At 36.8% G+C, this 144179-nt stretch overlaps 7 protein-coding genes and 6 pseudogenes across 7 annotated transcripts; 5 read left to right on the plus strand and 8 right to left on the minus strand.

The window, feature by feature from the left end:
- Nucleotides 1-3402: 3402 nt before the first annotated feature.
- Nucleotides 3403-4650, minus strand: LOC116114470 (glucan endo-1,3-beta-D-glucosidase-like). The gene is made up of 4 exons (XM_031400623.1): nucleotides 4527-4650; nucleotides 4380-4411; nucleotides 3771-4158; nucleotides 3403-3507 (listed from the first exon to the last, which is right to left on the minus strand). The coding sequence occupies exons 1-4, from the start codon at nucleotides 4603-4605 to the stop codon at nucleotides 3479-3481; spliced, it is 528 nt and encodes a 175-aa protein (XP_031256483.1). The 5' UTR covers nucleotides 4606-4650; the 3' UTR covers nucleotides 3403-3478.
- Nucleotides 4651-8163: 3513 nt separating this feature from the next.
- On the plus strand, nucleotides 8164-32193 carry LOC116114464 (annotated as a pseudogene).
- Nucleotides 32194-32511: 318 nt separating this feature from the next.
- LOC116114344 lies at nucleotides 32512-78645 on the minus strand (annotated as a pseudogene).
- Nucleotides 78646-79978: 1333 nt separating this feature from the next.
- Nucleotides 79979-82219, minus strand: LOC116114467 (pentatricopeptide repeat-containing protein At3g06430, chloroplastic-like). The gene is made up of 2 exons (XM_031400618.1): nucleotides 81739-82219; nucleotides 79979-81248 (listed from the first exon to the last, which is right to left on the minus strand). Exons 1-2 carry the CDS (start codon nucleotides 82105-82107, stop codon nucleotides 80139-80141), a joined length of 1479 nt encoding a protein of 492 aa, XP_031256478.1. The 5' UTR covers nucleotides 82108-82219; the 3' UTR covers nucleotides 79979-80138.
- Nucleotides 82220-82844: 625 nt separating this feature from the next.
- LOC116114466 (squamosa promoter-binding-like protein 1) lies at nucleotides 82845-83596 on the minus strand. The gene has a single exon (XM_031400616.1). It carries the CDS (start codon nucleotides 83523-83525, stop codon nucleotides 83109-83111), a length of 417 nt encoding a protein of 138 aa, XP_031256476.1. The 5' UTR covers nucleotides 83526-83596; the 3' UTR covers nucleotides 82845-83108.
- Nucleotides 83597-90908: 7312 nt separating this feature from the next.
- On the minus strand, nucleotides 90909-92207 carry LOC116114345 (annotated as a pseudogene).
- Nucleotides 92208-107422: 15215 nt separating this feature from the next.
- Nucleotides 107423-109591, plus strand: LOC116114347 (probable leucine-rich repeat receptor-like protein kinase At1g35710). Its single transcript, XM_031400490.1, has 2 exons — nucleotides 107423-108610; nucleotides 108830-109591. Exons 1-2 carry the CDS (start codon nucleotides 107423-107425, stop codon nucleotides 109589-109591), a joined length of 1950 nt encoding a protein of 649 aa, XP_031256350.1.
- Nucleotides 109592-111491: 1900 nt separating this feature from the next.
- LOC116114348 (pleiotropic drug resistance protein 3-like) lies at nucleotides 111492-112860 on the minus strand. The gene is made up of 5 exons (XM_031400491.1): nucleotides 112839-112860; nucleotides 112479-112753; nucleotides 112280-112363; nucleotides 112014-112147; nucleotides 111492-111793 (listed from the first exon to the last, which is right to left on the minus strand). Exons 1-5 carry the CDS (start codon nucleotides 112858-112860, stop codon nucleotides 111565-111567), a joined length of 744 nt encoding a protein of 247 aa, XP_031256351.1. The 3' UTR covers nucleotides 111492-111564.
- Nucleotides 112714-116163, minus strand: LOC116114465 (annotated as a pseudogene).
- Nucleotides 116164-129390: 13227 nt separating this feature from the next.
- On the plus strand, nucleotides 129391-129875 carry LOC116114349 (annotated as a pseudogene).
- A 1808-nt stretch (nucleotides 129876-131683) lies between these two features.
- LOC116114350 (MDIS1-interacting receptor like kinase 2-like) lies at nucleotides 131684-133422 on the plus strand. Its single transcript, XM_031400493.1, has 3 exons — nucleotides 131684-131987; nucleotides 132065-132675; nucleotides 132796-133422. The coding sequence occupies exons 1-3, from the start codon at nucleotides 131684-131686 to the stop codon at nucleotides 133420-133422; spliced, it is 1542 nt and encodes a 513-aa protein (XP_031256353.1).
- Nucleotides 133423-133953: 531 nt separating this feature from the next.
- LOC116114351 (MDIS1-interacting receptor like kinase 2-like) lies at nucleotides 133954-134881 on the plus strand. The gene is made up of 2 exons (XM_031400494.1): nucleotides 133954-134506; nucleotides 134589-134881. Exons 1-2 carry the CDS (start codon nucleotides 133954-133956, stop codon nucleotides 134879-134881), a joined length of 846 nt encoding a protein of 281 aa, XP_031256354.1.
- Nucleotides 134882-135789: 908 nt separating this feature from the next.
- LOC116114352 lies at nucleotides 135790-137796 on the minus strand (annotated as a pseudogene).
- Nucleotides 137797-144179: the final 6383 nt, after the last annotated feature.

Below are 144179 nucleotides of genomic sequence, written 5' to 3' on the forward strand. Positions count from 1 at the left end.
ACTAAACGTCAACTACTTATCTCACTTTAAATACTTTAATCAATACGTAATTACTTAAAATTTCAATGCTTATAAGCTAATTTTCATAAACTCAAACAAATACCCTCTATGTCAACTTAATTTTTTGAACTTTTATTATTGGTGTGATGGAGAAGTTAACTCAAACTATTGGATTCTATATATAGATGATTAGAAATTAATATCACAACTTCAAGTCAAGAATTTAAGACGATATAACCTACTCCATTAATTAATAAAAAATACATTTTAACTACTTATACTTTTAAAGATGTGATATTAGATTAAGAATCCCACTTGAATTATAAAAAAAAAATAAAAATTTAAGATTGAAACTTTATAAGAATAAGATTATAATATTACTTCCAAATAATATAATAATAAGTCAATTCAATTGGTTTGAAGAGTGAAAGTGGAGTAGTTATATTAGAATTTCCTAACGCAGAGAAAAAAAAATATCTTCTAAGTTTGGAAAATTGGTAATGGCAATGGCTTATGGTAGGGCTATGACTATCTCACTCTTTATTAGTCCCATTAAACCAACCCAATTACATCACAAAGTCGTAAGCTGAAATTTAGTTGGCATTTGGTACACATTCCATAAGAAAAATAATATAATAAAAAGTGGAGATATTCTAAAGAAATGTCTAAGTCTTGGGCCCAAATGTTATGACTTGAATATTAAAGAAAGGGAATTGATTTGATGATAAAGAAAGGATAGGGTTAAGTAATGTGTCAAGAAGATCTTTTACTTTTCCTTTTTGATATGCATGAAGATAAAGCAGTGGAGACAAATAAAATACCCTTAATAGAGTTTCAAATTTTCAATACTACAAGTAAAGTATAATTAAGTAGTGAACTTGTAGATTTCCCATTGATTGAAGCTCTTTTTCTTTTTCTGGGTTTGCATTCATATTATAAAGCTTAATAAAAAAAAGGGATTCCACATGATGCACACACCACAAGACATCCATTTATAATGTTACTAAGTTGATAATAACAGTTGAATTGGCGAAAAAAGTAATGCACGCAGAGCAAATGTGGAATATGAGACAAGTAAACATATTCTCTGAACACTTGTTGAATAATCAAATCAAAACCATGTCCACTTTTATTTTAAAAAAAAAAAAAAAAAAAAAAAATCAATTACATAACATAGGATCAGAATTCAGAACCACAAGAAGACAGTCCAGACCCCATTATTTACTATTTCCTTCTCATTGGAGTCGTGCTAAATGAGCTAAATCCTTTCATAACTGTGGATATACGCAACTTCCAACAGCTGCAAAAAAGGAAACCAGAAACTCATCAAATCTCTTCAATTAACAATTAAATTACAGTACTTAGTTATAGGCCTAGAACTAGAAGGCATATGGATGTTAACTTACATGGATCATCATAAACAAGAATGCCACTGTTATTGAAATTGCAATTGTGGAGATGCTTTCCCATTATCTGGTAGTAGATGTTCATTACAACTGATGCATTGGAAACTTTGTTTGTAGGGTTGTAACAGGATCCCCCATCTTCAATATCTTTGCAGGAGGCAGGAACCTCTGTGCAACAGAAGTCTATGTTACGTTGAAGCTGATCATCAGACATCGAAGGTTTCACAATGCACCAGTTTCTCTGAAACTGGTTGTCCTACCGATCAAAATAATATACTTCAGAGTTGCAAAAGGAATGCATCAAATGTTCAAAAAACCAAGAAGGTGAGTTTAATTGTACCTGCTTATCCTTCACTGCAAGAGGCATTGCTTCTGCAAAAAGTGACCATAGAATTAGATTAGAGGTGTTACAAAGACGTCATTTATAAAGGAAAACATACGAAATTTAATCAATTAATGGATTTTATTAGTACACGGCTAAACTCATGTACCTGTGCTCATAGCATAACACAGGAGACAAGCCAAAGCGAAAATTACAGAAGCTGAAGATTTTTTTGCCACAGACATTTTCTTAATACTGAGAAAGCAACAAGAACGAGAAAGAATTAAGAGATATTATTGCAATGCAGCTTCGGTTTGCAATGTTAATGCTGCTTATATAGAGGGAGAATGTACAAGTTACACTGCACCATTAATGAACATAACATCGCTTAGTGCTAAATGTATTACACTGTTCCAGTTCATGCAATATGTTGATTGTACAAACCCATACAAGGACGGAATATAGGAAACAAAAATGATCAGTAAGATATGCATATATTCTTGTTTCTATATTTATAATATGCTTTGGCTTTATTGGGTTCGAGTTCATAGACTTGATTCATTACAACTGAAAATCAGAGCCTGTTTTGACATTAATGCCTTTCATTAGAGACAAATAATAGATTGGTAGTGAAATTAACTTGCTAAATTTACTCATTTCGTGTTGTATTCGATAATCTTGCATGATATTACCATGATAGAGTTTATATATAGTATGCAGTTTTCACCTACTAATCTTTATATAACCTCCTCATTGTAATTTCCAGATCTGGTATTTGATTTGAGCTGTATGAGATTATTGACTGTTTTAACTTGTTTGATTTAGTGAAAAAGTTGTTGAGTTTTGACAACTTAGATTAGTGATATTACAACACAACAAATCTGCTGTGTATCAACATCTGTTCCAACATGAAAAATTGTCATCGGAATATGCCATATACATTGACACAGTCTAGCATTGTTGACCATTTAACAAGTCCCGATCAAACTTGCGCCGATTCATAGATCTATTACAACATGAATGGTGCATTGTTATACAATATGTACTGAGCGTAGCCTGCGACGCCTTGCTGGCGTCAGAGAAGGATAAAAAGGCTGCCCCAACACCAATAGTAACTTGTGTTTTTGGTTTCTTATATCCTAAGCATATAGAAACCTGTGGACAAAGGGATTGTGCTTTAATTGTTTGCCCATGTTATATATGTAGTTGGATTCATAATAGTACTGAAATTGGGACTTGATATTAGGCTGATCGACTGATGTAATTAGTGAGGGCAGAAAATGAGAGAACAACATAAGAAGATCTGCAAAAACTGAAAAAAATTCGCTACTTAAGGCTTCTAGCTTTTTTTTATTTTACAAATACAAGTTGAATTAATGCCTGATGAGAAATCTTAGATATTGTCACAAGTTCATTACAAACCTGTATCGATACATTTGAAGCCTTTATCTAATTTGTAGCTCAATGCCAAGCCTTTTATCAATGTCAATTAGAGAGATTTAAAGCTTTTTACTAGAAGAGTTTGCATATGTAAGATTATCATAGAATAACTCATCAAGAACTGAGAAGAGGATTGGGAAACAAATAAATAAACAAAGGGCTAAAAGTATGCTACTCAATCGTTTTGTTTATTTTTTATTAAGCAACTCCATAGATATTACAATACAAGCCACAACATTTTTAACATCAAGTCATTTACTTCATTTAGTATGAGATATCTGTTACTCATATTTGCATTCCCTCCTCATCATCATTCTTCAAATTTGCATTCTCCTAAAGCTGCAAGCAAGACGTGAAAATCAAATACATCAGATGTCTTCTTCAAGTTAATTGCATAGATTATTGTTCCCCATTACACCCTGAAAGTGCAAAATTTCAGGGGTGGATTCATTATACCTGATAAGGGTAGTTTTTGTTATTGTTTAAACTATGGAGCATTTATAGATATATTTATTACTCTCTATAATATTGATTTATCCGTCACTATTATTTTGGCCAAAGTTTTATAGATATGATTATTACTCTATAATATTATTACTTACATGGATCCTGAGAGACAATAAGACCAGTCTGCTGGAAATCACAGGTTTGGGGTTGCTTATTCATGGCCTTGTAGTAGAGATTCATCACAATTGAAGCCTGTAAGTAGATGTTGTTTGGGCAATCACCAAGTTCAATATTACTGCAGTTAATCACTGGTTGGTCGCAGCAGAAATTTATGTTGTCAATAAGTTGCCGAGGTGCAGTTGAAGGCTTAGAAATGCACCATGTGTTTTCCCCTTCGCGACCTTGCACCTTCTCTAGCCCAATTGCTGGATTCTGGGCAGCTGGAGGGACTGATAAAGCATTGCCATCCTTATTATGCCCGTGTATATGGATTATTGGTGGCCTTACAGGCTCACTGTTCACTGCAAACTTGAATTGCTCCACCTGTTTTAGAGACCCCAGATTGTTAATATTCTAATACATATACCAGGAACAATATTAACTTGTGAGTTATCATAATAGAAAATAACAAACAATCAGAAACCTTTAATAACGCATATGGTGCATTGTTGAACATGGTTTGCTGTTTAATAATATGCATTGCCCATTGTTTTTTAAGTCATATTTCTTATAATGACTTCAACAAAGGGGCTAAAAACCAGTACCTGTTCACCTTTATTTGCTACAGCCATTGCCTCTGCACGTTATTGAAATAAGACATTAATTAGACCATATTGATTGCATAACTAAGACAGTGTATATGAATTGAAAGTAGAATCCTAGACAGTAGACATTATAAACATGTTAGAAACCTGAGTTCATAGTGAAGATGAGGAGAGAAATGAGAATTAGCAAAAGGTTGAAAGCTGAGAGCTGGTTTGCCATTGACATGAAAGAACAAAGTTGAAGATATATGAAAGACTTGAAGAATGAGTGTGTCATATACTGCTATTTGAATGAGGCTGCAACTGAACCCACTAAAGCTCTATTTATGTCTCAATTATCTGGCTGTGGTATGTTTGAATTGGACTGATAACTGAAATCTATCTTCTATTCGAGAACATTACGTATACCCACCTCACCAACAATAAAATCAGTAATCTTATGAGTTGCGTATTCTCCAATACATCAAAGAAGACACTAAGACTTTAATCTTCTTTAAAAATAAATTTTTTATCCGTTATTAATCTCATATACATTTCTAATAAAATAAAATAAAAAATATTTTAATTATATATTTTAGACACAAAGAAGTGACCATTATTATCATGATTATTTTTTATACTCCTTTAGAGAAGATATCAAAAAGGGCTGAAATAGAGATTGAGTTTAGCCCAGATTCAACTCATTGGGCTTTATTTGGACTTTGACATTTAGATAATATAATCAAAGCCCAATTAATATCTACGAAGTTGGAATATTTGTAAGACACGGGAAAATATGATACGATTATGGGGTGTTTGTAAGCTTTAAAATTAAGTTGACCTATTTGTTTATAACTTTTTTGAACTTATAAATTGAGCTTATAAGTAAAAAAAAAATAAGTTCGGGGGGAGGGAGAGGCATTTTTTTTTTTTTTTTTGCTTATAAGTTAGATTGACCAAATATATTACCATATTATCCTTATTTAATTTTAAAATTCCATAGTATATTCTTGTTTAATATAATACCCTTTTTAGTCATTTTATAATAAAATGTACTTATAAGCCACATTTTACTAAATACGTCAACTACTTATCAGTCACTTATAAATACTTTAATCAATTACGTAATTACTTAAAATTTCAAATGCTTATAAGCTAATTTTCATAAACTCAAACAAATACCCTCTATGTCAACTTAATTTTTTGAACTTTTATTTATTGGTTGTGATGGAGAAGTTAACTTCTAAACTATTGGATTACTATATATAGATGATTAGAAATTAATATCACAACTTCAAGTCAAGAATTTAAGTCGATATAACCTAACTCCATTATATTAATAAAATATACATTTTAACTACTTATACTTTTAAAGATGTGATATTAGATTAAGAATCCCACTTGAATTATAAAAAAAAATATATAAAATTTAAGATTGAAACTTTATAAGAATAACATTATAATATTACATTCCAAATAATAATAATAATAAGTCAATTCAATTGGTTTGAAGAGTGAAAGTGGAGTAGTTATATTAAGAATTTCCTAACGCAGAGAAAAAAAAAAAAAAATATCTTCTAAGTTGTGGAAAAATTGGTAATGGCAATAGGCTTATGGTAGGGCTATGACCTCATCTCACTCTTTTATTAGTCCCATTAAACCAACCCAATTACATCACAAAAGTCGTAAGCTGAAATTTAGTTGGCATTTGGTACACATTCCATTAAGAAAAATAATAATAATAAAAAAGTGGAGATATTCTAAAGAAATGTCTAAGTCTTTGGGCCCAAATGTTTATGACTTGAATATTAAAGAAAGGGAATTGATTTGATGATAAAGAAAAGGATAGGGTTAAGTAATATGTGTCAAGAAGATCTTTTACTTTTCCTTTTTTGATATGCATGAATAAAGCAGTGGAGACAAATAAAATACCCTTTAATAGAGTTTCAAATTTTCAATACTACAAGTAAAGTATAATTAAGTAGTGAACTTGTAGATTTCCCATTGATTGAAGCTCTTTTTCTTTTTCTGGGTTTTGCATTCATATTATAAAGCTTTAATAAAAAAAAGGGATTCCACATGATGCACACACACAAGAAGCAAAAGAGGAATTGGCTTAGTGGGTTTTGGCTCATTGTGACACACACACACACACACATGGTCTATCTTTTGTTTTGAAGGAAACAAGCAAAAACAATTATTGGGACTTTAGTGTTTTCAGCTTTTAAATGTTTCTCTATTGGCCTCCACATTTTGCAAAAGAGGCAAAAGCAAGAGTTCATAAGGGTGGAGCCACACCACAATGATACACACAACCATAAACTCATTGCTCCATTAACATCATTGTAAGTAGGGGTGTTCGGTTTCAAGTACCCTGCATTTTTTGAAGGAACCGAAACCGGAACCGACGGTTCCTTGAAATTTGGAATCAGAACCAAAACCGACAGTTCCGATTCTTAGGTACCCAGAATCGGAACCTGTAATAACTGTTTCGGTTCTGGGTACCCTGTAAAATTTTAATTACCCCCAAAAGTTTTTAAAATGACAAAAAAAACTTTAAAAACTTACAAATACCCCTCCACCTGACACTTGTTAACAAAAATAAAATTACAAACTCTATTACTTTATAAAGATAGATTATCAAAAGTCAAACCAGCTTACTTTAAATGTTATAAAATATAAATATAAATGTATTCACATTATTTTTTCTACAAAAGTTTTTATTAATCCCCCTACTCTTTAATTTTATTTTATATTAGTCTTAGTTCCCGGTTCTGGTTCCCATTCCTAACTATAGGAACAAAAATCGGAACCGCACAGTAACGGTTCCAAAAATTTGGAATCGAAACCTACCCGTTGATAATCGGTTCCAGTTCCAGGTAAGAACCGGAACCAAACCCTAGATACCCGTCAGTTCCCGTTCCAATCGGTTCTTTTGAACACCCCTAATTGTAAGCATGAATTTTGAGCCTTAAATATAAGGTTTGCCCCTATGATGCAAAGCCAAATACAAATACACTTAAATTGAAAGCAAAAGTAATTATAAGTTGTATTTGCCAAAAGTCGAACCTAATCTATTACTCCGAAGGCCAATTATCCTAACCGTTCGACTGCAAATATTTACATTTTGCTATTGCTATAATACTAATATTTATTGAGTTTTCTCTATTTCCGGTCTTTAATGACCTTAAAAAAATTTGATAAAACGGTTAAACATTTTGTTTATGAATTTCAATTTTCTCAATAAATTTATTTAATGACTTTAGTAACCACCCTAATAATCTCCCTCCTTGCTTTGAAAAAATATTTAATGAATCTCATTTGTTCATTCTTTTATCTTCTTTATTTTCACAAAGTTAGTTTCACCCAAAGGGTTCAATTTATTTATATCTTCAGGGGATGAAGCTTTTGGATGGATTTTAAGTTGCAGGTTAGTATAATTTAAGTTTTTATATATAAATGAATGTATAAGTTTTACGTTTTTTATTTACAAGTTTTACGTAGTTTACAAAATTTATGTTAATGATGTTGATACATTCCTGTTTTTTATGAAAGTATCTTAAACAGTGTTAATACTAGAGCAAAGAACATAAGCAGTCACTGCACAGTTATACTCCATTAGGCGACAAATCAACATCGTGTGTTTGCGTGTGAACTTTGAAGAAGTGGCTGACGATTAGTGCATATTTTGGGCTTACCAAACACTGACAAATAAGCAGTCAATTTCATTTCAACAACTGTGATGCGCTTACCAGTCAATGTAAAATCATTTTTTCATACTTTGCAACAAGTTTGTTTATAAGCTCTAGCCTTCAGCAGGCATATCAACTTAAAAAATGGAGCTAACTACAATTGGAAACAAAATGGATTCCATGTATTCAAAGCTCGGCTCACGCCGTGATGTGGGTGAAGATTCACTGGTCGATGAGGAGCTTCAGTTACAGTGGGCTGCTGTTGAAAGACTACCAACGTTTAAACGGATTAGAACTTCATTGTTTGAAGTTAATCATGACAATGGAGGAGAAAATAATGATCAGTTTGAAGGGAAGAGGGTTACTGATGTTACCAAGCTTGGAGGCGTCGAAAGGCGTCTCTTCATTGAGAAACTTATCAAGCACAATGAAAATGATAATCTTCGGTTGCTTCAGAGACTGAAAGAGAGGATAGACAGGTACGCAGGATAATGTCTTACTTCCTAGGTATGGAAATTAATCAAACTTCATGTGGGATATTTCAATCATAGGAGGTATTACTGTGGAGGTTCTTAAACGGTTTGGCATGGATAATGCAAGCCAGTCAATACACCTTGGTTGCTACTCAGAAATTGAGCAAAGAGGACGGGGCTATCAGGGTGGATGAAAGTTTATACAGAAGCTTAATAGGTTGTTTGTTGTATCTAACAACAACCAGGCTTGACTTAATGTATGTTACAAGTCTCATTCCAGGTGTAATTATGAGTAATCCAAGTGAAAATCATTTCAGGGCAGCCAAGAGGGTGCTCAAAATATTAAAGGTAATCCTGGACTTGGTGTATGGTTAGGAAATCTAAAAGTTTCCAGCTTGTGGGATATTCGGATAGTGACTGGGTTGGATCAATAGATGACATGAAGAGTACATCCGGCTATGTATTTTTCTAAATTCAGTGTGTGTGTTGTGGTTGTCCAAAAGGCAGGAAACGGTAGCTCAGTCAATAGCAGAAGCGAGAATACATTTCTGTTGCTACTAACATGAACCAAGCCATTTGGTCAGGAAGATTTTGAATGATCTTAACCAAACTCAGAGACATCCTACTGTAATTTTCTGTGACAACTGTCTACAATTTTTATGGCCAAAAATCCAGTTAATCATGGTCGTATAAAACTATTAAGATAAATACCCTCAGTAAGCGAAGCTATGCAAGAATGAGGTTAAGTTGATACACTATGATAAGCATTCAAATATCTATATATTTGTTATTTCCTCAGTTTTAATGGTTATAATGATTAAATCTTGGATTTGTTATGTTTCGTTTTTTGTGGAGTAGATTAGGAGTTAAATCAAATTGAATTCAAAATCTAGAGATTTGGAGAGAAAAAAATCGGAGCTCAAAAGAGATACATTCCAGAAGCAGATTTTGCTTCAAGCGTGGGACAGTCCGTTTTTCCCAGAATGTTCACAAAAGCAGTTAGCAGAAAAGAGTGGGCGCGCCTTACTGGATCCGAGATTTTTGACGTAGGGTTACAAATTGTGTGGAGAAAAAGATAGTATGACAGCTGGAAAGATTTATTTACTCTTTCTAACTCTGGATTTGCCAAGACTCCCTATTTTGGTGGGATTTGCTTTAATTAGTTTCTTGATCGAAGGATAAGTTATTAGATGGGTTAAAAATAGGGAGATTATCATAAGAAAAGGGACATCGATCTACCTCTTTTCTTCTCTTTTCTTTAGGCTTTCTTTTAATTATGTGTGGCTAAATATTTCTTCCAACTAAAGGATAATTGAAGTTTTGGTTCTACAAGGATTGGGAGATCTAAATAATTTTTAGTGTTTTAATTCTTTACTATTTATATATCTTCTATGTTTAAACAATTATTGTCTGATTGATTAATGCAAAGGGCTCGTTGTTCAATTATCAGGTTGATAAATTGCCATTTAGAACTTTAAATCCGTAATTGTTTAAGTGTTCTAATATTAGTGGTAAATAAAAGTTGATTATAAAGGGATTTTCGATTTATGTTATGAAGATGTATAATCTAGTCTAAATGAATCAAGCTGTGTATTTGTTGGCTAGAATTGGTAGTCTCTTAATTATTAATGCTGTCGATAGATTAAATCCTAAGAGCTTGTTTAGGGTTGTTTTGACAAGGGAAGTAACAAGAGCTGTTTTGGTTATCGAGAAAGTAAGGAGAGATGGGTTGTTAGAGCTTGTTAATAACCACCAATTTAGTGAAGAATAAAAGATTTTATCCTTGTATCTGTGATCAATTCTCTGAACCAATTCTGAAATTATACCTTTGGTTAGTATTTGCCTGATATTGATTTTTCCTTAATTTTATGTGATTATAATTGTTTTCTTTTATTTCACTTCGAAATTTCAAAACCCCTTTTTCTTTGCTTTAATTTTCATTAAATAATCTACCCAATCTCTGTGGATACGACCTTGCTCATCCACATACAATTTGTATTTTTTTGAGAGTGAGAATTTTATTATTTGTTGGATTCGACACCCACCAACTACTGGGGAGAAGAACAGGTTGCTGATATTATGACTAAGCCATTGTCCAAAGCCAAGTTTGGATATCTTTAGTTCAGACTTGGTGTTTCCAGTAATGATATCAAGGAGGAGTGTTGAAAGGTGATATCATGCTGGAAATGAAGAAAGTTGGTAGAATTTTTGAACTGCAGTTTTACCGCGATGATCTCCCTTAATTCATGCAGAAGCAATTTTTGAGTCACTAGTTGGATTGGTTCACTAACATGTTTAGGTGTATTGGTTTGGTTAAGTGTAATTTCACTCATGCTGTACGTGTATTAGTAGGTGTAGTAAGTTTAAATTTGAATTTTGAAATTTCATTAGTTGGAACAGTAGCAGTACGTTGTATATCTTTACCTTGTTTTTGAATCAAAAACAGGCTTATGCAGTCTCAGTTTTCTTTTGTTCATCTGTTTTCTCCTTCGTTCCATGCAAAACCAACATTGATGTTAAACAATAAAATAATATAGATCACCATAATCCCAGTAATGAAACATGAAACTTTAAGGAAACTAAACAATTTTAGGCCATAACCATTCATTGATTGAGTTGGTCTCATCGCCCATATAGGTATAAAAAAAAGTCTAAAGAGACGAAATGATTGAGTAGATAAGATATTTACTAAATTTTCTGATTATTTTATGAGTCACAATATACAAAATAAATGGGCTTGATTGCAGCACAGATGATTTCTCAGCAAAGATAAGACCTTTCAGCTTGGTAGTGTGCAACTGTGTAATACCAAAGCAGGTAAGGAGAAGATGGCAGATCCACTCCCAGTGATTCCAACACCTCTACTCCACAAACTATAAATATCACCAACAACATACCTTCAAACACGTTCCAACTTTCAATTTCAACTTCACTGTACCACTACGCTTGATCTCAAAAACTATCTTTTATGGAAGACTCAGGTAACACCTCGATCAGAGCCAATGATCTTGAGGGCCTGATTGTGGAACTAAACCAAAACAGCTTCCTTCCACACCCAAGTCCAGGGACAACAGAAACTGTCAACTTACCAAATCCAGATTATCTAATCTGGAAAAGGCAAAATCTGGTCCATTTTTTTCAAGTACAATAGACCACATATCAAAATTCTGTACAATCTTCATCAACTTTCTCACCATCATCATCCTTTGAAAGTTTCAAATTTGCAACCAATGGAAGATTCACTGATTTGCAATTTCTCATGTAGAATTTTTAGAACTTCATTTGCATACTTCTTTGATTCACAAAGATGCCATCCACATCTTGATCACATTTCCATTCTAAGAAAGTAAGACATTCCACCAAGTCGTCATTTCAAACCCTTTTGCATGGATTTCTGAACTCATCACTTGAGTTTGATTGCTTCCAATAACTAGAAGATCATCCACATACAGAGAAATGATCTCACATCATCCTCAGCTTCTCTAATGTATAGAGTTGTTCATTTGACTCTTCACAAAGTCCAAGTTGAGCAGGTGGTCATTAATCTGCTGTACCAGGCCTTAGTGCTGTTTTAGGCCATACAAGGCCTTTTCAGCAAATACACATTTCCTCTTCTCCTTGGATCACATACCTCAAGTTGTTCAATATAGATTTCCTTATTTAACCAGCCATTCAAGAAAGCAGATTTTACATCCATTTGGTAAACTTTCCAGGAGAATTGATACCACTACAAGTAGCAGTCTAATAGTGTCATGCCGAGCAACAAGAGCAAATGTTTCCACGAAATCCACTCCATATTATTGAGCAAATCCCTTAACCACAAGCCTGGTTTATGCTTCATAATGAGCCATTCGGATTCAGTTTTTTTTCTGAAAATCCATTTCACCTGAATACTTTCTGTTTTGGTCTGTCCACCAGCTTCCAAGTCTGATTTTTTCAACATTGCAAGCTCCTCCTTCATGGCAATCTCCAAGATTCTGATTGTGCAGCCTATGAATAATTGAAGGTTCCATTTGCGCTAAGTTGCATCATCATACACAACAGGAGAGTTCTAGTTCCCCTAATAGCAACCTCTTCATCTGATTCCTCCCTGAGTCTTTTCAATCTGATTAGCTTGAACCTCACTCAGTTGAGGTTTGTTTCTACATCAGCTCTACACTTTTCCCAATTCCAAACTCCACTCATCTATTGTAACATCCCGGGACACCACACTTTCCTTGAGTCAGGATTGTAAATTCTGTAGGCTTTGGATTGGTTGCTGTAACCAATAGTATTCCTTCACTGCTTATCCCCAAATTGTTGTTTGAAGGTGGCCACAGGACATAGCATATGCTACCAAAAATCTTCAACTCTCACTGCTGGGACTCCAGTCCAAGCTTCAAAAGGTGTTTGATTACTCAAGGCTTTAGTGGGAAGTCTGTTGTAAGTGACAATACCTTGTTTTTGCAGCCTTCCCAAAAGAATTTGGAAAGATTTTTCTTAGCCATCAAGCATCTTGCATTTCAATACTATCCTGTTTCTTCTCTACAAACTCCTCGTTGTGGAGTATAAGGCCTGCTAAATTGATGTCTAATTCCAGCTTCTGCAGATTTTTCAAAATCTTGAGAAGTGTGTTCAATGCATTTCACTTCCAGGTTTAATGGATTTTCCTATCAGGTTTTCTACTTCTAGTTTGAATTTGCTGATACTCCAGCCACTCACTTTTCTGCGTAGAAAGTAAATCCAGCCCATCCTAGCACAATCATCATGAACAATACAAAGTACTTGCTCCCATTAAGTGATAAGGTTTGCATGGGGCCACAATATCCGAGTGAACAAGTTGGAGTTTTTCAAAAGCTGTCCAGGTTTGATTCACTGGAAAGGGTTTCTACTCATTTACCTAATTGACACTTTATAGACACCTCTCGGTTGTTTACAATAGGCAGATTTTGGACTAAAATTTGACTACATTTCCCTTAGATTTCTATATGTACATGGCCTAATCTCTTATGCCATATTTTAGATTCATCCTCTCTAAAATTGCATGCTTTGTGTGATGTAACTCTCCACATAATTGGAAGCTTTTACCTACCAATTTCACTCTCATAATCTCATTTCCTCAATATCTGAATAATGCAGGATTGTTTTTGAAAGTGTAGTGCATATTCTTTTCCAACATTGTCCCACAATCAAAGACTTTGACTTATATAGGTGCATAAAGTACATTTGAGATTAGTTTTGTACCTTTTGGAGTTTGAATTACAACATCTCATTTACCTCTTGCTTCCACACATTCTCCATTTCCAACTTTAATCTTTGACCGAGAGAATGATCTATGTCACAAAGCCACTCAAATCTAGTGTCATGTGTATGTGTGCATCATTGTCAATCAACTAGGTATCATCACAAGCTTGGATCAAGTGGATAAGGCCACAAACAGCTGTCAGTCTCCTGCCTGGTTATTGTTCATCAGCTGTTTGAGCTTGTTGTGGGACTGCTCTCCCTTGTTTTTGCACAATCTTTCAACATGGCCAAACTGTTTGCAAGCCCTACATTGTATACGAGGTCTGAACCAGCATTTGTGCTCGCATGTCCCTTTCTTTTGCAATGAGAACAAGCCGAAAAATTCTATTCCACCAGCTTTGTTCTAGTGGTATTGGACCTTTCTTCTCTCTTTTCTCCAGCAAACTTTTGCAGTTTCCTTGTACAGACTTGCCCTTATGAGTTACTAACATTGCCCCTTCATTTGCATCTAGCCTAGGAGCCTTCTCTGCTCTGTGCTGTAGAGCATGGACCAGCTCAGTCAATGTGTTGAGTCAAGTTTTGGGTCCTCCAAGGATGAGATCTTAGCCTCAAACCTTTCCGGCAAGCTCACCACACCTTCTCCACTATTCTGCATTAATATCTCACTCCAAGTAACCTGATTTTATTGACCATGTTCATCAGCCTATCAAGTATCAACATATTCCTTCACTTCTCAACCTCCTGCATCCTTAATGTTTCAAACTCCCTTCTCAAATTTAGAACCTGCATGTTTCTGTAGTATCACTTCCCATGAACTCCTCCCTCAACTTTCCCACGACTCTTGGCTGTTTCACATGCCATAATCCTTGTGAAAACAAGGTCTGTGACCGCTGAGTGAATGTGAGAGAAGGCTTAGGAGCCTTTGAAGCTTCCTTTTCGTGCATTCGAATTTGGTCGAGAGTGGGATTTGGTCCCAGCTGAGGGTTGTTTCTTCTTCTACATATTGCCAGAGTCCTTGGCCCCTCAGGTAAGCTTTCATTTTAACGGACTATATATGGTAGTGTTCACCATTGAACACAGGAGGTAGAATGGAAGCTGTTGGAGTGGTCATTTGTTCAAGAAAAAACAGGTCTAATGAAAGGCTGTTTTCGGAGAGGTAGTGAATTATTTGGAGAAGAAAGGTTCAGAGTTTTTGCTGGAATTAACTCAGCTTTGATACCATGTTAATGTTTTTACACCGGAGATAACAAAGAAAAGAAAGAGAGCTGAATTGGAAGAAGAAAGTTATCTTTCTATTGCATACAAATGAGTTACGTTACAACTAATAAAGCAAATATTACACCGTTTGCACCAACTTTGCAGTCATATAATAACCTGAATTAATCTAAAGCCACCACTTAATACAACTAACAAAAACTATTGCAGCACATCCCTTATAATCTGGAATATATATCTACCATTACAAAATAAGTTAAACTTTGCAATATCAAATGGACCCCCGGCAGATTGCTTTCAGTTTGCCGCTAACACATATTCAAAAACACTTAGTAAACTGCTTCATTTCAGCCCAAGTATCAATGTTCAACAGTCACTCTCTCACTACTGTGGTTGCACCACGTTTGTAAATTGATCAGGAAGCTTCCTGAATTAGTTATGTAAATGTGTATAAATCAATTGGTTTGTAATATGAACATCAATCCAATAATACAAGCTAATATTCTTGGTCTCTCTCGGGTACTCCTTTCTTTCTCTCACTCTTCTTTCTCTTTTTCATAATGGTTATTTTCCTTTGTGGATGCAGGTTCTAGGTGTTGATGCGGTTGGAGGGGCGTCGGCGCGCGAGGAGCAATAGCTACACTGTTCCCCTATTTTGTCTTTTAAAATGCACTTTTGTAAACAGTAACCTTTGTGTATAAAAGACATGTGAACTATAATGAAAAGAAACATTTTGGGCCCAATTTTCCATTGTTAATTGCATGCATTGTACTAGTTTTCAGTAGGTGTTACAATCCACCGTGTTCCCACTACAAGAAGAAGGGACACTCAGAAAAACTATGTTGGTTCAAACCAGGAATTTAGTGTAGAGCATGCAAACAATTTGGCCATATAGAGAGAGTTTGTAAAAATAAAGGGGAATCCTCTCAGCAGCAAGCTCATATGGTTGAAGATTTGCAGCAAGGGCAGGAAGCTGAGCCATTATTTATGGTATCCTGTGAGTCTTCCTCATCATGCAATGAAACCTGGTTGATTAATAGTGGATACACAAGCCATATGACTCCAAATTTGCAAAGCTTCATCAGCTTCATTTTGATCCAAAGTCAAGATAGGGAATGGAGAATTTGTGGATGTCAAAGGGAGAGGTGATGTGGCTGTGCAAACTCAATCAAGTATTAAACTGATTTCTGATGTGCTTTATGTCCCTAAATTGAATCAAAGTTTACTTAGTGTAGGACAAATGTTAGAGAGGAAATATGTCCTACATTTTCAGGATCAATCCTATAAAATACTAGACAGTGAGGGTTGTGAGCTTATGAGAGCTCATAGTGCTAAGCTAGATGAATCTGAAATATGGCACAAGCGTTTTGTCCATTATCACTACCACGGCCTCAAGCAAGTTCAGACTAAACAGCTGGTCCTAAACCTGCTTGAAATTGATGAAGTAAAGACCATGTGCCATGCATGTCAACTTGGCAAGCTGAGCAGACCACCCTTTCCTATGAACCAAGCTTGGAGAGCTTCAAAAAAACTCCAACTCTTCCACACAGATGTATATGGCCCTATGCAAACACCTTCCTTGAATGGGAGTAATTATTTTGTCTTGTTCATTGATGATAAAACTAGAATGTGTTTGGTGTATTTTTTGAAGCAAAAAAATGAAGTGGATGGAGTTTTTGGAAGGTTTAAGCAACTGGTTGAAAACCAAACTAGTTTGACTATCAAAATGGTCAGAAGTGACAATGGGAGTGAGTATACATCAAAAGAGTTTGAAATAATCTGCATAGAGGCAGGAATCAAGCACCAATTCAGCAGTTTTTATACTCCACAGCAAAATAGAGTAAGTGGGAGAAGGAATAGAACCATTATGGCGTTGGGGAGATGTATGTTGGCTGAGAAGAAATTGCATAAAAATTTTTGGGCAGAAGCTGTAAACACTGCAGTTTATTTACTAAATAGGCTTCCCACAAAAGCCTTGATCAACCAAACTCTTTATGAAGCTTGGTATGGGATCAAACCTGTTGCGGATCATTTAAGGATCTTTGGCAGTACCTGTTATGTTTTGGTTCCGACAATCAAGAGGAAGAAGTTGGATGACAAAGCAACTATAGGCATTTTTATTGGATATAGTAATAATTCCAAGGCTTATAGAGTGTATAATCCAGAAACCAAAAGCATTCATGTCACTAGAGATATAAGGTTGATAAGAAAGGTGTTTGGAATTGGGAAGAGAACAAAGTTGATGAAGGAGAAAGTCCACGGCAGATTGATGTGGTTGGTGATGAAGTTGCTGAAGAAGATAGAAGTGAAACTGAAGAAGAGCTCCCGTTTAGAGGTACTCGATCATTGGCTGAGGTATATGAGAGGTGTAATTTGGCCACACTTGAACCAACTGACTTCACTGAAGCAGCAAAATCTGAAGCTTGGAGGGTTGCTATGCAGGAGGAGTTAGCAATGATAGAAAAAAAATCAGACCTGAAAGCTTGTGGGCAGACCAAGGGATAGAAATGTGATTCAAGTCAAGTGGATTTTCAAGAAGAAATATAATCCTGATGGTTCAGTACATAAGCACAAAGCAAGGTTGGTTGTTAAGGGATTTGCTCAACAATATGGAATTGATTTTCATGTGAAAATACATTTGCACCGATAATAAGGCTTGACACAATCAGGCTGTTACTTGCTCTTGCTACACAATTCGGATGGAAATATTTCAATTGGATGTCAAGTCTGTGTTTTTGAATGGATGGCTCAATGAAGAGATTTATGTTGAGCAACCGGATGTGTACGAGGTTCAAGGCTAAAAGAATAAAGTGTATCTTTTGAGGAATGCCTTGTATGGCCTAAAACAGGCTCCTAAAGCCTGGTATAGCAGGATCAATGAATATTTGAGTAGCTTGGGTTATTTGAGAAGTCCCAATGAACATACATTATATGTAAGAAACGTGGAGGGTGAATTGATTATTGTTTCACTATATGTTGATGATCTTCTCATCACCGACAGTAGTCCAAGTAAGTTGGATGAGTTTAAGGAAGCCATGAATCATGAATTTGAAATGACAAATCTCAGGATAATGTCTTACTTCCTAGGTATGGAAATTAATCAAACTTCATGTGGGATATTTTTCAATCATAGGAGGTATACTGTGGAGGTTCTTAAACGGTTTGGCATGGATAAATGCAAGCCAGTCAATACACCTCTGGTTGCTACTCAGAAATTGAGCAAAGAGGACGGGGCTATCAGGGTGGATGAAAGTTTATACAGAAGCTTAATAGGTTGTTTGTTGTATCTAACAACAACCAGGCTTGACTTAATGTATGTTACAAGTCTCATCTCCAGGTTAATTTATGAGTAATCCAAGTGAAAATCATTTCAGGGCAGCCAAGAGGGTGCTCAAATATATTAAAGGTAATCCTGGACTTGGTGTATGGTTTAGGAAATCTAAAAGTTTCCAGCTTGTGGGATATTCGGATAGTGACTGGGTTGGATCAATAGATGACATGAAGAGTACATCCGGCTATGTATTTTTCTTAAATTCAGGTGTTGTGTGTTGGTTGTCCAAAAGGCAGGAAACGGTAGCTCAGTCAATAGCAGAAGCAGAATACATTTCTGTTGCTACTACCATGAACCAAGCCATTTGGCTCAGGAAGATTTTGAATGATCTTAACCAAACTCAGAGACATCCTACTGTAATTTTCTGTGACAATCTGTCTACAATTTCTATGGCCAAAAATCCAGTTAATCATGGTCGTATAAAACATATTAAGATAAAATACCATTCAGTAAGCGAAGCTATGCAAGATCATGAGGTTAAGTTGATACACTATTGATAAGCATTCATAATATCTATATATTTGTTATATTTCCTCATGTTTTAATGGTTATAAATGATTAAATCTTGGATTTTGATTATGTTTCGTATTTTGTGGAGTAGATTAAGGAGTTAAATCAAATTGAATTCAAAATCTAGAGATTTGGAGAGAAAAAAATCGGAGCTCAAAAAGAGATACATTCCAGAAGCAGATTTTGCTTCAAGCGTGGGCACGTCCTGTTTTCCCAGAATGTTCACAAAAGCAGTTAGCAGATAAAGAGTGGGCGCGCCTTACTGGATCCGAGATTTTTGACGTAGGGTTACAAATTTGTTGGAGAAAAAGATATGTATGACAGCTGGAAAGATTTATTTACTCTTTCTTAATCTCTAGGATTTGCCAAGACTCCCTATTTTGGTGGGATTTGCTTTTAATTAGTTTCTTGATCTAGATAGGATAACTGTTATTAGATGGGTTAAAAATAGGGAGATTATTCATAAGAAAAGGGACATCGATCTCTACCTCTTTTTCTTCTCTTTTCTTTAGGCTTTCTTTTAATTATGTGTGGCTAAATACTTTTCTTCCAACTAAAGGATAATTGAAGTTTTGGTTCTACAAGGATTGTGAGATCTAAATAATTTTTAGTGTTCTTTTAATTCTTTACTATTTATATATCTTCTATGTTTATTAACAATTATTGTCTTGATTGATTAATGCAAAGGGCTCGTTGTTCAATTATTAGGTTGATAAATTGCCATTTAGAACTTTAAATCCGTAATTGTTTAAGTGTTCTAATATTAGTGGTAAAATAAAATAGTTGATTATAAAGGGATTTTCGATTTATGTTATGAAGATGTATAATCTAGTCTAAATGAATCAAGCTTGTGTATTTGTTGGCTAGAATTGGTAGTCTCTTTAATTATTAATGCTGTCGATAGATTAAATCCTAAGAGCTTGTTTAGGGTTGTTTATTGACAAGGGAAGTAATCAAAGAGCTTGTTTTGGTTATCGAGAAAGTAAGGAGAGATGGGTTGTTAGAGCTTGTTAATAACCATAACCAATTTAGTGAAGAATAAAAGATTTTATCCTTGTATCTGTGATCAATTCTCTGAACCAATTCTGAAATTATACCTTTGGTTAGATATTTGCCTGATATTGATTTTTCCTTAATTTTTAGTTGATTATAATTGTTTTCTTTTATTTCACTTCGAAATTTCAAAACCCCTTTTTCTTTGCTTTAATTTTCATTAAAATAAATCTACCCAATCTCTGTGGATACGACCTTGCTCATCACCATTACAATTTGTATTTTTTTGAGAGTGAGAATTTTATTATTTGTTGGATTCGACACCCACCAACTACTGGGGAGAAGAACAGGTTGCTGATATTATGACTAAGCCATTGTCCAAAGCCAAGTTTGAATATCTTTAGTTCAGACTTGGTGTTTCCAGTAATGATATCAAGGAGGAGTGTTGAAAGGTGATATCATGCTGGAAATGAAGAAAGTTGGTAGAATTTTTGAACTGCAGTTTTACCGCCGATTGATCTCCCTTAATTCATGCAGAAGCAATTTTTGAGTCACTATGTTGGATTGGTTCACTAACATGTTTAGGTGTATTAGGTTTGGTTAAGTGTAATTTCACTCATGCTTGTACGTGTATTAGTAGGTGTAGTAAGTTTAAATTTGAATTTTGAAATTTCATTAGTTGGAACAGTAGCATGTACGTTGTATATCTTTACCCTTGTTTTTTGAATTAAAAACAGAGCATTATTGCAGTCTCACGTTTCTCTTTTGTTCATCTGTTTTTCTCCTTCGTTTCCATGCAAAACCAACATTGACTGTTAAACAATAAAATAATATAGATCACCATAATCCCAGTAATGAAACATGAAAACTTTAAGGAAACTAAACAATTTTAGGCCATAACCATTCATTGATTGAGTTGGTCTCATCGCCCATGATAGGTATAAATAAAAGTCTAAAGAGACGAAATGATTTGAGTAGATAAGATATTTTACTAAATTTTCTGATTATTTTATGAGTCACAATATACAAAATAAATGGGCTTGATTGCAGCATCAGATGATTTCTCAGCAAAGATAAGACCTTTCAGCTTGGTAGTGTGCAACTGTGTAATACCAAAGCAGGTAAGGAGAAGATGGCAGACTCCACTCCCAGTGATTCCAACACCTCTACTCCACAAACTATAAATATCACCAACACCATACCTTCAAACACGTTCCAACCTTCCAATTTCAACTTCACTGTACCCACTACGCTTGATCTCAAAAACTATCTTTTATGGAAGACTCAGGTAACACCTTCGATCAGAGCCAATGATCTTGAGGGCCTGATTGATGGAACTAAACCAAAACCAGCTTCCTTCCTCACACCAAGTCCAGGGACAACAGAAACTGTCAACTTACCAAATCCAGATTATCTAATCTGGAAAAGGCAAAATCTGGTCCAATTTTTTTCAAGTACAATAGACACCCTATCAAACTTCTGTACAATCCTTCATCAACTTTCTCACCATCATCATCCTTTGAAAGTTTCAAATTTGCAACCAATGGAAGATTCACTGATTTGCAATTCTCCATGTAGAATTTTTTTAGAACTTCATTTGCATACTTTCTTTGATTCACAAAGATGCCATCCACATCTTGATCAATTTCCATTCTAAGAAAGTAAGACATTCCACCCAAGTCAGTCATTTCAAACCCATTTTGCATGGATTTCTTGAACTCATCCACTTGAGTTTGATTGCTTCCAATAACTAGAAGATCATCCACATACAGAGAAATGATCATCACATCATCCTCAGCTTCTCTAATGTATAGAGTATGTTCATTTGGACTCTTCACAAAGTCCAAGTTGAGCAGGTGGTCATTAATCCTGCTGTACCAGGCCCTTAGTGCCTGTTTTAGGCCATACAAGGCCTTTTTCAGCAAATACACATTTCCCTCTTCTCCTTGGATCACATACCCTTCAAGTTGTTCAATATAGATTTCCTTATTTAACCAGCCATTCAAGAAAGCAGATTTTACATCCATTTGGTAAACTTTCCAGGAGAATTGAGCTACCACTACAAGTAGCAGTCTAATAGTGTCATGCCGAGCAACAAGAGCAAATGTTTCCACGAAATCCACTCCATATTATTGAGCAAATCCCTTAACCACAAGCCTGGTCTTATGCTTCATAATTGAGCCATTCGGATTCAGTTTTTTTTCTGAAAATCCATTTCACCTGAATCACCTTTCTGTTTTCTGGTCTGTCCACCAGCTTCCAAGTCTGATTTTTCTCAATCATTGCAAGCTCCTCCTTCATGGCAATCCTCCAAGATTCTGATTGTGCAGCCTATGAATAATTTGAAGGTTCCATTTGCGCTAAGTTGCATCTATCATACACATCAGCTAGAGTTCTAGTTCCCCTAATAGCAACCTCTTCATCTGATTCCTCCCCTGAGTCTTCTTCAATCTGATTAGCTTGAACCTCACTCAGTTGAGGTTTTGTTTCTACATCAGCTCTACACTTTTCCCAATTCCAAACTCCACTCTCATCTATTGTAACATCCCGGGACACCACCACTTTCCTTGAGTCAGGATTGTAAATTCTGTAGGCTTTGGATTGGTTGCTGTAACCAATAAGTATTCCTATCACTGCCTTATCCTCCAACTTTGTCCTGTTTGAAGGTGGCACAGGACATAGCATATGCTACCAAAAATCTTCAACTCTTCCACTGCTGGTCTGACTCCAGTCCAAGCTTCAAAAGGTGTTTGATTACTCAAGGCTTTAGTGGGAAGTCTGTTGAGTAAGTAGACACTTGTTTTTGCAGCCTCTCCCCAAAAGAATTTGGAAAGATTTTTCTTAGCCATCAAGCATCTTGCCATTTCCATAACTATCCTGTTTCTTCTCTCACAAACTCCATTCTGTTGTGGAGTATAAGGCCTGCTAAATTGATGTCTAATTCCAGCTTCTATGCAGATTTTTCAAACTCTTGAGAAGTGTGTTCAATGCCATTATCACTTCTCAAGGTTTTAATGGATTTTCCTATCAGGTTTTCTACTTCTAGTTTGAATTTGCTGAATACTCCAGCCACCTCACTTTTCTGCCTTAGAAAGTAAATCCAGCCCATCCTAGACCAATCATCTATGAACAATACAAAGTACTTGCTCCCATTAAGTGATAAGGTTTGCATGGGGCCACATACATCCGAGTGAACAAGTTGGAGTTTTTCAAAAGCTGTCCAGGTTTGATTCACTGGAAAGGGTTTCCTACTCATCTTACCTAATTGACACACTTTATAGACACCTCTCGGTTGTTCTACAATAGGCAGATTTTGGACTAAATTTTTTGACTACATTTCCCTTAGATTTCTATAATGTACATGGCCTAATCTCTTATGCCATATTTTAGATTCATCCTCTCTAACATTGCATGCTTTGTGTGATGTAACTCTCCACATAATTGGAAAGCTTTTACCTACCAATTTCACTCTCATAATCTCATTTCCCTCACTATCTTGAATAATGCAGGATTGTTTTTGAAAGTGTAGTGCATAATTCTTTTCCAACATTTGTCCCACACTCAAAAGACTTTGACTTATATTAGGTGCATAAAGTACATTTGAGATTAGTTTTGTACCTTTTGGAGTTTGAATTACAACATCTCATTTACCTCTTGCTTCCACACATTCTCCATTTCCAACTTTAATCTTTGACCGATGAGAATGATCTATGTTCACAAAGCCACTCAAATCTAGTGTCATGTGATGTGTGCATCATTGTCAATCAACTAGGTATCATCACAAGCTTGGATCAAGTTGGATAAGGCCACAAACAGCTGCTCAGTCTCCTGCCCTGGTTATTGTTCATCAGCTGTTTGAGCTTGTTGTTGGGACTGCTCTCCCTTGTTTTTGCACACTCTTTCAACATGGCCAAACTGTTTGCAAGCCCTACATTGTATACGAGGTCTGAACCAGCATTTGTGCTCTGCATGTCCCTTTCTTTTGCAATGAGAACAAGCCGAAAAATTCTTCATTCCACCAGCTTTGTTCTAGTGGTTATTGGACCTTTCTTTTCCTCTCTTTTCTCCAGCAAACTTTCTGCAGTTCCCTTGTACAGACTTGCCCTTATGAGTTACTAACATTGCCCCTTCATTTGCATCCTCTAGCCTTAGGAGCCTTCTCTGCTCTTGTGCTTGTAGAGCATGGACCAGCTCAGTCAATGTGATTTGAGTCAAGTCCTTTGGGTCCTCCAAGGATGAGATCTTAGCCTCAAACCTTTCCGGCAAGCTCACCACCACCTTCTCCACTATTCTGCTATCTAATATCTCCACTCCAAGTAACCTGATTTTATTGACCATGTTCATCAGCCTATCAAGTATCAACATATTCCTTCACTTTCTCAACCTCCTGCATCCTTAATGTTTCAAACTCCCTTCTCAAATTTAGAACCTGCATGTTTCTTGTAGTATCACTTCCCATGAACTCCTCCCTCAACTTGTCCCACGACTCTTTGGCTGTTTCACATGCCATAATCCTTGTGAAAACAAGGTCTGTGACAGCTGAGTGAATGTGAGAGAAGGCTCTAGGAGCCTTTGAAGCTTCCTTTTCGTGCATTCGAATTTGGTCGAGAGTGGGATTTGGTCCCAGCTGAGGGGTTGTTTCTCTTCTTCTACATATTGCCAGAGTCCTTGGCCCCTCAGGTAAGCTTTCATTTTAACGGACTATATATGGTAGTGTTCACCATTGAACACAGGAGGTAGAATGGAAGCTGTTGGAGTGGTCATTTGTTCAAGAAAAAACAGGTCTAATGAAAGGCTGTTTTTCGGAGAGGTAGATGAATTATTCTGGAGAAGAAAGGTTCAGAGTTTTTGCTGGAATTAACTCAGCTCTGATACCATGTTAATGTTTTTACACCGGAGATAACAAAGAAAAGAAAGAGAGCTGAATTGGAATGAAGAAAGTTATCTTTCTATTGCATTACCAAATGAGTTTACGTTACAACTAATAAAGCAAAATATTACACCGTTTGCACCAACTTTGCAGTCATATAATAACCTGAATTAATCTAAAGCCACACACTTAATACCAACTAACAACAACTATTGCAGCACATCCCTTATAATCTGGAATATATATCTACCATTACAAAATAAGTTAAACTTTGCAATATATCAAATGGACCCCCGGCAGATTGCCTTTCAGTTTTGCCGCTAACACATATTCAAAAACACTTAGTAAACTGCTTCATTTCCAGCCAAGTATCAATGTTCAACAGTCACTCTCTCACTACTGTGGTTGCCCACCACGTTTTGTAAATTGATCAGGAAGCTTCCTGAATTAGTTATGTAAATGTGTATAAATCAATTGGTTTGTAATATGAACATCATCATCCAATATACAAGCTTAATATTCTTGCGTCTCTCTCTGGGTACTCCTTTCTCTTCTCTCACTCTTCTTTCTCTTTTCTCACTAATGGATTCCACGTATTCAAAGCTCGGCTCAAGCCTTGATGTGGGTGAAGATTCACAGGTTGATGAGGAGCTTCGGTTACAGTGGGCTGCTGTTGAAAGACTACCAACGTTTAAACGGATTAGAACTTCATTGTTTGAAGTTAATCATGACAATGGAGGAGAAAATAATGATCAGTTTGAAGGGAAGAGGGTTACTGATGTTACCAAGCTTGGACGCGTCGAAAGGCGTCTCTTCATTGAGAAACTTATCAAGCACAATGAAAATGATAATCTTCGGTTGCTTCAGAGACTGAAAGACAGGATAGACAGGTATCTATCTTGAGAAAGTTGAATAATTTGGTGGCTTATATGTATAAAAGAAGTGCTTCTTCAATAAGTGATTTTGTGTTTCAGAGTGAATGTGAAGTTACCAACTGTAAAAGTGAGGTACAAGAATCTATTTGTTGAAACAGAGTGCGAGATTGTAGAAGGGAAGCCTCTTCCCTCTTTATGGAATTCTTTCACGAGCTCATTTTCAGTAAGTGCCCAGATGTTCTTCTTTATAACAATGAAAGAAAGAAAGAAAAAAAAAAATGAATTGTGCACTTGCAGAGATTTCTTGTTGCTTCAACAAATTCAATGAAAAAAATTACCTTAACAGGTTTTCAAGAGGGTAATGTCAGGCAAGTCTCACGAAGCCAAGTTAAGCATTCTAGAAGATGTCAATGGCATCATCAGACCTTCAAGGTAATTCCAAATTTATGGATTTTGACTGTTTTCTGTAGAGGGGATAAAAGCTTTTTACTTATTTTAAGGCTTTGGATGCAGGCTCACTCTTCTTCTTGGGCCACCAGGCTGTGGAAAGACCACACTGTTATTGGCCCTGGCAGGAAAACTGGATCACTCTCTCAAGGTTAGGCTTTCAAGACATGAAGCAAGCTACATAACAATGAGATTGATGCATATTTGAAACTCACTTTTGTTCATTGCAACTGTAATTAAACAATTTCTTCTGATCCTTTCTGGTTTTACAGGCGACGGGGGAAATCACTTATAATGGGTACAGGCTAGATGAGTTTGTTCCTCAAAAGACTTCTGCATACATAAGCCAATATGATCTGCACATACCAGAGATGACTGTAAGGGAAACAATAGACTTTTCGGCGCGCTGCCAGGGTGTTGGAACCAGAGCAGGTGAGGTTCTTTGTTTTAGAATCAGAATAGTTGTGGTAGAAAAAATATTAAGATTTGAATTTGAATTTCTGTTTCTGCCTCTAAAGATATAATGGTGGAAGTTAGCAGAAGAGAAAAAGACGAAGGGATTGTGCCTGATCCAGATGTTGACACCTACATGAAGGTACACATAGTTATGTTCAGATTTTAGTTCTGATACTTTGTAGAACTTATTGGGGTGTGAAGAGGGTGGCATAATTCTTGCAGGCAACTTCAGTTGAAGGACAGAAAAGAAGTCTCCAAACTGACTATGTTTTAAAGGTAAATTAAATACTGCACTCTTCCTGAGCTGGATTCATAGAGGTTTCAAATAAAAATCTTTCTATCTAATTTGACTTGCAAATTACAACCTTTTGGCCTCTTAGATTCTTGGACTGGATATCTGTGCGGACATTATAGCTGGTAGTGCATTGATAATAGGCATTTCAGGTGGCCAGAAGAAAATATTAACAACAGGTACTGTAGACAAGGAAGTTATTCGCTGTGAAATTAGTTTTACTTATGCATTTTTAGCCTGTTTTCCAACTCTTCAGGAGTTAAAACAATTGTGCTTACAAGAGAGAACCTGTAATCCAACATAACATAACAGAGAAATAAATTCAGGAGGGTTTGAAATATGATTTACTTGGCTATTTCACATGGCAGGAGAGATGATTGTTGGTCCAACAAATGCCTTGTTTATGGATGAGATATCAACTGGTTTGGACACTTCCACAACCTTTCAGATAGTTACCTATCTTCAGCATTTGGTGCATATCACGGATGCAACTGCATTGGTTTCACTTCTTCAGCCAGTACCTGAAACATTCAATCTTTTTGATGATGTAATATTGATGGCAGAAGGGAAGATTGTGTACCATGGTCCTTGCAGTCAAGTACTTCAACATTTTGGGGATTGTGGTTTCAAGTGTCCGGAAAGAAAGGGCGTTGCAGACTTCCTGCAGCAGGTGCATAAACTACTTTTTACTTTTTCCCTCTTCCTTCATTCAACTATGATCATTTATCATATTTCGGTTTCAACTATTTGCAGATAACTTCTAAGAAGGACCAAGCACAATACTGGTGTCAAACTGATACTCCTTACAATTATGTTTCAGTGGATCAATTCTCTCAAATGTTCAAATCAAGTTATCTAGGAAAGAAGTTAGATGACGAGCTCTTAAAACCTTATGATAAATCAGAGTGTCCAAACAATGCCTTGTCATTTAGCAAGTACACCTTGAGCAAATTAGAGTTGTTCAAAGCTTGCCTGGCTAGAGAGGTGCTTCTGATGAAACGAAACATGTTTGTCTATGTGTTCAAAACAGCACAGGTAATCAATTATTAGCATGACTACTTATTGTGAAGTTTTTACAGCTTAATCTCAACCATTTCAATCTTAACATTTTTGAATTTTCTTATTCCCTAGCTTGTCGTCACTGCGTTTATGACAATGACAGTATTTATAAGGACTGAGATGAAAGTGGACTTGCTACATGCAAACTTTTTGATGGGTTGTATGTATTATGCTATCGTCAGACTCTTGACTAATGGAGTAGCAGAATTGTCCTTGACCATTATTAGGCTTCCAGTGGTTCACAAGCAAAGATCATTCTATTTGTACCCAGCATGGGCTTACTCTATTCCAGCTTCGATTCTAAAGATCCCACTTTCACTGGCTGATGCTCTTATTTGGACATCTTTAACTTACTATGTTGTTGGTTTTAGCCCTGAAATAAGCAGGTGTGCATTGTTGATACTTGTCGTGCAAGATAGACAACATTTCTCTTGTTTGCAATACGCTACTGATTTATATTCTATCGATGAGTTTCAGGTTTTTCTGCCACTTCCTTCTACTATTTGCTCTGCATCTAACCTCAACATCCTTGTGTTGTTTCTTAGCATCAATTTTCCAAAATATTGTTTTTGCAACGACCATTGGTTGTTTGAATTTCATGCTAATGTTCCTGCTTGGAGGCTTCCTTATTCCAAGATGTAAGTCGATTCATAATTACCTTTCTACCTCATTATAGAAAGCAATAATTTGGCTACTTAACAGAATGTCATACTTCTCAGTTGCTTTTCCACCATGGTTGAGATGGGCATTCTGGTTATCCCCCATGACATATGGAGAAATAGGCATGACACTGAATGAATTCCTCGCACCCCGCTGGCAAAAGGTGAACTTATGTTGAAAAAATTTGTTTATCTTTTTTTATTGACATGAATATGTTAATGTTAATAGCTAGAGTTCATTCTCTTTTTAGGCTTCTGTGGGAAACACAACAGTGGGGATGAGCATTCTAACAAGTCATGGTTTGAATTTTGATGGCTACTTCTACTGGATTTCAGTAGGGGCATTGTTTGGATTCACAATACTTTTTGATTTCGGGTTTATCTTAGCATTGACTTACTTAAGATGTAAGTTTATCTTGTTCAATTAAAGCACATGAATGAATGAAAGTTTAGTATTATTTAACCTGTAAGATTCATGAATACAGCTCCAAAGATGTCTCGAGCTATCATATCGAAAAAGAGGTTCTCTCAACTACAAGAAAGAGAGAGCAGTAATGCAAAATTGGATAATGGATCAACTCCAGCTGCTTTTCCCCAAACTAAGGCAGAAACAAGAGAAAGTGGTGAGAAAAGATTGATTTAATACGCAACTTTCTACTGAAGGACTTTTTGTTATCAAATGATGCAAAGAAACATGCTTTGTTAAACAGGGAGGATGGTCCTGCCATTTGAGCCTCTGACAATTTCATTTAAGGATGTACAGTACTTTGTTGATACCCCTCCGGTAAGTAAGTGCAACCTTTAGGAGTCATAGACAATTATTATGAGTTTGTGCATAATGGGAGAATTTGATTGCCTGTTTACTTCTTTCTCCTGCACAGGAAATGAGGAAGCATGGCTTCAATCAGAAGAAACTTCAGCTGCTTCATGATATTACTGGAGCATTTAGGCCTGGGATTCTTACGGCGCTGATGGGCGTAAGTGGGGCTGGCAAAACAACTCTCATGGATGTTCTTTCTGGAAGAAAAACTGGTGGCATTATTGAAGGAGACATAAGAATAGGAGGGTATCCTAAAGTCCAGAAGACATTTGCAAGAATATCAGGTTACTGTGAGCAGAATGATATTCATTCTCCACAAATTACTGTTGAAGAATCAGTAACATACTCAGCTTGGTTGCGGTTACCCTCTGAGATCGATCCAGTCACAAAAGCGGTATGAACATGATGTTGTTACCATGAATTTTATTACTTCTATCATCTAAAATTTCCACTGTCAAGAAAAGGAACTTAAACTCAATTGCTTATCAACGTGCAGAGATTTGTGGAAGAAGTCATTGAAACAATTGAACTTGATGATATAAAAGATTCATTAGTTGGCTTACCAGGCCAAAGTGGCCTGTCCACTGAACAGCGAAAGAGGCTAACAATTGCAGTGGAGCTTGTTTCCAATCCATCAATAATATTTATGGATGAACCCACATCAGGTTTAGATGCTAGGGCAGCTGCAATTGTCATGCGTGCTGTCAAGAATGTAGTTTCCACAGGAAGGACAACTGTGTGCACCATCCACCAACCAAGCATCGATGTCTTTGAGGCTTTTGATGAGGTTCTGAACTTGAACAGAAGTCCTTTTAGCTTTAAATTTAACATGCAAATTTCTTGATTAACCTAGCAATATAACATTATATGACATTCTCTTAATGCAGTTGATTCTGATGAAAACGGGAGGACGGATTATTTACTCGGGAATGCTAGGTCGTCATTCAAGCAAGCTTATTGAATACTATGAGGTATGATCACAAAATCAGACCTATCATTGAGCAAAATTTTAAAGGAAAATCATGATTTCAGTTAGTCAAATGTAGTATGTAATCCTGCATCCTAAAGTCGATACTTAAAATTTCTGTTATCATTCAATCTCAAGATTTCTAGATTGTGCTTATATGCGTATGCATGAACCTTCTGATTTACCTTATTTTCACTATCAAACAGGGTATTTCAGGTATGCCAAAAATCAAAGATAATTACAATCCAGCTACATGGATGCTAGAAGTCACTTCCGCGTCAATGGAAGCAGAACTTGGATTAGATTTTGCTGACATCTATAAAGAGTCATCTCTCTATCAGTAAGTAATAAGGCTTACCCTAAAGATTTTCATATGTCATGGATGAATAAGTCCTGTTAGAGGTTAAACAATTTCCATTAGGAATTTCATTCCTGGTGATGAATGAATCCTGATCTTTATATTGTTCTTTCGCTTGTAGGGACACCGTTGAATTGGTGAAACAATTGAGTGAACCACCGCAAGGTTCAAAAGATTTGCACTTCCCCACTCGTTTTCCACAAAGTGGCAAGGTGCAGTATATGGCATGCCTATGGAAACAACACTTATCATACTGGAGAAGTCCTGAATACAACTTGACTCGCTTTATATTCATGATCATAGCATCACTATCTTTGGGTGCAATCTTTTGGCAGAAAGGGAAGCACATGTAAGTCCTTTGGTTCAATTGCATGTAAGACAACAGCATCAATTGGCATGGAAAATATATATCTAATGCTCGAGAACAATTTAATTTTCCGCAGCTTGCTTTGTAATAGATGTCAGACTAATAAACTCCATTTCTATTTTTGAAGGAACAATGAGCAGGATTTGTTCAACATATTTGGAGCAATGTACATTGCTGTCATATTGCTAGGTCTAAACACTTGTTCAGCAGTACAACCATATGTGTCAACTGAGCGCACTGTTTTGTACCGAGAAGAATTTGCTGGAATGTACTCTCCATGGCCTTATGCATTTGCACAGGTTCAACGCATGTACCATATTGTAGATGAGTTTTATTTATTTTTTTCAGAGGATTATTGAATGACTAAAGGTTTTTCTAAGAACTTACTAAAAGAACACCTTTTCAATGTTGCAGGTGACCATAGAAATTCTTTATATATTAGTACAGGCGATTTTATATATAGCCATTACATATCCAGCACTGGGGTACTATTGGTCAGCTTACAAGGTCTTTTGGACTTCTATACAACATTTTGTACATTTTTATACTTTGTATACCTTGGAATGCTGTTAGTTGCATTATGCCCGAGTCTTCAAACTGCTTCGATATCGGCATCTGCAATCTACACCATATTGAATCTTTACTCCGGCTTCCTTATGCCAGGACCGGTATACTTTTCTGACTTTTCTTCTTTCCTAAATCCTTATGCATTTGGAGGATTAGGCCTAGGATGATAAAACTGTTATCTTATCTGCAGAAAATTCCAAATTGGTGGATTTGGTGCTACTGGATTTCACCCACATCTTGGTCCCTGAAAGGTTTCTTGACTTCACAGTATGGAGACATAAACAAAGAGATACTGATATTTGGACAGCTCAAAACAGTTAGTTCTTTTCTGGAGGATTATTATGGATTCCAACGTGATCGTTTATGCCTTGTTGCTATTGTTCTCATTGCTTTCCCAGTTGCTTTTGCATCCCTTTTTGCCTTCTGCATTGCGAAATTAAATTTTCAAAGGAGATAAATTATGAAGAAAGTGCTAATATTTCCTTCACCATATGTATAAGTATATCTTGTACAAGGCATTATTTCATCACAGATTTTGAATCTGTGTATGTCTGTTTGTGTGATCCTTTAATGCAAAATGGTGTAAATTCTCAGCTCTTACTTGCTTGCTTATTGTATATTTATATATAGCTTAGATACCCAAATTTGATTTCAAGTTCCATAGCATGACTATAACATGGAGAATTCATGCTTCATAATTCATTTGAGACCCCAAAATCAATTTTATCATGAATTTTCCTTTTTCCTTTGTGTTTTCTTGCCAACCAAACAAAGGTGATTATAAAGTGTCAACTTTCCTTGAAATGACATGTAAAAGGGATAGTTTTTTTTTTTCTTTTTCCTTTTCACAAATAGTTTCATCTAAAAGTATCTATAGTTTATCCCATATCTTAGATATACTCGATTGAATAACATCAAAAAAGCAAGTCACCTCATAAGCCCTCCTTGAATTACCAAGAAAAGTCACTACAAGCAAAACTAAAAAGAGGCACAAATTGATTCCTTTTCTTTTGAGCAATTATACATCCATAAATTTGCTATTAATAGTTTTATCAGTGTCTATTCAATATATCTCATATAACTTTAGTAACATCATAGATACCGAACACGAATTACTATCTCCTTTGGTAGTTCAGCTTGCCAATGAAGTAAGCGAAAAGGGAGGCAAGGAGGATGGGGAAGTGATAAGAACAGCTGCAACAAGACCTAAGGATTGTGGTCATAGCCAAAGTAATCTTTTAAGAAAGCAGCAACTGTTTTAGTCTCTCCAAATGATGATATTCTCGTGAATGTCACCGTATTGCGAAGTTAACATGCCATTGAGCCCAAGACGTTGGAGATAGATATACAACCAGTCCACCAATTGGAATTTGCTGCAAAAAAAAAAAAGAACTCCAATGATTTTGTTTTCATATAACAGAATAAAAACATAACAAACCAAGGTTTTTCATATTTGAAGAAGAAATAATTTCCCCAAGAAGTCAATGCTAATAAGGAAATATCAGGATAACATTATATTTAATTAGCTTACTGGTCTAGGTACGATGAAGCCAGAGAAAGATCAGCATTGTGTAAGCAGATGATTCAAAAGAAGCCAATTGAATGTTTGGTGTCAAAGACACACCAGCATTCCAGGTAGTGAAGCTATAAGTGAACAGAACATGAGAGAATAACCAAAATATCTTATAAGCTGACAAGGAGTAACCCATCATAGGATACGTGATGATCACAAATATAACTGCTTGAATGAACAAGTATGGAACTTAACTAGACCTGAAATTAGATTCCGGTCACTCGAACCTGATAATATTTTTGCAAAGTAATGAAGCCTGATAATCTAAAACTAGATTTCGTGAGAGATTTGAACCTGGCAAATGAATAGGCCCATGGAGTCATTCCTGCAAAAGTTTCCCGGTATAGAACTGTCCTCAGTGGCAAAAATGGTACAACTGATGAGCAATTGTTTATGCCAAAAAATATTACTGTGAGTACATCGAACCAAGTATGTTTAATAGATCTTGCAGGTTATCTCTGTCAAAACAAGAAACGGTTTATCACAATAAGTGATACTGAACTTACTATCATAATCTCCGAAATTGAACATGAATGTGCAAAGCTAATTATATTTTGAAAATTACATGACAAAATTGCATATTGTCAGTAATTAAAAGTTAATGACTTGTGTTTCCATGGTATATGCCAACATACATACAAGATGAGACTACATTTTCTTTCCTTGCTGCAAAACAGTATGCCATTTAGCAGAGATAAGCAGTTTCGAAAAGGATGCGTGTAAAGTTGTAGGAAGGACTTCTCCAGTAAGACAAATTCAGTTTCCAATAGCATGCTTTGAACTGCCCCCAACTATTCTGTGGAAAACGGGTAGGAAAATGCAAGTCCTTTGAACCAGGAGGTGGCGAACTCAATTCCTAACCAACTTTGTTCTCCCTGCATAGAGCAAGAGAGTCATGTATAAGCTAAATTTCAACGATTTCTGTCAAGTAAATTCATCTACAAATCTATATATTCTTTAATTTGTATTGGTCAATCACCCACGAATCATTATTCATATGATGCATTTTGCTGAGAAAAGGTACACAGATTTACAGAACAAGTGCTCATAGGCTGAGATTTAATAAAGTCAACCCATAATTTGTACTCACTGTATAAGGTGGACTCGTTATATATTTGTGCAAAATCAACTGAAGTTCAGCTCACAGCTTAGCAGTAACCTCTAACATCCATGTTGCTGGATTATAATTGTCCTTAATCTTGGGCACCCCACGGATATTCTATTGCAAGAATGACAAGAAAATGGAATAGGGCCAAGATTGTAGTTTGCCAGAGACCAGATATTACTAGTTAAAAGCAAAGATGGAAAATTTGTCCTGCAGTTACAAAACTGCTGAAGAAACTTACCTCGAAGTACTGAATAACCTTACTTGAGTGCACACCCAGTGGCCCGCAATAGATAATTCGTCCTCCAGATTTCATTAAAATCAACTGCAGTGAGATCAAAATGATTAGCATTGTGATCATAGATATACATTGGAGCAGGCAACGAAGGTAGCCAAATGAATGCATAAAGTGAAAGTAAGCTGTAATTAATTACATCATCAAATGCCTCAAAGATGTCTATGCTTGGTTGGGGAGGTGCAAACAACTGTTCTTTGTTTCAACAACATTCTTCACTGCTCATAACAATTGCAGCTGCTCTTGCATCTAACTGAAGTGGGTTCATCCAAGAATATGATGGAGGGTTTGCAACAAGCTCAACAGCTATGGTCAGCCGTTTTCGTTGCTCAGTCGATAAGCCACTACTCCCGGCAAACCTACCAGGAGAATCTTTGATCTCATCAAGCTCAATAGTTTCAAGGACTTCATTTACAAATGCTGGGTGCAAAGTCAAAAGAAAATTTTCAGAACTCAATCTCAATGATCAATCCGAGACCAAATGCTAAATAAGCACCAGAAGGATATCATACAGCTTTAGTTTTTGAGTAATCGAGGTGAAAGGCGCAGCCAAGCAGATATATTACTGATCTTCAACAGTAACTTGCGGAGAATGTATGTCATTTGCTCGCAATAACCAGATATTCTTGCAAATGTATCTTGAATCTTTGGGTATCCACCAATTCTTATCTCTCCTTGAATAGCCACCAGTTTTCTCCAGACAAAACATCCATAAGAGTTGTTTTTCCAGCTCCACTGACACCATTAATGCGGTAAGAATACCAGGCCTGAATGCACCAGTAATATCCGAAAGAGCTGGAGCTTTTTCTCCTCAAAACCTCGCTTTTTATTTCCTAAATAAAAATTGCAGCAAAGCCTTAAATATTCAGACACTTAAAAATCTAAAGGAAAACTAGCTTTAGCATGATTACCTGAGGGGATCCACATAGTACTGCACATCCTGAAAAGTTAAAGTTAGGGCTCAAAAGGTAAAACCATCCTTCCTGCAACATTCAAAGTAAGATTTAGAAAACACAAGAGACATCATTACTATAAAATATAATTTTAAAATAGTCTTAACCTCTAGAATTATACAAATTATAGAATTTAAATTTGCTCACCCTTTTTAGGTCCTGCAACAGTTTTAGAGGAGCATTACTGGATTTTCTAATTTGTCTAAGCCACTACTATCATCTTCTTTTCTTGCAGTTCAGAGTACTTTTCATAAGAAATGATGGCACGGGATTTTCCTGGAGCTGACATGTACCAATGTATCAGTTAGCACATGTAATGTACAAATTCTCTAAAAAGAGGCAATGAGCAGTGGAAGGAAGTCACTTACGCTTCAAAAATGTCAAAGCCAAGGTAAAAATAAGATTGAAAAGCACCTGAATCCAATTAAAGCACCAATGGAGATCCAGTAAAAATAACTATCGAATTCAATCCACGGCTCTCCAGTGTTTGCTGTCCAAAGTGGTGTCCGACATATCTGTGAATTGAACAAACAATTCCACATAATGAATAATTTATCCTTTTCTTAAGTTAATTCTCTTCCTGCAAGTGAATTGGTTTAATTGTCAAATAAAATACCTTTCCCAACGAGGAGCAGAAATTCTTTACTGTCATGCCTATCTCCCCATATGTCAAAGGACAAACCAAAATCCCCACTCTAGCCAAGAAGGCATAGATGCTGAACTCAAAAAGTAAACACTTGTTCAATTCTCAAATAAAAACATAGAAATGAATACTGGAAACCAATCTTACTTCTTGGAATGCAAATCCTCCAAATAATAATAGAAAAAATGTACAAACTTGCCAGCAGTCATAGTAGCAACCATAGTTCGGCAGATCGAGGCAATAGAACGAAACATCGATATTGATGTTAGGTGCACAAGGAAGAGTAGAAGGAACTGGCGGAAGAACCTATAAACACAACAAAAAAAAAAAAAAAAAGGGGGTGAGGGCAGTCCAAAGAAATGCTTTCATCATGAAGATCACTATATGGCTCAGCAAGAGATAATTCTAGTCCTTGAGAACCTAAAGAAAGAGCAGTAGCAAATAGCCACCATGCAAAGCATCCGTGGCCTAGATATTGAATTAGAAATCTTAGAACTCAATAACTATTCTCCTTCAGAGTCATTTCATTTTGTCATCTTTGCTCCAAGCATCTTAAATTACTAAAATAGATGGTTACTGTCATCAAACCTGGAACAATTGTGTTAGCCACATCCACATAAGGACAGAGGAAATGGATCAAACATATGCGATAGCTACATATGTTTTAATATAACTCCTTTGCATTTCCCATTAAGAAAAAAAACATTTCTATCTTAGACTCACCTTCCAACTTCAGGACTGTAACCAATAACATAGTAAGTGAGGGCAGTCCAAACAAAAGCTTCCAAAAATGAAAGTGGAGCCTTGAGGAACTAGTCGGAATGCATAAGCCCAGGCAGGATAGAAGCACAAATCTCTCTGTTTAAAAAACTGCAAGTCTTGAGACTGTCATGCTTAGCTCTGGAAATCCGTCGACCGGAGATAACAAGTGCATAGAATAAAGTCCCATAGTAATTTACATCTATAACACCAACAGCCATTTGAGTACGTAGAAACACCGTCATTGTTATTGAAGCTATGATAACTAGCTGCACAGACAAGAATGCAAAATTGCTTCGGATTAGAAGGCACATATAAGTGGATCTATAAATGTAATAACATGAAATGATTTTAATAAAGGATGGTACCTGTGTGGATTGAATATGTAAGTGAAAGAATTCCTCTTCATCAAAAGAAATTCCCTATTTGTGCAAGCTTTAAAAAGTTCCATTTGGTTAACGAGAACTTCTCAAAGGATAGAGCATTTTTGTGTCTCTGAGACTTGATAAATGGCTTGCAAGCTCCTCATCCAGCTTCAAGCCCATATGAGATTCCTTAAACTTTTTGACAAAGTGTTCAATGGAAACATACTATAAAGCTGTCTTTGTGGTGCAATACTGGGCTTGATTTTCCTAGAGAGAACCGGAGCAATACAAATTAGCAAAAAGACCACTTCATACAGTAAAAGGGGATAAATATAATGTTGTAAATCTACCTCCTGAAGGAAGTCAGCAACTCCTTTCCTCTCCGGGCACCTAAAGCCACAGTCCTCAAAGAACTTGCAAATGTGTGGGTGGCCCATGTACACAATACTCCCCTTCTGCCATCAGAATTATGTATCGAAGAGATCGAAAGTCTCGGTGCTGGCTGAAGAAGTGAAATCAATGCCGTGGCATCAGTAATATGCACCAAATGCTTTAGGAAGGAGACTATTTGAAAAGTGGTGGAACTGTCTAAGCCATTGATATTTCATCCATGAAAAGAGTCTTGTTGGCCCACACATCAACTCTCCTATGTAACACACCAGAAGATAATTCTTAGAAAACATTGATCGTCTTTTTCAAGTAAAAAGCTAAATCATCATATATCTATAATATAGTCATTGGCATATGAATACACCTGTAGTCAACCTTTTCTTTTGACCTCCAGATACCTCTTCTCATGGCATCTCAACCAGTGTGTCAGCACAGATATCAAGTCCCAGAATCTGAAAGAAAAAGACAGAAAATATTACCATGCAAATATGCATGTCTCAGTAAGTTATAAAAAGAAGCAGGATTTTACTTGCTGAAATCTTTAAAATGTAGTCTGTTTGCAGGTACTTTCAAGTCCTTCAACCTATTGCCTGTAATAACAATATCAGTTTCAGTTACCAACAGGACCCAGAGCAGTGCATGGAAGGTTCTAATGTACAGAATAAAAAAAGAGAAAAGAAAAAACCGCAATAGTACTATCTGTTATTAGTACAATGCTAAAAGGGTCATGACCTCGAATATGGCTAATTACTATATAAGATTGACAATAAAGCATTGCAACGAAGAAAAAAACTTACATGATTTTCTGAAATCTTAATCAATTCATTTTACTTGGTAACTAGTCCCCATATAAGCAAGATTCTTAGAACATAGTCTTAACACTATACTCTTAAATAAAAACTTCAAGATTTTTACACGGCAAAACCTATCGCGTCCAACATTTAAGAAATCAAGTGAAGATACTAAGTAAAAAATTCAGAATGCTGTATGTGTACCTTATGTAAGCATCTACGTCAAGATCGGTACAATCCCTGCCTCTTTCTCTCTTTTACTGACTTCCATCATGATCTCTTCATATACAGAAAAAAATTACTCGATTAATATCGGTTTGACAAGCTTAATATGACAAGAAATTACATCAAAATCATCATTTGAGCACCCAATGTTGCTTACCACTCGGTGTCCGTACCCTGACAACGTGCAGAAAAATCAATGCTTCCCTCACTGTCAGCTCTGGAGATATGCATGTTGGCTTATGTACTGATGTTTTCTGAGGAACAAACTCTTCTAGTCTGTACCATTGTAGGACACTCCCCTGAAACCTGTGCATGAAAGATGAAGATGTAAATAATAATTTTTAGAGAACTGAATCCGAGACAGAAGTAAAACAATGAAGATTAATGTAACCTGGAGAGAATGACTTAGTTTGCCAGAGAGCGGACAATAATGTGGTTCCCACATCCTGGAGGACCAAGCAATAATGTCATCCTGCAATGAACACAGACAAAGTTCGCAAACATATTCTCAAATTGTTAAGTTATTGCTTCAATCCTTGTGCACAAGAACAAAGATAAAATAAATTAAACTCGGAAGCTTAACAAGTAAAGTCCAATCCCTTCCTCAAACCCGTGCCACAATTAACAAGGACACTGGCTATTAAACCAAAAAAAAAAAAAAAAAAAAAAAAAAAACCACACAATTTTGAGAAGTTGAAGTTTTGAGTATACTGTCCTGTAAACTACTGGTACGAAGAAAAAGAAGAAGAAGAAGAAAGATTAAGGAAATCTTGCCATATCATGTGTGTAACAGGCAGCTTTCAGCAACACCATACAACAATATGGAAATTAGGATATTAAGTTGTAAAACTCAACATTTGGTTTTAAAGACTGGAAGGTGAGAAGACTAAAACCTCATTGGTGGCTATGTATATATGTATTGGTAATTAAAAAAGTCAGGGAATTTCAAGAGTTTACCTTCCAGGCTTATGATGCCACTGATATCTTTTAAGATTCTCAGCTTGCTTCTTGTTTTGAACCCAACAGATTAGTAATCCCCTGGCACAAACACAAAGGTCAAGCAAATTACACAACGACCACTGACCCAAAAAAATAAAAACAAAAAGGCATTTTTTCAGGATCTTAGACATAGAAACCCACAAGATCACTCCATTTTAAGGATTGTGAAGCACATTTTAGAAATGCTCCTCTGCTGCTAAATCAATGGTGAGAAAGAAAAGTTAGTGATACACAGAACATACATGAAGCATGCTCTTGGTGGCGTTCCAAAGAGTGGGAGAGGCTTGCCATGAAGACCTCACACTCTGCTCAACACTAAGATTCTTATCTCACTTCCACATGGGCAACTGTACTCCCACCTAAAAAGCATACCAATAACAAATCAGTTTAATATGAGATATGGAAATTTGAATAGTAAAAAATATTTACAGACAAACACCCGCTATTTTGTATTATCAGTGAAGTTAAAAGGCAGAATGCTATGCATTTTAGAAAGGAAGGTAATTACTTGTCAATTCTCTTCGAATTCTGTGCAACATCGGAGGTTATCATTTTCAATAGTTTGATGAGCTTGTCAATGAACATATGGCGCTCCTGGGGTCCAGTTTGGTAATATTAACAACACGTTTCCCGGTAGCATCTTCCTCTTTTCATCAAACAAAGCCGTGTTAATCCGTTCAAAAGTTGGTAATCTCTGAAGAGCAGCCCATTGCATCTCATTTTCACCACCCTCGTCCTCCTCCTGTCATCATCAGGAGCATAGTTAACCTCAGTAATACTACGAAAACTTGAAGTGAACTTCTAAATGAGGACCTTAAGCTTCTTCCAATTTCCCCTAATCAATTCTGAGAGACTCTATTTCATCAGGACCTGCCAGCTGAGCCATATTATTGTTGCATAAATGAAGGCTAAAGAGAGAGAAGAACAAGTGTAAGTTTGAGTCACTGCATAGGTATGAAAATGAAGGAAGATATATATAATAATGGAAGTGGGTGAGGTAATCCATGGCGTCATGCAAGTGAGGCATCTAAATCGCTGTCAAAATGGTTGTTCTTTCACAATTGTATCGTCAGCTCACAGAAGAACAGGAGGAATATCATTATTTAAACGCCAGAGTTGTTGAGCTGAAGTAGAAATTATCTTGACTGTTAAACAATATGAATATTTAGTAGGGTGAAGTTGGGGTGGACTTTGCGCTTCCTATGATAACAATAAAATAATAAAGATCACCATAATCCAGCAATGAAATATGAAAACTTTAAGGAAACTGAACAATTTTAGGCCATACCTTCATTGATTGAGTTGGTCTCACGCCCATGACAGGTATAAATAATGTTGATGCAGTGATACTTTGCTGGAAAGTGCATCAAATTTCAGTTTGCAGTTTGAATGTTTTGGCGCCAATTGAATTCGTTTCTGCAGTGGTCTGACGTGTGTGAGCTGCAGTTTTTGGTGTTTGGTTGATTTGTTAGGTGTGATTAGACCTGTAAATGATAATTTTGAGCAGTTTTGTTGGTTGTTGAGTTTAATCAATATGAAAATCTCTGCTGTAGTTGTTGTAACAGTGGATGGTTTAGTTGTATTGTTGTATAAATCATCAGTTTTAATGAAGAGATAAAAACTTTTCCATACACTCCTCAGTTTTTTCCTTTCTTTTCTTTGAATCTCTGGCCATAACACCATCAAATGGTATCAGAGCCATTAAGAAACCTGAAAAACTCTTCCTCACATATCAATTCTTCACTTTGTTCAAGAACTCCACCTTGCTCAACAACCTCCCTGTTTCAGACCATCTGTTTGAACTAATGGCTGCTTAATCAGCTTGATGTCACCTCTAGTTTTCAATGGAGAACATTATCATATGTGGGCTGTAAAATGAAGGCTCCCCTCGGGACAGGCTTGTGCAGTATATAGAAGAGAATAGGCAGCCTTGGGACCAAATCCCACCCTGAACCAGATCAGAATGCATGAAGAGGAAGCTGCCAAGTCACCAAGAGCACCTTGTGTTCACAAGGATTATGTTATGAAACTCCAAAGGAGGCATGGGACAAGTTGAGAGAGGAATACATGGAAGTAACACAACTAGGAACATGCAGGTGCTGAATTTGAGAAGGGAGTTGAGCTGTTGAGGATGAAAGAATCAGAGAAAGCGAAGGATTATGTTGACAGGCTAATGAATGTAGTCAACAAAATCAGGTTGTTAGGGGTTGAGTAAAAGATAGAAGAGTGGTGGAGGAAGGTCTTGGTGAGCTTGCCGAGAGGTTTGAGTCCAAAATTTCTTCCCTTAGGACTCTAAGGACATGGCTCAGATCACTTGACTGAGCTTGTTCATGCATCCAAGCTAAGACAAAGAAGACTTGAGGCAGGAAGACACAAGTGAGGGAGCAATGGTAGAAATCAAAAAGGCAAGCCTGCACAAGGACATAACATGAGGTATGTGGGGAAAAAAAAAGGGAAAGAAAAGAGCAACAGTCAGTGGGAAAAATCAGGTGGGGTGAAGGAGTATCCTGCGCACCACTGCAAAAAGAAAGGGCATTCTGAGATGAGGTTCTGGTAGACCAGCGTACAATGCAGAGGTTACAAGCAATTTGGGCACATAGAAAAGTTTGCAAGAAAAAGGGAAGCCAGCCAACACAGCAAGCTCAAGTTGGAGAAGATAACAACATGTCAGGAGGCTGAACAGCTCTTTGGTCCTTTGTTACACAACACAGATCGGCAATGAAGCTGGGCTGATTAACAGTGGCTGCACCAACCCACTGACTACGACCTACAAAAATTCATCAATTTGGACAGCTCTATAGTTCCAAAGTTAAAATTGGAAAGGGACTTGTGGAGGTCAAAGGCATAGGAGATGTGGTGTCCAAACATTATGTACTAAAATTATCCCTCAGTCTTATTTACCTGAAATTAGTCAAAATTTGTAAGTATTGGGCAAATGTTAGAGAAGGTTATTCTCTACATTTTCAAAACCAGCTTGTATCATATAGATGCCGATGGAAAGAACTAATGTGTGTGAAAATGTTGGAAAAGCTTCCCAGTTGAGTGAAAAAATCCTGGTACTTAGCCTTGTCATCTGGTTGGAAGAATCTAAAATTTGGCACAAAAGGCTTGGTCATTTTCATATAATGGTCCAAAGAGCTTAGGAGCAAAAATATGGTTTGGACCTGCCTAAGATTGAAGAGAAGAAAAGTCTTTGCAGTGCTTGCCAACTTGGTAAGCTCAGTAGGCACCATTTCCCACGGATGAGGCCTGGAGAGCAACTAAAAAACTCCAACTGATCCATACTGATCTTTGTGGCCCTATGCAAGCTGAATCCATGGTGGGAGTAGAGATGTGTACTATTCATGATGACCTCACGGATGACTTGGGTGTATTTCCTAAAGCAAAAGAATGAGGTTGCTGCAGTTTTTAAAAATTTCAAGCTGCAGGTGGGAATCAAATAGGGTGAGAATTAAGACTATAAGGAGTGATAATGGGACAGAAACACATCAAAGGAGTTTGATTCCATTTGAAAAGATGCAAGGATCAAGCACCAATTCACTACTCCTATACTACACCACAAAATGGAGTTAGTGAAACGAAGAATAGGACACTCATGGATAGGCTAGGTGTATGATTAGAGAAAAGATTGCCAAGAATGTTTTGGGCTGAAGTGTCAACATAGGGGTCTACATCCTCAATAGACTCCCAACCAAGGCTGTCAAGAATTAGAATCCATTTGAAGCCTGGAGTGGAGTCAAACCGACAATGAGTAGTCTTAAAGTGTTTAGGAGACTTGTATGTAATGGTTCCAGCAAACAAAAGAGGCAAATTAGATGAAAAATCAGAAGCTAGAATTTTATAGGGTAACGCAGTCGTCCAAAGGCTATAGAGTACATTCCTAATCCAAAAGAATTGTGATTACAAGGGATGTAAGGTTGATGAGAGAGCAATCTAGAATTGGGGGATAAAAAGATTGACGCCGACTGCAAACTACATAACAACCGAGAGTCTGATTAAAGAGGCTGAAACTGAAAAGGATGAAGAGCCTTCGATTAGGGGATCAGAACCTTGGCTGATGTTATGCAAGAAGTAATATGGTGTGCTTGAAAAAAGGATTATACTGAAGTACTGGTCAGAAGCTTGGGGAAGGAATGCAAGAGGAGATGTCAATGTAGGAAAAACAACACCTGGAAGCTTGTTGACAGACTTGGAAACAGGAAAGTAATCCAATTGAAGTAGATTTACAAGAAAAAACTTAATCCTATGGTATGTCCAAACACAAAGCAAGGCTGGTGGTTAAGGGGTTGCACAGCAGATGGGGTGGATTTTTCTGACACTTTTGGTCCAGTGGCTAGGCATGACAATATCAGGTTACTCTTGCTATAACAGCTCAATTTGGCTGGAAAATCTTCCGCTTGATGTTAAATCGACATTCCTAAATGGTGGTTGAGTGAGGAATCTTTGTGGAGCAACCTGAAGGTTATCAAGTCAAGGTGAAGAAGATAAAGTGTACTGCTGAAGAAGGCTTTATATGGCCTTAAGTAGGCACCTGAGACGTACAGTCGCATAAATGACTATCTAAGCAGCCTAGGATATGTTAAAAGTCCTAATGAGCAAACACTTTATGTTAGGGAGACTAAAGGTGACTTGATTGTAGTCTCTTTGTATGTGGATGATGCTGCTGAACAAGGGAGTAATGTAGAACAATTGAGCCAGTTTAAGAAGTCCGTGCAAATGAATTTGAGATGACAGATTTGGGGGAAATGACATACTTCCTTGGTATGGAAATATCAATCCAATAATGGAATTTTTATGTGCCAAGAGGGTATGCAAATGAAGTCCTCAAGAAGTTTGGCATGGAAAGTTACAAACCAGTAGACACTCCATTGGTTCCAATTTGAAGCTAAGTAAGGATGATGGTGCAATGAGAGTGTGAGGGGCTAAAAAGCCTAATTGGATACTTACTGTACTAACAGCCACACTACCAGACCTCATGTTGCTTCCAATCTTTTCAGGTTCATGAGGAGTCCAAGTGAATTGCATTTTAGGGTAGCCAAGAGAGGTTAAGATATGTGAAAGAGAGCTCCAGGCTTGGCATTGATTCAAAGGTTTGAAAACCTGAAGTTGCTGGGTTTAACCAACGTGACTAGGGAGGATCCTGTGATGACATGAAAAGCACTTCAGGTTATGTGTTTTTACATAAACTTGGTGCAATTTGTTGGCTGTCAAGAAACGGAGACAGTGGCTCAGTCCGCAGCAGAAGCAAAGTATATATCTGCTGCAGCAGCTGTGAACCAAGCCATTTGGCTTAGGAAAATTCTAGCAGATTTGAAGCAGAACTAGAGAAGTCCAACTCCACTCCAATTCCGTGTGACAACCATTCTGCAGTTGCCAAGGCCAAAAATCCAGCTCTTCATGTGGACCAAGAATATCAAGATAAAATGTCATGCTGTGAGGGAAGCTGAGTATAATGGTGAAGTTACTTTAATTCACAGCAAGGGTGAGAATAAACTGTTGACATTATGACCAAAGCATTGTCCAAAGCCAAGTTTGAAGAACTTGGGCTCAAACTTGGTGTTTCCAGCAAGGTATCAATGAGGAGTGTTGATGCAATGATACTTTGTTGGAAATGCATCAAATTCCAATTTGCACAGTTTGAATGTTTTTGGCACCAATTGAATTATGTTTTTGTAGTTGGTCTGACGTGTGTGCTGCAGTTTTTGGTGCATTTTGGTTGATTTGTTTAGTGTGATTAAGACATGTAAATGATGTATTTGGAGCATGTTTTGTTGGTTGTTAGAGTTTAAATTCAAATATGAAAAATCTTTGCTGTAGTTGTTAACAGTGGATGGTTTAGTTGTCTGTTGTATAATAATCAGTTTTGATGAAGAGATAAACTTTTCCATACACTCCTCAGTTTTTTTCTTTCTTTTCTTGAATTCTCCGGCCATAACACCATCAAATAAAAGTCTAAAGAGACGAAATGATTTGATAGATAAGATATTTTACTAAATTTTCTGATTATTTTATGAGTCACAATATACAAAACAAATGGGATTGATTGCAACATCAGATGATTTCTGTAACGCCCACATTGAGGTAAGTATTTAACTTATGCCTCTTATATATATTTAGTAAGTTTTACTGTTATTTTACGAGTATACTAGCTAGAAAGAGAGTCATTACAATTTATCAGCAAAGATAAGACCTTTCAGCTTGGCAGTGTGCAACTGTGTAATACCAAATCAGGTTGTTCTGTTGCAACTCACATTTCTTTTTGGGATTTCAAATGATTCTTTCCCGGTTTCCTGCCTTAGATTTGTCAAACAGCTGCTAATAGCAAACCAATAGGCATAAGCTTTTAACATAATTTTAGATTTCTTAGGAGGAAGGCAAGTCAAATAAGAATATGAATCAGATCTCTGCGACTCACCATCTACCTACCACAATGATTGTATATACTTCATACATAAGGTCGTCAGAGTAGAAAGAAGAAAGGCAAGAAATGTGATGCTGACACTATTTGGAATTTCACATTACAGAAAGAAAAGTAACAAAAAAATAATAAAAATCTCTTCAAGTTACAAAAACGTAATCATCAATTCTATTGCTGCATCAAATCTGTACACAATTAAGGTAGCCAAACAGTTTTGTAGAACAATGGAGATATCCAATGGACTGTTACAACAGTGTTGCACCAAACCAAAGGATAGAGAATGAGCAATTGCAGCCTTTTCTAAAGAAAAAGCTTTAATTGCATGCTCAAACAGTAATTCCGATATAGCCCAGTCTGTCACACATGAAACTTGGACAATCATAACACTTCTAGTTGCCTCAGGTTCTCAATCAGAAATAAACGCCACTTCATTTCAGTAGCTTAATTGATTTTAGAAGCCTTAGCCAGCATCCTCAGTCTCTCTTGTTCTAGATCATATACTTGTCATTCATTCCTACTTTGCCTAGCCTCCATCATGATATCAAATGTTCTAGAATCTGGTTGAGTTTGCTTCTCTTTCATCGGCTAAAAAACTCTTTCCATCTCCATCAAATCCTCAACTTTGCACAAGCGGATATGACTGCATTACAAATGAGTATTCTCAGGTATTCAAACTTTGCAGCCAACCTAACAATGCTAATAACCTTATGGAATAGACCTACTAGCATATCCATTAATAAAACAACAAAATGTCTGGTATCCGTTCTCATAGCCTTAGCACGCATCTGTTCAAATGTGCATTCCATGGACTGACATAAGATGCATATAATTCATATGGGGTATATACACGAGACTAGTCATGTCTTGTGTAAGAAGCCTATTTGGTCATGTTATTCATGTGTGAGAAGAAATGATGGTAAGATGGGATCCGTTGACTCGAAATAGTTTTTGTCCCAAGTCCTAGACGAATGTCAATAAACATTGGCAAAAAGGAAATCTCAGGCCAGAGTACAAAAAGTTTATGGAAAGGAGTTTTTATGATGACACGTCCATTGTATTGATGACGATTAGATAAAATTAAGTTACGGGTTTTGACATACCATGAACCTATAATTAATTGGGATTACACGACAGAGGGATTTTACTAAATAGACGTACGGTCGGGAAAAAAAGGCTCATTGGAGTTTAACTTCATTGTGGCTTAGGGGTATGGAGCATTGCCAGATGCCTACCATGAGGTGGGAATTCGATCACAAAGAGGATGACGAAACATATCAGATTGCAATATCAGGTCCACGGCTAGGTTACAGTGAACCTAAATGTCACACCTAAAAACCAAGTATGAGAAAAGAGAGTAATACATATCGTTAAAGGTTACGATATTCAGATGTAAACGTGTGCATCCAAATTTATGTATTGGGGAGAATAATTCCTCATGGGAAGCTAGCACTTATGAAGGGTAATAAGATAATTTGGTCATTATTGGATTAGATTCAATAATGACTAAAATATATTATTGAATTGGATTCAATAAGGGTTAAATATTAAATGGAATTATTTTATAAGCCTTGATTATAAATTTGTTTAAATCAAGGAGGTAATATTAAATGAAATTATTTCAAGGACTTGAAAGTAATATTGAATTTGTATTAAGTGTTAATATATGATTCATATAATTCAAGGACTTGGGAACAATTTCAAATTATTGCAAAATGGTCCTTGTATATAAATTAGTGATATTCCCCAAATTTAATCTAATTTTCATTTTGATTGAAAATCTCTCTTGAGCTCTCATGGCCAGCCCTCTCTTCTTCATCTTAGAGTGAACTTTACTTTGAGGATTTTCATCAAATTTGTGAAGATCTTGAACTCCATTTCAAGTTACAAAAGTTGTAAACATAAAAGGTAACAATTTCACCCTTTTAGTTTCATAACATGTTATGACCTATACCATGTTTTACACCAATTTTACCCTTTCTAAGCATGAATTATTTCACTTGATTTGTCTGCAATAGGTGAGCAAAACAATCCCTGGAAGTCTTGGGAACTTGTTGAAAATGTTTTACTGAATTTGAGCACCAAACAGTTTACCCAAGAAATTCCACCTTAGTTGGGGAATCTAAGTTACGACAGAGCTAGATTTGAGTCATAACTTCAGTGGAAAGATACCCACTAAAATCTATGATTTAGAGGACTTGTAGATCTTAATATCTCTACAATAACTCTCTGGTTTCTGATAAGAGCTTGAAAATACACAATTACTAGTGGTTTATGGGGACTATTTGGGAGAAATTAGGCTTAAATTGGTAAATTTGCTAATATTTTCAGAAATTTCTTTTACGGGATCAGGGTGTGTTTGAGTGTTTTCAGGGACTATGCTAAATGTTATGCTCAGATGAAAAATATGTCAGCAACAGAAGAGTGATGAGTAGAAACAAACGGATCAAGAATCGGAGTTGAATTGAAGAAGTTATGGAGTTTGAGAGAGTTAAAGAGGATTCTAGATTATGCTCTAGTTTGAACAAGCTTCGGTTGTTCAACAATAACTTGAGTTGTGATTTCATTAAGACAATTCTTGAACTGTTAGAATTTAATTCAAATGACATATTACATATGTTTACCACTTTTCCGGATTTCATTGTTATCATGCTCAAAAATCACTAATCTAGAGTGTTGAGGAATGATGCAAGGTTTGAACTGAAGAGCAAATTCCAGAATCAACAATGCCGTAGCATAGTGCCAAGCACGTCACGATAGCTGGGTTTCTAATTTCCATGTTTGACTAGGAAATTAGGGTTTTAGGATTCTTAAACTTAGTAGAATGAGGGGAAACGAAACCCTAACCTTGTGGGATATAGATACAAGTCTTTAGCATCGTTTTAAGGGATTTTTGGGAGAGATATCAAGAGGAAAACTATTAGAAGAAAAAAGAAAAGCATCAGAATTTCTGGAGCTTTTAGAGCAAATCATAGAGAAGTTTTTATTTGTTTCTCCTTAAACTCATGATTTTCGTTTAATAAAGATGATTGTTTCTTTCATAATTGCTATGAACTAATTTTATTTTCTTGGGCTAAGATGTAGCCCAATCTCTTGATGATTATGTGTTGATTTATTATGTTGATTTTATTAGGATTTCTTCCTAATTTCGAAGATTAAAACTTTGAAAAATCGAAAAAATCGCATACTAGCATTTGGGTCGGGGTTTGTTTTGTTGTTCTCCTAAAATCTCATTGAATTGTGGTGTGTACGCCCTTGATGTGTAGTGAAAACCTTCCTTCGTGCACGGCAGGGGCGTGTGGCACACCGAGGGACAATCTTCCCCGGTTGTCCGTTCGATCTTATTTTGCATGGTGGTAGAGAAAAATGCAAGGAACGAAACGCAGTTTTATTATATGCCTAAGCTTTTTATTCTTAAAAGCCCAAAAATTGAGTGAAATAATGGACTAAGTCGAGATCAAGAGATGATACTTAGTTGGTCTACGATAGTTGATAATCATATTTACACTATGATTTTGCATTGAATTTTGATAGGATTTAGGATACTTTTCATACAATTTGGGCCATAATTACTACCTAATTCTATTAATTTGTCTTTGTAGGCCTAAACGATGATTTAGCATAAATGACAGTTTTGAGCGTAAATTGTGTAACTTGAGCTTGGAAACTCGGAATGACCTGAATTTAGAAGCTAGGGAAGCTAAGAAGAAGAGCTACAACATTCATGTTTGGGTTTTTCCTAATTCTGATGGAAAAGGGTGAAAAATTGGCTTGAAGTCCTGAAAAGTACGCTGGGAACCGCGAAGAAAAAAGTCTTTGGATGTGTTTCAGTATTTTCACCATAACTTGAGCTGTAGACCTCTTATTGTGCCAAATGAACTAGAAGAAATATAATTGAAAGGTCTACAATTCATATGTTTAACACTTTTCCGATTCAGACTTTATCATGCTCAAATTTGGCCCGAAAGTCTTCACCGCGACAGGAAAAAGCTTTGCTGTGGCGAAACCTGCTAAGATGAAAATAAAACGGCGCGTTTTGGCTTGCTAGGGCTTGTCCTTAGTGAGAGAGGTATAAATTAGAGCGAAAGGAAGAGAAAAGGATCTTGGTTCGTCATTTGGAGGCCGCTCATGGAAGGAGAAGAATTATTGAAGATTTGGGCTTCAAATTAGAGAGATTTCTCCACTTGCTTGTTTTTCAATGATGAATCTTTGATTCAGTTGGTTTTTGTTATTTTATTTATTTTGAGTATGAACTGAGTTGTTTCGCTAGGGTTTGATGTAACCTTAATACAATGATTCAAATTATATGAACTGATTTCTTTGAGTTTAATTTCATGATTAAGTGTTTATCCTTTGCTTAAGACTTTTGGAGCTTGATCACCATCAAATGTGTGTTGTTCATAATAAGAATGAGAAGTGATTTGTGATTGTGGCCTCTTGGGATAATACTGTAGATTAAGCAAACGCTAGAGATAGGTTTAGCGATCTATGAAATCTAGATAAAATTTCATAAAGCTTAAAAGACTTTGAATTATTAATCTTCATTTTGTTGGGTACGGAAGCTTAATAGGGATAAGTAGGGAAATGTAGCCTGAGAAGGTATGTTTTTCAACTTAGGGAATCAATTTTCAATCAAGGAACTAGAACTTGGGTAATAGATTCTAGAATTGGGTTAGCGTATCTGGTGAAATCAAACACCTAGCATTTTTAGCATTGTTTAATTAGTTAAGTTGTTGGGTTTTGCTTAATTTCATTATATTCATTTATATTTTGTTAATTTGTATTTAGTTGTTAATTTTCCATCAATCCAATTTATTGTTTCTTTAATTAGGAATTAAACTAGGGAAACAGTACTAGTAAACACTATCCTCGTGGGAACGATACTCACTCATCACTCTTTACTTGTGCAACTAGTATACTTGCTATTTTTGCATGTTGAGTTACAACACATCAAGTTTTTGGCGCCGTTGCCGGGGATAGTTGATTATTAATATGTAGTGATCTGTGTAGTGCTAAATTGAAGCTTTTATTTCATTTTTTTAGTTAATTTTAATATGTATTGTCTTAAGTATGAGAAATGACATTACCTCTTTCTGTGAAGGCAACGATGAATCACTATAGAAGCTTGGGAGAGGTATACGGAGTTGTAAGGAATTGTCCACATAATGGTCTACCGTTTTGGAGACCAGTCCACAATGGGTTGCTACCAAATATTCAATCTATGATAGATGTGGAGCGGTGGAGCCTTAATAACAAGACCCCAGAAGATGCGTATGAATTGCTTGAGGTGATGACCAACAATAACTACCAAAGACTAATGAGAGAGCAATGCCGAAGAGAACAATGGGTCTACATGAAGTCGATGAGTTTGCCACATTATCTGCATAAATTGCATCACTTCAAAGCCAATTAGGAGGTATGAATGTAATTCTATTCACTCAACTTTTATAACTTGTGAATTTGTGCAGGAAACCATGAGAGTGTGGAATGCAAGATGGGAACAGTATTCTTCTCAACAACCGAGCAAGTGAATTACACAGTTAGTTCACAAAGCTGCAAAGTGACTCTTCTCCAATGCTTACAATCTTGGTTGGGGGAATCACCCAAATTTGTCCTAGACGATCAAAGCAGTCAATCAATCAAGGACAATGCCAAAACATCAACCAGTGGTGAATCATCAACATGTGAGCAAAGAATGCTGAAATTGGAGGATATATTTGAGGAATCATGCAAGAAACCACAAGTTTTATGAATGAGACACGCTCAAACTTCAAAAATCAAGGAGTGTCCATTCAAAATTTGGACGTTCAAGTGGGGCAATAGGTTGAACAACTGACAGAAAGCTCAAAGTTCTTTGCCGAGCACAACGGTCACAAATCCTGAAGAACATTAATGTCATAACATTGAGGAGAGGTCTAGTGTCGGAGAACTCACAATGAAGAAAAGTGGAAGAACATGAAGACAAGACCAATGAGAGGAAAATCTCAAAGCAAAAGGGTGTGCAAGATACTTAGGGGATTTCAACCAAGCAACTACCTCACAAGGAACAATTTGAGGAATTTGGTGTGAATGCGCACAGGTCAAAATTGGTGTTAGAAGAGACTCCAAACATTGGACTTAACCAATCACCATCTCACTCAAGTACGCATATACGAACTTGAAGTTCCAAAAATTTGCTTATGAGAATGTTCGAAATTCAAAGGAAAGACCAAGAGGTGGCAGTAGGAAGTGAAGCACCCCACAAGGATCTAGATTGACGAAGGACATGGGAAAGTCGAGCTTCCGACTATAAACAAGCGCTTCTTGGGAGGCAACCACAGTGTTTTCATTTGTCTGTCATTTTTTTTTTTTTTTTTTTTTTTTTTTGAATTTGTTTAGTTGTTTTATGAATTAGAATGATTTTGATTTCGTGTGTTTTTGGGTGTTTTCAGGTGAAAAATCAAACTAAGGCGAAAAAAAGGAAAACTTCCAGTTTTCGCCGCGGCGAGTTCTCTAGAATTTTTCGCCGCAGCAGAAAGAATTTTGCAAAGTGGTGCTCTCTGGAATATTTCGCGTTTATCTTCGGCGGCGAAGTCTGTTTTCTTTTCTTTTGCGAAAAATTTCCTGAAGCACTTTTCTTTTTAGTTTTTGTTTTTATTCTTTATGTTTGTAAGTAGAATTGATGTTGATTTCTGGTTTTTGTCTGTTTTGTTTTTGTTTAGATTTTAGGTTTAGTTCAATAGGTTGAGATCAGGATGTAATTCTTTCATATTAATCGGTGAAGGTATTAACACATTTGGCACCATAGACTTTCATTTGTTTGACAGATGATGATGATGAGGAAGCCAAGGAATGGATGCCAGGATGTTCCACAAAAATCGGCCTTTACGGATTAGTCAGGGGAGTATCTCGTAACCTTTACTTTTGTTTTTCTATTCTTTGGATGTGCATGATGTGACATTGGGGACAATGTCATTTTAAGTTTGGGGGTAGGAAATAGAAATAAAGCTTGGTTTAAGGGTATACCGGCTGGAAACCAGAAACCGCCTTAAAAATTGTCTAGCAGTACTTGGCAACCTCTGGTTAACAACGCCCCGTACACCTTAAACGGAAAAAAAAAAAAAAAAAAAAGAAAAAAAAAGAAAAAAAAAGAAAAAAAAAAAATTTAGTTATTTTCTTTAGTTTGATTGTTTTTGCCGATGATGAATTGCATAAGTCTGTGATGAAACTAGAATTGTTGGGATATTATTTTTGAAAATGTTAAGCATTGCTTCAAGTTTATGTTTATTGACTGAGTTTTGATTAAGGTTTGTTGAGTGGTTCAGCCACCATTTTCATTTATTTCGGCATGCTTAGATTCATTTTATGTGGTTAGGTGAAGTTTGATAATGTTGGTAGACTCTAGAACCTAGAGAGAAGTGCTTGAGGCGAAATTCTAGGATTAGACATTGTTGAGGAAATTATTTAGGATTTTTTGGAACGTTTGAGCCTTTCCAGCCGACCAGATGATATCTTTCCCTAGTCACCCATTTGAGCCTTATGGATTATCATTGCCTTATTTTCCTTGCAAACCAAACATTGTCCAATCCCTTTACCCTAAACAATTTATCATACCCTTTAGGAGAATTATGGACCTAATGTATGACACAAAGAGCTTTAAGATGTGTGTGAAGAAGTGATGGCCAAAATTTTAAGTTTGGGGGTTGCAAAAAGGGTAGAGAGAAGGGACGATAGACCTCAATGTATTGTAAATATTTGTTTAAAAAAAAAAAAAGAATTTCTTTAGTCAATTCAAAATCAAAAATAAGAAATGCATACGTTTGAGGGTTGCAAAATGGTTGACACTTTGATTGTGGTTGAGAAAGAAAGTAAAGATTGATGTAGCTCTTAGCGTTTGCATGAGGAAACCGAGTTCTTTACTTTGTATCTTTCCTATCCTTCCTGGAGCCCATGACCTGACGCTAACGTTACAAGCTGCAAAGACCTTTGATTCTTTAGCGATGTCTAGTCTACATTAGTGGAGAGTAGTTCTATACTTAGGCTTATGGAGTCTGCACTATTTGATAAACTTTACATTTCTACATAAAATAATCCGGAAAGTCGGAATGTGGACTGAAATGGGGATCACTACTCGGAGGACTAATAGAGAAAGATAGTCGATGCAACTTATAATTCTTGGAGTGTGAACATTTTCTAGTAATAATTTTTCAACAACCTTAGAGACTTGCATAAATTCTAGGAAATTCTTGTGTTGAGTTTGAGTTTAATTTTGTTTGTCATTTTCAGTTTTGTTGTTGTGTTTTTGGTTGTTTGTTGCTTTTTTTTCTTTGAGTTCTTATTCATTTGCTCGAGGACGAGCAAATCTTAAGTTTGGGGGATTTGATAATCATATTTACACTATGATTTTGCATTGAATTTATAGGATTCGGTACTTTTTATACAATTTGGGCATAATTGCTACCTAATTCTATTAATTTGTCTGTAGGCCTAACGATGATTTTAGCATAAATGATAGTTTTGAGCATAAATTGTGTAACTTGAGTTTGGAAACTCGGAATGACCTGAATTTAGAAGCTTTGGAAAGCTAAGAAGAAGAGCTACAACGCTCATGTTTTGGGTTTTTCCTAATTCTGACGGACAAGGGTGAAAAATTGGCTTGAAGTTGTGAAAAGTACGCTGGGAACTGAAGAAAAAATGTCTTTGGACAGCTTCAGTATTTTACCATAAATTGAGCTGTAGACGTCTGATTGTGCCAATTCTTAACGACCAGAAATAAATTGAAAGTTCTACAATTAATATCTTTAACACTTTTCCAGATTCAGACTCTATCATGCTCAAATTTAGCCCGAAAGGCTTCACCGTGGCGAGGAAAAAGCTTCGCTGCGGCGAAACCTACATCAGATGTAAAAATAAACGAAGCGTTTGGCTTGCTAGGGCTTCATCCTTAAGTGAGGAGGTATAAATTAGAGCGAAAAGGAAGAGAAAGGGTCTTGGTTCGCATTTGGGAGGCAGCTCATGGAAGAAGAGATTATTGAAGATTTGGGCTTCAAATTAGAGAATATTTCTCCATCTTTGCTTGTTTTTCAATGATGAATCTTGATTCAGTTGGTTTTTGTATTTTATTCGTTTTTGAGTATGAACTGAGTTGTTTAGCTAGGGTTTGATGTAACTGATCAAGATTCAAATTTATAGAATTGATACTTTGAGTTTTAATTTCCTGATTGAGTGTTTATCTCTTTGCTTAATGACTTTTGGATGCTGATCACATTCAAATGTGTGTTGTTCATAATGAGACTGAGAAGTGATTTGTGATTATGCCTCTTGGAATAAATCGTAGATTAAGCAAACGCTAGAGATAGGTTTAGCGACTATGAAATCTAGATAGAAATTCATAAAGCTTAAAAGACTTTGAACTATTAATCTTCATTTTGTTAGGTGCGGAAGCTTAATAGGGATAAGTAGGGAAATGTAGCCTGAGGAATGTATGTTTTACAACATAGGGAATTCGATTTTCAATCAAGGAATTAGAACTTGGGTAATAGATTCTATGAATTGGGGTTAGCGTATCAGGTGAAATAAACCTAGCAATTTTTTAGCATTGTTTAATTAGTTAAGTTGTTGGGTTTTGCTTTAATTTCATTATCATTCATTTATATTTTGTTAATTTGTATTTAGTTGTTAATTTTCCATCAATCCAATTTATTGTTTCTTTAATTAGGACTTAAACTAGGGAAATCGGTACTTAGTAACACTATCCTCATGGGAACGATACTCACTCATCACTCTATTACTTGTGCGACTAGTATACTTGCTATTTTTGCATGTTGTACTTACAACGCATCAGTAGTAAAACCATAGGTTGAGCGAACGCTAGAGATAGGTTACCGCAATTTGTGAGGTTTTGGTAAACTCCATAGAGCATAATGATATCCAATTGTTTAAATCTGATTAGAGATAATTTGGTCTAATCATTAGGGGTTAATTTGATAATTGTTTGAGAGAAAATTATTGGAAACTTAGAGAGTTTGACATGTAGGAAGAGCTTAATGAAATTAGCATAAGTTATCAATACATATGAATAATAGTTGGTGTGAAATCTATGTCCTAGGTCTAGTCATCATGCATTAAAACCAAAGATTTATTTAGTGTTTTCTTTTCAGTTTTTTTTTATTTAATTTCCATTGTTTATTTTTTAATTTAGATTTTTCTTGATAAAATTTGGATTGATCAAATAGTAATAGGATAGTTTAGTTTGGTAATTTATAGTAGTAATTCCCTTGTGTTTGACATCTGTATACTTACACTTTAGTACATGCACGATTTCATACACTTGCGAAAATCACAACAGTTTCATTCCAATAGATTTTGAGAAGATGCACCTGTTGAGTATTAACATGTCTAACAAAGAGTTGTAGGGTCCAAATCCCAACACCACAGTATTTTGAAATGCTACCATTGAAGAATTACGAGGGAACAAAGATTTGTGTGGTGATGTCAAAGGGCTGCAACCTTGCAAAACTTCATTATCTATAGCAAAACATGGCCTGAAAAAGGGTTGGAGAATCTTTTTTACAATGTTTTTTCCTATTCTAGGAGCTCTTGCTCTTTCGGTTGTGATGATCTTTATACTCTTTAATTCCAGAAGAATGAAAAGAGACTCATAAGATCAAGAAAGTGTTACGAACAATGAAGAATTTCATTCAATATCAACTGTTAAAGGAAGACAAATGTATGAAAAAATCATATCAGCAACAAATGATTTTGATGCTAGCCACTTCATTAGGAAAGGTAGTCATGGAAGTGTTTACAAAGCTGAGTTATCACCGTAGAATATTACAGCAGGTAAGAAAATGCACTCTATGTGTACAGGTGATATAGACAACCAAAAAGAGCTCCTAAACAAAATAAAGGTATTGACAGAGATAAGGCATTGAAATATCATGCAATTTTTTGGTTTTTGTTCACATTCTTGACACTCATTCTTAGTCTACAAGTATTTTGAGAGGGGTAGCTTGGCCACAATTTTGAGCAATGAAGCAGGAGCAATAGTTCTAGATTGGAGTAAGAGAGTGAATGTCATAAAAGGTGTGGCTCATGCCATGTCTTACATGCACCATGATTGCTTCCCACCAATTGTCCATCGTGACATATCAAGCAAGAACGTGTTGCTAGATATAGAATATGTAGCTTATGTCTCAGATTTTGGAACTGCTAAGCTTCTCAAGCCAGACTCATCTAATTGGACTCAACTTGCAGGCACATGTGGATATGTTGCACCAAGTATATAATTCCCTCACTATCATTTTACAATACCCTTATTGGATAATCAATGTAAAGATAGCATATTTCTTTCACTTTGCAGAGCTTGCTTACACAATGAATGTGAGCGAGAAATGTGATGTGTATAGCTTTGGGGTGTTGGCATTGGAAGTCATCCTAGGGAAGCATCCCGGAGATGTTCTCGCCCCATTTTCAAGTTCATCTGCAAACATGAACATTGAGCTTGACGATATGTTGGATCCAAGGCTTCCATTTCCCTCTATGGAAGTTCAAAACAAACTAATTTCCATATGGATGTGGCCTTTTTATGCTTAGATACAAATCCGCAGTCTAGACCGACCATGCAGATTGTGTCTCATCTTTTGTGCAACTAAATCTTGTCATTCTAGTACACTATTTCTTAAGTTTCTAAATATATTGTTTGTAAGCTTTGTCCTGCATGTACTAGCTTAGCTAAGACCAGGCAAATCTTTTTTTCTGTATTTTACTGAATTACATATTTAATAAAAGTTATCATATTTGTTAGAATTTCAGAAGCCAAGAAAAAACAAGCTGCCTCTGATACCATGTTAGAAATTAGAAAGGTAAAAAAATAAAATAAAGAATAGCAATGTGCGAAGAATATCACACACACATAAGCACGATATTTGTGTGGTTCGACATAACTTACCTACATCCACAGATGAGAGAAATTCATTATAAATTTATGAACACGACACGAGAGTGTATAACACCATCAACCTATAAGGTGAGAACTATACCCTATGGTGTTTTATAAGTATAACACCATCAACCCATTATATAGGCGGACATTCTATTCTTATGGTGTTTAATACCCCTACTCACATCTTCTCATTCCCTCTTTCACATAGTTTCTCTTATAACTATGAATTAGCTCTAACCCCTATATTTATCGACAAGATAGGACATTATTTTTCTACCAGGATTCATATTTCAAATCCTAATATGACTCCCTTTATTTAATTCATTCTCCTATTTTAACTCAAAATGAGGTCCTAAATCAATTCTACTTTCCCAATACAACTCAAAGTAAAGGAAAACAAATATTCTCCAATACAAACTCTAAAATAGAAATTCACCTAAAACTGAAATTCTCCTAAAAATATTCATCAACTACCAAAAAGTGTTCTCATTCCAACAATATTTCTGGAATTTATCTACACTGAGACTTGAGAGTGATTGGTTACAAAAATTCTCAATTAGTTGTTGAAACGGTGCAGCTGGCACTTTCCACAAGCTACCAGCTGATTATTCATATTTAAAAATAGTGATCCTATCCGTGATTATGGCTTTGTTTGGGGTAGATTTTCAAGCATCATGTTGTTGACTTTGCCTTAATGCATGCATTGACGATCATAGACTTTCGAAGAATTTCACTTTTGAATAATTAATTTCAAGGGAAATCATCTTTCAAGAAGCATTTAATCAAAGAGGACCTACCTCTTTAAAATAATCAAACTTCTTTGAAAAGGCATCCAATAAAGAGAAAGAGACCGAGACTTGGAATGGTTGATAGATTGTTATTTTTATAAAGTTGTGTAAGTCATTGTCTTTAAATAAAAAATAAAATAAAAAAAGTTGTGGTGTTGGATATTGAAAGATTACATTTTACAAATTAAGATTTTTGAGACAGAATAGTGGGCATCAAAGTCTCACCTTGGTTTAATTTATAATTATGGTCACTGTGGAAGTATAACACGCTACTTTGAAAATTGGGGTGAAAGAAACTTAAACGTTATTCTTGCTTTTTTCGTTACTTCAGTATATACCCTGGTGAAGAAATCAGGATTTTCTGTTGTGAAAATATAAGATCCTAGAGTGTCTTTTATCCTGGATAAAGAACAAAAACAATTAATTTTAGAAAGGACAAAGCAGTTACAAAAAGGATGCGTGTCAAGTTGTAGAAAGGGCTTCTCAGTAAGACAAATTCAGTTTCCAATAGCATGCTTTGAACTGCTCCTAACTGTTCTGTGGAAAACAGGTAGGAAAATGCAAGTCCTTTGAACCAGGAGATGGCGAACTCAATCTCTTAACCAAATCTTTGTTCTCCCTGCATAGACCAAGAGACTGATGTACAAGCTAAATTTCAACGACTTCTGTAAGTAATTATCATATACAAATCTATATTATATAGTCTTAATTTGTATTGGCCACAAATCATGATTCATATGATGAATTTTGCTGAGAAAAGGTACACAGATTTACAGAAACAATTGCTCATAGGCTGAGATTTAGTAAAGTCAACCCATAATTTGTACTCACTGATATAAGGTGGACTCGTTATATATTTGTGCAAAATCAACCTGAAGTTCAACCTCCACAGACATAGAAGTAACCTCTAACATCCATGTTGCTGGATTATAATTGTCCTTAATCTTGGGCACCCCACGGATATTCTATTTCAAGAATGACAAGAAAATGGAATTAAGGCCAATGGTCGTAGTTTGCCAGAGACCAGATATTACTATGTTAAAAAGCAAAGATGGAAAATTTGTCCTGCAGTTACAAAACTTGCTGAAGAAACTTACCTCGAAGTACTGAATAACCTTACTTGAGTGCACACCCAGTGCCCCGCAATAGATAATTCGTCCTCCAGATTTCATTAAAATCAACTGCAGTGAGATCAATATGTATTAGCATTGTGATCATAGATATATACATTGGAGCAGGCAACGAAGGTAGCCAAATAGAATGCATAAAGTGAAAGTAAGCTGTATTATTAATTACATCATCAAATGCCTCAAAGATGTCTATGCTTGGTTGGTGGATGGTGCAAACAACTGTTCTTCCTGTTTCAACAACATTCTTCACTGCTCTCATAACAATTGCAGCTGCTCTTGCATCTAAACCTGAAGTGGGTTCATCCAAGAATATGATGGAAGGGTTTGCAACAAGCTCAACAGCTATGGTCAGCCGTTTTCGTTGCTCAGTCGATAAGCCACTAACTCCCGGCAAACCTACCAGTGAATCTTTGATCTCATCAAGCTCAATAGTTTCAAGGACTTCATTTACAAATGCCTGGGTGCAAAGTCTAAAGAAAATATTTCAGTGAAACTCAATCTCAATGATCAATCCGAGACCAAATGCTAAATAAGCACCAGAAGGATATCATACAGCTTTAGTTTTTGAGTCAATCTGAGGTGAAAGGCGCAGCCAAGCAGAATATATTACTGATTCTTCAACGGTAACTTGCGGAGAATGTATGTCATTTTGCTCGCAATAACCAGATATTCTTGCAAATGTATCTTGAATCTTTGGGTATCCACCAATTCTTATCTCTCCTTGAATAGTGCCACCAGTATTCCTTCCAGACAGAACATCCATAAGAGTTGTTTTTCCAGCTCCACTGACACCCATTAATGCTGTAAGAATACCAGGCCTGAATGCACCAGTAATCTCCGAAAGATGCTGGAGCATTACTGGATTTTCTATATTTGTCTAAACCACTACTATCATCTTCTTCTTCTTTCAGTTCAGAGTACTTTTCATTAGAAATGATGCCACGGGATTTTCCTGGAGCTGAACATGTACCAATGTATCAGTTAGCACATGTAATGTACAAATTCTAATAAAAGAAGGCCGTGAAGCAGTGGAAGATGCACTTACGCTTCAAAAATGTCAAAACCAAGGTAAAAATAAGATTGAAAAGCACCGTGAATCCAATTAAAGCACCAACGGAGATTCAGTAAAAATAACTATTGATATTCAATCCACGGCTCTCCAGTGTTTGCTGTCCTAAAGTTGTGTTTCCTGACGTTACCTGTGAATCAACCAAACAACTGCCACGTAATGAATAATTTATCCTTTTCATATGTTAATTCTATTCCTGCAAGTGAATTGGTTTGAATTGTCAAATACTATTACCTTTTCCCAACGAGGAGCAAGAAATTCGTTCACTGTCATGCCTATCTCCCCATATGTCAAAGGACAAACCCAGAATCCCCATTCTAGCCAAGAAGGCATAGATGCTGAAACTCAAAAGGTAAATACTTAGTTCAATTCTCAGACGAAAACTCATAGAAAATAATAATAGGAAACCAATCTTACATCTTGGAATAACAAATCCTCCAAATAATAATAGTAATAATGTACACACAATGCTAACAGTCAAACTAGCAACCATAGTTCGGCAGATCCAGGCAATAGAACGAAACATCTATATTGATGTTAGGTGCACAAGGAACAGTAGAATGAACTGGCGGAAAAACCTAATAAACACAACGAAAACAGAAAAAAAAAAATTAGGTCATAAGGGCAGTCCAAACAAGTGCTTCCATCAGGAAGATCATATATGTGCTCAGCAAGAGACAAATTTCTAGTCCTTGCAGAACCTATGGAAAGAGCAGTAGCAAATAGTCACCATGCAAAGCATCTTGTGGCCTAGATTGTGAATTTAGAAATCTTAGAACATCAATAATTATTCTCCTTCAGAGTCATTTCATTTTGCCATCTTTGATCAAAGCATCTTAGATTACTAGAATAGATGGTTACTGTCATCAAACCTGGAACTATTGTGTTAGCCACATCCCACATAGGAGAGAGAGGAATTGGAACCAAATATATGGAACAGCTACATATGTTTTGACATTGCTCCATTTGCATTTTCCACTAAAGGAAAAAAAAATTATATCTTAGACTCACCTTCCAACTTCACGACTGTAACCAATAACATAGTAAGTGAGGGCAGTCTGTTGAAGATGATGATAACCTGCTGGAAATGCAACATTGTTTAGCTGAGATTTCAAACAACCTTTTTGGCGCCAAGTGTTCTGTTTTGGTTAGGATGCAGTAATTGATGCTGTAGAATTTGGCACAGTGTAGTGATATTTTGTGACATGTTTAGTTGAGATTAAGACATGTTTTGCTGTAAGATTTTATTTAAATTCAAATGTGCTACATCTCATCCACTGCAGTAGGTAGTTTAGGTAAGAAACAGTGGACTGTTTTGTATAAATGTAATCCATGTTCAATGAATGAAAATGAGCACACATTTTCCAGTCTACGTTGTCTCTTTCCATTGCAATACACTCTCACTTATCACTCTCCAGCTTAACAATCTGAACCAACAATTGGTATCAGAGCCATAGTTGATCTTAAGGGCATGATACATTTACCTCTTTCCATCCAACTTCTCAGCCTTTGTTACTGTGAAACCATTTGTTAAACTCCATACAGCCTGATTCAATGGCACAATACATAGCTTCTCTTACTCCTCCAATCTTCAACGGTGAGCAATACCACATGTGGGCTGTCAAAATGAAAACTTTTCTGAGGGGACAAGGTTTATGGCAATATGTTGAAGAGAATAAACAGCCACCTGCATTGGGGCCAAACCCCACGATGAATCAGATCAAGCTTCATGAGGAGGAAGCTACTAAGGCTCCTAGACCCTTGTCACATATTCATGCAGCTGTAACTGAACTTGTGTTTACAAGAATCATGGCTTATGAGACAGTCAAGGAAGCATGGGATAAACTCAAAGAGGAGTTTGGTGGTAATGATACAACAAGAAATATGCATGTGTTGAACTTAAGGAGAGAATTTGAAATGTTGAAGATGCAAGAGTCAGAATCAGTAAAAGAGTATGTAGATAGGTTGATGAATGAAGTGAATAAATTCAGGTTGTTGGGTGAGGAAATGACAGATAAGAGAATTGTGGAGAAAGTCTTAGTTAGTCTACCTGAGAGGTTTGAGTCCAAGATTTCTTCACTTGAAGACTCCAAGGATTTGTCTCAAATCACACTCACTGGATTGGTGCATGCTTTGCAAGCTCAAGAGCAAAGGAGATTGTTGAGACAAAAGGATTCAAGTGAGGGTGCAATGGGCAAGCTTTAAAGGCAGACCTGGTCAAGGAAGAAGTAAAAGGCTTGCTGGAGAAAAGAAAGGGAAAGAGAAAATAGCCAACCAGTGGAGCAAACCAAGTGGAATGAGAGAGTTTCCACTGTGTTCTCACTACAAGAAGAAAGGCCACTCTGAAAAAAGGTGTTGGTTCAGATCAAATATCCAATGTAGAGCATGTAAGCAATATGGTCACATTGAAAACGTGTGCAAGAACAAGCCAAACCAGCCACCACAGCAAGCACAAATTGTTGAGGATCAGCAGCCAAATTCAGAATCTGAGCAGTTATTCGTGGCTTCATGCTGTACAGCTCAAGCTTACAATGATGCATGGCTGATAGACAGTGGCTGCACCAACCACATGATAGCAAACTTGCAGGATTTTGTCAACTTGGACAAGGCATAGCATTCCAAAGTTAAAGTTGGAAATGGGGAGTTTGTGGATGTCAGAGGGAAAGGAGATGTTGATGTGCAAACTAGGTCAGGTATTAAACTAATTCCCAATTTTTTGTATGTACTTGATATAAGCCACAATTTACTTAGTGTAGGACAAATGTTAGAAAGGAATTATGTCCTGCATTTCCAGGATCAGTCTGCACAATCCTGGACAGTGAAGGCAGTGAACTAATGAGGGTTAGAATGATGGGAAAAAGCTTCCCTAGTAGGCTGAAAAAACCAGAACCTAAAGCCTATACTGCTGATATAAATGAGTTTGAACTATGGCACAAAATATTAGGCCATTTCAACTATCATGGTCTTAGGGAAATTCAGACCAAAGAACTAGTCCACAATCTACCAGAAATCGTAGAGACTAAGGCTATTTGTGCTACTTGTCAGCTTGGCAAGATGAGTAGACAGCCATTCCCTGCAAAGAAAGCCTGGAGAGCTGTTGAAAGGCTTCAGCTTATTCACACAGATGTGTGTGGACCCATGCAGACACCATCACTAAATAGGAGCAAATATTTTGTTTGTTCATTGATGATTGGTCCAGGATGTGCTGGGTTTATTTTTTGAAACAAAAAACTGAAGTTGCAACTGTGTTTGGAAGATTCAAGCTGCAAGTTGAGAACCAAACTGGACTTAGTATCAAAACTATAAGAAGTGACAACGAGAGTGAGTACACTTCAAGTGAGTTTGAAACAATCTGCAAGCTAGCTAGAATTGTGCATCAATTTAGCAGTCCCTATACTCCGCAGCAAAATGGAGTCAGTAAGAGGAAGAATATGACTGTTATGGAAATGGCTAGGTGCATGGTTGCTGAGAAGAAGTTGCCTAAGTCCTTTTGGGCAGAGGTAGTAAACACAGGGGTCTATTTGCTTAATAGACTTCCCACCAAGGCCTTAGTTAATCAAACACCCTATGAGGCTTGGTATGGAGTGAAGCCTACGGTTGGAAATCTGAGAATTTTTGGAAGTGTATGCTATGCACTCATTCCAACAGTCAGGAGAAGCAAACTGGATGACAAAGCCATGATAGGAATCTTCATTGGCTATAGTGAGCAATCCAAGGCTTATAGAGTCTATGTTCCAGCAACTAAGAAAATTCACATCACTAGAGATGTGAAAGTAGATGAAAGTGGGGTCTGGAACTAGGAGAAAAATGAGGTTGAAGAAGACTCAAGGGGGCAGTTGATAGACACAACCGTAGGCAAACATGATGATCTAGAAGAGAAAGATTCTGATGATGATTTTCCAGTTCGGGTTACTAGGCCTCTGGCAGAGGTTTATGAGAGGTGTAATGCAGCCTTACTTGAACCTGCAAACTACAAGGAGGTTACTAAGTCAGTTATTTGGAGGAATGCAATGGAGGAGGAGTTAAACATGATTGAAAAGAATGGCACCTAAGAATTGGTAAACAGACTTGCCACCAGGAGGGTAATCCAAGTCAAATGGATTTATAAAAGGAAGCTAAAACCTGATGGATCAGTCTATAAACATAAAGCAAGGTTGGTTGTTAAGGGGTATGCTCAACAATTTGGAGTAGACTTCTTGAATACATTTGCACCTGTGGCCAGACATGACACAATTAGGCTTCTTCTTGCCTTAGCAACCCAATTTGAGTAGAGAATCTATCAGTTAGATGTCAAGTCTGCTTTCCTAAATGGTTGGCTCAATGAAGAAATTTATGTAGAGCAATCGGAGGGATATGAAGTGGAAGGGCAGGAGAACAAAGTTTATTTGTTGAGGAAGGCACTATATGGCCTAAAATAGCCTCCTAGAGCCTGGTATAGTAGAATCAATGATCATTTGGTTAGCTTCGGATATGTAAGGAGCCCAAATGAACACACCCTATATGTGAGAAAGCTGGAAAGGGAATTCACTATAGTATCATTATATGTAGATGATTTACTCATCATGGGAAACAGTCCAATTCAGCTAAAGAAGTTTAAGATGGCCATGCACAATGAGTGTGAAATGACTGATTTAGGGGAAATGCCCTATTTCCTTATAATGGAGATCAACCAAAGTCAACATAGGATATTTGTTTGCCAAAGGAAATATGCTAATGAAATCTTACATAATTTTGACATGGACAGGTGCAAACCAGTGGACACTCCTTTGGTTGCAAATTTGAAGTTGATCAAAGATGATGGGGCTATGAAGATTGATGAAGGATTTTATAGAAGTTTGATTGGTTGTCTATTGTATTTGACTGCCACCAGACCAGACTTAATGTTTGCAACAAGTAGTAATTCATGAGCAGCCCGAGTGAAATCCATCTTAAGGTAGCCAAAAGGGTGCTGAGGTATATTAAGGGAAGTTCAAATCTTAGTGTATGGTTTAAGAAGACTGAAAACCTTCAGCTTATTGGGTACTCTGACAGTGATTGGGCTGGATGCATTGATGATATGAGAAGTACTTTAGGCTATGTCTTCTTCTTGAATTCAGGAGCTATATGTTGGCTTATGTCTTCTTCTTGAATTCAGGAGCTATATGTTGGCTTTCCAAAAAGCAAGACACCATTGTTCAGTCCACAGTAGAAGCAGAATACATTTCTACTACTGCTGCTGTAAACCAAGCCATATGGCTTAGGAAAATTCTGGTGGATTTGAAGCAAACTCAGAAAGGTCCAATTATAATTTTTTACGACAACTAGTCGATTGTAGCAATGGCAAAGAATCCCTTCTTACACGAAAGAACCAAGCATATCCAGATCAGGTTCCATGCTATGAGAGAGGCAGAAAGTAATGGAGAGGTGAAATTAATTCAGTGCAGGTGTGAAGAATAGATAGCTGATATTATGACCAAGGCTTTGCCTAAAACCAAGTTTGAGAATTTAAGACTTAGACTTGGTGTTTCCAGCAAGATTATCAAGGAGGAGTGTTGAAGATGATGATAACCTGCTGGAAATGCAACATTGTTCAGCTAAGGTTTCAAACAACCTTTTTGGCACCAAATGTTCTGTTTTGGTTAGGATGCAATAGTTGATGCTACATAATTTGGCACAATGTAGTGATATTTTGTGACATGTTTAGTTGAGATTAAGACATGTTTTGGTGTAAGATTTTATTTAAATTCAAATGTGCTACATCTCATCCACAGCAGTAGGTAGTTTAGGTAAGAAACAGTGGACTATTTTGTATAAATGTAATCCATGTTCAATGAATGAAAATAAGCACACATTTTCCAGTCTAAATCGTCTCTTTCCATTGCAATACACTCTCACTTCTCACTCTCCAGCTTAACAATCTGAACCAACACAGTCCAAATAAAAGCTCCCAAAAATGAAAGTGGAGCTTTGAGGATACTAGTCGGGATTGCATAAGCTCAGGCAGGATAGAAGCTGCAAGTCTTGACACTGTCATGCTTGGCTCTAGAAATTCGTCGACAACAAGAATAAAGAGTGCATAGAATAAAGATCCCCTATAGTAATTTACATCTATAACACCAATAGCCATTTGAGTACGTAGAAACACTGTCATTGTTATTGAAGCTATTGAAGATGATGATATCTTGCTGGAAATGATGAAGTCAACAAACAGTGGGAGTTGCAAGATTTTGGCACCATGGTTTGAAATGGTGTTGTGCGTGAAACTGCAATTTTTTGGTCACTGTTTGAAAGACTTTTGTGATGTTCATTAATGATGTGTTTAGGTGAATTCAGCTTTGATTAAGGAATGTATTTGAAATGCTTATACTTGTATTAGTTGTATGTGTTTAGTTTAAATTCAAACTTGTAAAATATCCACTGCATTAGGTGATACAGTGGATTGACTTTGTGTATAAATTACCCCTATTTTTTGAATGCAAAATAGAGCAAAATTTTAGTTCAGATTTTCTCTCTCTACAACTCTCTCTCACGCCTGTTTTGGTCCTCTTTCCTTAGTATTCTCCAGCTCTAAAAACCAACAATTGATATCAAAGCTGTTATGATCTTTCAGGACCTGGAAAAACAAAAACCTCTTAACAAAATTCAACACCATGCGTAATCATCTTCATGGCAACAACTCCAGCTTCACTTTCTCCACCCATCTTCAATGGAGATCAGTTCCATGTATGGGCTGTCAAGATGAAGACTTATTTGAAAGGCCATGGGTTGTGGCAATACGTGGAGGAGGAGAAGCAAGCTCCTTAGTTGGGAGCAAACCCCACACTAAACCAAATCAGGATTCATGAAGAGGAGATGCTAAAGCACCAAGGGCCCTATCTTACATACACTTGACAGTGACAGACCAAGTCTTCACTAGGATTATGGCGTGTGAAACTCCTAAAGAGGCTTAGGATAAGCTTAAGGAGGAGTTTGGGGGCAGCAATACAACACACAGCATGCAAGTTATAAACTTGAGAAGAGAATTTGAGATGCTTAAGATGCAAGAGCCTGAGTCTATTAAGGAGTATGTAGATAGGCTGATGAATGTGGTGAACAAGATTAAGCTACTTGGTGAAGAGTTGACTGACAAGAGGATAGTAGAGAAGGTTTTGGTCAGTTTACTTGAGAGATTTGAGGCAAAAATCTCTTCACTTGAAGACTCCAAAAACCTGTCCCAAATCAGCTTAGCAGAACTTGTGCATGCTCTTCAAGCACAAGAGTAGGGGCGGTTGCTGAGGCAGGAAGACTCAAGTGAAGGAGCCATGATAGCAAGCCAAAACAGGAGGTATGCTGGAGAGAATAAAGGAAAGGAGGAAGTTAACAACGAAGGAGAAAAGAATGCGGGAATGAGAACCTTTCCTCCTTGTCCTCACTGCAAGAAAAAGAACCACTCTGAAAACAGATGTTGGTTCAAGCGTGCTATACAATGCAGGTCTTGTAAGTAGTTTGAACATGTAGAAATGGTGTGCAAGAATAAAGGAGGGCAGCAGGAGCATCAATCCCAGGTAGTGGAGAATCAACAGCAAACTCAAGAACCTGAGCAGATGTTTATGGCTTCAGGATGTGTAGCTGATTGTCATCAAGAGGTGTGGTTAATTGACAATGGTTGCACCAACCATATGACTCCAAACCTTGGTCATTTTGTGAACTTGGATCAAAGTTATCGATCCAAAGTGAAGATAGGAAATGGAGAGCTGCTGGAGGTCAGTGGCAAGGGAAATGTTATTGTCCAAATCAAGTTAGGTACCAAATTCATATCTGATATTTTATTTGTTCCTGAAATCAGTCAAAGCCTACTTAGTGTAGGAAAAATGCTTGAGAGGAATTACTCTCTGCATTTTAAAAACTTAGCATGTGTCATTATAGAATGTGATGGGAGTGAGTTAATGAGAGTTATGATGCAAGGAAAAAACTTCTCGGTAGAGTAGGGAAAAGATGTTTTTCAAAACTAGTCAGCTAACATAGTTAGTAGAAATGTCAAGGTGGATGAGTTTGCTGTTTGGAATTGGGAAAAAGTCAAGTTGAAGTCAAGCCAAGCTTCCTACAAGATAGAATGCCCAAAAGTCAGATTGAAGAAGTGAATTCAGATGAAGTTGATGAAGTTCTAGTTAGAGGTACAAGGCCTATACCTGAAATTTATGAGAGGTGCAATGTGGTTGAGTTAGAACCAACAAGCTACAATGAGGCAGTCAAATCTGATGCTTGGAGAAGCTGCAATGAAAGAGGAGTTCTCTTCACTAGTGAAGAATAAGTTGCAGATATAATGACCAAAGCTTTGTCCAAAGCCAAGTTTTAAGATTTAAAGCTCAAACTTGGTGTTTCCAGCAAAGATATCAAGGAGGAGTGTTCGAGATGATGATATCTTGCTGGAAATGATGAAGTCAACAGACGACGGCAGTTGCAAGATTTTGGCACCACGGTTTGAAATGGTGCTGTGCGTGAAGCTGCAGTTTTTTTGTCACTGTTTGAAAGACTTTTGTGATGTTCATTAGTGATGTGTTTAGGTGAATTCAACTTTGATTAAGGAATGTATTTGAAATGCTTGTACTTGTATTAGTTGTATGTGTTTAGTTTAAATTCAAACTTGTAAAAATCCACTGTATTAGGTGATACAGTGGACTGACTTTGTGTATAAATTATCCTTGTTTTTTTAATGCAAAACAGAGCAAAATTTCAGTTCAGATTTTCTCTCTCTACAGCTCTCTCTCACGTCTGTTTTGATCCTATTTCCTTAGTATTCTCCAACTCTAAAAACCAACAGAAGCTAAGATAACTAGCTACGCAAACAAAGAATGCAAAATTCCTTCCGAATTAGAAGGCACATATATGTGGATCTAGGATGATAATAATATGAAATAATTTTAATAAAGAATGGTACCTATGTAGATTTGAATATGTAAGTGAAAGAATTCCTCCTCATCAAAAGTAATTCCCTATTTGTGCTAGCTTTAAAAAGTTCCCAATTGGTTAACGAAAACTTCTCAAAAGACAGAGCATTCTTGTGTCTCTAAGACTTGATAAATGGCTTTTTGCAAGCTCCTCATCCAGCTTCAAACCAATATGAGATTCCTTAAACTCTTTGACAAACTGTTCAATGGAAACATAACTATAAGGCTGCTCTTTGTGGTACCAACAATGGGCTTGATCTTTCCTAGAGAGAACCTGGAGTAATACAAATTAGCCAAAAGATCCATTTCATACAGTACAAATGAGACAAATATGAATCTTGTAAATCTACCTCCTGAAGGAAGTCAGCAACTCCTTTCCTCTCCGGGCACCTAAAGCCATAGTCCTCAAAGAACTTGCAAATGTAAATGTGTGGCCCATGATACACAATCCTCCCTTTTGCCATCAGAATTATGTCATCGAAGAGATCGAAAGTCTCCAATGCTGGCTGAAGAAGTGAAATCAATGCAGTGGCATCAGTAATGTTGATGCAATGATACTTTGCTGGAAATGCATCAAATTTCTAGTTTGCAGGTTGAATATTTTTTGCTCCAATTGAATTCTATTTCTGCAGTTGGTCTGACGTGTATAGCTGCAGTTTTTGGTGCATTTTAGTTGACTGGCTTAAGTGTGATTAAGTCATGTAAATGATGTATTTTGAGTATGTTTTGTTGGTTGTTAGAATTTAAATTCAAATATGAAAATCTCTGCTGTAGTTGTTATAACAGTGGATGGTTTGGTTATTTTGTTGTATATATTATCAGCCTAAATGAAAAAACTCAGACTTTTCCATACTCTCATCAGTTTTTCCTTTCTTTTCTTTGTATTCTCTAGCCATAACACCATCAAATGGTATCAGAGCCAGCTTGAGAAACCTAAAAAACTATTCCCACACTGAATCAATTCTTCACCTTGTCCTCAAGAACTCCACCCTAGATTCAACAACCTCCCTGTTTTCAGACCATCTGTTTGAACTAATGGCTGCTTAATCAGCCTTGATGTCATCTCCAGTTTTCAATAGAGAACATTATCATATTTGGGCTGTGAAAATGAAGGCTTTCCTCCAGGGACAAGGCCTATGGCAGTATGTAAAGGAGAATAGGCAGCCAGCACCCTTGGGACCAAATCCCACTTTGAACCAAATCAGAATCTGAAGAGGAAGCTGCCAAGGCACCGAGAGCCATATCTCACATCCATGCAGCTGTAACCGACCTTATGTTCACAAGGATTATGGCTTATGAGACTCCAAAGGAGGCGTGGGATAAGTTGAGAGAGGAATACATGGAAAGTAACACAACCAGAAACATGCAGGTGCTGAATTTGAGAATGGAGTTTGAGTTGCTGAGGATGAAAGAATCAGAGAAATTGAAGGATTATGTTGACAGGCTAATGAATGTTGTCAACAAAATCAGGTTGTTAAGGGTAGAGTTGACAGATAGAAGAGTGGTGGAAAAGGTCTTGGTGAGCTTGCCGTAGAAGTTTGAGTCCAAAATCTCTTCCCTTGAGGGAGGACTCTAAGGACATGTCTTAGATCATCTTGATTGAGCTTGTTCATGCACTCCAAGCTCAAGAGCAAAAAAGACTCTTGAGGCAAGAAGACTCAAGTGAGGGAGCAATGGTAGCAAACCAAAAAGGCAAGCCTACACAAGGACAAAACAGGAGGTATGCTAGGGATAAAAAGGGGAAAGAAATGAGTAATAATCAATGGGAGAAATCAGGTACGGTGAAGGAGTATCCTGCATGTACTCACTACAAAAAGAAAGGGCATTCGGAGAGGAGGTGCTAGTATAGACTAGGGATACAATGCAGAGGTTGCAAACAATTTGGGCACATAGAAAAGGTTTGCAAGAACAAGGGAAGCCAGCCAACAAAACAAGCTCAAGTTGGAGAAGATCAGCAGCAATGTCAAGAGGCTGAACAGCTTTTTGTGGCCTCCTGTTACATATCACAGATCAGCAATGAAGCTTGGCTGATTGACAGTGGCTGCACCAACCACATGGCCGCAGACCTGTAAAATTTCATCAATCTAGACAGCTCATATAGTTCCAGAGTTAAAATTGGAAATGGTGACTTTGTGAAGGTCAAAGGCATAGGAGATGTGGCTGTCCAAACATTATCAGGCACCAAAATTATCCCTCATGTCTTGTATGTGCCTAAAATTAGTCAAAACTTGTTAAGTGTTGGGCAAATGTTAGAGAATGGTTATTCTCTACATTTTCAAAACCAGGCTTATATCATATTAGATGCTGATGGAAATGAACTAATGTGTGTGAAAATGTTGGGAAAAAGCTTCCTGGTTGAGTGGAAGAATCCTAGTAACTTAGCCTTGTCATCTAGGCTGGAAGAATCTTAAATTTGGCACAAAAGACTTGGCCATTTTCACTATAATGGTCTCAAAGAGCTAAGGAGCAAAAATATGGTTTTGGACCTACCTGAGATTGAAGAGAAGAAAAGTCTTTGCAGTGCTGGCCAACTTGGTAAGCTAAGCAGGCCACCCTTTCCCACGGATCAAGTCTGGAGAGCAACTGAAAAACTCTAGCTGAACCATACTGATGTTTGTGGCCCTATGCAAGCTGAATCCATGAGTGGGAGCAGATACTTTGTGCTCTTTATTGATGACCTTACACGGATGACTTGGGTGTATTTCCTAAAGCAAAAGAATGAGGTTGCTACTATATTTAAAGGTTTCAAGCTGCAAGTGGAGAATCAAACAGGGCTGAGAATTAAGACTATAAGGAGTGATAATGGGACAGAATACACATCAAAAGAGTTTGATTCCATTTGCAAAGATGTAGGGATCAAGCACCAATTGACTACTCCATATACTCCACAACAAAATGGAGTTAGTGAAAGGAAGAATAGGACACTCATGGAGATGGCTAGGTGTATGATTATAGAGAAAAGATTGCCAAGAATGTTTTGGGCTGAAGCTATCAACACTAGGGTCTATATCCTCAATAGACTCCCAACCAAGGCTGTCAAGAATCAAACTCCATTTGAAGCCTAGAGTGGAGTCAAACTGACAGTGGGTAGCCTTAAAGTGTTTGGGAGCATTTGCTATGTAATGGTTCCAACAAACAAAAGAAGCAAGTTAGATGAAAAATCAGAAGTTGGAATTTTTATAGGGTACAATAATCAGTCCAAAGGCTCTAAAGTCTTCATTCCTGAATCTAAAAGGATTGTGATCACAAGGGATGTAAGGGTTGATGAGAGAGCAATCTGGAATAGGGAGGATAAGAAGATTGATGTAGACTGCAAACTACAGTAGCAACAGAGAGTCTAATTGAAGAAGCTGAAACTGAAGAGGATGAAGAGCCTTTGGTTAGAGGGACCAGAACCTTGGCTGATGTCTATGCAAGAAGTAATATGGTTGTGCTTGAACCAAAAAGTTATGCTAAAGCTGCTAAGTCAAAAGCTTGGAGGAATGCAATATAGGAAGAGATGTCAAGGATAGAGAAAAATAGCACCTGAAACTTGTTGACAGACTTGGAAACAGGAAAGTAATCCAAGTGAAGTGGATCTACGAGAAAAAACTTAATCCTAATGGTATAGTCTACAAACACAAAGCAAGGTTGGTGATTAAGGGGTTTGCACAGCAGCATGGGGTGGATTTTTCTGACACATTTGCTCTGGTGGCCAGGCATGACACTATCAGGTTACTTCTTGCTATGGCAGCTCAATTTGGCTAGAAAATTTTCCAGCTTGATGTTAAATCGACATTCCTAAATGGCTGGTTGAGTGAGGAATTCTTTGTGGAGCAACCTGAAGGTTATCAAGTCAAGGGTGAAGAAAATAAAGTGTGCCTGCTGAAGAAGGCTTTATATGGCCTGAAGCAAGCACCTAGAGCCTGGTACAGCCGCATAAATGACTATCTAAGCAGCCTAGGATATGTTAGAAGTCCAAATGAGCATACACTTTATGTTAAGGAGATTAAAGGTGACTTGATTGTGGTCTCTTTGTATGTGGATGATCTGCTGATCGCAGGGAACAATGTAGAACAATTGAGTCAGTTTAAGAAGTCCATGCAAAGTGAATTTGAGATAACAGATTTGGGCGAAATGACATAGGGTCCGTTTGTTTTATTATTTTGGATAGGATTTTGGGAATAATATTGGATAGTTGAATGGGGGAGTATTACGAGGTAAAATTTAAAAATTTACACAAAAACCCACTAGGTTTGCTAATTTAACTAAAAACCCCAATATATAAAAATTTTGTAAAATGACAAAAAAACCCCCCACCACCTACAGTGCCAGATTCCGGCCACCACCGCCCGAATCTGGCCGAAAAATTGCGTTACACCACAGAATGGTCGGATCTGGCAGGTAGGGCGTTGATATGGCCTTTTCCGGCCAGATCTACGGCCAGATCTGGCCGTCGACGGTTGCAAAAGTCCATCTTTGGCCGTCAGTGACGACCAAAGATATGGATGTCGTTGACGGTCAACGACAGCCATATCTTTGGCCGTCAGTTCAACGACAGCCATATCTTTGGCCAGCGCTGACGGCCAGATCAGTGAATTACCGACTTTTTCTGGTGGTGGTGTAGACCGTTGTGACAGATTCTGGCTACCACCGGCGATGGTTGCCGGAATTTGGCAAGTATTGGTGGGTGGGGGTGTTTTTGTTAATTTTTAAACTTTTTTCTAAGGGTATTTATGAACTTAATAAACTTTAGGGGTCTAAAAGTAATTAAAAAATAGACTAATATTTCTCAAATAATGTGCCAAACAATATTTGGGGAATAGGATTGGGAATATGGGTAGAAATAATGAGTCAAACGGAGTCATACTTTCTTGGTATGGAAATATTTCAGTCCAATAATGGAATTTTTGTGTGCCAAGAGAGGTATGCAAATGAAGTCCTTAGAAAGTTTGGCATGGAAAGTTGCAAACCTGTAGACACTCCATTGGTTTCCAATTTGAAGCTAAGTAAGGATGATGGTGCAATGAGAATGAATGAGGGGTTGTTTAGAAGCCTAATTGGATGTTTGTTGTACTTAACAGCCACACGGCCATACATCATGTTTGCTGCCAGTTACCTTTCCAGGTTCATGAGTAGTCCAAGTGAGTTGCATTATAGGGCAGCCAAGAGAGTGTTAAGATATGTGAAAGGGAGCTCCAGGCTTGGCATTTGGTTCAAAAGGTCTGAAAATTTGAAGTTGACGGGCTATACCGAAAGTGACTGGGGAGGATCTTTTGATGACATGAAAAGCACCTCAGGTTATGTATTCTACATAAACTCTGGTGCAATTAGTTGGCTATCCAAGAAACAGGAGACTGTGGCTCAGTCCACAGCGGAGGCAGAGTATATATTTGCTGCAGCAGCTGTGAACCAAGCCATTTGGCTTAGGAAAATTCTAGCAGATTTGAAGCAAAACCAGGGAAGTTCAACTCCAATTCTGTGTGACAGCCAGTCTGCTGTTGCCATGGCCAAAAATCCAGTTCTTCACGGAAGGACCAAGCATATCAAGATAAAATTTCATGTTGTGAGGGAAACTAAGTATAATGGTGAAGTTACCTTAATTCACTGCAGGGGTGAGAATCAAATTGTTGACATTATGACCAAAGCATTGCCTAAAGCCAAGTTTGAAGATCTTAGGCTCAAACTTGGTGTTTCCAACAAAGGTATCAAGGAGGAGTGTTGATGCAGTAATACTTTGCTGGAAATGAATCAAATTTCCAGTTTGCAGGTTGAATATTTTTGGCTCCAATTAAATTCTGTTTCTGCAGTTGGTATGACGTGTATAGCTGCAGTTTTTGGTGCATTTTAGTTGACTGGCTTAGGTGTGATTAAGTCATGTAAATGATGTATTTTGAGTATGTTTTGTTGGCTGTTAGAATTTAAATTCAAATATGAAAATCTCTGCTGTAGTTGTTGTAACAGTGGATGATTTGGTTATATTGTTGCATATATTATCAGCCTAAATGAAAAAACTCAGCCTTTTCCATACTTTCATCAGTTTTTCCTTTCTTTTCTTTGTATTCTCCGGCCATAACACCATCAAGTAATATGCACCAAATGTTTTAGGAAGGAGACTATTTGAAAAGATTGGAACTGTCTAAGCCATTTGATATTTCATCCATGAAAAGAGCTCTTGTTGGCCCCACAATCAACTCTCCTACGTAACAGCACCAGAAGATAAATCTAAGAATAACATTGATCGTCTTTTTCAAGTAAAAAGCTAAATCATCATATATCTATAATATAGTCATTGGCATATGAATACTACCTGTAGTCAACCTTTTCTTTTGACCTCCAGAGATACCTCTTCTCAGCATCTCCAACAGATGTCAAGTCCCAGAATCTGAAAGAAAAAGCACAGAAAATATTACCATGCAAAAATGCATGTCTCAGTAAGTTATAAAGAAGAAGCAGGATTATACTTGCTGAAATTACCTTTAAAATGTAGTCTGTTTGCACTGTACTTTCAAGTCCTTCTGCTGATATTGCCTGTAATAACAATATCAGTTTCAGTTACCAACAGGGTCCAGAGCAGTGAATGGAAGGTTCTAATGTACAGAAGAAAAAAAGAGAAAAAGAAAAAACCTGCAATATTACTATCTGTTATTAGTACAATTGTCTAACAGAGTCATGACCTCAAATATGGCTAATTACCATATAAGATTGATCCAATTGAAGAAAATCCGAGTTGCATAAAAAATTTGAAAGTATATATTTACTTCTTAACCAGCATTTAGTTTTAAATCATTCTGTATGAGAATATAGATTGACAACAAGGCATTGCAACGAAGAAAACAAACTTACTTGATTTTCTGAAATCTAAACCAATTCATTTCACTTGGTAACTAGTCTCAATTATAAGCAAGATTCTTAGTACATAGTCTTCACATTATACTCATAAATACAAAACTTAGAGATTTTTACACGGTATAACTATATTGTGTCCAACATTTAAGAAATCAAGCGAAGATACTAAGTAAAACATCCAAAAATGCTATATGCGTACCTTCATGTAAGCATCTACATCAAGATCTGGTACAATCCCTGCCTCTTTCTCTCTTTTACTGACTTCCATCATTATCTCTTTCGTGTACAGAAAAAATTACTAGATTAATATCAGTTTGATAAGCTTAATATGACAAGAAAATTACTTCAAAATCATCATTTGAGCACCCAATGATGCTTAACAGCTCGGTGTCCAGTACCCTGACTACGTGCAGAAAAATCAATTTTTTCCCTCACCGTCAGCTCTGGAATATGCAGATAATGTTGGCTTATATAAGCTGATGTTTTCTGAGGAACAAACTCTACTAGTCTGTAACCATTGTAGGACACTTCCCCTGAAACCTGTGCATGAAAGATGAGGATATAAATAAATAAACTTAAGAGAACTGAATCCAAGACAGAAGAAAAAACAAAGAAGATTAATGTATTTTGGAGAGAATGACTTAGTTTGCCAGAGAGCGCTGACAATAATGTGGTTTTCCCACATCCTGGAGCACCAAGCAATAATGTCATCCTGCAATGAACACAAGCCAAAGTTCTAAACATATTCTCAAAATTGTTTCCAATCCTTGTGCACAAGAACAAAGATAAAATAAATTAAACTCCCCTCCAAAAGCTTAACAAGTAAAGTCCAATCCCTTCCTCAACACCGTGCCACAATTAACAAGGAACACGAGCCACTTAATCCTAAAAAATATTAAAAAATTAAAATAGAAAGTACACATTTGAGAAATTGAGTTTTGAAATATGCTGTCCCACAAACCACCTGGTGAAGAAAAAGAAGAAGAAGAAGAAGAAAGATCAAGGAAATCTTGCTATTCATCGCGTGAAGCGTGTAACAGGCAGCTTTCAGGGAAGGTGTAAAACTCAACATTTGGTTTTAAAGATTGGAAGGTGAGAAGACTAAAACCTCATTGGTGGCTATATATATGTATTGGTTAATTAAAAATCAGGGAATTTCAAGAGTTTACCTTCCAGGCTTAATGATGCCACTGATATCTTCTAAGATTCTCAGCTTTGCTTCTTGTTTTGAACCCTACAGATTAGTAATCCCCTGTCACAAACACAAAGGTCATGCAAATTACCAACAACGACCACTGCCCCAAAAAATAAAAACAAAAAGATATTTTGCTTTCAGGATCTTCAGCATAAGAACCCACAAGATCACTCCATTTTAAGGATTGTGAAGCACATTTTAGAAATGCTCCTCTGCTGCTAAATCGATGGTGTGAAAGAAAAGTTAGTGAATACACAGATACATACATGAAGCATGCTCTTGGTGGCGTTCCAAAGAGTGGGGAGAGGCTTGCCATGAACGACCTCACACTCTGCCTCAACATTAAGATTCTTATATCTCACTTCCACAGTGGGCAACTGTACTCCCACTCTAAAAAGCATAACCAATAACAAATCAGTTTAATTAATGAGATATGGAAATTTGAATAGTAAAAATATATTGACAGACAAACACCAGCTATTTCATGTATTATCAGTGAAGTTAAAATGGCAGAATGCTATGCATTTTAGAAAGGAAGGTAATTACTTGTCAATTCTCTTTCGAATTCTGTGCAACAATCGGAGGTTATCATTGTCAATATGTTTGATGAGCTTGTCAATGAACATATGACGCTCCTGTGGTCCAAGTTTGGTAATATTAACAACACGTTTCCCGGTGGCATCTCCCTCTTTTTCATCAAACAAAGCCGTGTTAATCCGTTCAAAAGTTGGTAATCTCTGAAGAGCAGCCCATTGCATCTCATTTTCACCACCCTCCTCCTCATCCTCTTCACCATCATCTGGAGCATAGTTCACATCAGTAATACTACGAAAACTTGAAGTGAAACTTCTAAATGATAACCTTAAGCTTCTTCCAATCTCCGCTAACTCAATCCTGAGAGACTCTATTTCATCAGGACCTGCCAGCTGAGCCATTACTATTGTTGCATAAACTGAAGGGCTAAAGAGAGAAGAAGAACAAATTGTAAGTTTGAGTCACTGCTTGGGTATGAAATGATGGAAGATATGTATGATAATGAAAGTGGGTAAGCTGATCCATGGCGGCGTATGGTTGTTTACTCGCATTATATTTCAACTGGAAATGAAATATTATTCTTCTGTTATAACGTTACATCATGTTTGATCCCTTTTACATTGCTTCGTCAGCTTATAGAAGAAACGGAAGAATATCATCCATTTAAACGCCAGAGTTTCAAGGTTCATTCAGTTGAGCTGAAGTAAGAATTACTTTGCCACTTCCTGAATATTTTAGTGGGGTGAAGTTGGGGTGGACTTTTCCACTCCCTATGATGACAATTAAATAATAAAGATCACGTTATCCCAGCAATGCATTATGAACACATTTAAGGAAACTGAACAATTTTAGGCCATAACCATTCATTGATTGAGTTGGTCTCATCACCCATGACGGGCATAAATAAAAGAAAAAAATGATTTGAGTAGCATAAGCCATAAGATATTTTACTAAATTTTCTGATTATTTTATGAGTCACAATATACAAAACAAAGGGGCCTGATTGCACCATCAGATGATTTCTCAGCAAAGATAAGAGTAAGACCTTTCAGCTTAGCACTTTAGCAGTGTGCAACTGTGTAATACCAATTCAGGTTTGTTCTGTTGCCACCAACAATTTCTTTCTTGGGATTTCAATAGTATTCTTTTCCCGGTTTCCTGCTTTTGAGATTTGTCAAACGGCTGCTAATAGCAAACCAATTCAGGCATAAGCTTTTAGCATAATTTTAGATTTTCTTAGGAGGAAAGCAAGCCAAATAAGAATATGAATCAGACCACAATGAATTGTATATACTTCGTCCATAAGGTCCTCGTAGTAGAAAGAAAGAAGGCAGGAAATGTGATGCTGACACTATTTGGAATATCACATTACAGAAAGAAAAGTAACCGAAAAAAAAAAAGAAAAATCTCTTCAAGTTTACAGAAACGCAATCATCAATTCTATTGCTACATCAAATCTGTACACAATTAAGATAGCCAAATAGTTTTCAGTGGAACAATGGAGATATCCAATGGACTGTTACAGCAGTGTTGCACCAAACATGAGGATAGAGAAGGAGTAATTGCAGTCTTTTCTTAAATAAAAAGCTTTAATTGCTTGCTCAATCAGTAATTTCGCTGATATAGCCTAGTCTGTCACACATGAAACTTGGACAATCATAACACTTCTAGTTGCCTCAGGTTCTCAATCAGAAATCAACGCACACTTCATTTCAGTAGCTTAATCGTTTTTAGGAGCCTCAGCAAGCATCCTCAGTCTCTCCTGTTCTAGATCATATACCTTGTCATTCATACCTACCTTTGCATATGCCTCCATCATGATATCAAATGTTCTAGAATCTGGTTGAGTTTGCTTCTCTTTCATCCGCTTAAAAACTCTCTCCATCTCCATCAAATCCTCAGCCTTTGCACAAGCGGATATGACTGCATTACAAAATGATGTATTCTCAGGTATCTCAAACTTTGCAGCCAACCTAACACTGCTAATAACCTTGTGGAATAGACCTGCATTAGCATATCCATTAATTAGACAACAAAATGTCTTGGTATCTGTTCTCATACCCTCAGCACGCATCTGTTCAAATGTGTATTCCATGTGTTTTGCATCCCCTACATCTGCAAAAGCCTCAATCACATTGTTATAAGTTGAGGTTGTCCATGGAAATTGAAGCTTGCGCATGTATTCCATCACAGATGACATTTTATCATACATCCGTTTCTTCCCATAAGCACCAATCAATATGTTAAAGGTCCTTGTTTCTGGCTCAATACCAAAATTACGAAACTTTTCATACCAACGTTCCATCATATCAACCTGACCCTTGTTAGCAAATACACTAATAACAGTATTCATTGTCCAAACATCAGGCTTGCATGTTGTGCTCTCTAACATCCCTGACAACACTATCTCCATTTGATCGAACTTCCCTGCCTTACCATATCCACTTAACACAATGTTTTGGGTGACTGTGTTTGGAGTTATCCCTCTTTCATTCATTTCTTCATATAAAGTCTCAACTAATTCAAAAAGCAAAACATCAACACAAGCCTTAATTAAAGTACTATAGGTAAAAATATCCGGCTGACATTTAGGAAGGGTTTTCATTTGGTTAAGAACAGAGAAAGCCTCATCAATGAGATTGTTTCGACAATAAGCCGCAAGTAAGGCAGTGTAAAGTTCAGATGTGGGTTCAATTCCTTCTTCTACCATTTCATCAAAAAGCTGATGAGCACGCTGGGGTTGCCCAGATCTTCCAAGAAGAACAAGGAGTTTCATATAAGTGCCCTCTTTTGGCTCATAAAAGGGTTGTTCTTTTAGCATCTCAAACACCTAAAAGCATCCAACTTGGCCATCATTATATACAACAAGCAATTATAATAACAATGCTCAGTTGCTGATTTTTCAATACTACTATACACAATAAGCAATTATAACATTACAGAGTTGTTGATTTTTTTAATACGTTATTATAAAGCTACCTTAAGCAAATATTTAAGGGCCTACAGGGTGATAAATCCAAATTATGAGTGTTATATTTGGAAGCTTTATTACTGAAAAAATGAGATGCCCAGAAAGCAAATATTAAGGAATATACACGAAACACCACAAAAAAAAAGCATTCAACTTCGTCATAATTATTATACAATATACACAACAAGCAACAACAATACCCAGCTGTTAGATTTTTGAACTCTACTACTATAAATCCATAATTCTAATTTCAAAGCATCATATATTGCAGCATTATTATTCACAATATGAAGAATTAAAAAAAAAAAAAAAAAAAAAAAACCCAGAAAGCAAAGATTACAGAAATAACCTCAAGGGCTTGGGACCACCGCTTCTTGAGAATATGATCAGATAAGGTTTCAGTGACAGTGTTGACCCAGGCCTTAGCTTTGGCCTTGCGGTCAAGTTTCTTTTTAACATTTTTTATGGGTGTTTTCTTTGAGCGATAACCAGGTATTGAAGTCTCAGAAACGCCAGGGTACTCTCCTTCTTTCCAGAGCCTCTTTTTAGGAGAAGAATCAGTTTTGGCGGTTTGTGCAAGGGATGCACACTGAATAACGAACTTAAAGTTCGAAACTTGAGACTTTTTTTTGGTGAACTTGGTCTTGTCTTGAGTGTGAGAAAGAGGAGAGGAAAGAAGTGAAGAAGAGAATGAGAGAGATATCGATGCCATGCCCATCTCCACCAAACAATAACTCTCAAGGACTGAGAAAAACTGAATGAACCCTTGCTCAAGTGATGGGGTTTTGCTATAACACTGGCTTAGTGACTTGGTAAGGTTACTGTAAGAATACTTTATTATACATCATGTTTGTTATATCATATATGAAAAAGCAGGATTCAGGAAGTAATTTTTGAACTTATTATAAATTTATATTTTGTCTGTAAATCTTTAGTTCTTTACTATATGATACCACTGCCTGTCACAACAGTGGTAATAATTTTTTTATTTTTTTTTTTCCTTGAGTTTTAGTTGGTTTCAATTACACAGAATTTATCCGTTTTGAATAAAGTTTGGATGGAAAAAAGATCTATTGAAATAATAAAAATCTTCATGGTCCCTATACAGCAATTAAGTTTACCCAGAGCAGCAACACAATCCCATGTGTCCTTATGATCCAGACACATTTATTTCATTTCAAGACTCAAGTTGACTTTTTGGAGTTTGGTAATTTTGTTCAAAGTAATGGTCTAGGTCCTCTAGGAGATGATGATTGATGAGTTCCAACTTCTTCTTAACATCATTGGATTCTTCAAACTAAATCTAACAACACAGTCAAGTAGCAACTGCAGCAATGTGGCATCTCAATCACTCTTATGCCTTTGCTTCAAAAACACCCTCAAACTCACAAGAACTATTACTGTTATGTACATTTGCTGCAATGTCTAATAAAATGTATAGACAACACAAACATGTAGCTGAACTTTTCCATGTATAAAAATTAAAATCAACTATCATTGACACATATACAACATTATTTTTCACCTGAGATCTAAATCCATACAAATCAGCAGGACTTCTACATTCTTCTTTATGTAAAAAGGGAAAGAAAATGTGGGGAAGAAAAAAAGTCCTGGCTCATGTCTCGGTGAACCAATTAGTATAAATTACCTTAGCTAAACCACTTACTTAGAGCAGTTCCCGCCTAGGGTCTCTAGGAACTAATTATTATAACTAACTTAGCTAGAGCCATACTTGAGCATTTCCCATCTGAAGGGCTGGAACACATAAAGAACTTCGGGTGAGCTTTTGAAGAGCAGTGCCACGCAGACACAGACAGCTGCAATGGCCACCATTGATAGCATTGCAGGCCTGTATACCAGTGATGTTCTGGGGTTTCCATAAGCAAGCTTCTGTTCACAGAATTTGCAATGTTGCAGCTTCACTTTTGTTTCAATCTTTTCAGTCTGGAAGCTAACAACCCCAGACAATTTAAGCCCATCTGATGGTTTCTGCTTGGTCATGCAGTCCAAATGATCACCAGGCATATCTAGGACGACATGCCCACTTTCCGCAGATTTCTTGTTGATTTTTCTTTGGACTAGATTAATATAGGAGTACTGACCTCTCATGCATGCATAATCATTTGGTGTCATACCTGTACTGTCACGGGAACTCTTCCAAGCCTCTATTCCCACCTGAACATGACAACTCGTATCAGCACCATCAAAGAAGCACAAGATATACACAAGTATCAGAAGAAATCATGTATAACAACAGGATGCAATAACAAACAATATCGGCATAAACATGAGGTCATCTATTGCTTTAAGAATTAATGACTTACATAGACTTCCACCTAAATCTAATCAGAACTGGGTATAAAATTTCAAGCAAATTCTTTATTTTAATAAACTAAAAAGGTATATACTTTTATGCAATAGTGCTTCACGAACAAAAACACAGAGAGAGAGAGAGAGCAAGAAACTTTAACATGATTAGAAGTTAGCAGTCTACTTCTCTGAGTTATCCAAGAATTTTATGTTTTGGTTTAAGTTATCCAGGAACTAAGGGCATAAGTAATTTGGAATTTGCATATGCCAGAAGAACAAACAAATCATACATGAGGGTCACTTTTGTAATCTTTGGTCATTACAATAATCAGTCAAAGGCTCTAAGTCTTCATTCCTGAATCTAAAGGATTGTGATTCACAAGGATGTAGGGTTGATGAGAGAGAATCTGAATAGGAGGATAAGAAGATTGATGAGACTGCAAACGAGTAGCAACAGGAGTCTAATTGAAGAAGCTGAAACTGAAGAGGATGGAGCTTTGGTTAGGGGACCAGACCTTGGCTGAGTTATGAAGAAGTAATATGGTTGTGCTTGAACCAAAAAGTATGCGCTAAAGCTGTAAGTCACAAACTGGAGGAAGCATAGGAAGAGATGTCAAAGGATAGAGAAAAATAGCACTGAAACTTGTTGAAGCCTTGGAAACAGGAAAGAATCCAAGTGAAGTGGATCTACGAGAAAAAACTAATCCTAATGGTATAGTCACAAACAAAAGCAAGGTTGTGATTAAGGGTTTGCACAGCAGCATGGGGTGGATTTTGTCTGAACATTTGCTCTGGTGGCAGGCATGACAATAAGGTTACTTCTTGCTTGGCAGCTCAATTTGGCTAGAAAATTTCCCAGCTTGATGTTAAATCGACATTCCTAAAGTGGTGGATGTGAGGCAATTCATTTTGTGGAGCAACCTGAAGTTATCAAGTCAAGGGTGAAGAAAATAAAGTGGCCTGCTGAAGAAGGCTTTAATGGCCTGAAGCAAGCACCTAGAGCCTGGTACAGCGCATAAATGACTATTCTAAGCAGCCTAGGATATGTTAGAAGTCAAAATGAGCATACACTTATGTTAAGGAGATAAAGGTGACTTGATTGTGGTCTCTTTGTATGTGGATGAAGCTGATCGAGGGAACAATGTAGAACAATTGAGTCAGTTTAAGACAAGTCAATGAAGGGAATTGAGGATAAAGATTTGGGCGAAAGGACATGGGTACGTTTGTTTTATTATTTTGGTAGGATTTTGGGAATAATTGGATAGTTGAATGGGGGAGTATTACGAGGTAAAATTCAAATTACACAAAAAACACTAGGTTTGCAATTTAACTAAAAACCCCAATATATAAAAATTTTGTAAAATGACAAAAAACCCCCACCACTACCAGTGCAGATTCGGCCACACCGCACGCAATGCGCGAAAAATTGCGTTACACCACAGAATGTGGATCTGGCAGGTGGGCGGTTGTATGGCCTTTTCCGGCCAGATCTACGGCCGGGCCGGGGAGTCAGTTTTTTTGGCCCAGATCTGGCTGTCGAGCGGTGCAAACGTCCAATCTTTGGCCGTCGTGACGACAAAGATATGGGTCGTTGACGGTCACGACAGATCTTTGGCGTCAGTCAACAGACAGCATATCTTTGGAAGCGATGCGGCCAGATCAGTGAATTACCGACTTTTTTGGTGGTGGTGTAGACCGTTGTGCAGATTTGGCTACCCACCGGCGATGGTTGCCGGAATTTGGCAATATGGTGGGTGGGGGGTTTTTGTTAATTTTTAAACTTTTTCTAGGGTATTTATGACTTAATAAACTTTAGGGGTCTAAAAGTAATTAAAAATAGACTAATATTCTCAAAAATGTGCCAAACAATATTTGGGAATAGGATTGGGAATAGGGTAGAATATGAGTCAACGGAGTCCTAATTTCTTGGTATGGAAATATTCAGTCAATAATGGAATTTTTGTGTGCAGAGAGGTATGCAAATGAAGTCCTTAGAAAGTTTGGCATGGAAAGTTGCAAACCTGTAGACACTCCAGGTTTCCAATTGAGCTAAGTAAGGATGATGGTGCAATGAGAATGGATAAGGGGCTGTTTAGAAGCTGATGGATGCTTGTTGTACTTAACATGCCACCACGGCCAGACATCATGTTTGCTGCCAGTTAATTCAGGTTCATGAGCGTAGTCCAAGTGAGTGCATTAGGGCAGCCAAGAGAGTGTTAAGATATGTGAAAGGGAGCTCCAGGCTTGGCATTTGGTTCAAAAGTCTGAAAATTGAAGTTGACGGGCTATACCGAAGTGACTGGGGAGGATCTTTTGATGACATGAAAAGCACCTAGGTTATGTATTCTACATAACTCTGGTGCAATAGTTGGCTTCCAAGAAAACAGGAGATATGTGGCTCAGTACCAGCGGAGGGCAGAGTAATATTTGCTGCAGCAGCTGTGACACAAGCCATTTGGGTAGGAAAAATTCTAGCAGATTGAAGCAAACCAGGAAGTTCAACTCCAATCTGTGTGACAGCCCGTCTGCTGTTGCCATGGCCAAAAATCCAGTTCTTTCACGGAAGACCAAGCATATCAGATAAAATTTCATGTTGTGAGGGAAACTAAGTATAATGGTGAAGTTCCTTTAATTCAATGCAGGGGTGAGAATCAATGTTGACATTATGACCAAAGCATTGCCTAAAGCCAAGTTGAAGATAGGCTCAAACTTGGTGTTTCAACAAAGGTATCAAGGAGGTGGTTTGATGCAGTAATACTTTGCTGGAAAGAATCAAATTTCCAGTTTTGCAGGTTGAATATTTTGGCTCCAATTAAATTCTGTTTCTGCGTTGGTATGAGTGTATAGCTGCAGTTTTTGGTGCATGTTAGTGACTGGCTTAGGTGTGATTAAGTCATGTAAATGTGTTATTTGAGTATGTTTGTGGCTGTTAGAATTTAAATTCAAATATGAAATCTCTGCTGTAGTTGTTGTAACAGTGGATGATTTGGTTATATTGTTGCATATATATCAGCCTAAATGAAAAAACTCAGCCTTTTCCATACTTTCATCAGTTTTTTTCTTTCTGTATTCTCGGCCATAACACCATCAAGTAATATGCACCAAATGTTTTAGGAAGGAGACTATTTGAAAAGATGGAACTGTCTAAGCCATTTGATATTTCATCCATGAAAAGAGCTCTGTGGCCCCACAATCAACTCTCCTACGTAACAGAACCAGAAGATAAATCTAGAATAACATTGATCGTTTTCAAGTAAAAGCTAAATCATGCATATATCTATATATGTCATTGGCTAGAATACTACTGTAGTCAACTTTTCTTTTGACCTCCAGAGATACCTCTTCTCAGCATCTCCAACAGAGTCAAGTCCAGAATCTGAAAGAAAACGCACAGAAAAATATACCATGCAAAAAATGCAATGTAGTAAGTTTAAAGAAGAAGCAGGATTATACTTGCTGAAATTACCTTAAAATGTAGTCTGTTGCACTGTACTTAGTCCTTCTGTGATATTGCCTGTAATAACAATATCAGTTTCGTTACCAACAGGGTCCAGAGCAGTGAAGGAAGGTTTAATGTACAGAAAAAAAAAGAGAAAAAGAAAAAAAACTGCAATATTACTATCTGTTATTAGTACAATTGACTAACAGAGTCAGACTCAATATGGCTATTACATATAAGATTGATCAATGAAGAAAATCGAGTTGCATAAAAAATTTGAAAGTATCTATTTATTCTTAACCAGCATTTGTTTTAAATCATCTGTATGAGCAATAGATTGACAAAAGCATTGCAACGAAGAAACAAAACTTACTGATTTTTGAAATCTAAACAATTCATTTCACTTGGTAACTAGTCTCAATATAAGCAAGATTTTAGTAAATAGTCTTCACATTATACTCTAAATACAAACTTAAGATTTACACGGATAACTATATGTGTCCAACATTTAAGAAATCAAGGAGATACTAAGGAAAACATTCAAAATGCTATATGGTACCTTCATGAAGCATCTATCAAGATCCGGTACAATCCCTGCCTCTTTCTCTCTTTTACTGACTTCCATCATATCTCTTCATTACAGAAAAATACTGATTAATATCGTTTGAAAGCTTAATATGACAAGAAAATTACATCAAAATCATCATTTGAGCACCCAATGTGCTTACCAGCTCGGTGTCCGTACCCTGACACGTGCAGAAAAATCAATTGCTTCCCTCACGTCAGCTCTGGAATATGAGATCATGTGGCTTATTAAGCTGATGTTTTCTGAGGAACAAACTCTCTAGTCTGAACCATTGTAGGACACTTCCCCTGAAACCTGCGCATGAAAGATGAGGATAAATAAATAAATTTAGAGAACTGAATCAGACAGAAGAAAAACAAAGAAGATAATGTACCTGGAGAGAATGACTTAGTTTGCCAGAGAGCGCTGACAATAATGTGGTTTTCCCACATCCTGGAGCACAAGCAATAATGTCATCCTGCAATGACACAAGCCAAAGTTAAACAATTTCTCAAAATTGTTTTCCAATCCTTGTGCACAAGAACGACTCTATTACACCCCCGTTCCAAAAAAAGCTTAACAAGTAAAGTCAATCCCTTCCTCAACCCGTGCCACAATTAACAGGAACACCGGCTACTTAATACCAAAAAAAAAAAAAAAAGAAAAAAGACACATATTTGAGAAATTGAAGTTTTGAATATATGACTGTCCAAACACCTGGTACGAAGAAAAAGAAGAAGAAAGAAGAAAGATAGGAAATCTTGCATTCATGCGTGAAGCGTGTAACAGGCAGCTTTCAGGATAAGAAGTTGTAAAACTCAACATTTGGTTTTAAAGACTGGAAGGTGAGAAGACTAAAACCTCATTGGTGGCTATATATGTATTGGTTAATTAAAAAGTCAGGGAATTTCAAGAGTTTACCTTCCAGGCTTAATGATGCCACTGATATCTTTAAGATTCTCAGCTTTGCTTCTTGTTTTGAACCCACAGATTAGTAATCCCCTGTCACAACCCAAAGGTCAGCAAATTACCAACAACGACCACTGCCCAAAAAAAAACAAAAAGACATTTTGCTTCAGGATTCAGCATAAGAACCACAGATCACTCCATTTTAAGGATTGTGAAGCACATTTTAGAAATGCTCCTCTGCTGCTAAACATGGTGGAAAGAAAAAGTTAGTGAATACACAGATACATACATGAAGCATGCTCGGTGGCGTTCCAAAGAGTGGGAGAGGCTTGCCATGAACGCCTCACACTCTGCCTCAACACTAAGATTCTTATATCTCACTTCCACAGTGGGCAACTGTACTCCCACTCTAAAAAGCAAGACCATAAACAAAGTCAGTTTAATTAATGAGATATGGAAATTTGAATAGTAAAATATATTGACACGACAAACACAGCTATTGTATTTATCAGTGAAGTTAAAATGGCAGTGCTAGTTGCATTTTAGAAAGGACGTAATTACTGTCAATTCTCTTTCGAATTCTGTGCAACAATCGGAGGTTCATTTTCAATATGTTTGATGAGCTTGTCATGAAACATATGCGCTCCTGGGTCCAAGTTGGTAATATTAACACACACGTTTCCGGTGGCATCTTCCTCTTTTTCATCAAACAAAGCCGTGTTAATCCGTTCAAAAGTTGGTAATCTCTGAAGAGCAGCCCATGCATCTCATTTTCACCACCCTCGTCCTCCTTGTCCATCATCGGAGCATAGTTACATCAGTAATACTACGAAAACTTGAAGTGAACTTCTAAGATAACCTTAAGCTTCTTCCAATTCCCTAACTCAATTCTGAGAGACTCTATTTCATCAGGACCTGCCAGCTGAGCCATTATTGTTGCATAAACTGAAGGGCTAAGAGAGAAAGAAGAACAATGTAAGTTTGAGTCACTGCTGGTATGAAATGAGGAAGATATATATATAATGAAAGTGGGTAAGCTGCATTCATGGCTGGCTGTAAATGGTTGTTTACACGCATTATATTTCAACTGGGAATGAAATATTATTCTTCTGTTATTACGTTAAGTCATGTTTGATCCTTTACATTGTATCGTCAGCTCACAGAAGAAACGGAGGAATTCATCATTTAAAACGCCAGAGTAGATTGTTGAGCTGAAGTAGAATTACTTTGACACTAGTATGAATATTTTAGGGTGAAGTTGGGTGGACTTTGCCTCCCTATGATACAATAAATAATAAAGATCACATAATCCAGCAAGATAATATGAAACATTTAAGGAAACTGAACAATTTTAGGCCATAACATTCATTGATTGAGTTGGTCTCATCAGCCCAACGGATAAATAAAAGGAAAAAATGATTTGAGTAGATAAGCATAAATATTTACTCATTTTTGAATATTTTATGAGTCACAATATACAAAACAAAAGGGCCTGATTGCACCATCAGCTGATTCTCAGCAAAGATAAAGTAAGACTTTAGCTTAGCACTTAGCAGTGTGCAACTGTGTATACAATCAGGTTTGTTCTGTTGCCACCAACAATTCTTTCTTGGAGTTCAATAGTATTCTTTTCCGGTTTCCTGCTTTTGAGATTTGTCAAACGGATGCAATAGCAAACCAATTCAGCATAAGCTTTTAGCCTAATTGTAGATTTTCTTAGGAGGAAAGCAAGCCAAATAAGAATATGAATCAGACCACAATGAATTGTATATACTCGTCATAAGGGCCTCTGTAGAAAGAAAGAAGGCAGAAAAGTGATGCTGAACCTATTTGGAATATCACATTACAGAAAGAAAAGTAACCGAAAAAAAAAAAGAAAAATCTCTTCGTTTACAGAAAAAGCAATCATCAATTCTATGCTACATCAAATCTGTACACCATTAAGATAGCCAAATAGTTTTCAGTGGAACAATGGAGATATCCAATGGACTGTTACAGCCAGTGTTGCACCAAAACAGTGAGGATAGAGGAAGGAGTGAATGCAGTCTTTTCTTAAATAAAAAGCTTTAATTGCTTGCCATCAGTAATTTCGCTGATATAGCCTTCTGTCACACATGAAACTTGGACAATCATAAACACTTCTAGTTGCCCAGGTTCTCAATCAGATCAACGCACACTTCATTTCAGTAGCTTAACGTTTTAGGAGCCTCAGAAAGCTCCCAGTCTTCCTGTTCTAGACATCATACCTGTCATTCATACCTACCTTGCATATGCTCCTCATGCTATCAAAGTTCTAGAATATGGTTGAGTTGCTTCTCTTTAATCCGTTAAAAACTCTCTCCATCTCCATCAAAACAGCCTTTGCAACAGCGGATATGACTGCATACAAATGATGTATTCTCAGGTATCTCAAATTGCAGCCCAACAAACATGCTAATAACCTTGTGGATAGACCTGCATTAGCATATCCATATAGATTAGACAACAAATGTCCTGGGTATCTGTTCTCATACCCTCAGCACGCATCTGTTCAATGTGTATCCATGTGTTTGCATCCCCACATCTGCAAAGACTCAATCAACATTGTTATAAGTTGAGGTTGTCCCTGAAAATGAAGCTTGCGCATGTATTCACCACAGATGGACACTTTTATCATACATCCGTTTCTTCCCATAAGCACACAAATAGGTTAAAGGTCTGTTTCTGGCTCAATACCAAAATTACGAACTTTTCATCCAAGTTCCATCCTATCAACCTGACCTGTTAGCAAATACATAAACAGTATCATTGTCCAAACATCAGGCTTGATCGTGTGCTCTCTAACATCCCTGACAACACCTATCTCCATTTGATCTAACTTCCCTGCCTTACCATATCCACTTAACACAATGTTTTGGTGAATGTGTTGGAGTTATCCCTCTTTCATTCATTTCTTCATATAAAGTCTCCAACTAATTCAAAAACGCAAAGCATAAAACACAAGCTTAATTAAAGTACTATAGGTAAAAATATCGGCGACATTTGGAAGGGGTTTCATTTGGTTAAGAACAGAGAAGCTCATCAATGAGATTGTTTCGACAATAAGCCGCAAGTAAGGCAGTGTAAAGTTCAGATTGGGGTTCAATTTTCTTCTACCTTCACAAAAGCTGATGAGCACGCTGGGGTTGCCCGATCTTCCAAGAAGAACAAGAGTTTCATATAAGTGCCTCTTTTGCGTCATAAAAGGGTTGTTCTTTTAGCATCTAACACTCAAAAGCATCCAACTTGGATCATATACACAACAAGCAATTATAATAAACAATATCAGTTGCTGATTTTCAAACTACTATAACAATAAGCAATTATAAACATTAACAGAGTTGTTGATTTTTTTAATACGTTATTATAAAGCTACCTAAGCAAAAATTTAAGGGCCTACAGGGTGATAAATCCAATTATGAGTGTTATATTTGAAGCTTTAGTAATGCAAAAAATGACGATGCAGAAAGCAAATATGTAAGGAATATCACAAAACACCACAAAAAAATTTTGGTGCGTTTTAGTTGATTTGTTTAGGTGTGATTAAGACCTGTAAATGATGTATTTTGAGCATTTTTTGTTAATTGTTTAGAGTTTAATTTCAAATATGAAAAATCTCTGCTGTAGTTGTTGTAACAGTGGATGGTTTAGTTGTATTGTTGTATAAATCATCAGTTTTAATGAAGAGATAAAAACTTTTCCATACACTCCTCAGTTTTTTCCTTTCTTTTCTTTGAATTCTCCGGCCATAACACCATCAAATGGTATCAGAGCCAGCTTAAAAAACCTGAAAAACTCTTCCTCACATAATCAATTCTTCACTTGTCCTCAAAAACTCCATCTTGCATTCAACAACCTCCCTGTTTCAGACCATCTGTTTGAACTAATGGCTGTTTAATCAGCCTTGATGTCACCTCTAGTTTTCAATGGAGAACATTATCATATGTGGACTGCAAAAATGAAGGCTTCCCTTCGGGGACAGGTCTTGTGGCAGTAGGTAGAGGAGAATAGGCAGCCAGCACCCTTGGGACCAAATCCCACCCTGAACCAGATCAGAATGCATGAAGAGGAAGCTGCCAAGTCACCAAGAGCACCTTGTGTTCACAAGGATTATGGCTTATGAAAGTCCAAAGGAGGCATGGGACAAGTTGACAGAGGAATACATGGGAAGTAGCACAGCTAGGAACATGCAGGTGCTGAATTTGAGAAGAGAGTTTGAGCTATTGAGGATGAAAGAATCAGAGAAAGTGAAGGATTATGTTGACAGGCTAATGAATGTAGTCAACAAAATCAGGTTGTTAGGGGTTGAGTTAACAGATAGAAGAGTGGTGGGGAAGGTCTTGGTGCGCTTGCCCGAGAGGTTTGAGTCCAAAATTTCTTCCCTTGAGGACTCTAAGGACATGGCTCAGATCACCTTGACTGAGCTTGTTTATGCACTCCAAACTCAAGGGCAAAGAAGACTCTTGAGGCAGGAAGACACAAGTGAGGGAGCAATGGTAGGAAATAAAAAAGGCAAGCCTGCACAAGGACATAATAGGAGGTATGTTGGGGATAAAAAGGGGAAAGAAAGGAGTAACAGTCAGTGGGAAAAATCAGGTGGGGTGAAGGAGTATCCTGCCTGCACTCACTGCAAAAAGAAAGGGCATTATGAGAGGAGGTGCTGGTATAGACCAGGGATACAATGTAGAGGTTGCAAGCAATTTGGGCACATAGAAAAGGTTTGCAAGAACAAGGGAAGCCAGCCAACACAGCAAGCTCAAGTTGAAGAAGATCAACAACAATGTGAGGAGGCTGAATAGGTCTTTGTGGCCTCCTATTACACAACACAGATCAGCAATGAAGCTTGGCTGATTGACAGTGGCTGCACCAACCACATGGCTGTAGAGCTACAAAAATTCATCAATTTGGACAGCTCATATAGTTCCAAAGTTAAAATTGGAAATGGTGACTTTGTGGAGGTCAAAGGCATAGGAGATGTGGTTGTCCAAACATTATCAAGTATGAAAATTATCCCTTATGTCTTGTATGTACCTGAAATTAGTCAAAATTTGTTAAATGTTGGGCAAATGTTAGAGAAGGGTTATTCTCTACATTTTCAAAACCAAGCTTGTATCATATTAGATGCCGATGGAAATGAACTAATGTGTGTGAAAATGTTGGGAAAAAGCTTCCCAGTTGAGTGGAAGAATCCTGGTAACTTAGCCTTGTCATCTAGGCTGGAAGAATACGAAATTTGGCACAAAAGGCTTGGTCATTTTCATTATAATGGTCTCAAAGAGCTTTGGAGCAAAAAATATGGTTTTGGACCTGCCTAAGATTGAAGAGAAGAAAAGTCTTTGCAGTGCTTGCCAACTTGGTAAGCTTAGCAGGCCACCCTTTCCCACGGATGAGGTCTGGAGAGCAACTGAAAAACTCCAACTTATCCATACTGATGTTTGTGGCCCTGTGCAAGCTGAATCCATGAGTGGGAGTTGGTACTTTGTGCTATTCATTGATGTCCTCATACGGATGACTTGGGTGTATTTCCTAAAGTAAAAGAATGAGGTTGTTGTAGTATTTAAAAGTTTCAAGCTGCAGGTGGAGAATCAAATAGGGCTGAGAATTAAGACTATAAGGAGTGATAATGTGATAGCATGCACATCAAAAGAGTTTGATTCCATTTGCAAAGATGCAGGGATCAAGCATCAATTCACTACTCCATATATTCCACAACAAAATGGAGTTAGTGAAAGGAAGAATAGGACACTCATGGAGATGGCTAGGTGTATGATTATAGAGAAAAGATTGCCAAGAATGTTTTGGGCTGAAGTTGTCAAAACAGGGGTCTATATCCTCAATAGACTCCCAACCAAGGCTGCAAGAATCAGAATCCATTTGAAGCCTGGAATGGAGTCAAACCGACAGTGAGTAGTCTTAAAGTGTTTAGGAGAATTTGCCATGTAATGGTTCCAGCAAACAAAAGAGGCAAATTAGATGAAAAATTAGAAGTTGGAATTTTTATAGGGTACAACAGTCAGTCCAAAGGCTATAAAGTCTACATTCCTGAATCCAAAAGAATTGTGATTACAAGGAATGTAAAGGTTGATAAGAGAGCAATCGAGAATTGGGAGGATAAAAAGATTGATGTCGATTGCAAACTACAACAGCCAATTGAGAGTCTGATTGAAGAGGCTGAAACTGAAAAGGATGAAGAGCCTTCGGTTAGAGGGACCAGAACCTTGGTTGATGTCTATGCAAGAAGTAATATGGTTGTGCTTGAACCAAGGAATTATGCTGAAGCTACTAAGTCAAAAGCTTGGAGGAATGCAATGCAGGAGGAGATGTCAATGATAGAGAAAAACAACACTTGGAAGCTTGTTGACATACCTGGAAATAGGAAAGTAATCCAAGTGAAGTGGATTTACAAGAAAAAACTTAATCCTAATGGTATAGTCCATAAAGACAAAGCAATGCTGGTGGTTAAGGGGTTTGCACAGCAGCATGAGGTGGATTTTTCTAACACTTTTGCTTCGGTGGCCAGGCATGACACTATCAGGTTACTCCTTGCTATAACAGCTCAATTTGGCTGGAAAATCTTCCAGCTTGATGTTAAATCAGCATTCCTAAATGGTTGGTTGAGTGAGGAAATCTTTGTGGAGCAACCTTAAGGTTATCAAGTCAAGGGTGAAGAAGATAAAGTGTACCTGGTGAAGAAGGCTTTATATGGCCTGAAGTAGGCACCTATAGACTGGTACATTCGCATATATGACTATTTAAGTAGCCTAGGATATGTTAGAAGTCCTAATGAGCAAACACTTTATGCTAGGGAGACTAAAGGTGACTTAATTGTGGTCTCTTTGTATGTGGATGATCTGCTGATCATAGGGAGTAATTTAGAACAATTGAGCCAGTTTAAGAAGTCCATGCAAAGTGAATTTGAGATGAAAGATTTGGGGGAAATGACATACTTCCTTGGTATGGAAATATTTCAGTCCAATAATGGAATTTTTGTGTGCCAAGGAGATATGCAAATGAAGTCCTCAGGAAGTTTGGCATGGAAAGTTGCAAAACAGTAGACACTCCATTAGTTCCCAATTTGAAGCTAAGTAACGATGATGGTGCAATGAGAGTGGATGCGGGGCTGTTTAGAAGCCTAATTCGATGCTTGTTATACTTAACAGCCACACGACCAGACCTCATGTTTGCTTCCAACTATCTTTCCAGGTTCATGAGTAGTCCAAGTGAATTGCATTTTAGGGCAGCCAAGAGAGTGTTAAGATATGTGAAAGGGAGCTCCAGGCTTGGCATTTGGTTCAAAAGGTTTGAAAACCTGAAGTTGCTGGGTTATACCAACAATGATTGGGGAGGATCCTGTGATGACATGAAAAGCACCTCAGGTTATCTATTTTACATAAACTTTGGTGCAATTTGGTTGTTGTCCAAGAAACAGGAGACTGTGGCTTAGTTCACAGTAGAAGCAGGGTATATATCTACTACAGCAGCTGTGAACCAAGCCATTTGGCTTAGGAAAATTCTAGCAGATTTGAAGCAAAACCAGAGAAGTCCAACTTCAATTCTGTGTGACAACCATTCTACAGTTGCCATGGCCAAAAATCTAGTTCTTCACGGTAGGACCAAGCATATCAAGATAAAATTTCATGCTATGAGGGAAGCTGAGGATAATGGTGAAGTTACTTTAATTCATAGCAGGGGTGAGAATCAAACTGCCGACATTATGACCAAAGCATTGTCCAAAGCCAAGTTTGAAGAACTTAGGCTCAAACTTGGTGTTTCCAGCAAAGGTATCAAGGAGGAGTGTTGATGTAATGATACTTTTCTGGAAATGCATCAAATTTCTAGTTCGCAGTTTGAATGTTTTTGGCGCCAATTGAATTATGTTTCTGCAGTTGGTTTGACTTGTGTGAGCTGCAGTTTTTGGTGCATTTTGGTTGATTTGTTTAGGTGTGATTAAGACCTGTTAATGATGTATTTTGAGCATGTTTTGTTGGTTGTTAGAGTTTAAATTCAAATATGAAAAATCTCTGTTGTAGTTGTTGTAACAGTGGATGGTTTAGTTGTATTGTTGTATAAATCATCAGTTTTAATGAAGAGATAAAAATTTTTGCATACACTCCTTAGTTTTTTCCTTTCTTCTTTGAATTCTCCGACCATAACACCATCAAATAAAAGTCTAAAGAGACGAAATGATTTGAGTAGATAAGATATTTTACAAAATTTTCTGATTATTTTATGAGTCACAATATACAAAACAAATGGGTGATTGCAACATCAGATGATTTTTGTAATGCCCACATTGAGGTACGTAATTTAACTTATGCCCTCTTATATATATTTAGTAAGTTTTACTATTATTTTATGAGTATACTAGCTAGAAATAAAGTCATTACAGTTTCTCAGCAAAGATAAGACCTTTCAGCTTGGCAGTGTGCAACTGTGTAATACCAAATCAGGTTTGTTCTATTGCAACTAACAATTTCTTTCTTGGGATTTCAATAGTATTCTTTTCCCGGTTTCCTGCCTTTGAGATTTGTCAAATAGCTGCTAATAGCAAACCAATACAGGCATAAGCTTTTAGAATAATTTTAGATTTTCTTATGAGGAAGGCAAGTCAAATAAGAATATGAATCAGATCTCTGTCGACTCACCATCTACCATACCACAATGAATTGTATATACTTCGTACATAAGGTCGTCAGAGTAGAAAGAAAGAAGGCAGGAAATGTGATGCTGACACTATTTGGAATTTCACATTACAGAAAGAAAAGTAACAAAAAAATGATAAAAATCTCTTCAACTTTACAAAAACGCAATCATCAATTCTATTGTTGCATCAAATCTGTACACAATTAAGGTTGCCAAATAGTTATCTGCGGAACAATGGAGATATCCAATGGACTGTTACAACAGTGTTGCACCAGACATAAGGATAGAGAAAGAGCAATTGTAGCCTTTTCTTAAAGAAAAAGCTTTAATTGCATGCTCCATCAGTAATTCTACTGATATAGCCCAGTCTTTCACAGATGAAACTTAGACAATCATAACACTTCTAGTTGCCTCAAGTTCTCAATCAGAAATAAACTACTCACTTCATTTCAGTAGCTTAATCGATTTTAGGAGCCTTAGCCAGCATCCTCAGTCTCTCTTGTTCTAGATCATATACCTTGTCATTCTTCTACCTTTGCATATGCCTCCATCATGATATCAAAAGTTCTAGAATCTGTTCTAAAATCTGGTTGAGTTTGCTTCTCTTTCATCAGCTAAAAAACTCTTTCCGTCTCCATCAAATCCTCAGCCTTTGCACAAGCGGATATGACTGCATTACAAAATGATGTATTCTCAGGTATCTCAAACTTTGCAACCAACCTAACATGTAATATCCCACTTGAGGTACGTATTTAAGATTGTCTGTATTACTTAAAGGATTCATTGTTTCAGCTTCAATTGAGTTTGTTTGTTGTCATGGTTAAGTGTTTGCCTTGGTTTTGGTTGAAATTTGGTGAAGTTTGGAAATTCGAGCTTCGCCAGGGCGAAGAAGAAGCTTTGCCGCGGCGATGAGGAGATGCACCCACGGGTAGGCTCTGCCGTGTTTCACCGGGGCGACGGATTGTTCTTCGCCGCGGCGAAGAGCCTAACAAAAAGTTTCTTGAGTTTTCTAGAGAATTCTTCTTTTGGGGCACAATGACCTTTTTACCCCTAATTAGCAGGAAAAGTGGGGAGTAAAATGTAAGGAAATTTAGTAGAGATTGTGTTTGGATGGGGTTGTATTTGTAAAGAATCAAAGGATATAGATGGAATTTCCAAGGAAGGGCAAGGGAAAAATGGGAAATGATGCTTATAATATGAGCTAAAAAGGGTTAAGTGTAGAGAAACCCTTTAGTCCATCCATTTTCACCGCCTCTTCCATTGCCTACCTTCTTTCAATTTCTCCATCCAATCTTCCAAGATTTCTAAGGAGTTTAGAGAGCTTTTGGGAAATTTTTGGTAGAGATTTCATCTAAAGCATCCTAAGGTAAGGATTCTTGCTTTAGATGTGAGTTTGCTTATAGTTATATTGAAGTCTTATTTGGTTGTTATTGTTTTTGTTGTTGTTTTGAGTTGTAGAGAGAAGACAAGACAACAAAGGAAAGGAAAAGTGCTAAAGAAGTCACTTTTTCACAAGGTAAGTAAATCCAACCAACTTGAGTTTTGAATAAGCTTTTGATTAGAGATTTAGAGATTGAGTAGAGATGTATGCTTGTATAAGTATGTTATGTTATTGAGAATTGAGTTGAGATGAATATGTGTTTTGTGGTTGTTGAATACACTTATTATGAGAAGTGTTTTTGATGTGTGATGAGAGATGGAAATTGAGTTGAAGTTGGAGGAGTTTGTATGAATATTTTTGGGAGTGTTTTCCTTGGCAGGAATTATGACTATATGAGGGAGTTTTTCTCCCATTTTGGATGATTAAAGAGAAGAGTAGAGTTATTGATAATTAGAGTTTTTGGTATGCACAAAAGTTGTTTGATGAAATGCCTAAGTGGAATCTGCCCTGTCACAGCCGTGACTTTTTGAGTAATTTTTGGGCATGTTACGGATTGAACTGGGTTTAGACCAAAACATAAAAGTTGTAGCCCTGTCTCTAAGCTTTAAAATGAGACCAAAATTGTAGCAATCCAATGTTTATAACGCAAGTTATGCCTTTTTTAGTGTGACCTGTGCAGAATGACTGTTTTGATGCAATCTTGTATTTGACATTTCATTAGTGCATTAGTGAGCATGAGCTATCTATACACATTTGTTTATGCACTTAAGAAGTAGCTTGAGACATAGTAGAGAATTTGAGTATAAGCTACTTTAAGAGCTAAGAGAAAGAGAATAGAGTAGGTTGTGTGATGGGGAACCCATGAGTAATGGGTAGAGTATTCCCGCATGTACGCCGCATTGAGAGAGTGGCATGAGTATGAGATAGAGAAGTGGTGTAGCCCGTGAGAGTGCATGCGGATGAGGGCTATACTCAAGTACCCGAGAGAGAGATGATACACTCACATGGCCAAGGGTTCCGAATCCATGCATAACCGAGTCCAATCGGCTAGAACGAGTAGAGGTCACGTAGAGTGGGAGAGAGTCCCGGCCGTGCCCCCGATAAGATGGGGCCGTGACTTACTAAAGAGAGTTAATAGAAAAGAGTTCTAAGAAAGAGAAATAGAGAGAAGTACCAAAGGGAGAAATTGAATGAGAAGTAGTAAGGAAAGAATTAGAGTGAGAGTTACGAGGTTAGACGGGTAGAGGATTTACTTACTGAGCAATGTTTTAGTGCTCACCCCGTTATTTCCTATGTTTGCAGGATCCAGGTGAGGATGCGGTCGGATGGACATCGACACGCGAGGGGAAGCGGTTACACTGTCCACCATGTTTTTGATAACTTTTGTACATATTATAATTTTGTGTAAAAATATATATGGTTGTAAAGCACATATACATATGTTTAATAAAAAGAAAAATTTGGGCCCAACTCTTTACACTATTTTATATGTATTTTATTATGTATATTACATGAGTACTTGAGTAGAAAGTGGCTGTTACATAACACTGCTAATAACCTTATGGAATAGACCTGCATTAGCATATCCATTAATAAGACAACAAAATGTCTTGGTATCCATTCTCATACCCTTAGCACGCATCTGTTCAAATGTGTATTCCATGGACTCGACATAGGATGCATATAATTCATATGGGGTATATACACGAGACTAGTCATGTCTTGTGTAAGAAGCCTGTTTGGTCATATGTTATTCATGTGCGAGGAGAAGTGATGGTCAAGATGGGATCCGTTGACTTGAAATAGTTTGGTCCCGAGTTCCTAGACAAATGTCAATAAACATTGGAAAAAAAGAAATCTCTGGCCAGAGTACAAAATGGTCATATAAAAGGAGTTTTATGATGACATGTTCCATTGTATTGATTGTCGATTCGGATAAAAATTAAGTTACGGGTTTTGACATACCATGAACCTATACTTAATCGGGATTAGACGACAAAGGGATTTTACTACATAGAACGTACAGTTGGGAAAAAAAGGTTCACTGGAGTTTAACTTCATTGTGGCTTAAGGGTTATGGAGCATTGCTAGATGTCTACCATGACCAGTGGGATTTCGATCATAAAGAGTTATGATGAAACATATCAGATTGCGATATCGGGTCCACGGTTAGGTTACAGTGAACCTAAGTGGTCACACCTAAAAACCAAGTATGAGAAGAGAGAGAAATACATATCGTTAAAGGTTAACGATGTTCAGATATAAAAGTGTGCATCCGAATTTTTGTATTGGTGAGAAATGATTACTCATGGGAAGCTAGCACTTACGAAGGGTAATAAGATAATTTGGTCATTATTGGATTAGATTCAATAATTGACTAAAATATATTATTGAATTGGATTCAATAATGAGTTAAATATTAAATGGAATTATTTTATATGCCTTGATTTTAAATTTGTTTAAATCAAAGAGTTAATATTAAATTGAAATTGTGTCAAGGACCTAGGATCAATAATAATTTAATATTAAATTGAAATTATTTCAAGGGTTTGAAAGTAATATTGAATTTGTATTAAGGGTTAATATGGATTCATATTAATTCAAGGACTTGAGAACAATTTCAAATTATAGCAAAATGGTCCTTGTATATAAATGATTGATATTCCCCAAATTTAATCTAATTTTCATTTTGATTGAAAATCTCTCTGTTAAGCTCTCATGGCCAGCTCTCTCTTCTTCATCTTGGGGTAAACTTTACTTTGAGGATTTTTATCAAATTTGTTGAAGATCTTGAACTCCTTTTCAAGTTACGAAAGTTGTAAAACATAAAAGGTAACAATTTCACCCTTTGAGGTTTAATAACATGTTATATGACCTTATACCATGTTTTACACCAATTTTACCCTTTCTAAGAATGAATTATTTCACTTGATTTGTCTACAAATGGGTTGAGCAAACCAATCCCTGGAAGTCTTGGGAACTTGTTGAAAATGTTTTACTTGAATTTGAGCGCCAACCAGTTTACCCAAGAAATTCCACCTTAGTTGGGGAAGCTAAGTCTACTGACAGAGCTAGATTTGAGTCATAACTTCCTCAGTAGAAATATACCCACTGAAATCTATGATTTAGAGGACTTGTAGAATCTTAATATCTCTCACAATAACCTCTCTGGTTTCTGATAAGAGCTTGAAAATACACAATTACTTAGTGGTTTATGGGGACTATTTGGGAGAAATTAGGCTTAAATTGGTAAATTTGCTTAATATTTTTAGAAATGTCTTTTACGGGATCACGGGTGTGTTTGAGTGTTTTCAGGGTATCTATGCTAAATGTTATGTCCAGAGAAAAATCATGTCAACAACAGAATGAGTGATGAGTAGAAACAAACGGATCAAGAATCGGAGTTGAATTGAAGAAGTTATGGAGTTTTGAAGTTAAAGAGGAGATTCTAGATTACGCTCTAGTTTGAACATGCTTCGGTGTTTCAACAATAACTTGAGCTATAGATCTCAGATTAAGACAATTCAAATGACTACATTACATATGTTTACCACTTTTCTAGATTCCATCGTTATCATGCTCAAAAATCACTATATCTAAAGTGTTGAGGAATGATGCAAGGTTTGAACTGAAGAGCAAATTCCAGAATCAACAATGCCACAGCATAGTGCCAAGGCACTGTCACGATAGCTGGGTTTCTAATTTCCATGTTTGACTAGGAAATTAGGGTTTTAGGATTCCTAAACTTAGTAGAATGAGGGGAAATGAAACTCTACCATTTGTGGGATATAGATACAAGTCTTTAGCATTGTTTTAAGGGATTTTTGGGAGAGATCAAGAAGAAAACTATTAGAAGAAAAGAGAAAAGCATCAGAATTTCTGGAGCTTTTGGAGCAAAATCATAGACTCCTTAGACTCATGATTTTCGTTTTAATAAATATGATTGTTTCTTTCATAATTGCTATGAACTAATTTTATTTTCTTGGGCTAAGATGTAGCCCAATCTGTTGATGATTATGTGTTGATTTATTTATGTTGATTTTTATTAGGATTTCTTCCTAATTTCGAAGATTAAAGCTCCGTTTGGTTTGCTTTTGGGAATACTATTATTAGTATTCTCAAAAAAATTAAACAGTAAAATTGCAAAAACTCACAATATTATTCAATATTATTCAACTTTTTTTAAACCCCTTAAATTTGTTAATGTAATTAAATACTCCTAAATATTTTTTTAAATTACAAAAACACCCCAGAAACCCATATTTACCAAATTTTGACCACCATCGTCTGGAGATGGCCGGAATATGGTATAATGGCGCACTACCGGCTGAATTTGGCCGGTAGTGCGCTGATCTAGCATTTTCTAGCCAGATCCACGGTGGATCTGGCCGGAAAAGGCTAGATCTTTGGTTGTAGCCAATCGTCAACGACGACCAACATATGGTTGTCATTGACCATCAATGACGGCCGTATCTTTGGCTATCGTTGACAAGCAAATACGGCCAGATCTGGCCTTTGCCGACTAGATCCATCGTTGATCTAGCCAGAAAAGGCCATATTGGCGCACGACTGACAAGATCCAACCGGTCATGCCATGATAGGACGACTCTGGCCACCCTCCGATGGTAGTGGTTGGCTGTCCGTATTTAATGGGTGGATTGAGGGTATTTTTGTTAACTTTTAATGTTTTATTATAGGGGTGTTTAGTAAATAAACAAACATAGTGGTTATTTTTATTAATTTCTAAATCCTACATCGTAATATCCACCCAATTCAACTTTTTTTAACTTTTTTCAAAAAACTTTTCTAAAAAATGTAAGAAAGTGAACCAAACGGAGCCTAAAACTTTGGAAAATCGTAAAAAATCGCACACTATGCATTTTGGGTCGGGGTTTGTTTTGTTGTGCTCCTAAAATCCCCATTTGAATTGTGGTGGTACACTTGTTGTGCATGCCCTTGGTGTGCAGGGAAAACCTTCCTTTCGTGCACAGTAGGGGCGTACAGCACACCGAGGGACAATCTTTTCCCCAGTTGTCCGTTCGATCTAATTTTTTGCATGGTGGTGGAGAAAAATACAAGGAACGAACATAGTTGTATTATTATGCCTAATGATTTTTATTCTTAAGAGCCCAAGAATTGAATGAAATAATGGACTAAGTCGAGATCAAGAGATGATACTTAGTTGGTCTACGGTAGTAAAACCATAGGTTGAGCGAACACTAGATATAGGTTACCGCGATTTGTGAGGTTTTGGTAAACTCCATAGAGCGTAATGATATCCAATTGTTTAAATCTGATTATAGATAATTCGGTCTAATAATTAGGGGTTAATTTGATAATTGTTTGAAAGAAAATTATTGGAAACTTAGAGACTTTGTCATGTAGGAAGAGCTTAATGAAATTAGCATAAGTTATCAATATATATGAATAACAGTTGGTGTGAAATCTATGCCCTAGGTCTAGTCATCATGCATTAAAACCAAAGATTTATTTAGTGTTTTCTTTTCAGTTTTTTCTTTTTATTTAATTTCAATTGTTTATTTTTTAATTTAGATTTTTCTTGATAAAATTTGGATTGATCAAATAGTAATAGGATAGTTTAGTTTGGTAATTTATAGTAGTAATTCCCTTGTGTTTGACATTTGTATACTTACAATTTAGTATATGCACGATTTCATACACTTGCAAAAATCACAACAGTTTCATTCCAATAGATTTTGAGAAGATGCACCTGTTGAGTATTAACATGTCTGACAAAGAGTTGTCGGGTCCAAATCCCAACACCACAGTATTTTGAAATGCTACCATTGAAGAATTATGAGGGAACAAAGATTTGTGTGGTGATGTCAAAGGGTTGCAACCTTGCAAAACTTCATTACCTGTGGCAAAACATGGCCTGAAAAAGGGTTGGAGAATCTTTTTTTACAATGTTTTTTCCTATTCTAGGAGCTCTTGCTCTTTCGTTTGTGGTGATCTTTATACTCTTTAATTCCAGAAGAATGAAAAGAGACTCATAAGATCAAGAAAGTGTTATGAACAATGAAGAATTTCATTCAATATCAACTTTTAAAGGAAGACATATGTATGAAAAAATCATATCAGCAACAAACGATTTTGATGCTAGCCACTTCATTGGGAAAGGTAGTCATGGAAGTGTTTACAAAGCTGAGTTATCATCGTAGAATATTGCAGCAGTTAAGAAAATGCACTCTATGTATACAAGTGATATAGACAACCAAAAAGAGCTCCTAAATGAAATAAAGGTATTGAAAGAGATAAGGCATTGAAATATCATGCAATTTTTTGGTTTTTGTTCACATTCTTGACACTCATTCTTAGTCTACAAGTATCTTGAGAAGGGTAGCTTGGCCACAATTTTGAGCAATGAAGCAGGAGCAGTAGTGCTAGATTGGAGTAAGAGAGCAAATGTCATAAAAGGTGTGGCTCATGCCATGTCTTACATGCACCATGATTGCTTCCTTCCAATTGTCCATCGTGACATATCAAGCAAGAACGTGTTGCCAGATTGGAATATGTAGCTTATGTCTCAGATTTTGGAATTGCTAAGCTTCTCAAGCCAGACTCAACTAATTGGACTCAACTTGCAAGCACATGTGGATACGTTGCACCAATTATATAATTCCTTCAATATCATTTTACAGTTCCTTATTGGATAAGCAATGTAAAGATAGCATATTTCTTTCACTTTGTAGAGCTTGCTTACACAATGAATGTGAGTGAGAAATGTGATGTGTATAGCTTTGGGGTGTTGGCATTGGAAGTCATCCGAGGGAAGCATCCCAGAGATGTTCTTGCCCCATTTTCAGATTCATCTGCAAACATGAACATTGAGCTTGACGATATGTTGGATCCAAGGCTTCCATTTCCCTCCTTGGAAGTTCAGAACAAACTAATTTCCATATGGATGTGGCCTTTTTATGCTTAGATACAAATCCGCAGTCTAGACCGACCATGCAGATTGTGTCTCATCTTATGTGCAACTAAATCTTGTCATTCTAGTACACTATTTCTTAAGTTTCTGAATATATTGTTTGTAAGCTTTGTCTTCCATGTACGAGCTTAGCAAAGACCAGACAAATATATATATATATTTTTTTTATGTATTTTACTGAATTACATATTTAACAAAAGTTATCATATTTGTTAGAATTTCAGAAGCCAAGAAGAAACAAGCTGCCTCTGATACCATGTTAGAAATTAGAGGGGTAAAAAAATAAAATAAAGAATAGCAATGTGCGAAGAATATCACACACACATAAGCACGATATTTGTGTGGTTCGACATAACTTGCCTACATCCACGGATGAGAGAAATTCATTATAAATTTATGAACACGATACAAGAGTGTATAACACCATCAACCTATAAGGCGAGAACTATACCCTATGGTGTTTTCTACGTATAACACCATCAACCCATTACATAGGCGGGCATTCTATTCCTATGGTGTTTAATACCCCTTCTCACATCTTCTCATTCCCTCTTTCACATAGTTTCTCTCATAACTATAAATTGGCTCTAACCCTTATATTTATCGGAAAGATAGGACATTATTTTTCTACCAGGATTCATATTTCAAATCCTAATATGACTCCCTTTATTTAGTTCATTCTCCTATTTTAACTCAAAATAAGGTCCGAAACCAATTCTACTTTCCCAATACAACTCAAAGTAAAGGAAAACAAATATTCTCCAATACAAACTCCTAAAATAGAAATTCGCCTAAAATTTAAATTCTCCTAAAAATATTCATCAACTACCAAAATGTGTTCACATTCCAACAATATTTCTGGAATTTATCTACACTGAGACTTGAGAGTGATTGGTTACAAAAATTCTCAATTAGTTGTTGAAACAGTGCAGCTGGCACTTAGCAGTTAGCATAAGCTACCAGCTGATTATTCATATTTAAAAATAGTGTTCCAAGCTACCAGCTAATTATTCATCTTTAAAAATAGTGTTCCTATCCGGGATTATGGCTTTGTTTGGGGTAGATTTTCAAGCATCGTGTTGTTGACTTTGCCTTACTGCATGCATTAACGATCAGAGACTTTCGCAGAATTTCACTTTTGAATAATTAATTTCAAGGGAAATCATCTTTCAAGAAACATATAATCAAAGAGGACCTACCTCTTTAAAATAATCAAACTTCTTTCAAAAGGCATCCAATAAAGAGAGAAAGACCTAGACTTGGAATGGTTGATAGATTTTTATTTTTATAAAGTTGTGTAAGTCATTGTCTTTAAAAAAAAAATAAAAAAAAAATAATAATAAATTGTGGTTTATGATATTGAAAGATTACATTTTACAAATTAAGATTTTTGAGACAGAATAGTGGGCATCAAAGTCTCCCTTGGTTTAATTTATAATTATGGTCACTGTGGAAGCATAACACGCTACTTTGAAAATTGGGGTGAAAGAAACTTAATCGTTATTCTTACTTTTTTCGTTACTTCAGTATGTATCCTGGTGAAGAAATTAGGATTTTCTGTTATGAAAATATAAGATCCTAGAGTGTCTTTTATCCTGGATAAAGAACAAAAACAATTAATTATGTCCACATCAAAGATTGTTTCGTGAAACCATTTTTATACGTAGGGTTGACTCTACAAAGTAACAAATTAGAATGTAGAGTGAAAGATGGTGCACTGACATTTTCCAAGCTCAAAAAGTGCTAGATTTGTTTTATAAATATGGAGTTTCGAATTAGGCTTTGCAGTACACAAACTTAGCTAGTTTAAGCAATGGCATTCTCATACCCCAATAAACTCTCCCTTATTTTCTTAAGTCTCCTTGTCGTACTAGATTTTCAACTAAATGTTGCTTTTGATTCCACTCAAGAAGCACAAGCTCTTCTTAAATGGAAAGCCAGCCTTCAAAACCAGACCCATTTTGTCCTCTCTTCATGGTCTCTTTATCCTGTTAATGCTACCAATAATTCTACTCAACACAGAACCAAAATAAACCATTGTACTAATTGGGTTGGAGTTTCTTGTGACCATGCTGGAAGCATCCATAGATTGAACCTGTCTACTATAGGTTTAAAAGGTACGCTCAATGAATTGTCATTCTCATCAATTCCTCATCTTACATATCTTGATCTTTCCATTACTGAACTCTTTGGAGTTATCCCTACACAAATTCGTAATCTCTCCAAACTGAAGTATCTTGACTTGTTAACTAATCAGTTTTCTGGGAAAATACCAACTGAAATCGGTCTCCTTACATATCTTGAGACACTCCACCTGGTTGAGAATCAGTTGGATAGTTCAATTCCAAAAGAAATAAGCCAACTAAGTTCTCTTAGTGAACTGGCTCTGTATAGTAACCGCTTGGACGGCTCAATTCCTGCTTCTTTGGGAAATTTGAGCAACTTGGCTTTGTTGTATCTTTTTAATAATTCACTTTTTGGTTCCATTCCTTCAGAGATGCAAAACCTCTTGAATCTGGTCGAACTTTACATTGATACCAATAGCTTAACTGGTTCAATCCCGTCAAGTCTTGGAAACCTTAGAAACCTAGAAGTCTTGCACATGTTCCACAACCAGCTTTTTGGTTCCATTCCTCAAGAATTAGGAAATTTGGAGTCTCTCACTAATATTAGTCTTCATAGCAACAATCTTTCAGGTTCAATTCCACCGTCTCTCGGAGGCTTGAGAAATCTCCTCAATCTTCATTCATACAATAATCAACTTTCTGGCTATATTCCCCCTGAAATAGGGAACCTGAGAAACCTTGTTGATTTAGAGTTAAGCCAAAATCTACTCAGTGGTTCTATTCCCGATTCCTTTAAAAATCTGAGCAACTTAAAGATCTTATTCCTTTGTGAAAACAATCTTTCTGGTACCATTCCCCAGGAAATTGGAAATTTCATGAGTTTTACTATATTAGAAATAGACCATAACGGCTTCACCGGTTCTTTACCCCATAATGTATGTCATGGTGGTTCACTTGAGAGGTTTAGTGCAAAAAACAACAATTTTTTTGGTCCAATTCCCAAAGACTTGAGAAATTGCACAAGCCTAACAAGAATCCTTTTACAAGGAAACCAACTTGTTGGCAATATACCTGAAGAATTTGGCATCTATCCAAAGCTAGATTTACTAGATCTCAGTCATAATAAATTTTTTGGTGAAATCTCATCTAGCTAGGGAAAGTGTCCAAAATTAGGCACCCTAAAGATAGCAGAGAATAATCTTACTGGCAGTATACCAATTGAACTTGGGAACTTAACTCTACTGGACGTTCTTGATCTTTCTTCAAATCATCTGGTTGGGGAGATTCCAAAAGAATTTGGAAATTTAACTTCTCTAGAGCATTTAAATCTGAATGGCAATCAACTTATTGGTGGTATACCTCCGGAAATTGGATTACTCACTGAAATTAAGAGTCTTGATTTGTCTGCAAAAAGGTTGAGCACTCCAATCCCTGTAAGTCTTGGGAACTTGTTGAAAATGTTTTACTTGAATTTGAGCAACAACCAGTTTATCCAAGAAATTCCACCTCAGTTGGGGAAGCTAAGTCTGCTGATAGAGCTAGATTTGAGTCATAACTTCCTCAGTGGAAAGATACCCTCTGAAATCTGTGATTTAGAGGACTCGCAGAATCTTAATATCTCTCACAATAACCTATCTAGTTTCATTCCAAGAGAATTTGAGAAGATGCACTTGTTGAGTGTTAACATATCTGACAATGAGTTGCAGGGTCCAATTCTAAACACCACAGCATTTCGAAATGCTACCATTGAAGAATTGCGAGGGAACAAAGATTTGTGTGGTGATGTCAGAGGGTTGCAACCTTGCAAAACTTCATTACCTGCAACAAAACATGGCCTGAAAAAGGGTTTGAGAATCTTTTTTATAATGTTTTTCCCTCTTCTAAGAGCTCTTGCTCTTTCGGTTGTGGTGATCTAAATACTCTTGAATTCCAAAAGAATGAAAAGAGACTCACAAGATCAAGAAAGTGTTATGAACAATGAAGAATTTCATTCAATGTCAACTTTTAAAGGCAGACAAATGTATGAAAAAATCATATTAGCAACAAATGATTTTGATGCTAGCCACTTCATTGGGAAAGGTAGTCATGGAAGTGTTTACAAAGCTGAGTTATCACCGGAGAATATTGTAGCAGTTAAGAAAATGCACTCTACATATACAGGTGATATAGACAACCAAAAAGAGTTTCTAAACGAAATAAAAGTATTGACAGAGATAAGGCATCGAAATATTGTGCAATTTTTTGGTTTTTGTTCACATTCTCGACACTCATTCTTAGTCTACAAGTATCTTGAGAGGGGTAGCTTGGCCACAATTTTGAGCAATGAAGCATGAGCAGTAGTGCTAGATTGGAGTAAGAGAGTGAATGTCATAAAAGGTGTGACTCATGCCATGTCTTACATGCACCATGATTGCTTCCCACCAATTGTCCATCGTGACATATAAGCAAGAACGTGTTGCTAGATATGGAATATGTAGCTTATGTCTCAGATTTTGGAATTGCTAAGCTTCTCAAGCCAGACTCAACTAATTGGACTCAACTTGCAGGCACATGTGGATATGTTGCACCAGGTATATAATTCCTTAACTATCATTTTACAGTACCCTTATTGGATAATCAATGTAAAGATAGCATATTTCTTTTACTTTGCGGAGCTTGCTTACACAATGAATTTGAGCGAGAAATGTGATGTGTATAGCTTTGGAGTATTGGCATTGGAGGTCATCCTAGGGAAGCATCCTGGAGATGTTCTCGCCCCATTTTAGGTTCATCTGCAAACATGAACATTGAGCTTGACGATATGCTGGATCCAAGGCTTCCATTTCCCTCCTTGGAAGTTTAGAACAAACTAATTTCCATCATGGATGTGGCCTTTTTATGCTTAGATGCAAATCCACAGTCGAGTCCGACCATGCAAATTGTGTCTCATCTTTTGTGCAACTAAATCTTGTCATTCTAGTACACTATTTCTTAAGTTTCTGATATATATTGTTTGTAAGCTTTGTCCTGCATGTACTAGCTTAGTTAAGACCATGTAAATCTTTTTTTCTATATTTTACTGAATTACATATTTAATAAAAGTTATCATATTTGTTAGAATTTCAAAAGCCAAGAAAAAACAAGCTGCCTCTGATCATGTATTAGAGAGATAAAAAAATAAAATAAAAAATAGCAATGTGCGGAGAATATCACACACACATAAACACGATATTGCACACATAAACACAATATTTGCGTGGTTTGATATAACTTGTCTATATCCACGGATGAGAGAAATTCATTATAAATTTATGAACACGATACAAGAGTGTATAACACCATCAACCTATAAGGCGAGAACTATACCCTATGATGTTCTATAAGCATAACACCATCAACCCATTATATAGGCGGACATTCTATTCCTATAGTGTTTAATACCCCTTCTCACATCTTCTCATTCCCTCTTTCACATAGTTTCTCTTATAATTATGAATTGGCTCTAACCCCTATATTTATCGACAAGATAGGACATTATTTTTCTACCAGGATTCATATTTCAAATCCTAATATGACTCCTTTTATTTAATTTATTCTCCTATTTTAACTCAAAATAAGGTCCTAAACCAATTCTACTTTCCCAATACAACTCAAAGTAAAGCAAAACAAATATTCTCCAATACAAACTCCTAAAATAGAAATTTGCCTAAAACTGAAATTCTCCTAAAAATCTTCATAAACTACCAAAAAGTGTTCACATTCCAACAATATTTCTGGAATTTATCTACACTGAGACTTGAGAGTGACTGGTTACAAAAATTCTCAATTGGTTGTTGAAACAGTGCAGCTGACACTTAGCACAAGCTACCAGCTGATTATTCATATGCCAACATCAATAAGATTGAATTGACTAACATTTTCTTTCCTTGCTGCCAAAACAGATGCCACTCAGCAGAGATAAAGCAGTTACGAAAAGGATGCGTGCCAAGTTGTAAGAAGGACTTCTCCAGTAAGACAAATGCAGTTTCCAATAGCATGCTTTGAACTGCCCCCAACTATTCTGTGGAAAACGGGTAGGAAAATGCAAGTCCTTTGAACCAGAAGGCGAACTCAATCTCCTAACCAACTCTTTGTTCTCCCTGCATAGAGCAAGAGAGTCATGTACAAGCTAAATTTCAACGATTTCGGTTAAGTAAATATCATCTACAAATCTATACTATATTCTCTTAATTTGTATTGGTCAATCACCCACGAAAAATGATTCATATGATGCATTTTGCTGAGAAAAGGTACACAGATTTACAGAACAAGTGCTCATAGGCTGAGATTTAATAAAGTCAACCCATAATTTGTACTCACTGAGATAAGGTGGACTCGTTATATATTTGTGCAAAATCAACCTGAAGTTCAGCTTCCACAGACTTAGAAGTAACCTCTAACATCCACGTTGCTGAATTATAATTGTCCTTAATCTTGGGCACCCCACTGATATTCTATTGCAAGAATGACAAGAAAATGGAATTAGGGCCAATAATTGTAGTTTGGCAGAGACCAGATATTACTATGTTAAAAAGCAAAGATGGAAAATTTGTCTTGTAGTTACAAAACTTGCTGAAGAAACTTACCTCAAAGTACTGAATAACCTTACTTGAGTGCAGATCCAGTGGCCCGCAATAGATAATTCGTCCTCCAGATTTCATTAAAATCAACTGCAGTGAGATCAAGAGGTATTAGAATTGTCATCATAGATATATACATTGGAGCAGGCAACGAAGGTAGCCAATTAGAATGCATAAAGTGAAAGTAAGCTTTAATATTAATTACATCATCAAATGCCTCAAAGATGTCTATGCTTGGTTGGTGGATGGTGCAAACAACTGTTCTTCCTGTTTGAACAGCATTCTTCACTGCTCTCATAACAATTGCAGCTGCTCTTGCATCTAAACCTGAACTGGGTTCATCCAAGAATATGATGGAAGGGTTTGCAACATGCTCAACAGCTATGGTCAGCCGTTTTCGTTGCTCAGTCGATAAGCCACTAACTCCCGGCAAACCTATCAGAGAATCTTTGATCTCATCAAGCTCAATAGTTTCAAGGACTTCATTTACAAATGCCTGGGTGCAAAGTCGAAAGATATTTCAGTGAAACTCAATCTCAATGATCAATCCGAGACCAAATGCTACATAAGCACCAGAAGGATATCATACAGCTTTAGTTTTTGAGTCAATCTGAGGTGAAAGGCGCAGCCAAGCAGATTATATTACTGATTCTTCAACAGTAACTTGCGGAGAATGTATGTCATTTTGCTCGCAATAACCAGATATTCTTGCAAATGTATCTTGAATCTTTGGGCATCCACCAATTCTTATCTCTCCTTGAATAGTGCCACCAGTTTTCCTTCCAGACAGAACATCCATAAGAGTTGTTTTTCCAGCTCCACTGACACCCATTAATGCTTAAGAATACCAGGCCTGAATGCACCAGTAATATCCGAAAGAAGCTGGAGCTTTTTCTCCTCAAAACCTCGCTTTTTCATTTCCTAAGATAAAATTGCAGCATAAGCCTTAAATATTCAGACTACTTAAAAATCTAGAGGAAAACTAGCTTTAGCATGATTACCTGAGGGGCATCCACATAGTACTGCACATCTTGAAAAGTTAAAGTTAGAGGCTCAAAAGGTAAAACCATCCTTCCTGCAACATTCAAAGATAAGATTTAGAAAACACAAGAGACATACATTACTATAAAATATAATTTTGAAATAGTCATTAACCTCTAGAATTATACATATTATAGAATTTAAATTTGCTCACCCTTTTTAGGTCCTGCAACAGTTTTTAGAGGAGCATTACTGGATTTTCTATATTTGTCTAAGCCACTACTATCATCTTCTTTTTCTTGCAGTTCAGAGTACTTTTCATAAGAAATGATGGCACGGGATTTTCCTGGAGCTGAACACGTACCAATGTATCAGTTAGCGCATGTAATGTACAAATTCTCATAAAAGAAGGAAATGAAGCAGTGGAAGATGCCCTTACGCTTCAAAAATGTCAAAGCCAAGGTAAAAATAAGATTGAAAAGCACCATGAATCCAATTAAAGCACCAATGGAGATCCAGTAAAAATAACTATCGAAATTCAATCCACGGCTCTCCAGTGTTTGCTGTCCTAAAGTTGTGTTTCCTGACATTATCTGTGAATCGAACAAACAATTCCCACATAATGAATAATTTATCCTTTTCTTAAGTTAATTCTATTCCTGCAAGTGAATTGGTTTAAATTGTCAAATAAAATTACCTTCTCCCAACGAGGAGCAAGAAATTCATTTACTGTCATGCCTATCTCCCCATATGTCAAAGGACAAACCCAAAATCCCCACTCTAGCCAAGAAGGCATAGATGCTGAAGCTCAAAAAGTAAACACTTAGTTCAATTCTCAAATAAAAACTCACAGAAATGAATACTGGAAACCCAATCTTACTTCTTGGAATGACAAATCCTCCAAATAATAATAGTAAAAATGTACAAACATTGCCAGCAGTCATAGTAGCAACCATAGTTCGGCAGATCGAGGCAATAGAACGAAACATCGATATTGATGTTAGGTGCACAAGGAAGAGTAGAAGGAACTGGCGGAAGAACCTAATAAACACAACGAAAACCAAAAAAAAAAAAAAAAAGGGTGAGGGCAGTCCAAAGAAATGCTTTCATCATGAAGATCATATATGTGCTCAGCAAGAGATAAATTCTAGTCGTTGCAGAACCTAAAGAAAGAGCAGTAGCAAATAGCCACCATGCAAAGCATCCTGTGGCCTAGATTATGAATTTAGAAATCTTAGAACATCAATAACTATTCTCCTTCAGAGTCATTTCATTTTGTCATCTTTGCTCCAAGCATCTTAAATTACTAAAATAGATGGTTACTGTCATCAAACCTGGAACAATTGTGTTAGCCACATCCCACATAAGAGACAGAGGAAATGGGATCAAACATATGCGATAGCTACATATGTTTTAATATAACTCCTTTTGCATTTTCCACTTAAGAAAAAAAACATTTCTATCTTAGACTCACCTTCCAACTTCAGGACTGTAACCAATAACATAGTAAGTGAGGGCAGTCCAAACAAAAGCTTCCAAAAATGAAAGTGGAGCCTTGAGGATACTAGTCGGAATTGCATAAGCCCAGGCAGGATAGAAGCACAAATCTCTCTGTTTATAAAAAACTGCAAGTCTTGAGACTGTCATGCTTAGCTCTGGAAATCCGTCGACGAGGAGAATAACAAGTGCATAGAATAAAGATCCCATATAGTAATTTACATCTATAACACCAACAGCCATTTGAGTACGTAGAAACACCGTCATTGTTATTGAAGCTATGATAACTAGCTGCACAGACAAAGAATGCAAAATTGCTTCCGGATTAGAAGGCACATATAAGTGGATCTATAAATGATAATAACATGAAATGATTTTAATAAAGGATGGTACCTGTGTGGATTTGAATATGTAAGTGAAAGAATTCCTCTTCATCAAAAGAAATTCCCTATTTGTGCAAGCTTTAAAAAGTTCCCATTTGGTTAACGAGAACTTCTCAAAGGATAGAGCATTTTTGTGTCTCTGAGACTTGATAAATGGCTTTGCAAGCTCCTCATCCAGCTTCAAGCCCATATGAGATTCCTTAAACTTTTTGACAAAGTGTTCAATGGAAACATACCTATAAAGCTGCTCTTTGTGGTGCCAATACTGGGCTTGATCTTTCCTAGAGAGAACCTGGAGCAATACAAATTAGCAAAAAGATCCACTTCATACAGTAAAAAGGGGATAAATATTAATGTTGTAAATCTACCTCCTGAAGGAAGTCAGCAACTCCTTTCCTCTCCGGGCACCTAAAGCCACAGTCCTCAAAGAACTTGCAAATGTAAGTGGGTGGCCCATGATACACAATCCTCCCTTCTGCCATCAGAATTATGTCATCGAAGAGATCGAAAGTCTCCGGTGCTGGCTGAAGAAGTGAAATCAATGCCGTGGCATCAGTAATATGCACCAAATGCTTTAGGAAGGAGACTATTTGAAAAGTGGTGGAACTGTCTAAGCCATTTGATATTTCATCCATGAAAAGAGCTCTTGTTGGCCCCACAATCAACTCTCCTATGTAACAACACCAGAAGATAATTCTTAGAATAACATTGATCGTCTTTTTCAAGTAAAAAGCTAAATCATCATATATCTATAATATAGTCATTGGCATATGAATACTACCTGTAGTCAACCTTTTCTTTTGACCTCCAGAGATACCTCTTCTCATGGCATCTCCAACCAGTGTGTCAGCACAGATATCAAGTCCCAGAATCTGAAAGAAAAAGCACAGAAAATATTCCATGCAAATATGCATGTCTCAGTAAGTTATAAAAAAGAAACAGGATTTTACTTGCTGAAATACCTTTAAAATGTAGTCTGTTTGCAGGGTACTTTCAAGTCCTTTGACCGATTTTGCCTGTAATAACAATATCAGTTTCAGTTACCAGCAGGATCCAGAGCAGTGCATGGAAAGTTCTAATGCACAGAAGAAAAAAAAGAGAAAAAGAAAAAACCTGAAATACTACATTACTACTAGGTGGCGTTTGGTTCAAGGAATATTAGATTATTAGGAATGTTGGATTACTGGAAAGTTAGATTATCTTAAAGATTATTGAGAATCTTTAAGAAAATGTGCTTGGTTAGTTGATGGGTATGTTATATTAATATGTTTGGTTGGGAGGAATAAATTTGTGAGTATGTTATTTAGATTACAGACTTGTCCTCTAATTAAATATTATTATTGTATTATTTTTTAACATTGGTTATTATTTGGATTATTATAATCCCCCTGCATTTAAAAACTTAGCAAAAACAACCCCATAATAAAAGTTTGGAAAATCAACAAAGCACCCCCACCAAGCCAGCCATTGTTGGCCGCCGGCAACCACCGCAAGCTGCCAGCAGCCAGCAACCTAACAGCACGCGAAAGGTAGAAAATGGCCTTCGTGCACCGTATGGCCATCGATCTAGCCGTTGACAGTCACATCGATGACGGATCTAGCCTTTGACGGCCAGGTTAGATTTTGCCGTCAACGGCCAGATCTGGCAGAAAATGGCCATATCGGCGTACGGTGGCCATTTTTGGCCTTTCGTGCATCGTTCCGGCCATGACGGCTGCTAGCCACGGTGGTGGTTGCCGGCGGCAGGTGGGTGGGGGTGGTGGCTTGGGCGGGTTGCAATTTGTTTTGAATTCGAAGGTAATTTTGTCCAAAAATTTAATTAATTGGGGTGAAATAGTAAAAGCAACATTCATGTAAATAAATTTAAAAGTAAAGGCATTATTGTCGTAAAATTTTATTAATAAGGGATAGAATTGTAACAAAAAAGATTACTCTGATATCTTACAATACCTAAAAAGTTGGAGGTAATCTGATTACCTCCAATATTACCAATAGTAACTACTATTGGTATTTGAAGATTACCGGAATCTTATATTACTTGACAACTAAACGTGGTAATCAAGTAATATAAAATGACATAACCCTAATAATTTCAATTACCCCCAACCAAACGACCCTTATCTGTTATAACTTATTAGTGCAATTGTCTAACAGTGACATGACCCGCCTCGACCCTCCCTATCCCATAAGCTCCGGGCACACCTATCAGACTCGGGCGACCGAGACGTGCCGTGTGGGAATCTAAAAAAAAAACCTGTATTCTGAATACGCTTTTCATAAAAACATTCGCTTGAATTCTTTTTGAAAGCATAAACACATAAGATATATAGATACATTTGAAAATCTGAAAGTTAACTTGTACGTTCATAAAATCCAAAAAAACAGATGGTATCAGATCTTCATATCTTTTATAATCAACACAGGACATAAACATAGGGATAAAACATAATTCTGTAGCGGGAACATGCATGACATTTTTACACACATGATGAGTCGATGACATGTGGCCCAACCTCGAGAGGAAACGCTTCTTAGCATGACTCTTCCTGTGAACCTGGGAAAATGAGGACTAAAAAATGGTGAGCTGAAATACTCAGTGAGTGGGGGATTGGGGAGAGTTTGCAAAACATTCTTCAAACAATAGTCATGGCATGCAATAGTTCTTATGAAATCCTGAAAAACAACATGATTNCATAGTTAACATCAGTAATACTACGAAAACTTGAAGTGTAACTTCTAAATGAGGACCTTAAGCTTCTTCCAATTTCCGCTAACTCAATTCTGAGAGACTCTATTTCATCAGGACCTGCCAGCTGAGCCATTATTATTGTTGCATAAACTGAAGGGCTAAAGAGAGAAGAAGAACAAGTGTAAGTTTGAGTCACTGCATGTGTATGAAAATGAAGGAAGATATATATAATAATGGAAGTGGGTGAGGTAATCCATGGCGTCATGCAAGTGATGGCATGTAAATTGCTGTCAAAATGGTTGTTTACACGCATTATATTTCAACTGGGAATGAAATATTATTCTTCTGTTATTACGTTACATTACATGTTTGATTCCTTTCACATTGTATCGTCAGCTCACAGAAGAAACGGAGGAATATCATTTATTTAAACGCCAGAGTTGTTGAGCTGAAGTAAGAATTATCTTGACTTGACTGTTAAACAAAGTATGAATATTTTAGTAGAGTGAAGTTGTGGTGTACTTTGCCGCTTCCTATGATAACAATAAAATAATAAAGATCACCATAATCCCAGCAATGAAATATGAAAACTTTAAGGAAACTGAACAATTTTAGGCCATAACATTCATTGATTGAGTTCGTCTCATCGCCCATGACAGGTATAAATAATGTTGATGCATGATACTTTGCTGGAAGTGCATCAAATTTCCAGTTTGCAGTTTGAATGTTTTTGGCGCCAATTGAATTCAGTTTCTGCAGTTGGTCTGACGTGTGTGAGCTGCAGTTTTTGGTGCGTTTTGGTTGATTTGTTTAGGTGTGATTAAGACCTGTAAATGATGTATTTTGAGCATTTTTTGTTAATTGTTAAATCTCTGCTGTAGTTGTTGTAACAGTGGATGGTTTAGTTGTATTGTTGTATAAATCATCAGTTTTAATGAAGAGATAAAAACTTTTCCATACACTCCTCAGTTTTTTCCTTTCTTTTCTTTGAATTCTCCGGTCATAACACCATCAAATGGTATCAGAGCCAGCTTAAAAAACCTGAAAAACTCTTCCTCACATAATCAATTCTTCACTTTGTCCTCAAAAACTCCACCTTGCATTCAACAACCTCCCTGTTTCAGACCATCTGTTTGAACTAATGGCTGTTTAATCAGAATTGATGTCACCTCTAGTTTTCAATGGAGAACATTATCATATGTGGGCTGTAAAAATGAAGGCTTCCCTTCAGGGACAGGGCTTGTGGCAGTAGGTAGAGGAGAATAGGCAGCCAGCACCCTTGGGACCAAATCCCACCCTGAACCAGAATGCATGAAAAGGAAGCTGCCAAGTCACCAAGAGCACCTTGTGTTCACAAGGATTATGGCTTATGAAACTCCAAAGGAGGCATGGGACAAGTTGAGAGAGGAATACATGGGAAGTAGCACAGCTAGGTAAATGCAAGTGCTGAATTTGAGAAGAGAGTTTGAGCTGTTGAGGATGAAAGAATCAGAGAAAGTGAAGGATTATGTTGATAGGCTAATGAATGTAGTCAACAAAATCAGGTTGTTAGGGGTTGAGTTAATAGATAGAAGAGTGGTGGGGAAGGTCTTGGTGAGCTTGCCCGAGAGGTTTGAGTCCAAAATTTCTTCCCTTGAGGACTTTAAGGACATGGCTCAGATCACCTTGACTGAGCTTGTTTATGCACTCCAAGCTCAAGGGCAAAGAAGACTCTTGAGGCAGGAAGACACAAGTGAGGGAGCAATGGTAGCAAATCAAAAAGGCAAGCCTGCACAAGGACATAATAGGAGGTATGTTGGGGATAAAAAGGGGAAAGAAAGGAGTAACAGTCAGTGGGAAAAATCAGGTGGGGTGAAGGAGTATCCTGCCTGCACTCACTGCAAAAATAAAGAGCATTATGATAGAAGTTGCTGGTATAGACCAGGGATACAATGTAGAGGTTGCAAGCAATTTGGGCACATAGAAAAGGTTTGCAAGAACAAGGGAAGCCAGCCAACACAGCAAGCTCAAGTTGGAGAAGATCAACAACAATGTCAGGAGGCTAAATAGGTCTTTGTGGCCTCCTATTACACAACGCAGATCAGCAATGAAGCTTGGCTGATTGACAATGGCTACACCAACCACATGGCTGCAGACCTACAAAAATTCATCAATTTGGACAGCTCGTATAGTTCCAAAGTTAAAATTGGAAATGGTGACTTTGTGGAGGTCAAAGGCATAGGAGATGTGTTTGTCCAAACATTATCAAGTACGAAAATTATCCCTTATGTCTTGTATGTACCTGAAATTAGTCAAAATTTGTTAAGTGTTGGGCAAATGTTAGAGAAGGATTATTCTCTAATTTTCAAAACCAAGCTTGTATCATATTAGATGCCGATGGAAATGAACTAATGTGTGTGAAAAAAAGGTTCCCAGTTGAGTGGAAGAATCCTGGTTACTTAGCCTTGTCATCTTGGCTGGAAGAATATGAAATTTGGCACAAAAGGCTTGGTCATTTTCATTATAATGGTCTCAAAGAGCTTAGGAGCAAAAATATGGTTTTGGACCTGCCTAAGATTGAACAGAAGAAAAGTCTTTGCAGTGCTTGCCAACTTGGTAAGCTCAGCAGGCCACCCTTTCCCACGGATGAGGTCTGGAGAGCAACTGAAAAACTCCAACTGATCTATACTGATGTTTGTGGCCCTATGCAAGCTGAATCCATGAGTGGGAGTAGGTACTTTGTGCTATTCATTGATGACCTCATACGGATGACTTGGGTGTATTTCCTAAAGGTAAAGAATGAGGTTGCTGTAGTATTTAAAAGTTTCAAGCTACAGGTGGAGAATCAAACAGGGCTGAGAATTAAGACTATAAAGAGTGATAATGTGACAGAATACACATCAAAAGAGTTTGATTCCATTTGCAAAGATGCAGGGATCAAGCATCAATTCACTACTCCATATACTCCACAACAAAATGGAGTTAGTGAAAGGAAGAATAGGATGCTCATGGAGATGGCTAGCTGTATGATTATAGAGAAAAGATTGCCAAGAATGTTTTGGGCTGAAGCTATCAAAACAAGGGTTTATATCCTCAATAGACTCCCAACCAAGGCTGTCAAGAATCAGAATCCATTTGAAGCCTGGAATGGAGTCAAACCGACAGTGAGTAGTCTTAAAGTGTTTAGGAGCATTTGCTATGTAATGGTTCCAGCAAACAAAAGAGGCAAATTAGATGAAAAATTAGAAGTTGGAATTTTTATAGGGTACAACAGTCAGTCCAAAGGCTATAGAGTCTACATTCCTGAATCCAAAAGAATTGTGATTACAAGGAATGTAAAGGTTGATGAGAGAGCAATCTAGAATTGGGAGGATAAAAAGATTGATGCCGACTACAAACTATAGTAGCCAATCGAGAGTCTGATTGAAGAGGCTAAAACTGAAAAGGATGAAGAGCCTTCGATTAGAGGGACCAAAACCTTGGTTGATGTCTATGCAAGAAGTAATATGGTTGTGCTTGAACCAAGGAATTATGCTGAAGCTACTGAGTCAGAAGCTTGGAGGAATGCAATGCAGGAGGAGATGTCAATGATAGAGAAAAACAACACTTGGAAGCTTGTTGACATACCTGGAAATAGGAAAGTAATCCAAGTGAAGTGGATTTACAAGAAAAAACTTAATCCTAATGGTATAGTCCATAAAGACAAAGCAATGCTGGTGGTTAAGGGGTTTGCACAGCAGCATGTTGTGGATTTTTCTAACACTTTTGCTTCGGTGGCCAGGCATGACATTATCAGGTTACTCCTTGCTATAACAGCTCAATTTGGCTGGAAAATCTTCCAGCTTGATGTTAAATCAGCATTCCTAAATGGTTGGTTGAGTGAGGAAATCTTTGTGGAGCAACCTGAAGGTTATCAAGTCAAGGGTGAAGAAGATAAAGTGTACCTGGTGAAGAAGGCTTTATATGGCCTGAAGTAGGCACCTAGAGACTGGTACATTCGCATATATGACTATTTAAGTAGCCTAGGATATGTTAGAAGTCCTAATGAGCAAACACTTTATGTTAGGGAGACTAAAGGTGACTTTATTGTTGTCTCTTTGTATGTGGATGATCTGCTGATCATAGGGAGTAATTTAGAACAATTGAGCCAGTTTAAGAAGTCCATGCAAAGTGAATTTGAGATGAAAGATTTGGGGGAAATGACATACTTCCTTGGTATGGAAATATTTCAGTCCAATAATGGAATTTTTGTGTGCCAAGGAGGTATGCAAATGAAGTCCTCAGGAAGTTTGGCATGGAAAGTTGCAAACCAGTAGACACTCCATTGGTTCCCAATTTGAAGCTAAGTAACGATGATGGTGCAATGAGAGTGGATGCGGGGCTGTTTAGAAGCCTAATTGGATGCTTGTTGTACTTAACAGCCACATAACGAGACCTCATGTTTGCTTCCAACTATCTTTCCAGGTTCATGAGTAGTCCAAGTGAATTGCATTTTAGGGTAGCCAAGAGAGTGTTAAGATATGTGAAAGGGAGCTCCAGGCTTGGCATTTGGTTCAAAAGGTCTGAAAACCTAAAGTTGCTGGGTTATACCAATAATGACTGGGGAGGATCCTGTGATGACATGAAAAGCACCTCAGGTTATCTGTTTTACATAAACTCTGGTGCAATTTGTTGGTTGTCCAAGAAACAGGAGACCGTGGCTCAGTCCACAGTAGAAGCAAGGTATATATCTGCTACAGCAGCTGTGAACCAAGCCATTTGGCTTAGGAAAATTCTAGCAGATTTGAAGCAGAACCAGAGAAGTCCAACTTCAATTCTGTGTGACAACCATTCTACAGTTGCCATGGCCAAAAATCTAGTTCTGCACGGTAAGACCAAGCATATCAAGATAAAATTTCATGCTATGAGGGAAGTTGAAGATAATGGTGAAGTTACTTTAATTCATAGCATGGGTGAGAATCAAACTGCTGACATTATGACCAAAGCATTGTCCAAAGCCAAGTTTGAAGAACTTAGGCTCAAACTTGGTGTTTTCAGCAAAGGTATCAAGGAGGAGTGTTGATGCAATGATACTTTTCTGGAAATGCATCAAATTTCTAGTTCACAGTTTGAATGTTTTTGGCGCCAATTGAATTATGTTTTTGCAGTTGGTCTGACGTATGTGAGCTACAGTTTTTGGTGCATTTTGGTTGATTTGTTTAGGTGTGATTAAGACCTGTTAATGATGTATTTTGAGCATGTTTTGTTGGTTGTTAGAGTTTAAATTCAAATATGAAAAATCTCTATTGTAGTTGTTGTAACAGTGGATGGTTTAGTTGTATTGTTGTATAAATCATCAGTTTTAATGAAGAGATAAAAACTTTTCCATACACTCCTTAGTTTTTTCCTTTCTTTTCTTTGAATTCTTCGGCCATAACACCATCAAATAAAAGTCTAAAGAGACGAAATGATTTGAGTAGATAAGATATTTTAATAAATTTTCTGATTATTTTATGAGTCACAATATACAAAACAAATGGGTGATTGCAACATCAGATGATTTCTGTAATGCCCACATTGAGGTACGTAATTTAACTTATGCCCTCTTATATATATTTAGTAAGTTTTATTGTTATTTTATGAGTATACTAGCTAGAAATAGAGTCATTACAATTTCTCAGCAAAGATAAGACCTTTCAGCTTGGCAGTGTGCAACTGTGTAATACCAAATCAGGTTTGTTCTGTTGCAACTAACAATTTCTTTCTTGGGATTTCAATAGTATTCTTTTCCCGGTTTCCTGCCTTTGAGATTTGTCAAACAGCTGCTAATAGCAAACCAATACAGGCATAAGCTTTTAGAATAATTTTAGATTTTCTTATGAGGAAGGCAAGTCAAATAAGAATATGAATAAGATCTCTGTCGACTCACCATCTACCATACCACAATGAATTGTATATACTTCATACATAAGGTCGTTAGAGTAGAAAAAAAGAAGGCAGGAAATGTGATGCTGACACTATTTGGAATTTCACATTACAGAAAGAAAAGTAACAAAAAAATAATAAAAATCTCTTCAACTTTACAAAAACGCAATCATCAATTCTATTGCTGCATCAAATCTGTACATAATTAAGGTGGCCAAATAGTTATCTGCGGAACAATGGGGATATCCAATGGACTGTTACAACAGTGTTACACCAGACATAAGGATAGAGAAAGAGCAATTGCAGCCTTTTCTTAAAGAAAAAGCTTTAATTGCATGCTCAATCAGTAATTCTACTGATATAGCCCAGTCTTTCACAGATGAAACTTGGACAATCATAACACTTCTAGTTGCCTCAAGTTCTCAATCAGAAATAAACTGCTCACTTCATTTCAGTAGCTTAATCGATTTTAGGAGCCTTAGCCAGCATCCTCAGTCTCTCTTGTTCTAGATCATATACCTTGTCATTCATTCCTACCTTTGCATATGCCTCCATCATGATATCAAAAGTTCTAGAATCTGTTCTAAAATCTGGTTGAGTTTGCTTCTCTTTCATCCGCTAAAAAACTCTTTCCGTCTGCATCAAATCCTCAGCCTTTGCACAAGCGGATATGACTGCATTACAAAATGATGTATTCTCAGGTATCTCAAACTTTGCAGCCAACCTAACACTGCTAATAACCTTATGGAATAGACCTGCATTAGCATATCCATTAATAAGACAACAAAATGTCTTGGTATCCATTCTCATACCCTTAGCACGCATCTGTTCAAATGTGTATTTCATGGACTCGACATAGGATGCATATAATTCATATGGGGTATATACACGAGACTAGTCATGTCTTGTGTAAGAAGCCTGTTTGGTCATATGTTATTCATGTGCGAGGAGAAGTGATGGTCAAGATGGGATCCATTAACTTGAAATAGTTTGGTCCCGAGTTCCTAGACGAATGTCAATAAACATTGGAAAAAAGGAAATCTATGGCCAAAGTACAAAATAGTCATATGGAAAGGAGTTTTATGATGACACATTCCATTGTATTGATTGACGATTCGGATAAAAATTAAGTTACGGGTTTTGACATACTATGGACCTATACTTAATCGGGATTAGACGACAAAGGGATTTTACTACATAGAACGTATAGTCGGGAAAAAAAGGTTCATTGGAGTTTAACTTTATTGTGGCTTAAGGGTTATGGAGCATTGCTAGATGCCTACCATGACCGGTGGGAATTTCGATCATAAAGAGTTATGATGAAACATATCAGATTGCGATATTGGGTCCACGATTAGATTACAGTGAACCTAAGTGGTCACACCTAAAAACCAAGTATGAGAAGAGAGAGAAATACATATCGTTAAAGGTTAACGATGTTCAGATATAAACGTGTGCATCCGAATTTTTGTATTGGTGAGAAATGATTACTCGTGGGAAGCTAGCACTTACGAAGGGTAATAAGATAATTTGGTCATTATTGGATTAGATTCAATAATTGACTAAAATATATTATTGAATTGGATTCAATAATGAGTTAAATATTAAATGGAATTATTTTATATGCCTTGATTTTAAATTTGTTTAAATCAAAGAGTTAAGATTAAATTGAAATTGTGTCAAGGACTTAGGATCAATAATAATTTAATACTAAATTGAAATTATTTCAAAATTATTTCAAGGGTTTGAAAGTAATATTGAATTTGTATTAAGGGTTAATATAGGATTCATATTAATTCAAGGACTTGAGAACAATTTTAAATTATTGCAAAATGGTCCTTGTATATAAATTATTGATATTCCCCAAATTTAATCTAATTTTCATTTTGATTGAAAATCTCTCTGTTAAGCTCTGATGGCCAGCTCTCTCTTCTTCATCTTGGGGTGAACTTTACTTTGAGGATTTTCATCAAATTTGTTAAAGATCTTGAACTCCTTTCAAGTTACGAAAGTTATAAAACATAAAAGGTAACAATTTCACCCTTTGAGTTTCAATAACATGTTATATGACCTTATACCATGCTTTACACCAATTTTACCCTTTCTAAGAATGAATTATTTCACTTGATTTGTTTGCAAATAGGTTGAGCAAACCAATCCCTGGAAGTCTTGGGAACTTGTTGAAAATGTTTTACTTGAATTTGAGCGCCAACCAGTTTACCCAAGAAATTGCATCTTAGTTGGGGAAGCTAAGTCTATTGACAGAGCTAGATTTGAGTCATAACTTCCTCAGTGAAAATATACCCACTGAAATCTATGATTTAGAGGACTTGTAGAATCTTAATATCTCTCACAATAACCTCTCTGGTTTCTGATAAGAGCTTGAAAATACACAATTACTTAGTGGTTTATGGGGACTATTTGGGAGAAATTAGGCTTAAATTGGTAAATTTGCTTAACATTTTCAGAAATGTCTTTTACGGGATCACGGGTGTGTTTGAGTGTTTTCAGGGTATCTATGCTAAATGTTATGTCCAGATGAAAAATCATGTCAACAACATAATGAGTGATGAGTAGAAACAAACGGATCAAGAATCAGAGTTGAATTGAAGAAGTTATAGAGTTTCGAAGTTAAAGAGGAGATTCTAGATTACGCTCTAGTTTGAACATGCTTTGGTGTTTCAACAATAACTTGAGCTATAGATCTCAGATTAAGACAATTCAAATGACTACATTACATATGTTTACCACTTTTCTAGATTCCATCGTTATCATGCTCAAAAATCACAATATCTAGAGTGTTGAGGAATGATGCAAGGTTTGAACTGAAGAGCAAATTCCAGAATCAACAATGCCACAGCATAGTGCCGAGGCACTGTCACGATAGCTAGGTTTCTAATTTCCATGTTTGACTAGGAAATTAGGGTTTTAGGATTCCTAAACTTAGTAGAATGAAGGGAAACGAAACTCTACCCTTTGTGGGATATAGATACAAGTCTTTAGCATTGTTTTAAGGGATTTTTAGGAGAGATCAAGAAGAAAACTATTAGAAGAAAAAAGAAAAGCATCAGAATTTCTGGAGCTTTTGGAGCAAAATCATAGAGAAGTTTTTCTTTGTTTCTCCTTAAACTCATGATTTTTGTTTTAATAAATATGATTGTTTCTTTCATAATTGCTATGAACTAATTTTATTTTCTTGGGCTAAGATGTAGCCCAATCTCTTGATGATTATGTGTTGATTTATTTATGTTGATTTTTATTAGGATTTCTTACTAATTTCGAAGATTAAGGCTCCGTTTGGTTTGCTTTTGGGAATACTATTATTAGTATTCTCAAAAAAGTTAAACGGTAAAATTGCAAAAACTCACAATATTATTCAATATTATTCAACTTTTTTTAAACCCCTTAAATTTGTTAATTTAATTAAATACCCCTAAATATTTTTTTTTAAATTACAAAAACACCCTAGAAACCCATATTTACCAAATTTCGGCCACCATCGCCTGGAGATGGCCGGAATCTGGTATAATGGTGCACTACCGGCTGAATCTGGCCGGTAGTGCGCTGATCTAGCCTTTTCCAGCCAGATCCACGGTGGCTTGGCCGTAGCCGATCGTCAACGACGGCCAACATATGGTTGTCGTTGACCATCAAGGACGGTCGTATCTTTGGCTGTCATTGACGAGCAAATGCGGCCAGATTTAGCCGTCAATGGCCAGATCTAGCCATAGATCTGGCCTTTGCCGACCAGATCCATCGTTGATCTGGCCGAAAAAGGCCATATTGGCACACGACCGGCAAGATCCAACCGGTCATGGCGTGATAGGATGACTCCGGCCACCTTCTGGCGGTGGTGGCTGGCTGTCCGTATTTAATGGGTGGATTGAGGGTATTTTTGTTAACTTTTAATGTTTTATTATAGGGGTGTTTAGTAAATAAACAAACATAGTGGGTATTTATTAATTTCCAAATCCTACATCGTAATCCTCGCTCAATTTAACTTTTTTTAACTTTTTTCAAAAAACTTTTCTAAAAAATGTAAAAAAGTGAACCAAACGGAGCCTAAAACTTTGGAAAATCGTAAAAAATCGTACACTATGCATTTTGGGTCGGGGTTTGTTTTGTTGTGCTCCTAAAATCCCCATTTGAATTATGGTGTGTACACTTGTTGTGCACGCCCTTGGTGTGCAGGGAAAACCTTCCTTTCGTGCACGGTAGGGGCGTACAACACACCGAGGGACAATCTTTTCCCCGGTTATCCGTTCGATCTGATTTTTTGCATGGTGGTGGAGAAAAATGCAAGGAACGAAAGACAGTTGTATTATTATGCCAAATAATTTTTATTCTTAAGAGCCCAAGAATTGAATGAAATAATGGACTAAGTCGAGATCAAGAGATGATATATACTTAGTTGGTCTACGGTAGTAAAACCATAGGTTGAGCGAACGCTAGATATAGGTTACCGCGATTTATGAGGTTTTGGTAAACTTCATAGAGTGTAATGATATCCAATTGTTTAAATCTGATTAGAGATAATTCGGTCTAATAATTAGGGGTTAATTTGATAATTGTTTGAGAGAAAATTATTAGAAACTTAGAGACTTTGACATGTAGGAAGAGCTTAATGAAATTAGCATAAGTTATCAATACATATGAATAACAGTTGGTGTGAAATCTATGCCTTAGGTCTAGTCATCATGCATTAAAACCAAAGATTTATTTAGTGTTTTCTTTTCAGTTTTTTTTATTTAATTTCGATTGTTTATTTTTTAATTTAGATTTTTCTTGATAAAATTTGGATTGATCAAATAGTAATAGGATAGTTTAGTTTGGTAATTTATAGTAGTAATTCTCTTGTGTTTGACATCTGTATACTTACACTTTAGTACATACAAGATTTCATACACTTGCGAAAATCACAACAGTTTCATTTCAATAGATTTTGAGAAGATGCACCTGTTGAGTATTAACATGTCTGACAAAGAGTTGTCGGGTCCAAATCCCAACACCACAGTATTTCGAAATGCTACCATTGAAGAATTACGAGGGAACAAAGATTTGTGTGGTGATGTCAAAGGGCTGCAACCTTGCAAAACTTCATTACCTGTGGCAAAACATGGCCTGAAAAAGGGTTGGAGAATCTTTTTTACAATGTTTTTTTCCTATTCTAGGAGCTCTTGCTCTTTCGGTTGTGGTGATCTTTATACTCTTTAATTCCAGAAGAATGAAAAGAGACTCATAAGATCAAGAAAGTGTTACGAACAATGAAGAATTTCATTCAATATAAACTTTTAAAGGAAGACATATGTATGAAAAAATCATATCAGCAACAAATGATTTTGATGCTAGCCACTTCATTGGGAAAGGTAGTCATGGAAGTGTTTACAAAGCTGAGTTATCACCGTAGAATATTACAGCAGTTAAGAAAATGCACTCTATGTATACAAGTGATATACAACCAAAAAGAGCTCCTAAATGAAATAAAGGTATTGAAAGAGATAAGGCATTGAAATATCATGCAATTTTTTGGTTTTTGTTCACATTCTTGACACTCATTCTTAGTCTTCAAGTATCTTGAGAGGGGTAGCTTGGCCACAATTTTGAGCAATGAAGCAGGAGCAGTAGTGCTAGATTGGAGTAAGAGAGCAAATGTCATAAAAGGTGTGGCTCATGCCATGTCTTACATGCACTATGATTGCTTCCTTCCAATTGTCCATCGTGACATATTAAGCAAGAACGTGTTGCTAGATTGGAATATGTAGCTTATGTCTCAGATTTTGGAATTGCTAAGCTTCTCAAGCCAGACTCAACTAATTGGACTCAACTTGCAAGCACATGTGGATACGTTGCACCAATTATATAATTCCTTCACTATCGTTTTACAGTTCCTTATTGGATAAGCAATGTAAAGATAGCATATTTCTTTCACTTTGCAGAGCTTGCTTACACAATGAATGTGAGCGAGAAATGTGATGTGTATAGCTTTGGGGTGTTGGCATTGGAAGTCATCCTAGGGAAGCATCCCGGAGATGTTCTTGCCCCATTTTCAGGTTCATCTACAAACATGAACATTGAGCTTGACGATATGTTGGATCCAAGGCTTTCATTTCCCTCCTTGGAAGTTCAGAACAAACTAATTTCCATATGGATGTGGCCTTTTTATGCTTAGATACAAATCCGCAATCTAGACTGACCATGCAGATTGTGTCTCATCTTATGTGCAACTAAATCTTGTTATTCTAGTACACTATTTCTTAAGTTTCTGAATATATTGTTTGTAAGCTTTGTCTTCCATGTACCAGCTTAGCAAAGACCAGACAAATCTTTTTTTTATGTATTTTACTGAATTACATATTTAATAAAAGTTATCATATTTGTTAGAATTTCAGAAGCCAAGAAAAAACAAGCTGCCTCTGATACCATGTTAGAAATTAGAGGGGTAAAAAAATAAAATAAAGAATAGCAATGTGTGAAGAATATCACACACACATAAGCACGATATTTGTGTGGTATGACATAACTTGCCTACATCCACGGATGAGAAAAATTCATTATAAATTTATGAACACGATACAAGAGTGTATAACACCATCAACCTATAAGGCGAGAACTATACCCTATGGTGTTTTATACGTATAACACTATCAACCCATTACATAGGCGGACATTCTATTCCTATGGTGTTTAATACCCCTTCTCTCACATCTTCTCATTCCCTCTTTCACATCGTTTCCCTCATAACTATAAATTGGCTCTAACCCTTATATTTATCGGAAAGATAGGACATTATTTTTCTACCAGGATTCATATTTCAAATCCTAATATGACTCCCTTTATTTAATTCATTCTCCTATTTTAACTCAAAATAAGGTCCGAAACCAATTCTACTTTCCCAATACAACTCAAAGTAAAGGAAAACAAATATTCTCCAATACAAACTCCTAAAATAGAAATTCGCCTAAAATTTAAATTCTCCTAAAAATATTCATCAACTACCAAAACGTGTTCACATTCCAAAAATATTTCTGGAATTTATCTACACTGAGACTTGAGAGTGATTGGTTACAAAAATTCTCAATTAGTTGTTGAAATAGTGCAGCTGGCACTTAGCAGTTAGCACAAGCTACCAGCTGCTTATTCATATTTAAAAATAGTGTTCCAAGCTACCAGCTGATTATTCATATTTAAAAATAGTGTTCCTATCCGGGATTATGGCTTTGTTTGGGGTAGTTTTCAAGCATCGTGTTGTTGACTTTGCCTTACTGCATGCATTAACGATCAGAGACTTTCGAAGAATTTCACTTTTGAATAATTAATTTCAAGGGAAATCATCTTTCAAGAAGCATATAATCAAAGAGGACCTACCTCTAAAATAATCAAACTTCTTTGAAAAGGCATCCAATAAAGAGAGAAAGACCTAGACTTGGAATGGTTGATAGATTTTTATTTTTATAAAGTTGTGTAAGTCATTGTCTTTAAAAAAAAAATAAAAAAAAAATAATAATAAATTGTGGTTTATGATATTGAAAGATTACATTTTACAAATTAAGATTTTTGAGACAGAATAGTGGGCATCAAAGTCTCCCTTGGTTTAATTTATAATTATGGTCACTGTGGAAGCATAACACGCTACTTTGAAAATTGGGGTGAAAGAAACTTAAACGTTATTCTTACTTTTTTCGTTACTTCAGTATTTATCCTGGTGAAGAAATTAGGATTTTCTGTTGTGAAAATATAAGATCCTAGAGTGTCTTTTATCCTGGATCAAGAACAAAAACAATTAATTATGTCCACATCAAAGATTGTTTCGTGAAACCATTTTTATACGTAGGGTTGACTCTACAAAGTAACAAATTAGAATGTAGAGTGAAAGATGGTGCACTGACATTTTCCAAGCTCAAAAAGTGCTAGATTCGTTTTATAAATATGGAGTTTCGAATTAGGCTTTGCAGTACACAAACTTAGCTAGTTTAAGCAATGGCATTCTCATACCCCAATAAACTCTCCCTTATTTTCTTAAGTCTCCTTGTCGTACTAGATTTTCAACTAAATGTTGCTTTTGATTCCACTCAAGAAGCACAAGCTCTTCTTAAATGGAAAGCCAGCCTTCAAAACCAGACCCATTTTGTCCTCTCTTCATGGTCTCTTTATCCTGTTAATGCTACCAATAATTCTACTCAACACAGAACCAAAATAAACCATTGTACTAATTGGGTTGGAGTTTCTTGTGACCATGCTGGAAGCATCCATAGATTGAACCTGTCTACTATAGGTTTAAAAGGTACGCTCAATGAATTGTCATTCTCATCAATTCCTCATCTTACATATCTTGATCTTTCCATTAATGAATCTTTGGAGTTATCCCTACACAAATTCGTAATCTCTCCAAACTGAAGTATCTTGACTTGTCAACTAATCAGTTTTCTGGGAAAATACCAACTGAAATCGGTCTCCTTACATATCTTGAGACACTCCACCTGGTTGAGAATCAGTTGGATAGTTCAATTCCAAAAGAAATAGGCCAACTAAGTTCTCTTAGTGAACTGGCTCTGTATAGTAACTGCTTGGTCGGCTCAATTCTTGCTTCTTTGGGAAATTTGAGCAACTTGGCTTTGTTGTATCTTTTTAATAATTCACTTTTTGGTTCCATTCCTTCAGAGATGTTAAACCTCTTGAATTTGGTCGAACTTTACATTGATACCAATAGCTTAACTGGTTCAATCCCGTCAAGTCTTGGAAACCTTAGAAACCTAGAAGTCTTGCACATGTTCCACAACCAGCTTTTTGGTTCCATTCCTCAAGAATTAGGAAATTTGGAGTCTCTCACTAATATTAGTCTTCATAGCAATAATCTTTCAGGTTCAATTCCACCGTCTCTTGGAGGCTTGAGAAATCCCCTCAATCTTCATTCATACAATAATCAACTTTCTGGCTATATTCCCCCTGAAATCGGGAACCTGAGAAACCTTGTTGATTTATAGTTAAGCCAAAATCTACTCAGTGGTTCTATTCCTGATTCCTTTAAAAATCTGAGCAACTTAAAGATCTTATTCCTTCGTGAAAACAATCTTTCTGGTACCATTCCCCAGGAAATTGGAAATTTCATGAGTTTGACTATATTAGAAATAGACCATAACGGCTTCACCGGTTCTTTACCCCATAATGTATGTCATGGTGGTTCACTTGAGAGGTTTAGTGTGAAAAACAACAATTTTTTTGGTCCAATTCCCAAAGACTTGAGAAATTGCACAAGCCTAACAAGAATCCTTTTACAAGGAAACCAACTTGTTGGCAATATACTTGAAGAATTTGGCATCTATCCAAAGCTAGATTTACTAGATCTCAGTCATAATAAATTTTCTGGTGAAATTTCATCTAGCTGGGGAAAGTGTCCAAAATTAGGCACCCTAAAGATAGCAGAGAATAATCTTACTGGCAGTATACCAATTGAACTTGGGAACTTAACTCTACTAGACATTCTTGATCTTTCTTCAAATCATCTGGTTGGAGAGATTCCAAAAGAATTTGGAAATTTAACTTCTCTAGAGCGTCTAAATCTGAATGGCAATCAACTTATTGGTGGTATACCTCCGGAAATTGGATTACTCACTGAAATTAAGAGTCTTGATTTGTCTGCAAACAGGTTGAGCACTCCAATCCCTGGAAGTCTTGGGAACTTGTTGAAAATGTTTTACTTGAATTTGAGCAACAACTAGTTTATCCAAGAAATTCCACCTCAGTTGGGGAAGCTAAGTCTGCTAACAGAGCTAGATTTGAGTCATAACTTCCTCAATGGAAAGATACCCTCTGAAATCTGTGATTTAGAGGACCTGCAGAATCTTAATATCTCTCACAATAACCTATCTGGTTTCATTCCAAGAGAATTTGAGAAGATGCACTTGTTGAGTGTTAACATATATGACAATGAGTTGTAGGGTCCAATTCCAAACACCACAGCATTTCGAAATGCTACCATCGAAGAATTGCGAGGGAACAAAGATTTGTGTGGTGATGTTAGAGGGTTGTGACCTTGCAAAACTTCATTACCTACAACAAAACATGGCCTGAAAAAGGGTTTGAGAATCTTTTTTATAATGTTTTTCCCTCTTCTAGGAGCTCTTGCTCTTTCGGTTGTGGTGATCTATATACTCTTTAATTCCAAAAGAATGAAAAGAGACTCACAAGATCAAGAAAGTGTTATGAACAATGAAGAATTTCATTCAATGTCAACTTTTAAAGGAAGACAAATGTATGAAAAAAGCATGTTAGCAACAAATGATTTTGATGCTAGCCACTTCATTGGGAAAGGTAGTCATGGAAGTGTTTACAAAGCTGAGTTATCACCGGAGAATATTGTAGCAGTTAAGAAAATGCACTCTACGTATACAGGTGATATAGACAACCAAAAAGAGTTCCTAAACGAAATAAAGGTATTGACAGAGATAAGGCATCGAAATATCGTGCAATTTTTTGGTTTTTGTTCACATTCTCGACACTCATTCTTAGTCTACAAGTATCTTGAGAGGGGTAGCTTGGCCACAATTTTGAGCAATGAAGCAGGAGCAGTAGTGCTAGATTGGAGTAAGAGAGTGAATGTCATAAAAGGTGTGGCTCATGCCATGTCTTACATGCACCATGATTGCTTCCCACCAATTGTCCATCGTGACATATCAAGCAAGAACGTGTTGTTAGATATGGAATATGTAGCTTATGTCTCAGATTTTGGAATTGTTAAGCTTCTCAAGCCAGACTCAACTAATTGGACTCAACTTGTAGGCACATGTGGATATGTTGCACCAGGTATATAATTCCTTCACTATCATTTTACAGTACCCTTATTGGATAATCAATGTAAAGATATCATATTTCTTTTACTTTGCAGAGCTTGCTTACACAATGAATGTGAGCGAGAAATGTGATGTGTATAGCTTTGGAGTATTGGCATTGGAAGTCATCCTAGGGAAGCATCCTGGAGATGTTCTCGCCCCATTTTTAGGTTCATCTGCAAACATGAACATTGAGCTTGACGATATGTTGGATCCAAGGCTTCCATTTCCCTCCTTGGAAGTTCAAAACAAACTAATTTCCATCATGGATGTGGCCTTTTTATGCTTAGATGCAAATCCACAGTCGAGACCGACCATGCAGATTGTGTCTCATCTTTTGTGCAACTAAATCTTGTCATTCTAGTACACTATTTCTTAAGTTTCTGAATATATTGTTTGTAAGCTTTGTCCTGTATGTACTAGCTTAGCTAAGACCATGCAAATCTTTTTTTCTGTATTTTACTGAATTACATATTTAATAAAAGGTATCTATTTGTTAGAATTTCAGAAACCAAGAAAAAACAAGCTGCCTCTGATACTGTATTAGAGAGATAAAAAAATAAAATAAAAAATAGCAATGTGCGAAGAATATCACACACACATAAACATGATATTGCACACATAAACACAATATTTACATGGTTCGATATAACTTGTCTACATCCACGGATGAGAGAAATTCATTATAAATTTATAAACACGATACAAGAGTGTATAACACCATCAACCTATAAGGCGAGAACTATACCCTATGGTGTTCTATAAGCATAACACCATCAACCCATTATATAGGCAGACATTCTATTCTTACAGTGTTTAATACCCCTTCTCACATCTTCTCATTCCCTCTTTCACATAGTTTCTCTTATAATTATGAATTGGCTCTAACCCCTATATTTATCGACAAGATAGGACATTATTTTTCTACCAGGATTCATATTTCAAATCCGAATATGACTCCTTTTATTTAATTTATTCTCATATTTTAACTCAAAATAAGGTCCTAAACCAATTCTACTTTCCCAATACAACTCAAAGTAAAGGAAAACAAATATTCTCCAATACAAACTCCTAAAATAGAAATTCGCCTAAAACTGAAATTCTCCTAAAAATCTTCATAAACTACCAAAAAGTATTCACATTCCAACAATATTTCTGGAATTTATCTACACTGAGACTTGAGAGTGATTGGTTACAAAAATTCTCAATTAGTTGTTGAAACAGTGCAGCTGGCACTTAGCACAAGCTACCAGCTGATTATTCATATGCCAACATCAATAAGATTGAATTGACTAACATTTTCTTTCCTTGCTGCCAAAACAGTATGCCACTCAGCAGAGATAAAGCAGTTACGAAAAGGATGCGTGCCAAGTTGTAAGGAGGACTTCTCCAGTAAGACAAATGCAGTTTCCAATAGCATGCTTTGAACTGCCACCAACTATTCTGTGGAAAACGGGTAGGAAAATGCAAGTCCTTTGAACCAGAAGGCGAACTCAATCTCCTAACCAACTCTTTGTTCTCCCTGCATAGAGCAAGAGAGTCATGTACAAGCTAAATTTCAACGATTTCGGTTAAGTAAATATCATCTACAAATCTATACTATATTCTCTTAATTTGTATTGGTCAATCACCCACGAAAAATGATTCATATGATGCATTTTGCTGAGAAAAGGTACACAGATTTACAGAACAAGTGCTCATAGGCTGAGATTTAATAAAGTCAACCCATAATTTGTACTCACTGAGATAAGTTGGACTCGTTATATATTTGTGCAAAATCAACCTGAAGTTCAGCTTCCACAGACTTAGAAGTAACCTCTAACATCCACGTTGCTGGATTATAATTGTCCTTAATCTTGGGCACCCCACTGATATTCTATTGCAAGAATGACAAGAAAATGGAATTAGGGCCAATAATTGTAGTTTGGCAGAGACCAGATATTACTATGTTAAAAAGCAAAGATGGAAAATTTGTCTTGTAGTTACAAAACTTGCTGAAGAAACTTACCTCAAAGTACTGAATAACCTTACTTGAGTGCAGATCCAGTGGCCCGCAATAGATAATTCGTCCTCCAGATTTCATTAAAATCAACTGCAGTGAGATCAAGAGGTATTAGAATTGTCATCATAGATATATACATTGGAGCAGGCAACGAAGGTAGCCAAATAGAATGCATAAAGTGAAAGTAAGCTCTAATATTAATTACATCATCAAATGCCTCAAAGATGTCTATGCTTGGTTGGTGGATGGTGCAAACAACTGTTCTTCCTGTTTGAACAGCATTCTTCACTGCTCTCATAACAATTGCAGCTGCTCTTGCATCTAAACCTGAACTGGGTTCATCCAAGAATATGATGGAAGGGTTTGCAACATGCTCAACAGCTATGGTCAGCCGTTTTCGTTGCTCAGTCGATAAGCCACTAACTCCCGGCAAACCTACCAGAGAATCTTTGATCTCATCAAGCTCAATAGTTTCAAGGACTTCATTTACAAATGCCTGGGTGCAAAGTCGAAAGATATTTCAGTGAAACTCAATCTCAATGATCAATCCGAGACCAAATGCTAAATAAGCACCAGAAGGATATCATACAGCTTTAGTTTTTGAGTCAATCTGAGGTGAAAGGCGCAGCCAAGCAGAATATATTACTGATTCTTCAACAGTAACTTGCGGAGAATGTATGTCATTTTGCTCGCAATAACCAGATATTCTTGCAAATGTATCTTGAATCTTTGGGTATCCACCAATTCTTATCTCTCCTTGAATAGTGCCACCAGTTTTCCTTCCAGACAGAACATCCATAAGAGTTGTTTTTCCAGCTCCACTGACACCCATTAATGCTGTAAGAATACCAGGCCTGAATGCACCAGTAATATCCGAAACAAGCTGGAGCATTTATCCTCAAAACCTCGCTTTTTCATTTCCTATGATAAAATTGCAGCATAAGCCTTAAATATTCAGACTACTTAAAAATCTAAAGGAAAACTAGCTTTAGCATGATTACCTGAGGGGCATCCACATAGTACTGCACATCCTGAAAAGTTAAAGTTAGAGGCTCAAAAGGTAAAACCATCCTTCCTGCAACATTCAAAGATAAGATTTAGAAAACACAAGAGACATACATTAGTATAAAAGATAATTTTAAAATAGTCATTAACCTCTAGAATTATACATATTATAGAATTTAAATTTGCTCACCCTTTTTAGGTCCTGTGATAAACCAGCAGTGCATAAAGTCTACAACCGTAAGGGGCACAAAAGACATTAGTAAGGTTGTTAAGGGAGTAGGGACCACAAAGAATAGGTGTCATAGATAGAAGTCTGTTGTGAGAATACAAATTGTGTTTGTGAGGGTAATTGTGGAAAGAGGATTAGTATATATTCAGGGAGAGTAGTAATATCAAGGATCTGTATTTTTGTTGATAAAATAGTGGAGGCTCCTGGCTCCTCGAAACGCCAGGGTTTATGTCTAGTTTTATTCTATCTTGCATTTGCTTCAGTTTTATTCAAGTATCTGACTAATTCAAATATTGTTGGAATCGCCCTTGCTGTTTCTGATATATTTTTGGGTGTGGATTGGTTGTATGTTGGTATATTTTGTGTGAGAATTGCTGTTGGTTGGTTGTGAATTGATTAATCTGCAGGTGTTCGTATCATCCTGCAACAGTCTTGAGAGGAGCATTACTGGATTTTCTATATTTGTCTAAGCCACTACTATAATCTTCTTTTTCTTGCAGTTCAGAGTACTTTTCATAAGAAATGATGGCACGGGATTTTCCTGGAGCTGAACACGTACCAATGTATCAGTTAGCACATGTAATGTACAAATTCTCATAAAAGAAGGCAATGAAGCAGTGGAAGATGCACTTACGCTTCAAAAATGTCAAAGCCAAGGTAAAAATAAGATTGAAAAGCACCATGAATCCAATTAAAGCACCAATGGAGATCCAGTAAAAATAACTATCGAAATTCAATCCACGGCTCTCCAGTGTTTGCTGTCCTAANTATCATTTTCAATATGTTTGATGAGCTTGTCAATGAACATATGGCGCTCCTGGGGTCCAAGTTTGGTAATATTAACAACACGTTTCCTGGTGGCATCTTCCTCTTTTTCATCAAACAAAGCCGTGTTAATCTGTTCAAAAGTTGGTAATCTCTGAAGAGCAGCCCATTGCATCTCATTTTCACCACCCTCGTCCTCCTCCTCGTCATCATCAGGAGCATAGTTAACATCAGTAATACTACGAAAACTTGAAGTGTAACTTCTAAACGAGGACCTTAAACTTCTTCCAATTTCCGCTAACTCAATTCTGAGAGACTATTTCATCAGGACCTGCCAGCTGAGCCATTACTATTGTTGCTGTTGGAAAAAATGTAGAATAACAAATATTCTAAACTAATCCCAAGCTCATATTCATAGTCACCCATTGCAATCACATTTTGTATATAAACGAATTACAATGTATTTACACAATATAAATACCTCTTCTTCTTAACTCTGAAGCAAAAAATTGAATCTGGAAGAAAACCACGTAGAGTATTTTTCTTTTCAATTTTTAGAGAGAGAGAGAGAGAGCGTTTTTATATATTGGTGTGTGTCTACTAAAAGAAAATAAAACTTTTATTTTTCATTTTCTTTTTTATATGGTGGCGGTTAGTGAGAAACTGCCTTTAGCAGTTTCCACTTCACACGCCGCTTCATCATGGGTGTACCCTTATCCAATATCTCCCACTCACACATGATGGGATTATCTCTCTTTGTGCTTCTTTAAGGTTCATACTTTAGTAAATATGCAGTGTGACCATGCATACTTCGAGAGCATATTAGTCATATATCTGTCAGGAATATATAACTTCTCGAATTGTGAAACTTAGGTTGTATGTTGTATGCAATACCCTAGATTACTTATCACATTTTTTCTAACAATCTTATTTATAATAAATATCCCTTGTATTCATAATTATGTTCTGTCTTTACATAAAAGTAAAACATAATTGGTCCACCAATGAATACACGTGATTATAGTGTGATAATTCAAAACGTAATCTTCCTCTTTTCTCGATTCTTGCAACTTTCATTTAACTTGCTTTTCTAGAAATGTCCTAACAGATTGAATTTATCTTAATCCTTTGGTAGCACTCTAAGCTAGCAATCATTAAATGAAGTTTTCAAGAAACAGAATAGAGTAATAAGGGTATTATATGATAATTTATTCTTAAAATCTCAGGGTCTCACACAATGTTAAAGTTGAGATTTTGACTTTCATTACCCCTTTGGTCAATGTTTTGCACGTGGTATGAATCACATGTTACAGCATTTCCTCCTTTTCCATGGAGTGCATGTCTCTTTTCTTGTAAATGCTGTACAGATTTTAGTTCAGACATACCTAATGTCTAACTTGAGTTCACTTTACATACTTTTAATTCATCAGAACTCTAATGTAGCAATTAGACAGATAAAGTGATCATTTATCACTTATGGTCACATTTCATTATGACATTATTTTAATTCTATTTTTAGGCGACGTTAAACATTTTAAGCTTGGCTCTCTATTATCACCTAGATAATAAGCTTAAAATCGTCTCATCTCCATTCCTACGAAGTAATGGAGGCGATTGCCTGTGTGAGAAGGCCAATCTTTTAACTATCCGACATGCTTTTCAAAATAGACATATATAATATTTACATAACTAATATGTATATATATGNAGCCTACCCGAAAGATTTGAGTCCAAAATCTCATATTTAGAGGACTCAAGAGACATGGGACAGGTTACACTCACAGAGCTGGTTCATGCATTGCAAGCACAAGAGCAAAGAAGGCTCTTGAGGCAAGAAGATGTTGGTGAGGGTGCAATGATGGCAACTCACAAAACCAAACCAATTCAAGGGAATAACAGGAGGTATGCCGATGAAAAGAAAGGGAAAGAAAAGAGTAATGGCCAATAGGGAAAACCAGGTGGGATGAAAGAATATCCACCTTGCTCCCACTGTAAAAGGAAGGGGCACTCTGAAAAAAGGTGTTGGTTTAGGCCAAGAATACAATGCAGAGCTTGTAAGCAGTTTGACCATATAAAGAAGGTGTGCAAGAGCAAGGGAGAGCAGTCCCAGCAGCAAGCACAAGTGACTGAGGACCAGCAACCAGAACAGGGAGCAAAACAACTGTTTATGGCCTCCTGCAGTGCACCACCAACCTGCTGTGATGGCTGGCTGGTTGACAGTGGGTGTATAAACCATATGACACCACACTTGCAGGATTTTGTGAGATTAAACTCAGCACATCGGTCCAGGATTAAAGTGGCAAATGGTAATTATGTTGAAGCAAAGAGGAAGGGAGATGTTGCAATCCAAACCTCCACAGGTACAAAACTCATCTCAAATGTTCTATATGCACCCAAAATTACTCAAAGCCTCCTAAGTGTAGGACAAATGTTAGAAAACCATTATGTTTTACATTTTGAAAATCAAATCTGTTAAATTTTAGATAGTAAGGGGTGTGAGTTAATGAGAGTGAAAATGGTGGGAAAAAGCTTTCCTATCAAACTGAAAAAAACTGAACATAGGGCCTGCAGTGTAAAGGTAGATGAATTTGTAAAATGGCATAAGAGACTTGGTCATGTCCATTACCAAGGTCTCAAAGAAATTCAGACCAAGAAGCTGCTCCATAACCTGCTTGAATTAGAGGAGAGTGATAACATGTGCAAAGCTTGTCAACTTGGAAAGTTGAATAGGCAATCCTTTCCCGCAAATCAAACCTAGAGAACAACTGAAAAATTACAACTTATCCATACGGATGTGTGTGGTCCCATGGAAACCTTGTCATTAAATGGAAGTAGATACTTTGTGTTATTCATTGATGACTATTCTAGGATGTGTTGGGTGTATTTTCTGAAGCAAAAAGGATAGGTTGCTTGTGTATTCAAAGAGTTCAAGCTTCTGGTGGAAAATCATGCAGAAAAAACCATAAAGATCTTGAGAAGTGATAATGGTACAGAGTACACTTCTCAAGAGTTTGAGCAAGTGTGCAAAGATGCTGGAATTAAGCACCAATACAGCAGCCCCTACACTCCACAGCAAAATGGAGTCAGTGAGAGGAAAAACAGGTCAGTTGTAGAGATGGCTAGATGCATGGTGGCTGAGAAGAGATTGCCAAAGAAATTTTGGGCAGAAGCTGTTAACACAGCAGTTTTTCTGCTCAATAGGCTTCCCACAAAAGCCTTGGACAGCAAAACACCCTATGAAGCATGGAATATTGTATCAGAGCTTGGTAGCGTGCGAATGCACCAAATTAATTAACCTTACTGACCTAACTATTTATTGTATAAAGGGCAAGCAAGGGTCGATCCCACAAGGAATGACTCGATTAATTCTATATTCTAAAAACAATAAAAAAAAAAAACAGAAACGCAAATTAAACTCTAAACAGAAAACCTGACAACAGTAATGAAAGGGGGTTTGTAATCAGGCAAACTAAAGTAAAACAGAGAAATAAAATATCAATTAAACAATCATGTTCTCGTTCAATATCCACCTAAACATGCATTGGACATAAAGTAACTGTAACACTGTTCTATCTCATCATTATGAAACTACAGACCCTAGGAAACAACAAGCCTGTTACCCGCACATCTCCTTAGTTTGTCACTACCGAACAAGCTCTTCGAGTAATACTAACCCTGAACAACCTAGAACAAGCTCTCTAAATTTAATTCAATGGCAGCCTTAAGAATTAGGAGAATAGATCAATCTAAGCAACAATCACGCAAGCTCGATTATTTAACTTAGGTTATGTTATTCAAGACAATAGGCCGAAAACTTGTCCATAATCAGCTATCATCATGTGCACTCGTTGAATAGAAAAAGGACAATTACGATCACAATTCCTAATTTAATAGGTAAATTCTGATTAAACAATTTAGCAGGCCAAAACAATCACTCAAACAAGAATCACAAACAATTAAAACAGAATAACATAAACAATTCCAATAAAAACGAGATAAGAACAATGTAACTAGAGTCAGGTTACACCAATGACATGAAATTAGGCTTCAAAATCCCCTGAAACTGAAGAAGGAAATTAGCCGCACATCTTAAGTAGAAGCAAAAAAAAACTAAAAGAAAAACTCTGCTGCTCTCGCTCTCTGTTTAACCTAAAACTTCTAATTAATAACATGTGTTTTCCTTAATCTTCCCAAGAATCACGGAATTTCTTTCCTAGACGTTCCTAGAAGATAGACTTCCAGATTTGACAAATCTGATCAGATATGGATTCCAGAATTCGTCTCTAGCTTGCACAGGCACTCGCAATGTAAAAGATCTTTCTGGGCTCCGTCACTTCATAAAAATTGTATTCTGGGATGTGTGTATAAATCTGGGCTTTTGAATCACCCGCTTTCGATATCTGACCTCCGGTAGGCCCGTTCGAAGATTCAATGCTCAGCTAGGATCCTTCTGCGACTAGGATTCCAGGTCGGTTTTGCAAAACAACACTGAGAACCCAAACGAACTCGGATTCTCACTAATAATACTTCTGAAAAGCTTGATTTGTCTACTTTAATTTCTCTGAAGACCACTTTTGCAATTGAGGAATCTAGCTCCATGAAAAACCTGGAAAACGCAGCACTGGTCAGAATAACGAAAAATCTGGAAACTGGAATTTCCTAATCTTTTATCACTTACTTCCATAAAGTCTATCCAACTATGCCAAACTCACAAAATAACTCTAATCATTCAATAGGCATAAAACATAAAAAAAAAATAATATGGAAGGATAAAAATATATCAATTCACTCTTATAGCAGAGCTTTACACACCAACAACCTGAAATCTCTCTTACACTCAGTCATCAACCTCTACTCAAGAACACCTCCCATTTTCAGCCCAAAACAACCTGCTGCTACACCTTTGTTTACCCTGCGTCAGACACAAAACTTGAGACAATGGCTGCTCATCCCCGATGTCACCTCCAGTATTCAATGGGGAGCATACACACATATGGGTTGTAAAGATGAAGGCCTTCCTCTGGGGTCAGGGGCTGTGGCAGTATGTGGAAGAAAATAGGCAGCCACCTCCTTTAGGACAGAATCCTACCCTAAAACCAAATGAATGCATAGGAAGAAACAGCCAAAGCACCAAGAGCTCTCTCCCAACTTCATGCGGCTGTAACAGACCTTGTTTTCACAAGGACATGGCATATGAGACTCCAAAAAGGCATGGATAAGCTGAGAGAGAAGTACATGGGCACACCACAACAAGAAACATGCAGGTGCTCAATTTAAGGGAGAGTTTGGAGATGCGAGGATCCAAGAATCAGAGAAGTCAAGGACTATGTTGACAGGTTAATGGGTGTTGTAACCACATAAGGCTGCTGGGAGTGGAGTTGACTGATAGCATAGTGGTGGAGAACATGTCCTTGTTCAGCCTGATATGCAAACCCAGCAGCTTCCTTTTCTTGCAATTTCATTCCCAACAAAACTTTTAAAAACTAACAGAAATCCCCTTCCATAAAAATAAAATCGCAAAGAATATGTAATATATATTAGGATTAAAAAAAACGGGGTTTCACAAACAGAGTCATGACCTCAAATATGGCTAATTACTATATAAGATTGACAATAAAGCATTGCAACGAAGAAAACAAACTGACA

The sequence above is a fragment of the Pistacia vera genome, unplaced genomic scaffold, assembly GCF_008641045.1.
Source record: "Pistacia vera cultivar Batoury unplaced genomic scaffold, PisVer_v2 Contig71, whole genome shotgun sequence".
Taxonomy (NCBI): Eukaryota; Viridiplantae; Streptophyta; class Magnoliopsida; order Sapindales; family Anacardiaceae; genus Pistacia; species Pistacia vera.

Bases quoted from the DNA above. Each gene is read 5' to 3' on its own strand.
- LOC116114350 (XM_031400493.1), top strand. From the start codon at position 131,684: ATGGCATTCTCATACCCCAATAAACTCTCCCTTATTTTCTTAAGTCTC. The intron at 131,988-132,064 runs GTACGCTCAATG...GAATCTTTGGAG, and splicing joins GTCTACTATAGGTTTAAAAG to TTATCCCTACACAAATTCGT. The intron at 132,676-132,795 runs GTTGATTTATAG...ACCATTCCCCAG, and splicing joins TCGGGAACCTGAGAAACCTT to GAAATTGGAAATTTCATGAG.
- LOC116114467 (XM_031400618.1), bottom strand. From the start codon at position 82,107: ATGGGCATGGCATCGATATCTCTCTCATTCTCTTCTTCACTTCTTTCC. The intron at 81,249-81,738 runs GTTATTTCTGTA...GGATGCTTTTAG, and splicing joins GGTGGTCCCAAGCCCTTGAG to GTGTTTGAGATGCTAAAAGA.
- LOC116114347 (XM_031400490.1), top strand. From the start codon at position 107,423: ATGGCATTCTCATACCCCAATAAACTCTCCCTTATTTTCTTAAGTCTC. The intron at 108,611-108,829 runs GTATGTCATGGT...TCATCTAGCTAG, and splicing joins CCGGTTCTTTACCCCATAAT to GGAAAGTGTCCAAAATTAGG.
- LOC116114351 (XM_031400494.1), top strand. From the start codon at position 133,954: ATGTATGAAAAAAGCATGTTAGCAACAAATGATTTTGATGCTAGCCAC. The intron at 134,507-134,588 runs GTATATAATTCC...TTTACTTTGCAG, and splicing joins ATGTGGATATGTTGCACCAG to AGCTTGCTTACACAATGAAT.
- LOC116114466 (XM_031400616.1), bottom strand. From the start codon at position 83,525: ATGACACCAAATGATTATGCATGCATGAGAGGTCAGTACTCCTATATT.
- LOC116114348 (XM_031400491.1), bottom strand. From the start codon at position 112,860: ATGATATCCTTCTGGTGCTTAT. The intron at 112,148-112,279 runs GTAAGTTTCTTC...TTCTTGCAATAG, and splicing joins AGGTTATTCAGTACTTTGAG to AATATCAGTGGGGTGCCCAA. The intron at 111,794-112,013 runs GTGAGTACAAAT...TGCTCTATGCAG, and splicing joins AACGAGTCCACCTTATCTCA to GGAGAACAAAGAGTTGGTTA.
- LOC116114470 (XM_031400623.1), bottom strand. From the start codon at position 4,605: ATGTCAATGGCAAACCAGCTCTCAGCTTTCAACCTTTTGCTAATTCTC. The intron at 4,159-4,379 runs GTACTGGTTTTT...TCTCTAAAACAG, and splicing joins TAGCAAATAAAGGTGAACAG to GTGGAGCAATTCAAGTTTGC. The intron at 3,508-3,770 runs GTAAGTAATAAT...TCTTGCTTGCAG, and splicing joins TATTGTCTCTCAGGATCCAT to CTTTAGGAGAATGCAAATTT.